This window comes from Zalophus californianus, chromosome 11, assembly GCF_009762305.2.
Source record: "Zalophus californianus isolate mZalCal1 chromosome 11, mZalCal1.pri.v2, whole genome shotgun sequence".
Classification (NCBI taxonomy): Eukaryota; Metazoa; Chordata; class Mammalia; order Carnivora; family Otariidae; genus Zalophus; species Zalophus californianus.
Window position 1 is genome coordinate 58,004,135 of NC_045605.1, and position 119,782 is coordinate 58,123,916.

At 40.9% G+C, this 119,782-nt stretch overlaps 2 protein-coding genes across 7 annotated transcripts; one reads left to right on the forward strand and one right to left on the reverse strand.

Annotated features, from left to right (window-relative positions):
• The first annotated feature begins 5,170 nt into the window (after nucleotides 1–5,170).
• On the forward strand, nucleotides 5,171–75,147 carry RAB6A (RAB6A, member RAS oncogene family). Of its 2 annotated transcripts, none has more exons than XM_027579127.2 (8): nucleotides 5,171–5,819; nucleotides 36,834–36,892; nucleotides 46,546–46,599; nucleotides 48,015–48,120; nucleotides 50,098–50,209; nucleotides 57,547–57,640; nucleotides 71,614–71,680; nucleotides 72,881–75,147. In XM_027579127.2, the coding sequence occupies exons 1-8, from the start codon at nucleotides 5,750–5,752 to the stop codon at nucleotides 72,943–72,945; spliced, it is 627 nt and encodes a 208-aa protein (XP_027434928.1). In that variant the 5' UTR covers nucleotides 5,171–5,749; the 3' UTR covers nucleotides 72,946–75,147. The 2 variants fall into 2 exon arrangements, with proteins under 2 accessions (XP_027434928.1, XP_027434927.1); XM_027579126.2 differs by lacking the exon at nucleotides 48,015–48,120 and adding an exon at nucleotides 48,187–48,292 and having other exon boundaries at nucleotides 5,177–5,819.
• A 21,685-nt stretch (nucleotides 75,148–96,832) lies between these two features.
• On the reverse strand, nucleotides 96,833–110,298 carry PLEKHB1 (pleckstrin homology domain containing B1). 5 transcript variants are annotated; one of them, XM_027580631.1, is made up of 8 exons: nucleotides 110,154–110,298; nucleotides 108,858–108,933; nucleotides 107,567–107,719; nucleotides 106,875–106,977; nucleotides 105,719–105,758; nucleotides 103,025–103,129; nucleotides 98,744–98,843; nucleotides 96,833–98,181 (listed from the first exon to the last, which is right to left on the reverse strand). In XM_027580631.1, exons 1-8 carry the CDS (start codon nucleotides 110,262–110,264, stop codon nucleotides 98,045–98,047), a joined length of 825 nt encoding a protein of 274 aa, XP_027436432.1. In that variant the 5' UTR covers nucleotides 110,265–110,298; the 3' UTR covers nucleotides 96,833–98,044. The 5 variants fall into 5 exon arrangements, with proteins under 5 accessions (XP_027436432.1, XP_027436437.1, XP_027436433.1 ...); XM_027580636.1 differs by having other exon boundaries at nucleotides 110,164–110,272; XM_027580632.1 differs by lacking the exon at nucleotides 110,154–110,298 and adding an exon at nucleotides 109,197–109,269.
• Nucleotides 110,299–119,782: the final 9,484 nt, after the last annotated feature.

A 119,782-nucleotide genomic window follows, 5' to 3' on the forward strand; every position in this document is an offset into this window, starting at 1 on the left:
GAGAGTGATTCTCTCTTAGTGGCAAGTGGAATGATTCATTCTTCTGTACATCTTGGAGGAGACTTTATTACTCGTCGGGGAGACAGTACCAGGGAGAGGAGAGCTCCAGCAATGTTTCAGGTATTACACATTCTGCACTGGCATAGAAAGAAGTAACCTCTTCCCCCGCTGCAATTTCAAAGCCTGGAAGTAGCACCCCACATCTAAGGCTCTGAGAAATCGCATTATTCATAATGAGGACCATGATTCATATGAACGGAACAAAATGGAATCATCAAAAATAGATTCTGTAGATTAATTGGTAGCAAAAATATCTTCTGACTTGGCTTATGAATTGGCTATAATCACAGGAAGGACAATTCCATTGAGGTTTTACCATCTTCTCCTCCACCTTGATTGAATAACCTTTATACTTCTCCCATGGCACATCTTTGTAGGTCAGGGTATTTGGAAAACTGACGTGATGCTTCCCTCCTCCTCTTTCTTTTTTCGTCTTTTAAAAATGAGACTTGCTTAAACATACCTTGTTTTAATTGTGTTCATTTAATTGGTCACCTTGAATTATTGAGCATTTGTCATTTTTATGCTTTCTATATTGATCCACTACTATTTTTAGCAGTGATGATTATAATAACCTGCAGAATGGGTTAGAAGGGCTTCATGTTTGATGGAACTTGAATTCCTGCCAGAGCTATTATTTGCTTCAAATATAAGCAATATGATTCCAATCCTTTTACCTGGGCAGTTTTCTCCTTCTATTGATTTCCTGCCTCTCTAAGAGTAATAAATCCTTTTTGGGGAGTAGTAAACAGAAAAAGGCAGTTCCAGTTTGATAACTATTACTATATTATGTATACACACACACAGTATTGAGTAACTAACGTTCAGGGAATTGTGTGAGATGTTTAAAGAGATCTAAAGATGAGAATGTCAGATGCTTTCAGCGGCAAGTAACAATGACAGAGACATATGAAGACATTATTAAGTACAAAGGTATTTATTATTTTGCTAAAAACAAATCCAGAGGAAGGCCATTTCCAGGATTGGTACAGTGGCTCAATGGTGTATTTTAGCTTTGCCATCATCAACGGGTTGGCTTTTTCTTAAGGATTATATGTCAGTATTCATAAGATGCCTTAGCTCTAGATACCATGTCCTTATATAACCACATCTGATGGTGGAAGAATGGCAGTTTTCCCTCATCTACCTCTTTTCATCAGGGAAGAAACTTTATCTCAGAAGTCTCTGGCACATTTCCTTCTGACTCAAATCAAGTTGGGTGTCTTTAGCTTAGGTGAAGGGAAGCTAGAAAATTATCTGTCATTTCCAATATATATTGTGGAGATGTGTGTGTGGGGGTGTGTTGTGTGTGTGTTGTTAGATAGGCAACCAACAGTGTCTGACACGGAATAAGATGAAATCTCAGTCCTCCCTAAAGAAGCTTGTGTCTCTCTGGGTAGAACAACAAGCTATAACCATATTACAATTTCTGTGGGGTAGCTTCCTGGAAATCTCATGGGCTTCAAATTAACAATCCCTTTTAAATTGGTTAACGAAAACTGTTCTAGATACTTTTGATTTGGAGTTGCCAAAGCTGTCCTCTCTCAATTTTTAGTCACAAGTCTGTTCTGAGCATCTTTTTCATAAGTGGTGTTAAGAAATGTATCAATTTACATAATGTGATTTTAAGTGATGTTCTCTTTCTCCAAAATGCTCTTACCCTTCCATCTTCACATGCCCACATCTCATTCATCCTTTGATGAAAGCTAAAAAATAATGCCTCCCATTTATTTCATTTGTTCAGCAAGTATCTGTTGCATGCTTACTATGTCAAGGACTCTGCAATTGTTGGAGATACAAAACATGAGCTCTGACCTCATGGAGCTTACAGTCAGGTGGGGAACACTGACAATTAACAATAACAATTAAGTGATGAGGAAGAATAAGGTACAAGCAGAGGACAGGCAGGGGTATTGACACTATCGGTGGGGATAGAAGCAGACAGACAGAGAAGTCTCCTTGAAGACTTTTTAAAGATGATACCTAGGAATGAGTAGGAATTGGAGAGAGAAAGGGAGGGGAAAGTGTTCAAGGTAAAGAGAATAGTGTATAGGAAACCACGGAAGTGAAAGTGCTTTTGAAAAAGGCCTCTTTAACTCCTCCTTCCCCTAAGTAATTTCTCCATTTGTTGAACCCTAGAGCATTTAATATACACTTTTTAGACCATTAGATCTCTGAAGGCAAAACATGACTTATACAGAATACTGGGTAAATGTGAGTGAGGCTATATCTGTGTCAATGAAAAATGCTAGCTTAAAACATTAAAATATCTGAGGTAAGAGGTGGATTATACCACACTTCTCTTCAAAATGATAGGAAAAGCATCACCTGTCTAAGTGACTACAGAGACCAAAGCAACAGGGAGGAATTGATTCATAAAGTTCTGGAGGAAGTACAAAGTAATTATAGCTCCAATCCTCAGATGTTACTTTAAAAGCTATTTCAGGAAATATAATGAAAACCTGGTATACATCAGGTTTTTACTTATGTTTACAAGAGGTTTTCTTTTTAAATATTCTCTTGGTATGGGCTGCTCTTTGTATGTGGCAGGGTTTTGAGTTACTGGTGGGGAGGGCCTAATCAGACCTGACAAGCTACTTTTAAAATCAAAAATTAAGGGACAGCTGGGTGACTCAGTTGGTTAAGTGACTGCCTTTGGCTTGGATCATGATCCCAGGGTCCTGGGATTGAGTCCCACATGGGGCTCCTTGCTCAGCGGGGAGCCTGCTTCTCCCTCTGCTGCTCCCCCTCCTTGTGCTCTTTCTTGCTCTGTCAAATAAATAAATAAAATACTAAAAAAAAACCCACACATACACACAAATGTCCATGTCATGACTCAGGTTTTTACCATTTTATTTCATTTCTTGTTTATTTTTTTCTTTTTGTTCATTTTAAATACATGTTCCAAAATCCTTTTGCTACTTGGTTGAGAGGAAACAGAAGTGAGTAAATTTTGATAGAGAAGGAGGTTTGGGGATATAACTATTGTCTTGATAGGCTAGAATGGATAGTATTTTAAGCTTTCATGAGAAAGCTCCCTTTAATTTATTCCTCTCCTTAATTCTAGTTCCGCAATTCATCCCTGGGTTTGAGAAGGCACTTGCTTGATCCTGCCATTTCTATAGCTAAGTAAATAATAACTCCCAGATAATAAGCACATGTATATCAATGTGTTGTGTGAATGGTAAGACACTATACACAAATGTAAGGATTTATTTTATCATTAACTTGGGAGTTTTTTTGTTTTTGTTTTTTTTGTTTTTGAGAGAGAGAGCGGGAGCTTGGGCTCATGAGCAGGGGGGAAGGGCAGAAGGAGAGGGAGAAAGAATCCCAAGCAGGCCTCATGCCCAGTGCAGAGCCTGAAGCTGACTGATCCCACAACCCTAAGATCATGAACAGAGCTGAAATCAGGAGTCAGATGTTTAACCAATTGAGCCACCCAAGCACCCCAGAAGTATTTTTGACAGTTTTTTTTAAGTAATCTCTACTCCTAACATGGGGCTTTAACTCACAACCCTGAGATCAAGAGTCACATGCTCTACCAACTGAGCCAGCCAGGTTGTCACCCCCCACTTTTTATTGATACTAGTTTTTTGAAGGGTCCTCCTCAAGGACAGACTTACTTTTTTGGATGCTGTCCCATAGTATGGTGAGGTGTGGATGCCGAATTCTCTAATTTGGTGATTCTTAATCTTTTATTTATCTTTTATTAATATAGTTTATTTTTAAAAAGTTTTAGATTTTAAATTTTCTGTAAATTTTACTTTAAATTTTAAATTTACAGAAAAATTGAGTCCGCACATAACCTCTTCTTCCCCAGTTACCTTTATTACTAATGTTAGTATGATACATTTGTTACAATTAATGAACCAATATTGATACACTATAATTACTAATGTCCATATTGATTCAGGTTTTGTTTTTTTTTCCTAAAGTCTTTTTTCTCTTCTAGGATCCCATTCAGCTTAAAACCGACACTGAGTTTTCATGTTTATATCTACATTACACTTAGTTGCCATGTCTCCTTCGGTTCCTCTTGGCTGTGACATAACCTTCATTTTTTGGGTCATAAACTAGGTTAAAAATCTGATGAAAGTATGGATCCTCTTCACAGAAAAATGCACATGCTTCAGATGTCTAATTTAAGGGAGGTTCACCGATAAGAGATTCAGAAGCCCCACTCTAGGAGGAAAAGGTGATCTTTAAAATATCCTCTCCCCCCACATTTGGGCTCAAGGTCAGGCGTCTACCTCTACTTTGTTGTGTGACCTTTTTGCATAGCTACTTGGGCCTCAGTTTCACCATCTGTGAAATGAAGGGTTTGGTTTACATGATGTCTAAATCCTTTTCTTGCACAGTGGAAGATGGGCGTCACCTACAATTGTCTACATCAGAGTAACAAAGGCTGATAACCTAGAAAGATCAGATCAGGGAAGTGGATGGGCTTATCCAATAAAGAGGTTGCCGAGGTTCAATGGGGGAAAAGACAAAACCTAGGTTCCACTTTATGGCTTTGTGGATTTTCTAAGTCATTTCCTTCCTCTGAGCTTCGATTTCCTCTCTGCAAAAATGTAGGGTAGTTATGAAACTCCTGGGAGCAACAGTGGACAATGTACCTAGTAAGATATCGTGTGAGGAATTATGATAAGAAAAAAGATGGAGTAGGTGGGTTAGTGCACGGGTGAAGAGCGGATATAAGGAGACCGAGAAAAAGGGCTGAGGGCTTTGGAGAAGAGGAACAGCGTACACACCTTAGGGCTATCGGACCACACCCTCACAGTGCTGGGGTCAATTCAACCTACGTGCCAGCCCCGCCTCCTTCCCCACTCCTTTCCCTTCTCCTCCCCTCTCCTCCGGCTGCGACGTGCCACACTTGGCATGGCAGTCACAGTGCGACACTTTCCGCCGCGCAAGTGCCGCGCGCGCTCTCGCACTGCCACCTCACTGCCATCCCCGCCCGCCCTTGGCTTCCTCCGATTGGTTCTCACGTAAGTGACGCAAGTGCTCCTTATTCCACCCACAGCCCTTCCCAGGGTTCCGCCCCGCCTCCTCCTTGTTTCTCCCGACTCGCGTGGCAACCTAACCTGCCCTGGTCTCTGTTGCGCCGGAGGAGCCGGGAGAGCAAGCTAAACCAGGAAGGCGCCGGCTTGTGGCGCGCACGCGCACGCGCGCACGCACGCACGCACGCCGGCGGCCGGCGAGGGGCACGCTCGCGCCCGGGCTCGCCGCGCGCCGCGCCAGAGGCTCGCGCACTCAGCAGGTTGGGCTGCGGCGGCGGCAGCTGTGGGAGCTGAGGCGCTGCGCGTGAGAGGTCCCAGACGCGTCTGCGGCTCCAGTTCCGCCACCCTCCGCTTCTCTCACCCCAGTCTCGGTGCCGGGTGCTGAGAGGGGAACGGCGCTAGCCTCGGGAACCTCGAGCACACCCCTGGCTGCTTCCGACACCGCCATCCTCCCTTTCCCAGCCGCGGGCCTCGCTTGGTGCTAGGCGACTCTGCGGGGAGGCGGCGGCGACCGCTGCCTGTCTGTAGGGAGGAGTCCTGCCCTGCAGCCTTGCTCCGCCGCCGGGCCCTAGAGGGTCCGAGAAAGCTCGGCACCGGTCCTTCCTCTCGCCTTTTTCGTCAACCGGTTGGAGCAGCGTCGGTCCGAGAGGTTTCTGGGCTGAGGCGGCGGCAGCTCCTCCGGCTCCATCATGTCCGCGGGCGGAGACTTCGGGAATCCGCTGAGGAAATTCAAGCTGGTGTTCCTGGGGGAGCAGAGCGGTGAGTGCGCGGCTCCCCCACTCCTGGCAGCTGGCCTCGGCTTCCCCGCACCGCCCCCAGTGCGGGCCTTCTGTCCGCGAAGGCTGTCTACCCGCCTCGCGTTCGCGCTCCGTGCTAGTCCACAGCCCTGCCTGGTGTTTGCCGACCCCTCTTAGCCACCAGCTCCTTTTCGTCTTGATCCGTCGTTCAGATTTTGATCCTTCCGTCCCCGGTTCCGACGTCTCCTTTTCCCACAGCCCGGGCCTCTCCCGTAGATCTGCCTCCCCCCCCCCCCCCCCCCCGCCAGTCCTCACTCCACCCAGCCCCAGCCTGCTGTCCATCCCTTTCTTCCTCTGGTCCCGTCGTCTCACCAACCGTAGCCCCCTTTCTGGAGCCCCACCCTTATTCTTGGCTTTTATCCCAGTTCGTCAGCTCTAAGAAGGCCCACCTCGGGAAGCCCCACTCCGGGGAACCGACCGTCTTCAACCTTGGACAAGGAGGGTGGGGGGATTAGGGCGTTGTTTTCCCTAGAGACTTGGCCTTGGGAAGTGCGGATCTTGTGGGAGGTGGGAAGTCGGGGGGTCGTAGAAATTCTTGGATTGTTTTCACGTGGGTGGGGAATTAGTTTGGGTTATGGAGGGTATATGTCTATTGGAGGCGACTTGAGGATGGAGCGGTTGGGGAGTAAGGGGTGGCGGCGGCAGTGGCGATTTTTGCTTCTTGGGTTAGGCTGTGGCTTATCGGAAAACCTCATTTTCTTATGACTTTGATCCCTGACAATTCTTGTGGCACTGTTGATGCTTTCCCGATCTCTGCCAGATGCTATGTCATGATCGTTTTACTTGGAATTTTTCACATCTCACCTCTCCTTTTTCTCTTTTCAACATGAAGCAGTGTCTAATTTTCTTTATGGTGGTGCAAACAGGAATTATTGAAGAAATGTTAATTATTCCTTTTCTTAGTGTTTTACAATTGTATATTTAGGATTCCTGTGAGAGAAGGCCTGATAATAACGAACATCTTTGTTTTGTAGGATTTCCTTTGGGGCTAGAGAGTAATGGAGTAGAGTAGAATAGATTGATCGTCTAGTTATCTTAAATTAGATTTCAGTATGTAATACCGTTTTGGCTAAATGACCCTTTTTGCTTAATATTCCATAGTATGTGATGATTGGAATGATTTTACCTGGTCAGGCTTCTGATGTTGCTTACTTTGTATTATATACAAGATCCTAGTTTTGTGATGGTTTTCTCTAAAATCATTTCTTGTGATGATTCCAGTTTTATGCTGAATTATGAAAGTTGGCGCTGGACAATGTAGAGATTATCGTCCTCCTTTGTTTTTCTCACACTTCTCATGACCCTCTTTAAAATTCAGACGTTGAGAGGTTAGTTCTTCCCAAGTCATCAGACACTGAGTTAACTGCTAGGTACCTTAGGTTAGGCTGTAGAGAAGACAATTTCTTTTGATTGGAAAGCAGGTAACTTATAAATTCAGAGCTTTTACTACTGCCTTGAACTGTTTATACTAATATATATGGCATTAAAATAGGTTAACATTAGTTGCAAAATTGCTTCCAGTTGGAGCTGAGAAATCATTTTTCTCTTTTCAATATATAATATTTACATCCTCCCTCCCTACCAAGGAAAAATATAGTCTCTTCTTTGCTTATGAATTTTCCTGAAGCAAGTATAAGCTTGTTTCTTGAGATAACTTGGTAAGACCTATGAGGGTGATCCCAGTCTAGGTATTTTATGGCAATTTCAGGACAATGCCACGCATAAAATATAGTGTATTGGTCATTATTGATAAATAGGATCTAAAGTGCTTATTGTACACTCTAGGGATGTTCTTGCTGGCCTTATGTTATGATGCAGAGCTATTTAGTTTGCATGACAAATCCATTAATCTCTGTCCTAGGAAGATTTTATTTTATTATTATTATTTTTTAAAGATTTTATTTGTTTATTTGATAGAGAGAGACACAGCGAGAGAGGGGACAACAAGCAGGGGTAGTGGAAGAGGGAGAAGCAGGCTTCCCGCGGAGCAGGGAGCCCAATGCGAGGCTCCATCCCAGGACCCTGGGACCATGACCTGAGCCAAAGGCAGACGCTTAACGACAGCCACCCAGGTGCCCCTGTCCTAGGAAGATTTTAGTATGAGTAGTGATCATAACTTTAGTATCTGCAGGTTTCCTTTGAATTCTTTGAGTATTTATGTTTTAATTCACATTGCAGAGTTTGGTGGCTTCTCATTTCTTTAAGTCTTGACAACACCCCCCGTCTCCCCCCTCCTGCCCCCCCTTAAAGTTATGTTAGATTTTTTTTTTTAATGGACTTTATTTTTTAGAATGAGTTTTAGGTTTAGTGAAAATTGAGAAGATGGTGCAGAGGGTTCCCACACAGCCCCACCCAGTTTCCCCAGCATTCCTCAGTATTCTTAACATCTTACATTAGTATGTTACATTTGTTATAATGAGTGAGCCAATATTGATATGTTGTTATTAACTAAAGTCCATAGTTTATTCAAATTTCCTTAGTTTTTATCTTTTTTGTTGTTTTAGCATTCAATTCAGGATACCACATTACATTTAGTTGTGCCTCTTTAGGCTCCTCTTAGAGGTTTTTTTAAGGATTGTGTTTACATGCTTTTTAACTCTGGAACTGTAAGGTCAATTATCTTTTAAGGCTACTATATTGCCAAGTAATGCCATCTGCTAGCTTTGACAATGAAAGATTGATCTTTGTTTTCATGGGCAGTGTCTGTAGTTTTCTTATGCATTAGTAAAGATCTGTAGAACCCATGTCATCTTGATGTAACTCTTCATGAATTATTTATTTTTAGGTTTTAGAATTCCACAATTCAGCTTTCAAAAACTAATCTGTGGCAAAGCATTTACCACATTTATAATTCTTACATGTGTGTGTGTTTGTGTGTTTGTCTTACAGCAGAATGCAAGTCCCATGAAGATTAAAACTTTATTTTTTTGTTTATTGTATCCCCAGTGCCTAGCATACCAGGCTCATAGTAGGTACTCAGAAATATTTTTGTAAATGAGTGGTGGTTGAATCTACTAGGAACCAAAGCTGGTAGTCTTTATCAGTCTTTGCTGTGGTGGAATCTATGTTTTTACCCTTATGCTATTAATAGTTTAACAATAACATTTTATATTTACATTATTTGATTGTATGCAGGGATACTCTAGATACTAGAGGGGGCAGGGAACCCAATAATTTATAGCTCTTTCCATTTTGCTTAAAAAAATAGAACCAGGATTTTGTACTTTTTTTTTTTGAGTTGAGCAAAATTAGTTTTGTTTAAAGATATTGTTAAATTATTTTTTATTACTATAGCACCTAAAAATATGTCAAATGACATTAAAGACGTGTTCAAGGAACTGATTGGGAGTTTAGTAGACTTCTCTTTAGCTTATCAAAAATTAAGGTTCTGTCTTTGTAACAAAGATGAGTTGTTTCAGTATATGAAGCTTTAGACTGCGTTAATGACATCAGTCTTGGTAATCTTTTTACAAATTCTTAGGGTTTCTTTATATTTCAGTAGTATACCTGGTTTAATAAAGGGGTGTTGAAGTATACAGTTGTTTTTTTTTTTAAGATTTTATTTATTTATTAGAGAAAGAGAGAGACAGCGAGAGGGAACACAAGCAGGGAGAGTGGGGGAGGGAGAAGCAGGTTTCCCGCAGAGCAGGGAGTCCTATGTGATGCGGGGCTCCATCCCAGGACTCTGGGCTCATGACCTGAGCCGAAGGCAGACGCTTAATGACTGAGCCACCCAGATGCCCCTGAAGTATATAGTTTAAATCTGAAGTTTCCTTGAGAAGTCTCTTTTGTTGCTACCTCTGGCTACTGTCTTGAAATGCAGAGGCACTTTTAGGAATGCCATTCATGGTTTATAGTAGAAGATATTACTACAAACAAATGTTATAAAATAGGTTTACAAATTAGGAAATGTAATCTCAGAAGCACATACCTGGCCTAGTACTGTTTTTCACTCTATGGTACCCTTTTTACATCAGTTCTTTTGAATTAAAACATGGTAGGTAGGGAAAATGTGTCTTACCATCAGAAACCAGGAGTACTGAACATTTTAGATTGGCTAGATGAGCGATTTTAACTTTTTCTTCCCAAGATACCGTTACCTGTTATGCTTTTACAAATTGTTGAGGCCCCTAAAGAGCTCTATTTGTATGGTTTATATCAATATTTACTGTATTGAAAGTGAACATTTAAAATTTTTTAATTCATTTAAAAATAATAGTATTAAATCCATTACATGAAAGAACGATTTTCCAAACAAAAATTTAGTGAGAGTGGCATTGCTTTACATATTTACAATCTTTTTTTTTTAAGTTTTGTTTTGTTTTAAGATTTTATTTATTTATTTGACAGAGAGAGAGGGTACAAGCAGGGGGAATGGCAGGGAGAGGGAGAAGCAGGCTCCCACTGAGCAGAGTCCCCAGACCCCGGGACCATGACCTGAGCTGGAGGCAGATGCTTAACTGACTGAGCACCAGGCGCCCCTGCAGATCTCTTTAATGTCTTTGACTTACTAGAAGACACCCGGATTCTCATAGATCCTTCTACATTCAGTCAGTTGTAATATCACATATCGTATAGACTCTAGAAACACCACTGTATACTCATGAGAGAATGAGAGTGAAAAAAAGCCAAATTACTTTTTTTTTTAAGATTTTGTTTATTTATTTGACAGAGAGAGGGTGAGAGCAGGAACACAAGCAGGGTGAGTGGGAGAGGGAGAAGCAGGCCTTGCGCCGAGCAGGGAGCCCGACGTGGGGCTCCATCCCAGAACCCTGGGATCATGACCCGAGCTGAAGGCAGACATTTAATGACTGAGCCACCCAGGCACCCGGCCAAATAACATCTTAGTATTATAAAAATGGTTTGACCCCCCACTGAAGGGTCCTGGGAATCCTGGCAGTCCGTGGACCACACTTTAAGAACTGTTGTTAGGTGATATTAAGCCATTTGTACCATGGAGCTTCATGTTGCAAGTTAGGACAATCAAGAATGTTTTCCATACCTGGTTCTGGAGTCTTAAAACTAAACAGTAGAGCTAGTGATTAAGAGCACATAGTCTGGGTTTTATATTTTAGCACTAGCCGTTGACTTTGGACAGATTTGAGTTCTCTATGCTTCAATTTCCTTATTTATAAAATAAAGGTAATAGGAACTATCATATAGAGTTATTGTGAAGATTAAATTAGTTAATAAATGTGAAGCATTTAGAAGAGTGCCTGGCACATGGGAAGTTCTTGGTAACTAGTTTAACAAATTTTTTAAATTTTTATTTTATTTTTTAAAAATATTTTTTTTATTTATTTGACAGAGACAGCGAGAGAAGGAACACAAGCGGGGGGAGTGGGAGAGGGAGAAGCAGGCTTCCTGTGAAGCAGGGAGCCCGATGTGGGGCTCAATCCCAGGACCCTGGGATCATGACCTGAGCCGAAGGCAGATGCTTAACGACTGAGCCACTCAGGCGCCCCTAACAAATTTTTTTTAAATAAAATATTTATTCTTTTTTTTCCCCTTAGATTTTATTTGTCAGACAGAGAGAGAGAGCGCACAAGCAGGGGGAGCAGCAGGCTCCCCACTGAGCAAGGAGCCTGACTGCAGACTCCATCCTGGACCCTGGGATCATGACCTGAGCTGAAGGCAGATGCCTAATTGACTTAGCCACCCAGGCGTCCCTAGTTTAACAAATGTTTTTGTAAAACTGCTATGCTGTCAAGTGATTTGGTAGAGCATTAGTTTAAGAAATTTACATCTTATAGGGAAAGAAATATATAATACCTAAAACAATATATGTGATAAATATAGTTACTTAGAAAAATAGAGTTAAAAGGTATAAAGAAGTGATGAGAGCATGGAGTTCCAGGGAAGACACATTATAAATCATTATAAATGACTAACCAATTTTTAGCTGAAATTCTTGAATGAGAGCATTCCAGAGTTGGAGTCAATCTAATCCATTTCTCTTAGGGCTTTAAAACTGGACCACTTTTTCCCCCTCTAATTTTATTTATTAGAAGATTTATTTATTTACTTGAGAGAGAGAAGAGCGAGCACACAAGCACACACGGAGGGGCAGAGGGAGAGTGAGAGAAGCCGACTCCTGGCTGAGTGGGGAGCCTGTCGCAGGACTTGATCCCATGATCCTGAGATCATGACCTCAGCTAAAATCAAGAGTTGGATGCTCAAAACAACTGAGCCACCCAGGCACCCCTAACTTTATTATTTTCTTAAGATTTTATTTATTTGTTTGAGAGAGAGGGTGTGCTCACGTGCCCAGGAGTTGGGGTGTGGAGGCAGAGAGAGAGGGACAAGCAGATTCCCCACTGAGCAGGGAACCCATGGGCCTCCATCTCAGGACCCTGAGATCATGACCTGAGCCGAAGGCAGACAGTTAACCAACTGAGCCACCCAGATGCCCTCTAACTTTATTTTTAATAGGTAATACAAACATAAAAAGATACATTTAGAAAACTTAACTACCACCCCTGTTCCTGTGACTCCATTCCCCACTCCACCCCCTCCTCCTTTAGTAATTATATATATTGTTTTCTTGTGTATATTCTGGGATTTCTTTATGCAAACACAAGCAAATATGAATATAATTTCTTATTCTCTCTTACATAAGATGTATCAGACTTACACTCCACACCTTTTTTTGCTTAATATATCATAGGGATCTTTTCATATTATTAGTACATATGAAAACAGCTTTCCCATTCAATTTTTTTGTTTTTTAAATGAAATTAACCCATGCAGAATAGTTTGGACTTCATCTCAAAAACGTGGAGACAGTGTGGGGCTTGATCCCATGACCCAGAGATCATGACCTGAGCTGAAATCAAGAGTTGGATGCTTAATAACTGAGCCACCCAGGCTCCTCCCTCTTTTCCTTTTTCATGGTATAATCCTCTAATCTTCTGGTGAGGTGGGAGAGGGACCTGTTCCACTGTGTGGAACAGTGGAGGAAATGTGAGAGGGTGTCAGTCTACCTTTTAAACAGACTTTTGTTTTTATCACCACCTTTATCCTTATTTCTAGATACACTTGGTGCCAGCAGTTCCTGAGCCATTAAGGGGGTTCTCTGGCACAAATCAGATTTTTTCTCAGCTTTCTCTATTGTCAGTTTAAAATTGTTTTTTATAGAACCTATTAGGTCAATTACCACTTTTCCATTTAGTTTCTACCTTCTAACTTGGATGATTAAGATTTTCTGAGAACCAGTACTTTTAGATGTTTAGAATTGCTTAGGGTTTTCTGTTTCTGTTATTTTTTTCTTTTTAAAGTTTTTGTTATTTTTTAAAGATTTTATTTATTTATTTATTTAAAGATTCATTTATTTGACAGAGAGAGAGACAGCCAGAGAGCGAACACAAGCAGGGGGAGCAGGAGAGGGAGAAGCAGGCTTCCCGCAGAGCAGGGAGCCTGACGCGGGGCTCAATTCCAGGACCCTGGGATCATGACCTGAGCCAAAGGTAGACGCTTAGCTAGTGAGCCACCCAGGCGCCCCTAAAGATTTTATTTCTTTATTTGACAGACAGCAAGTGAGAGAGTACAAGCAGGGGGAGCCACAGAGGGAGAGGGAGAAGCAGGCTCCCTGCTGAGCAGGAAGCTGGATGCAAGGCTCAATCCCAGGACCCTGGGGTCATGACCTGAGCCAAAGGCAGACGCTCAACTGACTGAGCCACCCAGGTGCCCCCCCCTTTTCTTTAAAAAATACATTTTATAAAATTAAAACCAGCTCATTTGTAACCATGTTCATAGTAGCATTCACATTAGTCAAAAGATGGAAGCAACCCAAGTGTCCGTTTTTGGATGAATGGATAAACAAAATGTTTTATATACATACAATGAAATATTATTCAGCCTTAAAAAGGAAGGAAATTCTGATACAGGCTACAACATGGGTGAATCTTGATGACATTATGCTGAGTGAAATAAGCCAGTCACTAAAGGATAAATATTGCATGATTCATTCTAAAATTTTTTTTCTTTAAATTAACTTACAATAAGCAGTACTGTTAACCCATCCTGCCCTTGTGAGATTGCATAAAACCATGTCCAGACACCCTAATAGACTTGTCTTTGAGATGAAGTCCAAACTCTTCTGCATGGGTTAATTTTATAGTCCTGCTTCTACCATCCTATGTCTAATCTTATTCCTAGCATTCATTTTTACCCTTTACTGTTACGCTTTGTTATGCTATGTTACAAAAAAGTGTTTTTAATCATCGTTAAGGTGTTACATGCTATGGGGAATGCACGCCTTCCATTCTCAGAATTATAGAAACTTAAAGATCACTTTCCATTTAACAGATGCTCATTGTGTGCCAGGCATGGAGCTAGGTCCTGGGGGACATAGTTGTTAATAAATCAGATATTATCTCTATTCTCTTCTTGCTTACAGTCTAGCAGTAAATTAGGTTTAAATCTTTTACATTGCTCTGTTCCTTCTAATCTCTGTTCTTGAACCTCTCCTCCAGTCCATCCTTTACATTATCAGAATAAACTTTAAATGTAAATCAGAGTAACTTCCTTAAAAACATTGTGTATGTACTTATTTCCACTGAGTTGTACACTTATAAATGGCCAATTTTATGACATGTATAGTTTATCACAGTAAAAATTTTAATTTTCAGAAAACTCAAACCTACTTTTGTAGGTTTATTTGGTTACTTTTAGAATAAAGTCAACCTTGAAAATAAAACAGCCAGTTATTTCACCAGCAAAATGTGTTTATTCAGAATGGCAGATCGGGATAGGCAAGCCATCATAAACCATAGGCAAGTCTGGAGAACAAATGAGAGAAATTCTCATTTATAGAGGAAGGGAAATTGGGAGGGGCTTTTATAAACAAAAAGTCCATTGGAGTAAACTGGGAGTTTGAAAGCGTAGTGACTTGTTGTTGGCTGAGTTGTGACAGTCTTTTATTGGCTGCGCTGTTGTTAGGCAAGGAAGAAGTTTTCCTTCATCCTTCTGGCTTCTCCCTATTGGGAATGCAGGGTAAGTCTCTCTGCAGGGTGGGTCTGCGAAGGGCTATAGTGAATGGTATGGCATGAGAGCACCCCCTTCTGTCCTCCTGACTCCATTTTTTTTTAAACTATTTTAGGGGCGCCTGGGTGGCTCAGTCGTTGGGTGTCTGTCTGCCTTCGGCTCTGGTCATGGTCCCGGGGTCCTGGGGTCGAGCCCCGCGTCGGGCTCTCTGCTCTGCGGGAAGCCTGCTTCTCCCTCTCCCACTCCCCCTGCTTGTGTTCCCTCTCTCGCTGTGTCTCTCTCTGTCAAATAAAATCTTTAAAAAATAAATAAATAAATAAATACTAAGAACAAATAATGCATTTAAAAAAAACTATTTTATTTTTTTTAAAGATTTTATTTATTTATTTGAGAGAGAGAGCGCACATGAGAGGGGGGAGGGTTAGAGGGAGAAGCAGACTCCCCGCTGAGCAGGGAGCCCGACGCGGGCCTCGATCCAGGGACTCCAGGATCATGACTTGAGCCGAAGGCAGTCGCTTAACCAACTGAGCCACCCAGGCGCCCTCCTGACTCCATTTTAAATGAGGTTTCTGTATTTTTTTCCCCTTTACATTAAGAGCTTTCTCTGAAAACCAAGAGCCCAAACCTGAAGGTAACCAGCTAAATAGGTCAAAAGACCAGGGGTCATTAGCTGAAATTTGTTGTAACCAATGGGCTTGTTTCCTGATCTTGTGTAATTGAATTTCTACCTCTCCAGAGGCATTTATCCATGTGCAACAGGTGGTATTTGCTATTGCACAAATGCCTCCTTGTTCAGCAAGTAGGTAATCAGGGACTATGTCATTATCCAAAACTACTTTAGCCAGTGATTCAGGGGATCATTGTTGGGCTGCTATTGCTTTGGCTGTGACTCTCCTAAAGTTGGGGAGAGATTTCTGATGATGCATTCCTTGGCTCTTACTCCATCCTGAGGAGAAAGCTCTACTTAGGTAGGCAAACCTGGAGTCATATAGTCCTCCTTTTTAAGGCAGCTGTGGAGGGCGCCTGGGTGGCTCAGATGGTTAAGCGTCTGCCTTCGGCTCAGGTCATGATCCCAGGGTCCTGGGATCGAGTCCCGCATCGGGCTCCCTGCTCCTTGGGAGTCTGCTTCTCCCTCTGCTTCTCTCTCTCTCTCTCTCTCTCTCTCTCTTTCTCTTTCCCCCTCTTTCTCTCTCTCCCTCTGTCTCTCTCATGAATAAATAAATAAAATCTTTAAAAAAAAAAGGCAGCTGTGGAGGTTTAATGGGGTGACTCAATGTCAGGTTTATGATTTATTATGGATGTTGACAGGGACAGTTAAAAGTCCCAATAAGCACTGACCTCCAGTTGGCCAGCTTTCTAAACATGTGTGTGCCCATGGGAAATGCCATCTACTGTAGACAAAAATGAAACCAGTTGAAGCGCAGAGGACTCCAGCTACAGTATGGTTGTTGATACATGCATTAGCTGGAGTATCCTGATTGACCTTTTCTTTCTTTCTTTCTTTTTTTTAAGATTTTATTTATTTATTTGACAGAGAGATAGAGAGCACAAGTAGGCAGAGCGGGAGGGAAAGGGAGAAGCAGACTCCCCGCTGAGCAGGGAGCCTAATGTGGGCCTCGATCCCAGATCCCAACCCAAGCTGAAGGCAGACACCCAACCGACTGAGCCACCCAGGTGCCCCATTGGTTGGGATCAGAAGAATTGGGATGACATTCTGTGAGCTACCATCCCATACTAAAGGGGTCTTTTCTAAAAGTCTTGCAAAAAGGAGTTAGCCCATTTGTATTACTCTTGAGTGCAGGGGGGAGATTGGGGAAATTGCCTACAGATAAGACCAAGGAATCTCTGACATCATGAACAGATTGGAGTTTCTGGTGATGGATCCAGTGGTCAGAAAGGTTTCCCCCTTTTGCAGTAGATTGAGGAATATGGGTGAGACCATTGTCTTTCCAAAAAGCGAGAAATAAGGTAAGCAGCAGCAGGAAAAAAGTGTATAGGCCTGGTTCGGTCATCTTGGAAAAGCTGTCTCCTTCATCTGTTATATGCTTCAACTCCTGGAAGTCTTTCAGGACACCAGTTGGTGTGCAGGTCCAGTCAGGCTTTGGTGCGTTCTTTAAATGTGATACATTTAAAGGGTTGGTTAACAGTATCTGATAAGGGCCTTGAAGAAACTCTTTATGGAGATGTCTTTTCCAATAGATGAAATCTCCAGGCTGCAGATTCTGACATCTGATGCTTTCATCATCCAGGACTGCACTGTGGAAAGATTGTCCTACCAAAGTATGATTGTTCTCTATGGATTTGATTATGTTTTTGCAAAACTGAAGTATATTCCCTTTTATCAGCTGTGGATCAAAGGAAGTAGGGGCTAGGTGCATAGGGTATGCTGCTACAAGGAGAACAGATTCTCATTGAACTTACAGAAATACATATATTGTCATGAAAATCAAGAATATTTAAAAGAGTTTCAGAATTCTGAAGGGATCAAGTGGGGGAAAATAGGTAAATGTTTCGGTCCTTGTTGCAAAGATACACTTTACTATGAGATTGCTCTAAGTTATTAGATTACTTAAACAAGAGGAGGGGATAAAAGGGGTCCTTTAAATCTGGAAACAAAACATTAAAGCAGTCAGTGTTCCATTAGAGTTTTAGAAATTCTCAGTGCAGTGTTATGATCTTAAAGTTTTCAAGAACTATATTCTAGAGTATTTACCAAATTCCTTTTTCATGGATCTCTTTGAGGATGAACATTTTTTTGTAAACCATCAGAGTAAAACAATAATTGTAAATGATGAAAGACATTAAAATGGCCACAAAGATCTGGTAAGAGTTCAAATACACATACCAAAAAAAAAAAAATTGATGGAATTAACAAGTAAATTTGGCTATTTTTTGTGATGTACATTTTATTTATTTTTAAAGATTTATTTATTTGTCAGAGAGAGTGCAAACAGGGGAAGCAGCAGGCAGAGGGAGAAGCAGGCTCTCCGCTGAGCAGGGAGCCCAATGTGGGACTCAATCCTTGGACCCTGGGATCATGACCTGAGCTGAAGGCAGGCACTTAATGACTGAGCCACCCAGGCGTCCCTATTTTATTTTTTAAAAAGATTTTATTTATTTGTCAGAGAGAGAGAGTGAGAGCACAAGCAGGGGTAGCTGCCAACAGAGGGACAAGCAGGCTCCCTGCTGAGCAAGAAGCCCGATGTGGAACTCGATCCCAGGACCCCAGGATCATGACCTGAGCCGAAGGAGACGCAGGCAGAGGCTTAACCGGCTGAGCCACTCAGGTGTCCCTGTGATGTACGTTTTAAAATGATGACTGATAACATTATACTAGAACATACCAGAATTTTAAGAATTTCATATTATTTTTGAAACATGTTAATATATGCCTATATAAATACAGCCTAAAGAAGGCTCAGTATTTTTTTGCTTTTTTAATTTTTTTTATTTTATTTAAATTCAATTAACATGTAGTGTATTATTGGTTTCAAAGGTAGAGTTCAGTCATTCATCAGTTGTATATAACACCCGGTGCTCATCACATCACATTCCCTCCTTAATGTCCATCACCCAATTACCCCATCGCCCCACCCGCCTCCCCTCCAGCAACCTTCAGTTTGTTTCCTATGATTGAGTCTCTTATGGTTTGTCTCCCTCTCTGATTTTACCTTGTTTTATTTTTTCCCTCCCTTCCCCTATGATCTTCTGTTTTGTTTCTTAAATCCCACATGAGTAAAATCATGATGATTGTCTTTCTCTGATTGACTTACTTTGCTTAGCATAATACCCTCTAGTTCTATCCATGTTGTTGCAAATGGCAAGATTTCATTTTCTGGATGGTTGAATAATATTCCATTGTATATGTATACACCACATCTTTATCTATTCATCTGTTGATGGACATCTGGGCTCTTTCCATAGTTTGGCTATTGTGGACATTGCTGCTATAAACAGTGGGGTGCAGGTGCCCCTTCAGATCACTACATTTGTATCTTTGGGCTAAATACCTAGTGAAATTGCTGGGTCATAGGGTAGCTCTATTTTTAACTTTTTGAGGACCCTCCATACTGTTTTCCAGAGTGGCTGTACCAGCTTGGATTCCCACCAGCTGTGCAAGAGGGTTCCCCTTTCTCCACATCCTCACCAACATCTGTCATTTCCTGACTTGTTAGTTTTAGCCATTCTGACCAGTGTGAAGTGGTATCTCATTGAGGTTTTGATTTGTATTTCCCTGATGCCACGTGATTTTGAGCATTTTTTCATGTGTCTGTTGTCCATTTGGATGTCTTCTTTGCAGAAATGTCTGTTCATGTCTTCTGCCCATTTCTTGACTGGATTATTTGTTCTTTGGGTGTTGGGTTAAGTTCTTTATAGACTTTTGGATACTATTCCTTTATCTGATAAGACATTTCCAAATATCTTCTCCCATTCTGTCAGTTGTCTTTTTTGGTTTTGTTGACTGTTTCCTTTGCTGTGCAAAAGTTTTTATCTTGATGAAGTACCAGTAGTTCATTTTTGCCTTTGTTTCCCTTGCCTTTGGAGACATGTCTAGCAAGAAGTGGCTGTGGCCAAGGTCACAGAGGTTGCTGCCTGTGTTCTCCTCTAGGATTTTTTTTTTTCCCTGATTTTTTTTATTATGTTAATCACCATACATTACATCATTAGTTTTTGATGTAGTGTTCCATGATTGATTGTTTGCCTATAACACCCAGTGCTCCTTGCAGAACGTGCCCTCTTTAATACCCATCACCAGGCTAACCCATCCCCCCACCCCCCTCCCCTCTAGAACCCTCAGTTTGTTTTTCAGAGTCCATGGTCTCTCATGGTTCGTCTCCCCCTCCGATTTTCCCCCTTCATTCTTCCCCTCCTGCTATCTTCTTCTTCTTCTTCTTTTTTTAATATATAATGTATTATTTGTTTCAGAGGTACAGGTCTGTGATTTAGCAGTCTTACACAATTCACAGCACTCACCATAGCACATACCCTCTCCAGTGTCTATCACCCAGCCACCCCATCCCTCCCAGTGTCACATTGAGGTCTTTCATCCATTCTGAGTCTATTTTTGTGTGTGGTGTAAGGAAATGGTCCAGTTTCATTCACCTGCATGTGGCTGTCCAATTTTCCCAACACCATTTGTTGAAGAGACTTTTTTTTTTAAGAGTATTTATTTATTTATTTGCCAGAGAGAGAGAGAGAGCAAGTGAATGTAAGCAAGAGAGCACAGCAAAGGGAGCAGCAGGCAGAGGGAGAGGTAGAAGCAGACTCCCCACTGAGCAGGGAGCCCGACAAGGGACTCGATCCCAGGACCTGGGATCATGACCCCGAGCCAAAGGCAGACGCTTAACGAACTGAGCCACCCATACTTCCTGAAGAGACTTTTTTCCCATTGGATATTCTTTCCTGCCTTGTTGAAGATTAGTTGACCATAGAGATGAGGGTCCATTTCTGGGTTCTCTATTCTGTATTGATCTATGTGTCTGTTTTTGTGTCAGTACCATATTGTCTTGATGATTATAGCTTTGTAATAGAACTTGGAATTGTAATGCCACCAATTTTGGTTATCTTTTTCAACATTCCTTTGGCTATTAGGGGTCTTTCCTGGTTCCATACAAATCTCAGGATTATTTGTTACAGCTGTGTGAGGAAAGTTGATGGTATTTTGTTAGGGATTGCTTTGAATGTGTAGATTGTTCTAGGTAGCATAGACATTTTAACAGTATTTTTTCTTCCAATCCATGAAGGCTCAGTATTCTTTCTTTCTTTCTTTCTTTCTTTATTTATTTATTTAAAGATTTTACTCATTTATTTGAGAGAGAGAGAATGAGAGAGAGCACGAGAGGGAAGAGGGTCAGAGGGAGAAGCAGACTCCCCGCTGAGCAGGGAGGGAGCCCGATGCGGGACTCGATGCGGGACTCGATCCCGGGACTCCAGGATCACGACCCGAGCCGAAGGCAGTCGCCCAACCAACTGAGCCACCCAGGCACCCCTCTTTTTTTTTTTTAAACTTAAATATTCTTTTTTTTTTTTAAGATTTTATTTATTTCAGAGAGAGAATGAGAGATAGAAAGCACGAGAGGGAAGAGGGTCAGAGGGAGAAGCAGACTCCCTGCTGAAGGCTCAGTATTCTTATTTGACAATGTTTCTTAAGTAATTTAACATATTAAATAAGCCTAATTAGTGTAACATCTCTCTGTATAAGGAGAGAGAACAAATCTTTTGAGATATTCCAAGGACCCTCTGGAAATAGTTAGTTCAAGGTCAAAAAAACTTCACTTAGAATTTAAATTTTGGGAAGTTTGTCAAGAATATTGAAAGATTTGGACACTTTGCTAAAGAGGATCAGAGAAAATTATGAAACTATCTACTTGGCTAAAGTGAAAAAATATTTAAAGGACAAATATAGAAGGTTATATAGCTGCAAAAGCTTTAGTTCTTTTTGAATAGAGAAGTCTTGGTTTTTCTAAGTAATTGAAGATGTGATAAAGACAAAACACAGAATCTCTGTTTCCTAACAGCAAAGAAACTGTTTACAGTTTAAGAACAGACTGATAGGGCGCCTGGGTGGCTCAGTTGGTTAAGCGACTGCCTTTGGCTCAGGTCATGATCCTGGAGTCCCAGGATCGAGTCCCGCATCGGGCTCCCTGCTCAGCAGGGAGTCTGCTTCTCTCTCTGACCCTCTTGGATCTCGTGCGCGCTCTCTCTCTCTCTCTCTCAAATAAATAAATAAAATCTTTAAAAAAAAAAAAAAGAACAGACTGATAGTCTAAGAAAATTTTGGTCTTTTTTTTTTAACAAAAAAAGCCATTCCAATTTTGTACCAATGTACTTTTGATACTACTTTTTTTTTTTTTAAATGGAGCCTAACATGGGGCTTGAACTTGACCCTGAAATCAAGACTTGGGCTGAGATCAAGAGTTGGATGATTGACTGAGCTACCCACGTACCCTAATTTTAAAATTTATTTTTTTATTTTTTTAAGATTTTATTTATTTGAGAGAGAGAGAATGAGAGATAGAGAGCATGAGAGGGAAGAGGGTCAGAGGGAGAAGCAGACTCCCTGCTGAGCAGGGAGCCTGATGTGGACTTGATCCCGGGACTCCAGGATCATGACCTGAGCCAAAGGCAGTCGCTTAACCAACTGAGCCACCGAGGCACCCTAAAATTTATTTTTAAACAAATGCATTTTGATCTTAGCTTGATTACACATATGATTCCTTTCCCAAGATTTCTTTCCCATAAACCTTCTATAACTTCCTGTGTCCATTTTAGTTTGTCCCTTATTCTTTGCCTTTCCAAAATAACCAGCTTTACTTTAGGACAAAATCACTTTTGTTTCCCTCAACACAATGCAATTCCATTCCTCATACCTTCTTTTACTGAAAACAGGCATCCTATTTCCCTTCATACTTTTCATATACAGTTGTTTTCTTTCATCTTTATTGTTTTTTAGTAGCTTTACATATATTAATTGGAATTCTTAATTCTTAGAATTCTTAATTCTCAGTGAAAATTAAAACGTAAGCAGTCTGGCAAGTTTATAAATACATTTTGAAATTTCTAGAAATATGCCCTCAGCATGGCATAAAACATGTTTACTAGTAGACCTAAATAGCTTTAGTTTCTCTATAATAAGAAGCCAAAATGGATAATCTATGTTTAGTAATTAATGTTGCAGTATTTTATCATATTTAGAAAATGACCCCAGTAATGTAATGAAATTATATCATTTAATTTAACTTGGCAAAACTATAAAGTTTCGAGTTACCAGGAAACGTTTAGGAAAGCTGCTTTTTTTTCAAAGCATACATACCATATAACAATTGTTTTACATAAAAACTCTTACCCATTTTCATTCATCTGAGTAATTTCATAACCAATTAGGTTTAGGTTACAGAAACTTCATGTGACATTAGTCAAAGTCAGCCATCAAATTTCACAACAAAGATAACATGAACATATTTGACTAATAAACCCAGGTGGAATAAAAGTTGCATGTTTGTATTATATTCAATGTCGATAACTCTGAGACATGTCTGTCTGTCTTAAACCAACAAACTTGTCAAAAAAACAAAAACAACAAAAAACTCCCAATAAACTAAAACTAGATTTTACTTATCAAAGATTATCCCAGATTATATGAACTTGAAAAACTTTTGGGTTAGTTTACTTAATTTTTATAAGCACTTGTTTTTCTTTAAGCCAATTAACATAGAGGTCTTTACAAATTAATTTTGGCAATACCATCCAGAGGTAGAAAAGTCTCATTTGTATATATAGATATACATAAACATACAGATACAGAGATCTTAACAGCTTTTGTTTTAAAAAAGGTCTTAGCCTTGGGGCGCCTGGGTGGCTTGGTCGTTAAGCATCTGCCTTTGGCTCGGGTCTTGATCCCGGTGAGCATCGGGCTCCCTGCTAGGCGGGAAGCCTGCTTCTCCCTCTCCCACTCCCCCTGCTTGTGTTCCCTCTCTCGCTGTGTTTCTCTCTGTCAACTAAATAAATAAAATCTTTAAAAAATAAAAAAATAAATAAAAAAGGTCTTAGCCTTGAGGTGTCTACGTGGCACATTTGGTTGAGAGTCCGACTCTTGGTTTCCGCTGGGATCATGATCTCCAGGTCCTGGGATCGTGCCCTGCATAGAGCTCTGCACTCAGCACTCAGCCCTGAATCTGCTTGTCCTTCTCCCTCCCCATGCTCGGTTGTCTCTCTCTCTCTCTCTCTCTCTCTTTTTTTTTTTTTTTTTTAAGATTTTATTTATTTACCTGACAGAGAGAGATAGCGAGAGAGGGAACACAAGCAGGGGGAGTGGGAGAGGGAGAAGCAGGCTTCCCGCCAAGCAGGGAGCCCGATGTGGGGCTCAATCCCAGGACCCTGGGATCATGATCTGAGCCGAAGGCAGACGCTTAACAACTGAGCCACCCAGGCGCCCCCCACCTCTCAAATAAATAAAATCTTTAAAAAAAAATCTTACCCTTCTTTCAGGTACAAAACTAAAAAGAATAGTTGGATCTAAATTGTGTTTCTGGCAGATGGACTAATCTAAGTTAATCTGCTCAGGTGGTCAAAGTTTTTTTTTTAAATGAAACATTTTTATTTGCAGGCTCTAAGGATCCTTTCAGAGCTGTTTTTGAAGTCATTTTATCTTTTAGATGCTTCTGAATATCAAAGAATGCATTCCATTGTCTCTGAGAGATTTGGGATCTGCTTTTTTAAGAGTGCTCCTTAACATGGATTTATCTAAGAGCTTCCCCCAAATGGCTATTACGTTTCCAAATCATCCAAAAATTTACCCATTTTTTCAGAAAGGCACAAGATGCTGGTCCAAGGACCAGGTGGAATCTATCTTGTCTTTGGATATCTTAACTAGCAACACTATTTCCCAACAGCTGTTTAAAACACTGGAATCACGTGTTTTCTCCCTTTTGAACAGGATGAGTGTCTTACCATGAAGCTTCAGCAAGCAGAAATGGAACAGAAATAGAAAAGAGTACTCACTACGGTAATCCCTTCATAAAAACAAAAAGGAAAAAGCTTAAAGGCTTTTAAGCCAGAGAGCTTAAATGCAAGGAGAGCAGAGCTCGGATCCAGGAGAGACTCTTAGACTTTATGGTCATTGAGAAAGCAGTGAACTCACTGGGTTCTCTGGTTACCAGCACTTGTTTGCTCACGAACCTTGGAGTTGTTGGGGGCTTCTCTGGATCCTGCTTTTGTACCAAGTAATGTTGACTTTGAAAATACAACAGCCAGTTATTTTATCAGCAAAACGGGTTTATTTGGAAATAGTAGAGGAATTACGATTCAGGACAAGCTAGTCATGGTAAACCATAGGTAAGTCTGGAGAGCAAAGGGGAGGGGAGCATTCTTTTATAGAGGTAAGGAAGGAGTTTGGCAGGGTTGCTATAAACAAAAAGTCTGTTGGAGTAAATTGTGAGTTGAAAATATAGTGGCTTTTCATTGGCTGAGTTGACTATCTCTTATTGGCTGGGCTATTGCTATTGCCAGGCAGGCAAAAAAATCTTCCATCGTCCTGCTGGGGGTAGTAAAGTAGGCTACTGCTTGTTGGGAATGCAATGTAAGTCTCTTCCTGTTGGGTCTGCAGAGGCCTCCAATGAATGGTATGGTTTAAGAGCTCCCTCTTCTGGCCTCCTGACTCCATTTTAAGTAAGGTTTCCTTTACTTGGTTTCAAAAAATCTAAAATCTTTCTAAAATGATTTACATGGCCCACATTGCATAATATGGCTCCTCTCCATCTGTCCATTCTTACCTTGAACATATCTTCCACCAGCTCTCTCTGTTTCAGTCTTACTGGCCTTTTTTTAGTTGTAACTCTTCACTGATCTCTGTCTTGTTACAGACTCCCTCTTCCCCTTTGCCTGGTTAACTCCACTATATTCTTTAGGTTTTCATTTCAAGTCACTCTTCAAAGAAGTCTTTACTGACTTCCTCAGAATAGGTTTCCATTCCTTATATTCAGGACTGTTAAAATTTCTGTTTTACATTTGTTCTATAAGTTCTACAAGGGTAGTAGTCATGAATTTCTTGTTCCTTACTATATTCTAAGCACATTGCAATATTTGACATGTAGCAGAAGCTCACTAAATATATTTGAATAGGTAAATTATGATTTTTTTCTCTACTTAGCTTCAAAAAAACCTTAAGGTTGCTTACAGTAATACACATAAAAGAAGATGACTAAAGATTTATTTATTTGAGAGAGGTAGGGGGGAGGGGCAGAAAGGGAGAGAGGGTATTAATACGCTCTGTGCTGAGCACGGAGCCCATTGTGGGGCTCAGTCTCATGACCCTGAGATCACGACCTGAGCTGAAACCAAGAGTCGGATGCTTAACCAACTGCACCACCCAGGTGCCCCAAAAGAAGATAATTAAAAGAAAAAATGAAACAAAACAAAAAACCTAACTTATGGGGTGCCTGGGTGGCTCAGTCGTTAAGCATCTGCCTTCAGCTCAGGTCATGATCCCAGGGTCCTGGGATCGAGCCCCGCATCGGGCTCCCTGCTCAGCGGGAAGCCTGCTTCTCCCTCTCCCACTCCCCCTGCTTGTGTTCCCTCTCTCGCTGTGTCTCTCTCTGTGAAATAAATAAAATCTTTAAAAAAATTTTTTTAATGATTTTAGGTGTAATTTTTTTGTCATTATGGATGATGAACATTTTTGCTTTAGCAAAACTGTAATAAATATATAGCTTTTTAACAACTTGATGGCACGAAAATTTCTGTATCAATTTGAATAGATATATAATACTGTGAACCTTATGAAGACATCATAATTTATATAACCATGGTCCTGTTGAAATGTAAGCTGTATCTAAATTTTACTCTTACAGCGAACAGCTTTACACCTAAATCTTTGTGTACTTGTCTGATTATTTCCTTTAAGATACCTGTTTAGATCAGACTGCATGCTGAATCCATCTGCACGTTACTGTTTTTTTTAAGATTTTTATTTATTGTTTGACAGAGAGAGAGACAGCGAGAGGGAACACAAGCAGGGGGAGTGGGAGAGGGAGAAGCAGGCTTCCCACGGAGCAGGGCGCTAGATGTGGGGCTCCATCCCAGGACCCTGGGACCATGACCTGAGCAGAAGGCAGACCTTTAACGACTGAGCCACCCAGACGCCCTGCAAGTTACTGTTTTTGATGAATACTACCAAGTGGGGCTGTAGGAAAGGCTGTCACTGTGCTGGTTTAGACTCCTACTCATGGAATATTTTTTGTTAGCTTTACTAATACTGGAATTTGAAATAAAATGCCCAAAATCCTTCTTCCATTTTAAGTGAGAAAAAGTAATTAAATGAACTAAGCTACACAATACTATTTAGGATTCATAGCCTTTCTTTTTTTTTTTTTTTAAAGATTTTATTTATTTATTTGAGAGGGAGAGAATGAGAGACAGAGAGCACAAGAGGGAAGAGGGTCAGAGGGAGAAGCAGACTCCCTGCTGAGCAGGGAGCCCGATGTGGGACTCGATCCCGGGACTCCAGGATCATGACCTGAGCCGAAGGCAGTCGCTTAACCAACTGAGCCACCCAGGCGCCCTCATAGCCTTTCTTAACATTATAGTCAGGGCTCACTCCTTTGGAGAAGGACCCATTCAACCTAAGGAAAAGGGCTGTAGTTAAGGCTGTATGTACCAAGTGTTAGGAGAGCATAGAGCATGGAGCTGCAAACACTTCGGGTATTTGGATAAAGGCTTTGCAGAAAATAGGACATTTGAATTAGAATATGACAACAACCTTTGATTCTTAGTAATGGTTTGATTGTAAAGTGGTGATTTTCACATTGGGGCCATGCTGTGTTTAATAGATTCTGAAAAAAAATTATTTATTTTTATCTTTTTAAGATTTTACTTATTTGACAGAGAGCAAGCACAAGCAGGGGGAGCAGCAGACAGAGGGAGAGGGAGAAGCAGGCTCCCCGCTGAGCAGGGAGCCCAGTGCGGGACTCGATCCCAGGACCCTGGGATCATGACCTAAGCCAAAGGCAGACGCTTAACCTACTGAGCCACCTAGGCGCCCAGATTCTGAATATATTTTAAAATATTTTTTATCATGGATATTTTCAAACATATATTGTAATAGTACAGATAGTATAGTGAACTCCATTCAGTGCTGACTTCCTAAAAATATGCACCCAAACAACCTACTGTTAAGGTAAATCTGAGTTTATTGCTTAGCGTGGTAAGTGAGATGATACTTAGTAGCTATATTAGTTTCCTAGGGCTACTATAAGAAATTACCACAAATTGGGTGGCTTAACAGAAATTTATTATATCACAATTCTAGAGGCTAGAAGTCCCAAGTCAGCTTGATCTTAGGGTCACGAATTCAACGCCCACATTGAGCATGGAGCCTACCTGAGAAAAAAAAATGTGGAAGTCCCAAGTCAAGTTGTTAGGAGGGTCATTCTCCATCTGAAGGCTCTGCGGAAGAAACCGTCATCGCATGCTTCTGTCCTAGCTCATGGTTTTCCTTGGCTTGTGGCAGTATGATTCCAGTCTCTGCCTCTGTTTTCACATGGCTTTCTTCTCTCTGTGTGTTTCCTGTGTGTCCCCATGTCCAGATTTCCCTTTTCTTTTTTTTTTTTAAAGATTTATTTGAGAGAGCTAGAGTGTGCACGTGTGCATGTGCACAGTAGGGAGGGGAAGAGGGAGAGAGAATTCTAAGCAAGCTCTCCTCTCTGAGTGTGGAGCCTATCTGGGGGCTCAATCTCACGACCCTGAGATCATGACCACCAAAATCAATAGTTGGACGCTTAACTGACTGAGCCCCCCAGGTGCCCCAAGATTTACCTTTTCTTATAAGGACAACAGATTAGATTAGGACCCACCCTAATCCAGTATGACCACATTTTAACTTGATTATATCTGCAAAGACCCTATTTCCAATTAAGGTCACATTTCCAAGGTTCTGGGTGGTCATGAATTTGGGGGATATACTATTCAACCCAATACAGTAGCCTTTTGGAGAGGGAAGAGGGCAAAGTTGGGATGTCTGGATTTTGGGGTCTGATTTAAGGTGGTAGTTTTGTTTTTATTCTTTTTTATTTTTTTTAAAGATTTATTTATTTATTTTGAGAGACTGAGAATGAGAGAGAGAGCACATGAGAGGGGGGAGGGTCAGAGGGAGAAGCAGACTCCCCGCCAAGCAGGGAGCCTGATGTGGGACTCAATCCCGGGACTCCAGGATCATGACCTGAGCCGAAGGCAGTCGCCCAACAGACTGAGCCACCCAGGCGCCCGTGGTAGTAGTTTTGTTTTTAAAGATTTATTTTAGAGAGAGAGAGTGAGGGAGTGGGAGGAGGGACACAGGGAGAGAGTCTTCCAAGTAGACTGTCTGCTGAGGATGGAGCCTGACGTGGCAATGTCAGGATATGAGATCATGAAATCATGACCTGAGCCAAAACCAAGAGTCAGATGCTTACCTGACTGAGCCACCCAGGCGCCCCTAAGGTGGCAGTTTTAATATGGGGGCTTGATCAGGATTGGGTAAGTATTGTGTTAGTTTTAAGATTTGTGGGCTTAACAAAGTGAGGGTTTTGTGACAAGATTCAAAGCATCTGTGAGAACAAACAATCATTTGATGGTATCTGTTGACAAGATGAACAGTTTCATGTTCATTTGAATGGACTTTTGGGAATTTCCTGAAGGAATAATAGTTATGGGCAACTTTTATTTTCCTAGAAAAGAATTTGTTGTAGTAGTAAAGTCAGGTTGATAACAGTAGAATGGTAAAGTCATGTTTATGCAGACAGTAAGCCTTGTGAGTGTAATTGGTTTCAGTTTTCAATCTCCAAATACTATCCTAGATCTTCTTATTAACAATTTGCCAATTCTTACTTTATTTCTCTCATCTACTTCCTCCCTGGTACCCTGGTTTAGTTAGCTACCCACCTCCCTGCCTACATCCTTTCTTTCCTTCTTTGCTCCCTTTTTCTGCCATGCATAATAGACATTTATTAACCATTTATTAGCACACAAGAATAGAATAGTTCATAGGTCTGTGTAAGCTTGATAAAGTCTCTGCTTTCTGACCTTTATCGTGATCGTACCCAACTTGAATGAAAGATTTACTCAAATGGATGTGAGTATACTTCAGAGTCAGGATACTGTTACCCTTACTGTTGGTATCAGGTAAACAGAATCTTGTGACCCACTGTTTAGGGAAAGACTGTTTAGGGATCAAGCCATAGGTATGGGTTGATACCTTGTTAAGGGTAGGTTGAGGCTTGTTAGATTTTTTTTTTTTTAATTTAGGCATAATATATATGTAGTGAAGTGTAGAGATCTTTGAAACTTTTTTTTTTTTAAGACTTTATTTATTTGACAGAGAGACAGCAAGAGAGGGAACACAAGCACGGGGAGTGGGAGAGGGAGAAGCAGGCTTCCCACGGAGCAGGGAGCCCGATGTGGGGCTCCATCCCAGGACCCTGGGATCATGACCTGAGCCGAAGGCAGACCCTTAATGACTGAGCCACCCAGGCGCCCCCAAAACTTTTTTTTTTAAGATTTTATTTTCTTTAAGTAATTTCTACACCCAGCATGGGGCTTGAACTTACAACCCTGAGATCAAGAGTCATATATGCTCTACAGACTGAGCCAGTCAGGTGCCCCTCAAGCTTTTTATTTAGAGATTGTATATAAGTGCCTTACCCTTGTTGATAAACTTTTTATTTTGGATTGATTTTAAGCTTACAGAAAAATTGCAAAACAGTGTGGAGTTCCCATTTACCCCTTAACTAGTTTACCCCTTTTTAGCATCTTATATTACTATGGTACCCTTACCCAAACTAAGAAACTGGTATTGGTATATTACTATTTACAGCCAAACTCTAGACATTATTTGGATTTTACTAGTTTTTTTCATTAATCTCCTTTCTCCAGAATGCAGCCTAGGTGCCACATTGTATTTTGTTTTCCCATTTCCTGGGTTTCCTGTGGTCTCTAATAGTTCTACTTTGCTTGATTTTAACAATCTGGAGGCCAGGTTTCCTTAAGAATATCCCCCCAGTTTGGGTTTGTCTGTTTTTCTGGTGTTTAGACTGCAACTGTGACAATATATCAGGGGGTACATAAAATTCACATACATGTATACACTTTATTTAAAATAAAGTACATATAATGAAACGTTTTACCTTTTTTTTTAGGTTTATTTATTTTAGAGAGAGAGTGCATGCAGTGGGAAGAAGCAGAGGGAGAGGGAGAGAGAAAATCTCAAAGACTCCCCACTGAGCAGGGAGCCTGATGTGGGGCTTGATCTCAAGACCATGAGATCATGACCTGAGCCAAAAACAAGAGTCAGAAGCTTAACTGACTGAGCCACCCAGGTGCCCCTACTTTTTTTTTTTTTTTTTAGATTCTTAAAGTGTAACATCCAGTAAAGGGCAGAAAAGGGACAGATCTTAAGTATATGACTTGTTGAAAAGTTAACATACTTTATACATCCTTGTGACTACCACTCGGGATCAAGATATAGGTCATTTCTATCACTCAGAATTTCCCCTGGCTCCCTTTTCCAGTTAGAAACTTCAGAAATTACGACTATTTTGACTTCTATCTCCATCAATTAATTTTGCCAGTTTTGAATTTCATATAAGTGGAATCATACAGTATGTATTCTTTTGTATCTGGCCCCTTTTACTCTGTAATGTCTGTGAAATTTGTCCATGTTGTTGTACATAGGAATAAGATGTTATTTTTGCCTTGTAATACTTCATTATGGGACTGTGCCACAATTTATCCATTCTCCTATTGATAAAATTTGGATTGCTTCTGATCCTTGGCCGTTACAAATAAAACTGTTAGGAACATTTTTGTACATGGTGTTTTTGGTTCAAGTACCATGGACTTTTCTTTTTGAGTTTTAGCATATATCTTCTTGAATAAATGTTTTGTCATTTGCTTTATGCCTTTAGGACTGTTTCCAGAGATTTTAAATGTTTTTTGTTTTGTTTTGTTTAAGTTCTTACCAGTTTCAATGGAGAGTGGTTGTAAGTAGCTCCTTACAATGTCATGCTGGAACTATTTCTGTTACATATCTCCGAATCTGGGCTTGCCTTTTCACTCTTTGTCTCTAGATGAACAGAAGTTTCTAATTTTGATGAAGTTCATCTTTTAAATATTTTTCTTTCATATTACTTTCTGAGTCCTGTTTCAGAAATCTCTGCCTCCCCCAGCACATAAAGATAGTATCCTGTACTTTTGAAGCTTTAGTGTTTAAGCTTTTACAATTAGGGCTGTGATCCGTCTCAAATTAATTTTTTGTGTGCGGTGTGAAGTGTTGTAGGGGTCAAGGTTCTTTTTTATTCTCCATTCAGATATTCAGTTGTCTCTTATCTTCCCTGCTGAATTCCATTGACACCTTTGTCATAAGTAAAGTGGCCATACACATGTGGCTGTTTCTGGACTCTGTTCTACTGGCCTGTTTGTATGTAGATTAATACTACATTGTCTTATTTATAACTATAGCTTTTTTTTTCTGAAGATTTTATTTATTTATTAGAGAGAGAGCAGGAACAGGAGGAGGGAACCTGACACCTGGCTCAGTCCCAGGACCGGGGGACTATCACCCAAATTGATGGCAGATGCTCAACCAACTGAGCTACCCAGGCCCCCCTAGAACTGTAGCTTTATAGTAAATCTTGAAATCTGGTAGTGTCAGTTTTATTCTTCAAGATTGTCTTGGCTATTCTAAGTTACTTGCTTTTTTTTATTAATTTAAAAAAATTTTTCCAAATATTTATTTATTTATTTGAGAGAGAGACAGACAGACAGACAGACAGACAGGCGGACAGAGCACAAGCAGGGGGAGAGGGAGAAGCAGGCTCCTGCTGAGCAGGGAGTCTGAAGCGGGGCTCAATCCCAGGACCCTGGGATCAGGGATCATGACCTGAGCCAAAGAGAGATGCTTAACCCACTGAGCCACCCAGGTGCCCTGAAGTTACTTGCTTTTATAAATAAGTTTTTTTTTTTTAAGATTTTATTTATTTATTTCACAGAGAGAGAGAACAAGCTGGAGGAGCAACAGAGGGAGAGGGAGAAGCAGGCTCCCTGTCCGAGCAGGGAGCCCAATGTGGGGCTCTATCCCAGGACCCTGGGATCATGACCTGAGCCAAAGGCAGACGCTTAACCGACTGAGCCACCCACGCACCCCATAAATAAGTTTTTGAATCTGTTTGTCAAATACCAAACTAGCCAAAACCCTGCCTTTTTTTTTTTTTTTTAACTGGGATTGCATTGAATTTAGCAATACTGAAACAATGAGTCTTCCAATCCTTGGATATTGTATATTTTTCCATTTATTTAGGTCTTCCTTAATTTCTCCCAGCAGTGTTTTGCAATTTTCAGTGTAGAATTCTTGCACATTTTTGTTAGATACCTAGGTATCTTGTTTGTTGTTGTTGTTTTTTAAGATTTTATTTGAGAGAGCACTAGGGGTGTTGGGGGGGAAGGGGCAGAGGGAGAGGGACAAACAGACGAGCAAGGAGCCTGATGTGGGTCTCGATCCCAGGACCCCGGGATCCTGACCTAAGCCGAAGGCAGATGCTTAACCAACTGAGCCACCTAGGCGCCCCTGGTATCTTGTTTTTGATACTCTCATAAACATACTTTTTAAATTTCAGTTTTTAGTTGTTAGTGTGTAGAAATACAGTTGAGTTTTGTATAGTGACTGTATTCTGGGCATTGCTAAATTGACATTTAAAATTTTTGTAGATTCTTTTGCATCTTTGGTCATGAGTGGTATTGGCCTATAATTTTCCTTTTCTATAATCTTGTCATTTTATTTTTTTAAAGATTTTTTTTGAGAGAGAGAGTTGGGAGGGGGAGGGATACAGGGAGAGAGAGGATCTCAAGCAGATGGCCTACTGAGGGTGGAGCCCAACGTGGGGCTTGATCCCACGGCCCTGAGATCATGACCTGAGCTAAAATCAAGGGTTGGCTGCTCAACCAACCAGCCACCCAGGCACCGCTGATCTTGTCATTTAAAAAAAACCAGTTATACAAGCAAGATTGATTTAATATTTGAAAGTAATTCTAATTCACCCCATTAACATAAAGGAGTAAAATTTCAGTAGATGCAGAAAAAGCATTTCTCAGAATTCAAAACCTGTTTGTAATCAGCTACAAACTTTTAATTAAGAACAGAAGTGAACATCCTAAAATCTGATAAAGGATATTTACCCATACCCCTCCCACTCACCCCCCAAAAAACCCCTACAAATAACATCACACTTGATAAAATACTGACCTCATATCCTTTGAGTTTGGAAAGCAGACTGTGATGTCCATAGGAATATTTTTAAAGATTTCATTCATTCGGGGTGCCCGGGTGGCTCACAGTCATTAAGCGTCTGCCTTCGGCTCAGGTCATGATCCCAGGGTCCTGGGATCGAGGCCCGCATCGGGCTCCCTGCTCAGCAGTGAGTCTGCTTCTCCCTCTCCCGCTCCCCCTGCTTGTGTTCCCTCTCTCTCTCTTGTTGTGTCTGTCTTAGAGAGAGTGTGGGCGTATACACACGTTCGTGTTAGGTGGGGGGTGGGGGCGGGCGGCAAAGGGAGAGGGAGAGATCTCAAGCTCACTCCTGTGCCAAGTGTGGAGCCTGAGATTAAGACCTGAGCTGAGATCAAGAGTCTGACGCTTAACCAACCAAGCTACCCAGAAGCCCCTAGTTCTAGTAGATTTTTAAAATTAGTGTCTTAGGATTTTTCTGCATGACTAGTCATGTCATCAGTGAAAGAGAACAGTGCCATTTTGTGTGCCTTTTATTTCTTTTGCTTATTATTGCACTGGCTAAGACCACCAGTACCCATGCTGAATAGAAGTGGTGAATTCGACAGTCTTGCTTTTTTACTGCATTCTTTGGAGGAAACCATTTGGAGTTTAGCGTTACATATGATGTTAACTATAGATTTCTTTGTAAATGCTGTTTATCTGATTGATGCCGTTTCCTTTCCTGGTTTGTTAGTTTGCTTAGAGTTTTCATAATGATCAGGTGAGTTTTGTCGTATACTTCATCTAAGTGTATTGAGATGAGCTTAAGGATTTTCTTTATTCTGTTAATATTTTAGATTACATTAATTGATTTTGTATGATTTACTAACCTTTTATTCCTGGGATAATCCCTACTTATGAGGTATCTTTATATATACATATGGATTTGGAAGCACCTGGGTTGTGCAGTTGGTTAGCCTCGACTCTTGAGTGTGGCTCAGGTAGTGATCTCAGGGTGGGGAGATCGAGCTCTGCCGTGGGCTCTGCACTGGGCACAGTGTCTCCTTAAGACTCTCTCTCCCTCTGCCCCATCCCCCCAACTCATGCACGCGCTCTCTCTCTAAAATAAATGAATACTCATTATATGAGTATTCATTATATATGGATTTGTTTTGCTCATACTTTGTTAAGGAATTTGAGTCTGTGTTGATGAGAGAGATTGATCCATAATTTTCACTTTTTTGAAATGTCCTTGTTAGGGTTATGCTCATCCCATGTTATGAGTTGGAAAGTGTTCTCTTTTTTTAAAAAAAAGTTTATATAAGATTGGTCTTACTCCCTTAAATGTTTAATTGGAGTTTTCTTTGTTGGGAGATTTTTATGTCCTTCTGCTTTAAACTTTTCTGTTTCTTTGTATTTAAAGTATGTCTCTACAGAAAGCAAGTATTTGTGTTTTCTTATCCATTCTGACAATCTTTGTCTTTTAATTGGAGTTTTTAAATCTTTTCATTTACTCTATAAATTGATAGGACTGGATTGGCTTTGTCTCCTTTGATTTTTGTTATTTTACTGTTCCATTTTGATTCTTCTGTTGACTTTTTGGCCATTCCTTTTTGCATATATTTTTAGTGGTTTTGCCAGGGCTTATAGTATGCATCATTAACCTCTCACAGACTGTACTGTACTATTCACATAAACTGTAGACACCTTACAACAGTATAACTATATCTCCCCATCTTTTGTGTTTTAGTTCTCATATATTACATTCTCTATGTTATAAACTGTAATATAATTTTTACTTTTATTTATTTATTTGAGAGAGAGAGAGCGAGCATGAGTGGGGGTAGGGGCAGAGGGAGAGGGAGAAGCAGACTCCTGCTGAGCAGGGAGCCTGACTCAGGGCTTGATCCCAGAACCCTGAGGTCATGACCTGAATTGAAACCAGGAGTTGGACACCTAACCAGTTGGGCCACCCAGGTGCCCCTGGAGCTTATAATCCTTTAGGAAAAACAACATGTAGCAAATCATTATACATTTGCATACCATTTTACAGGAAGTTTGAGGTAAACAAGAGCAATATATTTACTAGGACTCCATAGTGAATCGTATTTAAAATACTTAGGGGCACCTGGCTGGCTCAGTCAGTAGAGCATGCACTCCTGATCTTTGGGTTGTGAGTTTAAGCCCCACATTGGGTGTAGAGATTACTTAAAAATAAAATGCTTAATAATTTTTAATCCTTTGAATAAAAACTATTTTATTTTTAAAAAATATTTTTATTTATTTATTTGACAGAGAGAGAGAGAGACAGAGAGAGAGGGAACACAAGCAGGGGGAGTGGGAGAGGGAGAAGCAGGCTCCCCACTGAGCAGGGAGCCCGATGTGGGGCTCGATCCCAGGACCCTGGGATCATGACCTGAGCCAAAGGCAGCTGCTTAACCGACTGAGCCACCCAGGCGCCTCTGAATAAAAACTATTTTAACAAGCTATTTTATATTTCTTTGTTATGTATTTTATATAGTTCCTTGCTTTTATCCACCATTTCCCCCTCTGTAAAATGCATATTGCCTTTTATCTCTTCAGATTTTTACATTTACTTTTACAGAGTCCAATCAGTGTTGAAAACAGTAGTATGTATATTTTTCCTGACTTTCCTATGAATGGTTCTAGAGTTTTACCTTTAAGTACATGTTTTTATATATAAAAAATATTACAGAAAAACATAAACCAACATTAATTGTATATAAGTGGTATGATATACATAATTTTCACTTTGTTCCTGTAATTTTCTGTACCACCAGTAAAATACAATATGCATTTTACTTTTTTATGTGAAAAAGATGGTGAGCATTTTTTTTTAAATGAAAACTTTATGTACTGTTTAATAAAGAAATTCATAGTTCAACTGTTGCTATATAAAGAGGCTTCTTCTCAAGTCTAATCCTAGTTCTTTTTGTTAGGGCCCAAGTAATATCTGCTTGGTCTTTTGTGAATTAGAGATGTCAACATAATTTATTATTTTCCTCCATCTTTTCATTTTCCTCAACTCTTTATTAAATAAAACTTTATTTACCTGTGCTCTTAATTTGAGAGATTGTTATCTGTTATTAGAGAAAGGTGTTTCAACAAGCTATGGGCTATATGTTTCTAAATTATTAGTAGAACCATTGCAGATATTTCCCATTGACTTTAATTGCAATTCTCTGTAGAAGAATCACAGTATATTGTTTTAACTAAGTGAATCTTTTTTCCTTTTCATTTCAGTTGGAAAGACATCCTTGATCACCAGATTCATGTATGACAGTTTTGACAACACCTATCAGGTATTTTATTTTTGCTGACTTAACTCGTTGTCTCTCTTTTAGGTTAGAAGTAATATTTAAGGTCTTTCCAAAAATCTATTTATTTATATAAAAGCACTTTCTGTAATCTGTAAATGCTATATAAATACAAAGTATAACTAATTTTGGTCATAGTCCTCAATCTTTTCACTTGATTTCTTTATCTCTTCTTCCAAAGTCCATTGAAAGATTATGACTAATTACCACTTGGGATAGAAGTAGTAGTGATTATAGATATTCTCTTATGTGGTTCAAGCCTAGGATTCTGTGACTTTTTGATCTATACTTAAAGTCAAGAATAAATGAATGGTGTAATTCGAAATCATTAACAGAAGGAGATTTGGGATTTTCACAAATATGTGGAAAATAAACAGCACATTCCCAAATAACCAACGAGTCAAGGAAAAAAATTCACAAAGGAAATTTAGGAAATACTTTGAGATAAAAGGAAAAAAAAAACCAACAACCACAATATACCAAAATTTATAGGATACAGCTAAAGCAGTGCTATAAGGAAAAGAAGAAACATATTAAATCAATAATTTAACCTTCTGTCTTAAGAAACTGAAAAGTAAACTAACCCTAAAACAAGCAAAAGACACATGACAAAGAACTTTTATCCAACACACACGGGACTCTTAAATCACAGAGTAGTAAAGAATTACTAATTCTTTACATTTTGACAAGTTTCAGTAGATGTGTACATCTGTGAAGTTACCACCATCAAGATTAGGAACATTTTCATTCCAAAAGGAATTTGTTTTAATTAAGCCTTTTATTAAAAACCATAAAGATCATAGAACAGAAATGACTGACATATATAAATCTGACATTTTAGGAAAGTCACTTCTTAAAAAAAACTAATTAGTATGTACTGTATATATTTTATTATCATTCTTTTGAATATCTCAGAAATGGTTTAGCCACCTCATTAGATGTGAAAAGAGCAAATTTAGAAATGAAAAATAGCTCAATCAGTAAGAGTGCTTCAGTTTTCTTCTGGACTCCTTTAGGTCAGATATCCCCAATTTTCTAGGTCCCTGCAACTCTACGGCCTATAGGCTTCACCTAGAGGACCTTCTCTTGAAGGTCTTGATGGTGTCTTGATTCTGAGCAATGCTGTCTCTTCTCATCAGAAGAGCTACAGATGCCAGTTTCAGAGACTAACAAAAGTATTGATGTCATTGAGCCACATATGGAAAATTCCTGAAAAGTGTAAGCTCAGATCTTTGGGTAGTAGAACCATTACCATAGGCTAAAAAATCTGAACTAAGGTCAGAGTCTTAGGCTAAAAGACTTAGCTGGAGCCTATTTAGAGTTCTCTGGGTGTTCCTAAAGGATTTTGTTATATCCATGTTCCCAGTGAAATTAAGGAAATCTTTCAGGCATACCTGAAAGTGCCATTGCTGTTTCTTCATGCTGCTGTTCAGTCAGACATATATAAGAATAGTGATGTTGACATAAAGGTAGTGATATTGATAGAATTTGACAGGGAAAGATTGTGATTGTTTGTGGGAAAGTTGTTGCTAATAAAGCTAATGTATCGGGCACCTGGGTGGCTTAGTTGGTTAAGCGACTGCCTTTGGCTCAGGTCATGATCCCGGGGTCCTGGGATGGAGTCCCGCATCAGGCTCTCCCTGCTCTGTGGGGAGCCTGCTTCTTCCTCTCCTTCTGCCTGCTACTCCCCCCGCCTGTGCTCACTCTGTCAAATAAATAAATAAAATCTTAAAAAAAAAATAAAGCTAAAATATCATTGTAGGTTTTGCTAATTAATAATGTGAGTTACAAGGTTTTATAACAATTAGATATAGTCCTAGATGTTCTTTTAGTTTAGCTCTAACAAGAAAATTTAGATGATATAGTACCCTACATCCTTATTTAGGGAAATCAGCTTGACAGTATGTTAAGTATTATCTTTGAATATGAAGAATTGACCTTTGTGTGACTAGCTGCCAACTTAGTTTCCAGGTGAAGAGTTCTTCAGTGAATCATTTGAAGATTCCCTACTCCGACCCCCACCACACACAACAGAAAGACTTTTGAAATGAATAATTAAGGAGCTAGTCTCCTTGCTAGAAATTATTCTTGGGCTTATATGAGCCATATGTAATGTATATATCATTATTCACTTAGTTTAAGTGAAGTTTTATTTCACAAAAATGATAAATTTTATGTTAGTAATTCATGTTCTATGTATGATTCCTTTGCACTGAATTAATTTCATTTATAAAGGAGGAAACTGGTTGGCCAGAAGAGTCTTTAATTGACCAAAATTTAGACAGTATTTCAGAGTGAAACAAAAAAACTGTTCTTTCTAACTAGAGAGCCTAGAATTGAGTATCTTAAAGTTGCTCTTGTTTTTCACCACTTACCTTCTTTTTCCAGTTATAAACTCACAGATTTTCTTAACAGTTTAAAGTATGTCAGCTTGAACCATATTATGTTGTTATTTTTATAATTCAAAATGATAGAATATTGTCAGTTTTACATGGTTCAGCTTAATATAAATAAGCGCTTAAGAAAAATTCCCACAGTTAGAGTAGATTCATTCTTTTTCCTGTTTTTTGTTTGTAGACTAACCTTTGAGATTACTTTTTTTTTTTTTTTAAAGATTTTATTTATTTATTTGAGAGAGAGAGAACGAGAGAGAGCATGAGAGGGAAGAGGGTCAGAGGGAGAAGCAGACTCCCCGCCGAGCAGGGAGCCCGATGCGGGACTCGATCCCGGGACTCCAGGATCATGACCTGAGCCGAAGGCAGTCGCTCAACCAACTGAGCCACCCAGGCGCCCCAACCTTTGAGATTACTTTGAATTTAGAAGATTTATTCTGAAGGCTGTTACAAGTCGACAATAAACAAATTCAGCTTCATGGTCGACAGTGAAGCCATCTATGACATCTGTCATAGAAACCTCAATATTGAGTGCCCAGCCTACACTAACCTAAATAGGTTGATAGGTCACATTGTGTCCTTCATCACTGCTTCCCTCAGATTTGATGGAGTCCTGAATGTTGATCTAACAGAATTCCAGTCCAATGTGGTGCCCTATCCCTGCATCTACTTCTGTCTGGCCACATATGCTCCTGTCATCTCTGCTGAGAAAGCCTACCATGAACAGCTCTCTGTAGCAGAGATCACCACTGCATGCTTTGAATCAGCCAATCAGATGGTGAAATGTGACCCTTGCCATGGTAAATACATGGCTTGCTACCTGTTATACAGTGGCGACATAGTTCCCAAAGTTGTCAGTGCTGCCATTGCCACCATCAAGACCAAGCGTACCATCCAGTTTATGGACTGGTACCCCACTGGCTTCAGAGTGGGCATTAATTACCAGCCTCCCACCGTGGTACCTGGTGGAGACCTGGCTAAAGTACAGCGAGCTGTGTGCATGGTAAGCAACATCACAGACATTTCTGAGGCTTGGGCTTGCCTGGACCACAAGTTTGACCTGATGTATGCAAAGCATGCCTTTGTTCACTGGTATGTAGGTAAGGGCATGGAGGAAGGACAGTTTTCTGAGGCCTGTGAGGACATGGCTACCCTTCAGAAGGATTATGAGGAGGTTGGTGTGGATTTAGTTGAAGGAGAGCTTGAAGAAGGAGAGGAGTACTAAAGTTAAAATTTGTCACAAAGGTGCTGCTTTTACAGGGAAGCTTATTCTGTGTAAACATTGAAAAGTTGAGCTCTGATCAGTTAATTTGTATGTAGCAGTGTATACTCTTCATGTACAATTACTGACCTGTGCTTTAAAACACAACACTTTGTTACAGACTCAAGATGTCCTTTTCTCTGATGGATTTGAATAAAGTATTCCCAGGGATGCCTGGGTGGCTCAGTTGGTTAAATGTCTACCTTTGGCTCAGGTCATGATCCCAGGGTCCTGGGATCAAGCCCCACATCAGGCTCCTTGCTCAGCGGGGAGCCTGCTTCTCCCTCTCCCCCTGCTTATGCTCTTGCTTGCTTGCTGTCTCTCTGTCAAATAAATAAATTAAAAAAAAAAATCTTTGAATAAAATATTCCCTGTCTTAAATGGAAAAAAAAAACCCAAACAAACATAAATTCATTGTGGCATAGTTTAAAACATTGAAACATTAATTTTTTTATTTTTTTATTCCTTTTTAAGATTTTATTTATTTGAGACAGAGAAAGAGCACCAGTAGGGGGGAGGGACAAAGGGGAGGGAGTTGCAGACTCCCCACTGAGCAGGGAGCCCAATTCAGGACTTGATCCCAGGACCCTGGGATCATGACCTGAGCTAAAGGCAGACGCTTAACCATCTAAGCCACCCAGGTGCCCCCGTTGAAACATTTAAAACAATGTAAATGAATTTTTCCAGGAAGATGGAAGATGGTGGTGATCGAATACATCCTTAAGTTCTTCAAGTTAAAGCTTTAAATTGTTCTACACATAATTCTAGTTTGTTACCAATAGGAATAAAATTACCCCCTGTATGCAGTTTTTCTCATCCAATGTTTTTTTGGTTTTTAATTTTTTTTAAATTTTAAGGACTCTTTTTTCTTTTTTCTCCTACCAGAAGTATTGTCGTTTTATGGGGGGGGGGGGGAGAAGAGTTTTTTTCAAACTATGCCAAGAACACTTAATATGAAATCTACCTTCTAATCAGAATAAGTGTACAATACAGTATTATGTATATGCACAGTGATCTCTAGAACTTGTTGACCTTACATAAGTAAAATTTTATGCTTGTTATAATGACTCATTTCTAAAGTTGACAGACTCCACATAGTTTTTCTCCTAAGTAATGTGGCACAAAGCTAAGAGAAAAGTATATATACAAGTTTCACATACATAAATATATATAAACATATTTATTAATGGATGGTTACCTTCCTAAATGGAACCTGTATCAGTATCCTCCTTTTGGGATCCTTTGCCTTTCTTCTTTCTTTTTATCTCTGTTAGTCAATGTTAGACTCTTCTTTAACTTGTCCACTCTTTTCTTCCTTTATTCTAGTCTTTGCCTTACTCTTTCTCTGTTTCCTGCTGGAGAAAGCAGCAGCCAGGCAACAGAACTCTATATGTTTGTACCACAGAAGGAAGCTGATTATCATTGCTTGGTACAGAGAAAAACTTGTTTTCCTTACTTAATTACTTTTATGTAGGAAAACTCATGTCCCTTATGGAAAATCATGATGTTGATGGGTCTCTTGGCTTTATGCGGCATCAGTACAGGTGACAAACCAGTACGTGGGAAATCAGACAGAATAGTTAGTTTACGTCTGCAATATTTTATAAAATTGCTGTTGGGGCAGATAAACACTGTTCTGAGTGGAGAGCATCCAAATATAAATATCTAAACTATAGTTATCATTATTATCTTGATGCTGATATATTTGGGTAAGCCATTATTTAATCTTGAACTGTGTGCTCCCAAATTTTTTTATTTCTTTTTTTTTTTTTTTACAAAGTAGACTTTCCCAACGTAATGAATTAATTAACACTTAAAATAATGTGAAGCTATAAATTAAGATATGTGGGAGAATTTTGTCTCACCTTTGGTTTCTTCTACAATTATTGCCTTCTACATTAAAGAGGATCAGCAAGAGGCAGGACTAATGTCTCATCCGTCTTTTATGAAGATTTGAATTAGTTCTACATCAGTAGCATTCAGGATGCTGGAATGTTTAGTTTTGCATCCATTCTTTCTATTTTTCCTGCTGTTGGCTTAATTCTTGTGGCTGATTAACTTTTTTGCCATAGTTCTGCTTGGAATAAAATTAACTGAAAAGAGCAGAAACAGGCTATGTTTTTCAGGTTAATTTTAATCTTTATGAGTTTGGTGTATAAATGATGTACCAAAAGTAGGATAGTACAGTGGAAGGGAGGGGATTATTATACATTTTATCATAAAGTCTTACTTTGCACTAATTTGAAAACATTTATGTGTTTTGGCTGTGAGGTCTTGACAAGGTATATTTTGGTTTGTAGCTATTAAAAATTATTTTGGGCTGTTTATAACAAACACAAAATAACATTAGTAAGTGACATGAGAATTTTTTTTCCCATATAAAAGAAGTCTGTAAGTAGAGTAGTTCAGGGCTTGTATGGCAGCTCCATAGTCATCTGGGACTTTTAACCAAATCTAATATATGACTTCCATATGGAGGTTGCTTCATGGTTATTGAATGGTTCCTGGAGTTCTGGCCATGGTATCCCACATCCAGGCAAGAAAAAGGAAAGGAAAAAAACCAAGAGTGCACCTCTCAACTGAGTCAGCCCCATTTATTTAAAGCTCAAAGAAGGCTGGAAAATGTAGTCTTTTTAATGAGAAAAGTATGGATTCAAATAAATGATTGTTTTAATAAGGGGAAGGTGGATATTTGTGTAGAAAGTTAGCTGCTTCTACCACATTGATTAAACGAGGTTCTCTGGGTGAGATTTGTTAAATGTAGCCCATACCATTCCTGTACATTCCTCAGGTTTGTCAGTTAGATGCTTGTGCACAGTAATTCACATTTATGAACCCATTATCCCAGCCTATAGCAGAATGGGATATGCATTTTCAGACTGAATGTCGTAAGAGGGAATTCGTACTTAGGGTATGTATATTTAAGCCCTAAATTTAGAAATGTAATTGAAATACATAGTCACATAGTTTAGGATAAAAGGGGAAAGCTACCTTGCTTGCCTTTTTTTTTTTTTTTTTTTTAAGATTTTACTTATTTATTTAACAGAGCACAAGTAGGGGGAGCAGTAGAGGGGGAGAGGGAGGAGCAGTCTCCCCGCTGAGCAGGGAACCCAATGCAGGTCTTGATCCCAGGACCCTGGGATCATGACATGAGCCAAAGGCAGACGCTTAACCATCTGAGCCACCCAGGCACCCCTTGCTTGCTTTCTTAATAAAAGTCTGTGTATAATTGAAATCTGCAAAACGCTCCTCAAAAAAATTAAGACCTAAATAAATGGAGAGACATCATAGGCGAAGGGATTAGAAGACAATATTGTTAAGATGTTGATACTAACTACTGAAAGCAATCTACTGATCTAATGCAGTCCGTATCAGATTTCTACTGCCATTTGTGTATAAATGAAAGAGCCGATTCTAAATTGCAAAAGCCAAAACCGTCTTGAAAAAGAAAAATAGGGCACCTGGGTGGCTCAGTCGGTTTTGCATCTGCCTTCGGTTCAGGTCATGAACCCAGGGTCCTGGGATCGAGCCCCACATTGGGCTTCCTACTCAGCAGGGAGCCTGCTTCTCCCCCCACCCCAACCTGCTCACGCTCTCTCTGACAAATAAATAAAATCTTTAAAAAAAAAAAAAAGAGGACTCACACTTCCTGATTTCAAAATTTATTACAAAGCTACAGTAATCAGAACAATGATAGACCTATAGACCACTGGAATAGAATAGGGAATTCATAAGTAAATCCACATATCTATTGACAATTGATTTTCTTTTTTAAAATTTTTTTTAAAGATTTATTTATTTATTTTAGAGAGTGTGAGCATGCCCTTGTGCACAAAGCAGGGGAGGGGCACAGGGAGAGAGAAACTCATGCAGACTCCCCACTGAGCATGAAGCCCAATGCAGGGCTAGATCCCAGGACCCTGAGATCGTGACCCAAGCCTAAATCAAGAGTTGGACACTCAACAGATTGAGCCACCCAGGCACGGTCAATTGATTTTCAGCAAAAACACCAGGCTCAACCTACATAATGGGAGGAAATATTTGAAAATTACATATCCGAGAAGGGTTTAATATCTAGGATCTATAAAAGAACTCTTGCATATCAATAATAAAAAGACAAACTCCATTTAAAAATGGGCAAAGCACTTGAATAGACATTTCTTCAGAGAGGTTGTACAAATGGCCAGTAAACACATGAAAAGATGCTTAATATTATTAGTCATTAGAGAACTGCAAATCAAGATCACAAAAAGATTCCACTTCCTGCCTACTAGGATGAGTATTATATATAAAAAGAGAAAATACCAAATTCTGGCAAGAATGTGGAAAAATTGGAACCTTCATGTATTGCTATTGGAAATTTAAAGTGGGGCAGATGCTGTGGAAGCCAGTGTGGCATTTCCTCACAAAATTTAAATAGAATTATCATATGGCCTAGCAGTTCTACTAGTATATACTGAAGAATTCAGTATAGGAACTCACAGCAGCCAAAAGGTGCAAACAACCCAAATATCCATTAATAGATGAATGAAAAAAGAAATTGTGGGCTATCCATACATTGTGGTAAGTTATTGCTTAATGGGTACAGTTTCTGTTTGAGGTTATAAAAAATGCTTTAAAAATGTTGACAGTTATACATCTTTGTGGATATAATCAGTGCCATTGAATTGTACATTTAATGTGGTTACATTTTATTTTTTTAAAGATTTTATTTATTTGAGAGAGAGAGTGAACACATGAGTTGGGGGGAGGGGTAGAGAAAGAGAGAGAGAAGCCGACTTCCCATGAAGCAGGGAGCCCAATGCAGGGCTCGATCCCAGGACCCTGGGATCATGACCTGAGCCAAAGGCAACTGCCTAACCAACTGAGCCACCCAGGTGCCCAAAAATGTCGCATTTTATGATATTTGTTTTACCACAATTTAAAAATAAAATCTATCTTAAAAAAATACATGAGTGTCAGTGTAGGTTCATCAGCTGTAACAAATGTACCAATTTGGCAGGGGATGTTAACAATAGGGCGTGTTAATGCCTATGTGGGGCTAAGGGAGTATATGGGAAATCTCTGCACCTTTCAGTTTTGCTATGAACCTAAGACTACTCCCAAAAAATACTATTTTAAAAAATGGTTAAGATGGTTAATTTTATTATGTGTTTTTATTATGTATTTTATCACAACTTAAACATATATAATATATATATTATAACCATTATATATTGGAAAGAGTTGGACTTTTACTCCCATCTCCACAGCAGAAGCTTTGTTCCCCTAGACAAGTTTTTTAACTTCTTTGAACCCCAGTATTGTTTTTTGGGGGTTTTTTGTTTTTAAAGATATTTATTTATTTATCAGAGAGAGAGAGAGAGAGCGCGCGCGCGCGTACAAACGGGGTGGGGCAGAGGGAGAAGCAGGCTCCCCACTGAGCAAGGAGCCCTGTGTGGGACTTGATCCCAGGATCCTGGGATCATGACCTGAGCCGAAGGCAGACGCTTAACCAACTGAGCCAACCAGGCATCCCTGAACCCCAGTATTGTTAAAATGATAAAAATAAGAATGGCAGTAGCTACCTTGCAGAGATGAGGATTAGAGATGATCCTGTAAAAGGCCTAAAAGAATTCTTTAGCACATGTGCTCAGTAGGTGAAACTATTATCACTGAAAATTTTGTTCATTCATACTTGGCTGTGATGTGTTTATGTGTATAATTCATTATTTCTCCTACAATCATAATTACCATTTGAACCCTGAACTGCCATTAAACTATTATTATGTTTTCAATTTATTTATTTATTTGAGAGAGTGCATGCGTGGGGGGAGGGGCAGAGGGCGAGGCCGACTCCCTCTGAGCAGGGAGCCCCATCCGGGGCTCGAGATAGGCACCCAGCTGAAGGCAGACGCCTAATCGACTGAGCCACCCAAGCACCACCTAAACTATTATTATTTTTATTTTATTTTTTAACTTCGTTGTTTTGTTCTGTTTTACAGGCAACAATTGGTATTGACTTTTTATCAAAAACAATGTACTTGGAGGATCGAACAGTGAGTAATGTTTTTAGTGTGCAATTTTCTGCAACACTCCAGGATAGAAAACTTTTATCAAAGCTATAATCGATGATTGTCACCATGGGAAGCTCTTAGCAAAGTAGAGAAAGTTAGTTTACAGGCTTTGAGAAAAACTATTATTAACGGAGTGATAGTACTTAGCATTCTGGCTTAATCCCTAAGTAAAACCCAAAGAGGAGAGAAAGCCAAGTTTTTTGGAAAATACTGAATGCCGTAGGCTTGCTAAACAAAATTTGTCACCCTGATTTGGGAAAATGATAACAAAGAGCATTGAGATAATGAAAAGTGTGTTTTCATGAAGAAATTAGAGCTGCTAAAGACCTTTTGAGTGCTCCTCTTGAGGCATTCAAAAATATTTCATTTGAATATCACATAATTTGTGAATTTCAAAATTTTATTTGTCAGAATATGATGTATACCAAAGTGACCAGTGAATAGGTAGAGGTAATGTGTATTTATTTGTTGGATTTAGACGCCTGTCTTTTGGAATGCTCCCTTTAAGCATAGTGTAAATTCTGTATTCTAGCCCACTGTCCCTGGAAAAGATTCCTATCAACTAAACAGTGACTGTTTTATTAAATGTAATATTTCAGGACCTATACCCAAAAAAAATTATTGTATCTCTAATGCTTTTTCATATAAGTATGTGAGTTTTTCTTTTGGATGTTCTCTTTTATGTTTTAATATACAGCATGTCATTTCTTAAATTTTCAAAGCTTAGAAATTGCTTTATAATGGTAAGATAACTGCTTATTTTCAGGCTTTTCTTCCTCAAATATAGATATGAAAAAGTAAGAAAATAACATTTTTATGTAGAGTTGCAAAAAGATATTTCTCCTTTTTTATTAGGTTATACACAATGTTCTAGGAAGAAACGTGTAGGAGAAACATAAGCACAGTAGTCAGAGACCCAATTTCATAGTGTTCTGAATCCAATAAAAGACGAATTCTAGCTTCAGAGAGGCTTTCAGAGAAGCATTCATTCCTTTACTCTGATAGCCGGGGCTGCTCATTGGCGTTTACCTTCAATTTTCCCTTTTATGCTCACTATTTGAACATCAACACAGTCTACTTTTTGCTATCCGGAAGGCATAAGATTCAAAGAGATGTTATAGGGAGTGAAAAAAAGCTGTATTTCTGATTCTATGAAGTCTTTCACATTGCCATATTTAAGTCACATACCTTCAAAGCAAGCAAATTTTTAATATACTCCCTTTTGAAAAAGGAAAGGAATTTTGTATTATTTTCAATCCTCACATCCCTGCAACCTTTTGCATGAGTCTACTTTTTACCTTCTTCCCACCTTCCCCCTTTTAAAAACATTATTTCTTTTTTCTTTTTAGTATGAGTTTGGTTTTTTTTTTTTTTATTTATTTTTTCCCATCCCACAGATCAGGCTGCAGCTGTGGGATACTGCGGGTCAGGAACGTTTCCGTAGCCTCATTCCCAGTTACATCCGTGATTCTGCTGCAGCCGTAGTAGTTTACGATATCACAAGTAGGTATTTTGCAATGGGTTGACCTTTCTTATTTTTCTTGCTTGTTTGACTGATTTTGTTGTTAGGTACGATTGCAATTATGGGACACAGCAGGTCAAGAGCGGTTCAGGAGCTTGATTCCTAGCTACATTCGTGACTCCACTGTGGCAGTTGTTGTTTATGATATCACAAGTGAGTGGGGGGAATTATGCATTTCTAATCTTTCAACCTTTAGCTTAGCTGCATGCATGTTCTTGTCTTGTGCTTGTTTTCTATACTAGCATGTAAAAATGAGTTTTGTCATAGTAAACCTTATACCAGTTAGGTCAGAAATATTTGCTTTGGTGTTTGTACCAACATGCTTTATTTCCACTGTGCCAGATTTTTTTTGCCCTGGAAATTTTCCTTCAGATCTAATTATGGATCCTCTCGAAGGCTTTCTTAGTATCCTGTTATCCCTAAGTCACACCGTAATTATGGTTGGAAGAATGTCTCCTTTTTCATTTAACTTGATCTCAGATTTCTCTAAAATAAAATAATCTGCATTTAAGCCTCTTGCCAAAAATTTTCAAATCCGCCAAGGCTTTCTGTTGAGGCTATTAAAAGCTTCCGCTAGCCAACTTTTCTCTGCTTTCCACTTCCAGCCATCCTTTCTCTATAGAGGAAGGCAGAGAAAACATATAATGTGCAGTTTTCTATTAATCATTTTCATTTGAATCACATCTGGATTCTGTGACTGACTGACTTGTTGCTAACAAATTACTTTCATTTCTTTCCAAGAAGAAATTTTAAATAGGAGATTGAAACAAGTAATGATCTTCCTTTTTCTTTTCCCCAAAGACTAAATAAGGTCTTTGGCATTTTAAGTGCCTGTAAATTTTCCACAGAATATGGTGACTGACAGGGAAATGCTCTCTGATTAAAATTGTCTTTGTAAATTGGTTTATTATATATATTAGGCAATATTAAGCCATCATTCCATATAGTGGTCCATAATTTGTAGGAAAACCAGAATAATGTTACATCTTAAACTTACTTTAAAAAGAATCTTACATAAACTATTGGTTTGAGCTAGTGATATTCTTACTATACATTTTTGCATATGTGCTCAACCAGAAGTCATATCTACTTAATAATTGCTATGGCAGAATTATAAGTTTGCATTCAGAGACCTTTTTTGGGGGGATGGGTTAGGTGCTGTATGCAATCTTTCTTTTCTTAAAGCTTTACTTTGGGTTGCTACTTGTTTAAAAAATGTGTATGTTCATTATTGTGCATTGACAAGTTTTGCAGCTTTAAAATGTTTGTGCTTACTTTAACCAAATCAAGTGAAACCTCGTGTATTTTTCTTTAAAAATTGTGCACATGTGGTTAAAACATTAGTATACTGTTTTCTGGAGCTGCTGTAAAAAATATTGAAGTATTCTAGTTAGAATGCAGTGCTAGGAAAGATGGATTTTGTTACAAATGATTCTGGTGCATTAAACTAATGAACTTCAAGTTAAAGTGATCACAAACTGAACAAGCAATGCAAACAAAGTGGTGTTGAAAGCTATTTAAAGGCTTTATACATTTTCTGGATGTGTTGGGATTTACTGGCTGACCTACTTTTGGAGATGCTTTCTTTGTTATGCTGGGTATGTGTAAGTAATCAAAAAAAACATTGTGGCAATGTGACACCATATTATCTGTCATACATTTTAAAAAGGTCCCCCCCCCATTACATATGGTACGTTGCACTCATTTGGTCATGTCCAAAAATTTTAAACTACTATAAAAGGAACCTTGAGGACTTTATTCTTTTGATTTGTTTATATCACTGACAGTTGTTCTCAGATAAAATGGAGTCATGTTGCAGGCACATTAAAAGTGGGTCCTAATGTGCCACCCCCTCCCCAACTTCCAGGATTTGTTTTGTTGTTGTTGTTGTTGTTTGGTTTATCACTCGGGGAAGCTTTGCAGTAACACTAATCTCTCTGTCCACCCTCCTATACCAGATGTTAACTCATTCCAGCAAACTACAAAATGGATTGATGATGTCAGAACAGAAAGAGGAAGTGATGTTATCATCATGCTAGTAGGAAATAAAACAGATCTTGCTGACAAAAGGTATAGAGTGATTTCGTATATGTATCACATATTTGATATCTTTGTTAAGCAGCCTGTTATTTTTATTAGTGAAGAATTGTTTTGAAAGGAAACATGTTTAATTCTTAAGTTTATACTTCCCTTTTCTTTAGTGTGGGAACCTGAAACATAAATGTAAACATTAAACTCAGTCCTTAAAGGAAAATGAGTTTTTTTGTTTCGTGTAAGCCCATGTGTAAATAGCTTTTGTGCAAAATTGTTTACACATGGGGGAAAAGAAGATTGTTTAGACATGAAGCTGGTAACTATTTTGCATTTTTTAGGCCTCATAAACATGAGCAGTATTCTGTTAAAGAACAGAATGTTTTAAGAACAAATCCTATCCTTAAAAATTATTCATAATGATTAAATGCCCACTCTTTTGGTAGTCTTCTTATAAATATTCATTATAATTCAGTGGTGTAGTTTTTCTTTTCTTTTTTTAAATTGTATGGTTGAACCAGACTGTGTAGTTGAACTGAATAGCTTGATTGTGATACCTTAGTCAAATGAGCAAAGCCATATTCAAGTCACAGGATGCAAAATTATTAACATTCACTGTAGAACCCATGGCTTGAATATCTGCCTTCAGCATCCTAAGTAATCTACTGGATATTCTTTCTGCTTTAAATAGTCTTGACCATTTTACTTAATAGTAGAAGCTTTTACTATTTGCTGTTTGTTTATTCATGAGATAGATATTGAAATTCAGGTATTGAACTTGTACTATTAATGAAAATGTTCTAAAGAAATCCAATATGTTCAAAGGCTTGTGGAAATGTTAAGCCCATTTCTTCCCATGGTACCTCATTTGGAATTGGCAGTAGAATGACAAAAAAGTCTGTCTTGATTTAAAAGTAAACTCAGAGTATGATCATCTTTCCTTTATGAAAATACTTGTTTGGACATCAGTTGGCATCATGAGTTTTCACTATTTTATTTATCTCCACTCAGAATTTGTAGATCATGGAACGCCTGGGTGGCTCAGTTGGTTAAGCGTCTGCCTTCGGCTCAGGTCATGATCCCAGGGTCCTAGGATCGAGTCCTGCATTGAGTCCCGCATCGGGCTCCTTGCTCAGCAAGGAGCCTGCTTCTCCCTCTGCTTGCCACTCCCACTGCTTGTGTTTTCTCTCTCTCTCTCTCTAATAAATAAATAAAATCTTTAAAAAAAAAAAGAATTTATAGATCATGTAGGTATATATTCTTCTAGTAGAGAGTCCCTAGTACTTTTATTTTTAAATAGGAAAATTGTATATCTGAATTGCTTTCTGTTATAATAGCCAGAGTTATCTAAAAGGATGCATATAGCATCTGTTCTTTTATTGTGTCATATTTCAGTTGAGTACATAAATGCTAGAAATTTATCTCAATTATACATAAAGTGATTTTTTTTCTTCAAGGTAATATTTGTCCATTGGTTCGGAATTACTGTGTTTCTCAGCAAGTTTTGCCAAACTATCACCCTTTAATTTTAAAATGAGTAAAAGATTTAAATGTTTGTTAAAAAAGCATTAGAAGAAAAATTTTTTGGTAGTAGGTGGATGGCCTTTTATAAGCATGACATGAAATCCTAAAGCCATAAAGAGAAAGATTGGTTTAAGTCTGAATATATAAATATAAAGATCATATTCACCTATTAAATCAGCCATTATTCAGAAGATTGATAATGCACAGTATTGTCAAGAATCTAAATAAATAAGAACTACAATGGAATATTATGCAGCCATCAAAAAACACAAAATCTTGCCATTTGCAACGACATGGATGGAACTAGAGGGTATTATGCTAAGTGAAATAAGTCAATCAGAGAAAAACAAGTATCATATGATCTCACTGATACGAGGAATTTGAGAAACAAGACAGAGGATCATAGGGGAAGGGAGTGAAAAATGAAAACAAGACGAAACTAGAGAGGGAGATAAACAATAAGAGACTTTTAATCTCAGGAGACAAACTGAGGGTTGCTGGAGTGGTGGGGGGTGGGAAGGGAGGGAAAAATGAAACAAGACGAAACCAGAGAGGGAGACAAACAATAAGAGACTTTTAATCTCAGGAAACAAACTGAAGGTTGCTGGAGTGGTGGGGGGTGGGAGGGATGGGGTGACTGGGTGATAGACATTGGGGAGGGTATGTGCTATGGTGGGCACTGTGAATTGTGTAAGACTGATGAATCACAGACCTGTACCTCTGAAACAAATAATACATCATATGTAAAAAAAAAAAAAAAGATAGTAGGAAGAGAAAAATGAAGGGGGGGGAATTCAGAGGGGGAGAGGAACCATGAGAGATGAGAGACTATGGACTCTAAGAAACAAACAGGGTTTTAGAGGGGAGGGGGGTGCGGGGATGGGTTAGCCTGGTGATGGGTATTAAAGAGGGCATGTATTGAATGGAGCACTGGGTGTTATACGCAAACAATGAATCATGGAACACTACATCAAAAACTAATGTAATGTATGGTGACTAACATAACATAATAAAAGAAGGTTAAAAAACTCATACACTGAAAATGTAACAAATACAATTTTTTAGAAAGATTTTATTTATGTATTTAGAGAGCACAAGCGGAAGGGGATGGAGAGGCTTAACTGAGCCACCCAGGCACCCTGTAACTAGTGTAATTTGGGGATGAAACAGTTCAACAGTATCAGAATTTAAAATATTCATTGACTCAGGGCACCTGGATGGCTCAGTCGGTTGGGTGTCTGCCTTCGGCTCAGGTCGTGATCCCAGGGTCCTGGGATGGAGCCCCATGTTGGGCTCCCTGCTCAGCGAGGAGCCTGCTTCTGTCTCTCCCTTTGTCCTCCCCACTGGTCATGCTCTCTTTCTCATGTTCTCCCTCCCTTTCTCTCTCTCTGTCTCTCAAATGAATGAATGAATGAATGAAATATTCATTGACTCAAACCTACCTCCAGTAATTTATTCCACAGATATACCTGCAGAAATGTGAAAAAATGAACGTATAAGAACGTTTATTGCAACATTATTTGTAATACTAAAAAAAAAAATCTAAATGTCCATCAGGAGCAGTAGCATTTTATAAATGAAATACTTGTAGCTACTAAAAAAAAATGAGAGGACTTTATTGATGTCTAACACATGAAGCTTAAAAAAATTCACTTGATCGGTATGTGTAGCATGATATCCTTTCTGTTAAAAAAATTAAAGGTGGTAGAGATATATATATTCTTTTGCTTAGAACAAATCTGCATTAAGCATACATGGAACTTAACTGTCACTATACATCTTTGGGAAGTGAGTGGGATTATGGAGGACTTAAATGTTAATGATTGGTCTTCTAAAAAATTACTTTTGTAATCAGGAGAAAAAGTTTTAATATTTTTTTAAAAAGATTTCATTTATTTATTTCACAGAGAAACAGCGAGAGAGGGAACACAAGCAGAGGAGTGGGAGAGGGAGAGGCAGGCTTCTTGTGGAGCAGGGAGCCTGATGCTGGGCTCGATCCCAGGACCCTGGGATCATGACCTAAGCCGAAGGCAGACGCTTAATGACTGAGCCACCCAGGCACTCCTGGGAGAAAAAGTTTTAATAAAAATGATTCAAAGTTAAATGTTTTTATCACATTGAGAATTATATTTTTTTGGTAAAAACTTGGAGGAAATACCAGAGTATATCTGTTCCAGTGTTTCAGTATAAGCACCTCAATATGCAGTACTTTCTATTCTCTGTAGCCAGTGATTCCCAGATGTTCCAAACCTGAGAATCAATTGGTCAGTAGTTCATTAGACCCTCTTTTAAGATTCTGGCTGTGAAGGGGGCGCCTGGGTGGCTCAGTCGTTAAACGTCTGCCTTTGGCTCAGGTCACGATCCCAGTGTCCTGGGATCGAGCCCCACATCGGGCTCCCTGCTCCGTGGGAGGCCTGCTTCTCCCTCTCCCATTCTCCCTGCTTGTGTTCCCTCTCTCGCTGTGTCTCTCTCTGTCAAATAAATAAAATCTTTAAAAAAAAAAAAAGGTTCTGGTTGTGAAGGATCATGGTCAAATTTAAAAATTTTAGGATTTTATATCCTACCTCTAGATGCTGTAATTCAATTAGTTTAGTGTGGAACCCTTGAATTTATGTTTAATTAAGTCTTCCTAGGTGATTCTGACAAAAATCAAACCATAGTTGGGACAATTGCTGTAGCTAATCTTCAGCCATTTTATTAGGGTGATGACTAGTTCTAAAACTAGAAAGAATTTCTGTCTGGAATCATTTATATGTAGGATAATCATTCATAATCATTCAGAAGTATTTATTGAGTATCACTTATGTTTCAGAGGATGCTACTCTAGGGTAGAATAGTGAACAAAAAAAGACAAGTCTTCAAGGAACTTTTATTTCAGAGGATGAACCAGGCAGTAAATAAGTAAAAAAATAATAATTTAAGAAATACATAGTATGTTTGATAATGATACATGCTAAGAGTAAAAAATAAAGCAGGAAAAAGAAATTTGAAATGTCAAGTGTGAGTTTGAAATATTAGATGGGATAGAAATGGAAGACTTCAGGGCGCCTGGGTGGCTCAGTCGTTAAGCGTCTGCCTTCGGCTCAGGTCATGGTCCCAGGGTCCTGGGATCGAGCCCCACATCCGGCTCCCTGCTCCGTGGGAAGCCTGCTTCTTCCTCTCCCACTCCCCCTGCTTGTGTTCCCTCTCTCACTGTGTCTCTGTCAAATAAATAAATAAAATCTTCAAGAAGAAAAAAAAGGAATGGAAGACTTCATTGAGAAGATGACTGATGTCTTTTGAGTATACATGCTAAGGAAGGAAGGGAGTCACCCATGCAAATTTCTGGCCCAGAAAATGCAAAATCCCTGAGTTGGGAATATACTTAGTTTATTTGAAGAACAGCATGGAGCCCTATATAGCTGATAAAGAGAATGATGAAAAGTGTAGGAGGTGATGAGGTTTAAAAAAAAAAAGATCATAAAGGCCAGGTCAAGTGGGACAAAGTGAAGACTGAATGAGATTGAAGGGTTCGAGCAGAAGAGTAACTTTTCATAGATCAATGCTTGCTCTGTTGGAAATACGTAAGAGTAGAAGCGAGGAGGGTAATCCAGACTGTAATCCAAGCAAGAAATGATGACTTGGACCAGGGTAGTGGCAGCTTGTGTGGTGATCAGTGGTCTGGTTCAGATAGATAAATATTTTTAATTTTTTTAAAAGATTTTATTTATTTATTTGACAGAGAGAGAGAGATAGCAAGATCAGGAACACAAGCAGAGGGAGTGGAAGAGGGAGAAGCAGGCTTCCCACGGAGCAGGGAGTCCAATGTGGGACTCGATCCCAGGACCCTGAGATCACGACCTGAGCTGAGGGCAGACGCTTAACGACTGAGCCACCCAGGCGCCCTCAAGTTCAGATATATTTTGAAGATGAAATTGTCAAGATAAACTCATGCAGTGGATAGAATACATAGTGATGGACAGAATATGGAGTTGTGGGAGAAGGAGGATTCAAAATGACACCTAGATTCTTAGCCTGAGTAATTGTCGTTAACTGAGATAGGGAGAGACTACATAAAGGAATGGTTTGGGATGGAATATCATGACTTCGGTTTTGGTCATTTTAAATTTAGAATTGCTAGGGGTGCCTGGGTGGCTCAGTTTGTTAAGCGTCCACTCTTGATTTTGGTTTAGGTCATGATCTCGGGGTTGTGAGATGGAGCCCTGCTTCGGGCTCCGAGCTGGGCGTGTAGCCTGCTTAAGATTCTCTCCCTCATCCCCTTCCTCCCTCTCAAATAAATGAACAAATAAATTTAGACTTGATATTAGATATCCTAATATCTAATTAGATGTCAGGTAGGCAATTGGATATTGGAGTCTGGAGTTTGGAGTACCCGTCCAGGCTAGATATATACGTTTGGGAATAATCAGCATGTAGATGGTATTTAAAACCACAAGACTGCATGGGATCACCAAGGGAATAATTGTAAGTAGAGGTCCAAGGAGTAAATTTTAGGGCATCTGACAATTTTTTTTTTAAAGATTTTATTTATTTATTTTGACAGAGATACTGCAAGAGAGGGAACACAAGCAAGGGAGTGGGAGAGGGAGAAGCAGGCTTCCTGCTGAGCAGGGAGCCTGATGCGGGGCTGGATCCCAGGACCCGGGGATCATGACCTGAGCCGAAGGCAGATGCTTAATAACTGAGCCACCCAGGCGCCCCCTGACAGAATTATTTTAAAGAAATTCACACTGTTGCTATATTTAGGGCTAAAGGTCTGCAAATTGTCAACTTATTCTCAAATACGTGTTTTTTAAAATGTAGATACACATGTAAATACATAGAGAATGATAAAACAAATATGTAGCAAAAAATTAACAGTTGGATTGTTATATAAGAGAATGACTGTGCTGTTTGCTTAGAATACTCATTTTCTTCTTTGGTGACTTTTCTAGAGAGTGGAGAATTTCTAGAATACTATCTTATAGACAAGAGAGTGGAATCTAGTACAAAGGTGTAAGTTTGGGGAATAAGGACAGTTTCCTCCATAGTAGCAGGACTAGACGTAGAATATAAGGGCACACACCTGTAGATCAGTGGATTGACGCCGTGAGAGCTTGTGGAAATTCTCTTGTATTGCTTTGGTTTTCTGTGTTGTAGGAAGTGGGATTTGTCAGCTGATATTTTAGATCCATTTAGTTAGAATATTTGCATATTTATTAAACACCTATGTTTCAGCTAGGCACTAGGAATACCAAGATAAGTGACATTATCTTGCACTTGAGTGTATTACAGTTTGAGACACACTGCTAATTATAATGCATCACCAAATGCCCTATAAAATGTATCAAGAGACTTCAACATACATGTCTTTTGACTTGGTCCACTTACAGAAATCCACAAAATCCATCCTAAAGAAATGACCCACAGTGCACAAAATATTATGCAAAAAATATTTATAGCAGCATTTTCCACTGTAGTATAAAATTTGAAAAAAACATTTTTAACAGTTTGGTCATAAATTATTTTACGTGAAGTTTTTAATCATAAGGCTAAATTCTTATGATCTTATATGAAGAGAAAATAATAGGCTATTAAGTTTTTAAAAACAAAAAAAATTACAGGATGAGCCCAGCCAAGTAAAAGCAAATCATTAAATCATTAAAAACAGTCTTTTTAAAAAATTGTTTAGTTAGGTATAACATATACACAGAAGCGCACAAGTTTTAAATGTACTGCAGCTTGATGAACCGTCAAACTAGTCACACCTGTATAACACCCCTGTCAAGATTTCTTTTCAGAATCTTGTTTGTAGTCTTTATAATATCAGTCTTGCAAAAAGAAGAATTTATCTTAAAAAAATTTTTTTGCAGGCAAGTATCAATTGAGGAAGGAGAAAGGAAAGCCAAAGAGCTGAATGTTATGTTTATTGAAACAAGTGCAAAAGCAGGATACAATGTAAAACAGGTAAGTGATCTTGGAGTATGGATGGAGGTTATCAAATTTACGAAATAATTGTGTGAGTATTCTCTGCTGTAAGATTTTCTTCTAGTTGGTAACAGCAGGCCTCATGATCTAGCAACATATTACACAGTGAAAAAATACAAATGTCGCATAGTTTTTGGAAAAGGAGAAGAGGCTTGATGAACTTCAGATTGTGCACAGGACAACTATTTCATTATGATTGCAAGGTTGTTAACTTAGCCTACCCTCACTGCATCCTTACTGCATTGTTTTAAGGTAAATTTTTAAAATTTTTTATATTTTTTTAAGAGTTTAATGACAAAGCAGTTATTTGCTCTCAGAAATGGTGTTTTGCTTGTAGTTGTGAAAGTATATTCTGGTTACTTTATCTTCAATAACCTGCTGTTGTTTTAACAGTGTTTATAACAAGAATGTTTAGGGGGAAGAGGAAAATATGGGGACATCTCACATTATCAGACTTTCTAAAAGATGGAGTAGTGGTCCCAGATTTATAGGATTTTCAACCCAATATTTTTTTCACTTCTAGATGATCAATAGAAAGTTAAAATAAAATTGTTTAAACTGAGTAAGTTGAGCTTTATGAAAAATTCTTCATATTGTTTTCACTTTCTTTCCCATATCTCCTTGCCTTGAAATATATGTAAGTAATTTTGAACTGTCACTAATTCCCTCCCTGTAGTATACTGTTTCATGGCTCTAAATCTTTGTTCCTGCTGCTGTTCTCTTTGCTTAGAATGCTGTTTCTTCTTGCCTGACTGATACCTATTCATCCTTTCAAGTTTCAGTTTAGATGTCAGTTCTTCAAAGAAATTTTTTTGACATTCTCTGCCATACCATACCTGCAGGCTATTTTTTTTTTTTAACAATAAATGATACTTTTCTGTGTTTTCTCAAACCCCTGACCCTTGTGAAACCACTGTCCTGGAACTTGCCACATTATGTTGGAAATATTTCCCCCATCAAAATTGTATATTCCCAGAACCTACCAATGTCTGTGGAATTTAGAAAATGATAAGTAAATGAACTCATGGGAGCACAGACAATTAAAAAACTTGAGTAATAGAAGTTAGCACAATTATTATTATTTATCACTGTTCTATGACAAAGCAGTGGATAGCTTATCTAGCTTTCACCAATAATGACATTTTGATAAGGATTGAATGAGCTAGTTGCTTATATGTCAAAGTATAGCCTTCTCTGAGACATCTTTCGGTCTTAATGTCTAAAGGGATTGCTATGGCCCCCTACGCCTGACTCTGAGTAGTCTCATAGGTTCGGAAGTCTCAAATCATCAGCATACAGTGGTCACTAGTGATAGCTAGTGTCTTCATGATATTTAATTGCTTCTAAGTTAAGATAACTCTCAGGATGTTGAGAAAATGAGATTGGTCATTCATTTGCTATTTTATAAACACATATAATTTTTTTAGCAGCTTTATTGAAGCATAATTTCCATACACAAAATTCACTTGTTTTAAATGTACAACTCAGGAGTTTTTTAAGTAAATTTAAGGCATTGTGCAGCCATTACCACAATCTGATTTTAGAACTTTTCAGCACTAGGCACATAATTTTTTCTAAAAGCCTGACCCATACAGACAGACATAGCTCGTCAGTGATAATGAAGAGAGAATTCTTTTACTAAATAGTCTTACCCTGAATTCAAAACCTATTTGCTATTTTATTATTTTTCTTTATTTAGATGATATGTCTGAACATGTGATTTTGCTAAAGTTCCTGATTCTGTTGGGACTTGATTTTATTATCTTTTAAATATAAATATGATCAAAATTACTGTTTTCAAATTTTGGAAGAGAGCTGCCTTTTAATTTTTTTGTAGCTTCTTTCTTAACTCACAAAAACCATTACTTTATATTTTGTAGGGAGTACCATGGTGTATTAGAATTTTATTTCAATATTTATAGACCTTTGCTTTGTCATCGTACATAATTTATTTTTTTTAAAGATTTTATTTATTTGAGAGAGAGAGAGAAAGAGAGAGAGAGAGCATGAGAGGGGGGAGGGTCAGAGGGAGAAGCAGACTCCCTGCTGAGCAGGGATCCCGATGCGGAACTCGATCCCGGGACTCCAGGATCATGACCTGAGCCGAAGGCAGTCGCTTAACCAACTGAGCCACCCAGGCGCCCCTGTCATCTTACATAATTTAGTTAAGACACAAATCCTGAGGGCGCTGGGTGGTTCAGTCGGTTAAGCATCTGCCTTCAGCTCAGGTCATGATGCCAGGGTCCTGGGATCGAGTCCCACATCGGGCTCCCTGCTGAGCAGGGAGTCTGTTTCTCCTTCTCCCTCTGCCCCTCCCCCCTGCTCATGCTCTCTCTCTCTCTCTCTCTCAAATAAATATATATATATAAAAAAGACAAAAATCCTGGAAACACTCTCCCACCTGTCAATTGAGAGAATGAAACCAGAAAAAATTTAAATCTTATGTTAATAAACACATTTAAATAATAGGTTAAAATCTGCCTCCTTTGTCAGTGATTAATCTGGAATGGAATACATTTCTATTGTGTGGGAAACTTACTGACTGATTTTAATATTAGCTAAGAAATACACCACATTACTTTTTATGGATTGTCTATTCCTTGAATGTGTTTTTGTAAAGGAGCTTAAAAACTAATCAAATAGGGCATTATTTTAAAAATTAATTATTTAAATGACTAGAAATGTTAAGAAAAGGTTTTTCTTTTAGTTGCACTACAAATCACTCCAGCGTTAAGAAAAAAAAAAACACGAAACCATTCCCTTTGATATCACTTGATATATTAGGTATATGGAAAAATTCAAATTTTCCTAAATGAAATCTAAATCAAATCTACCAAATATAACCACTGTCCAATTCCTGACTCTGGACACTGCAGTTTGTGTGGTTTGTGTTCAGTGCTTACTTTGCAAATCTAATGTTTATCATGCCATTGGAAACTTTGTCAGTAGGGGGAAATTGGTGACAATAGTTTTTCCTAAGACAGATATTTTTGAAACCCATACAGTTTACTTACTGTTTAGATTAGGAATGTATTTTTCCTTCATCCTTTCTTTGGTAGAGAATAGAGTACCTGATATCCAAACAAAGGTAAGAAAGGACAGAGGTTTTTAGAATGGCAGATTTTCCCCAGGAAAATCTCTTAGGATTAGAGAATTGCTTAATGATTTTAAACTTTAATGTGCATAATAGTCACCTAGAAGCTTACATAAAATAACAGGTCATAAAATACATGAAATAACTGGGGCACTACTTCTGGATACTGATTCATTAAGTCTAGGGTAGTACCCTAAAAATCTACATTTTTAACAAGAATCTCAGGGGATTTCTCATGCAAACTATACTATGTAAAAAGACCTATTAAGCCATGGAGATGATTGAGCAAGTATGTCAAATCTATTCAGTTTGATAATTGTTTGGACAAGTATTCTCTAATCCCTGCTAGATACAAAAGACAGACTTCCTACATTTAAGAGGCTCAGTATTATGTAGAAGCCAAATTCGTACATGAGGAATTAAATATTATGTATTCTGGTGCCAATATGTGTCTTCACAGGGGGCGCCTGGGTGGTTCAGTCGGTTGGGCGTCTTCCTTTGGCTCCTGTCATGATCCCGGCGTCTTGGGAGTGAGCCCCTGGGTCGGGCTCCCTGCTCAGCAGGAAGTCTTCTTCTCCCTCTCCCTCTCCCGCTCCCCCTGCTTGTGCTCTCTCTCTCTCTTTCTCTCTCTCTCTCTCTGTGAGATAAATAAAAGTCTTTTTTTGTTTTTAAGATACCTACTCTTGTTGATTCTGCTGTATTACGCCCTGTTGTCTATTGCCTTGCCTGCTACCATAGTTTATTAACTGATATCTGCCGCACTTTAGATTATCCTCCATCCTGCTATTAGTGATTGTTTTAAAATGCAGATTTAATCAGGTTACTTTGAATTTTATCCTGAATTTTAAACAAAGCCCTTAGTATGCTATGCCTTCCTACTCAAAATCTTGATCTTTGGCCACTGTATACCTGTACTACACTGCTTAAAGTCCCCCAGGTTTACTGTGTTCCCATATTTCCATTGTATGTTACTGTCCCTCTTCCAGAATAGTTTCTTCTCTGTTATTTGTAATTAAAAACTCCGTTCAGACATAATCAAATGTAGATTAAGTGCCTTTCCTAATTATTGATGTAGCACCCCTTCTTTCTTTTAATATAGAAGTTTTTTTGTTACTTCTGTCTCCTACCATACTGAACTCAGTAAATGTTTATTGAATGGAAGAATAATATGCTGTATCTTTTGGGGCGCCTGGATGGCTCAGTCATTAAGCCTCTGCCTTTGGCTCAGGTCATGAGCCCCACATCGGGCTCCCTGCTCTGCAGGAAGCCTGTTTCTCCCTCTCCCACTCCCACTCCCCCCTGCTTGTGTTCCCTCTCTTGCTATGTCTGTCAAATAAATAAATAAAATCTTTAATAAAAAAAAAGAATAATATGCTGTATCTTTTGAGCAGAAACTTAGAGCTACCATGTTATGCCGTAAGAAAAAAATCTATTTAATGAGGTTGACTGTCTTAAGAATTTTCCAAGACATACTGAACAAGCTTAGAGAATCTAGGTTACATGAGGAATTATACTTCAGTATTTTCACTGCAATTTAGACATAGATATTCCTACCTCTTGAGTTTCTTTGAATTCAGCTAACATTGAACTTTTTTTCCCCATTATTTTATTGAGGTAAATATTTATGTACAGTGAAATGTACACATCTTAAGTTTACATTTAGATGAATTTTGATAAATGTTTATGTAGATGTAATGACTACATCAGTGAAGATATAGAAATATGTTATTTAATTTCCAAACAGTTGGGACATTTCTAGATCTCGTACTATTACAGCTTCCGATTTAATTCTGTTGTGGTCAGAGACTATACTATGTAACATTTTAGTCATTCATAATTTATTGAGATTTGTGTTATGGCCTAGCATATGGCCTGTCTTGGTGAATGTTCCCATTGGAAGACAATGTTTTTGTATAGTTGTCAGGTATAATGTTTTATAAATATCAGCTATATCAAGATAGTTGATAGCATTGTTCATATCTTAAATAGTCTTAACTAATTTTTTGTCTGTAGTTCTATCAGTTACTGAGAAGGGAGGTATTAAAATCTACAACATTTGTATTTGCCTGTTTTGCCATTTGGTTCTGTCAGCTTTACTTCATGTGTTTGGAAATTCTGTTATTGAGTGCATACATATTTAGGATTGTTACTGTCTTCCTAATGTATTGTAGGTTTTTTGTTTGTTTTTGGTTTTTTTTGTGTGTGTGTGTTAAGAAAAGTTCCTTTTTATCTCTGATAATACTCCTTGTTTCCAAGTCTTTATCTGATCTTAGTATAGCCCCACCAGTTCTCTTACTACTTATTGTTTGCTTGGTATATCTTCTTCCTTGTAAAGTAGGTCACTGTTAGATGGCATCTAGTTGGATCTCACTGTTTTTTAAAATCCAGTCTGAAAATCTCTGCTTTTTAATTGGAGTGTTTGGTTTATTTAGATTTAATGTAATTATTAATGTAGTTGGGTTCATGTCTGTCATTTGCTCTTTGTTATATGCTTGTCTGTCATTTTTAGTTAAGCAAATATTTTTATATTTTTTGAACTCTTTTTAGCTAAACCTCATAACTTTTTTAGTGGTTGCTCGAGGGATTAAACTAGAGTTAATATACCATTTCATCCTTTGTACCTGTGCACTTTTGCTTTGTGTTATTGTTGTCACATACTTGATATTTACATACATTATGAACCCCGTAATAGATGTTTTAATTTTTGCTTTTTTTTTTTTTTTTAAAGATTTTATTTAGGGCGCCTGGGTGGCTCAGATGGTTAGGCGTCTGCCTTCGGCTCAGGTCATGATCCCCGGGTCCTGGGATCAAGTCCCGCATCGGGCTCCCTGCTCAGTGCAGAGCCTGCTTCTCCCTTTCCCTCTGCCGTTTCCTCTGCTTGTGCTCTCTGGCTCTATCTCTCTGTCAAATAAATAAATAAAATCTTAAAAAAAAAAGATTTATTTATTTGACAGAGAGAGACACAGCGAGAGAGGGAACACAGGGAGAGTGGGAGAGGGAGAAGCAGGCCTCCTCCTGAGCAGGGAGCCTGATGCGGGGCTTGATCCCAGGACCCCGGGATCACGACCCAAGCCAAAGGCAGATGCCCAACGACTGAGCCACCCAGGCATCCCTAATTTTTGCTTTAAACAGTAATTAAGAAAAAGGACAGCTTTTTCTGTTTACCCATATATTTACCATTTCCATTGCTCTTCATTTCTTCTTACAGATATGAGTTTCATCTGGTTTTATTTCCCTTTAGCCTAAATAACTTTCTTTATTTTTTCTTATTGACATCTCCTAGTGATGAATTTGCCTGGCTTTCACGTAGCCCAAAAGACCATTTGAAGAAAAATTTTTGAAGAACGTTTTTGTTAGTTATTGAATTTGGGGTTCACAGATTATTTTTCTTCCAGTACTGTAAAGATGCAATTTCATTGTCTTCTGGCTTCCATTGTTTCTAATAAGTAGTGAGCTCTAATTTGTATGTTCTCTATATGTAATGTGTTATCTTAAAGTATTTCCCCCCCTCATTTTCTTCTTAACTCTTCTTCTGGAATTCCAATGGCACATCTGTTAAATGGCTTGATAATTTCTCATGGTCACTGAAGCGCCCCTTGTTATCTTTTTTCTACTCTTTTTAAGATTGGATAATATTATTGATGTGTCTTCAGGTTCACCAGTCCTTTTCTCCCATATCCAAACTGCTATTAAGTGCATCCAGTGAAATATCATTTCAGATATTGTACTCTGTCCTAAATTTTTCCATTTAAGTTTCCGTTTCTCTGTTGGAGTACCCCATCTGATCATTGTGGCATTGTTACCTTCAAGTCCTTGAACATATCTATAATAGTTGCCTTGAAGTTGTTGTCTGCTGGTCCAACGTCTGAGTCATCTCTGAGTCTGTTTCTATTGGCTATTTTTCTCTTGCCTCTAGGTTAAATTTTCCTGTTTCTTATGTGTCTAGCCATTTTGGTTGTATGCTCATCGTTGTATATAATACATAGAGACTCTGATTTCTGTTCTGTTTCTCTGCAAAATGCTGAGTTTTATTATGGCAGGTTGTTATATTGCTGGCTGATCACCTTGAACTTGTGGAGTCTTGATGTTATGTTTTGTTTGGGTGGATCTGTAGGAAGCCTGAGGTATCTATCAAACTTTTCTGTCTCGGTGGGATTCAGACTCTAAAGTGTATCCCTGGAGCAGGCAGTAACTGAAATCTCTGCTCATTTCTTCCAGCCTTCTAGCTGTTGTTTTCAGACGGGCTTCTTGCAGTCTCTCCTACATATGTACCATTCAAGAGACAGTTGAGATTTGCAGGAAATTCATGTGTAGAATTTAGGGTTCCTCCTCTTGGCTTCCTCCTTAGTTATTTCCTTCCTCCACTAGCAGTCCACTGACACTGCAAAACTTTAAAACTCTAGTTTTCTGCATGAGTTCTGGCTACATCATATTGCACAGGCTAGGAATGGCTCTTGGGAACACCTATATAAACATGGATCTCACCCAGTGAGTGTGGGTTCCCTTCTTCCCAGTGTTGAATTCTCCCTAATTTGTATCTGCTTTGTGTTGCTCTTGATAGCCTTCAAATAATTGTTTTTTACAGTTTGTCCAGAGTTAATAATTGCCATCTGCAAGAGTGTTAGTCCTATACAAGTTAGTCTGCTATTACCCAAACTGGAGGTGATATTAAACTTATGGGGGTCATGGGCGCCTGGATGGCTCAGTTGGTTGATTCTGACTCTTGATTTTGGCTTAGGTCATGATCTCAGAGTCGTGGGATTGAGCCTTGCATCTGGCTCCTTGCACAGTGAGGAGTCTGCTGGAGATTCTCCCTCTCCCCTCTGTTTGCATGAGCTTCCCCCCCCAATAAATAAATAAATAAATCTTAAAAAACAAACTTATGGGGGGTAAAACTTAAAAAATATCTGATAGGGGCGCCTGGGTGGCTCAGTTGGTTAAGCGACTGCCTTCGGCTCAGGTCATGATCCCGGAGTCCCGGGATCGAGTCCCACATCGGGCTCCCTGCTCAGTAAGGGAGCCTGCTTCTCCCTCTGACCCTCCCACCTCTCATGTACTCTCTCTCTCATTCTCTCTCTCTCAAATAAATAAATAAATCTAAAAAAAAAAATCTGATAAATGTAACAACTGAGACTATTTAGCATGTACATACTTAGGTTTTTCTAACATGGAAGGCCAGTTTATTCCTGAGTTCTGTATGTTATTTATCTAGCATTAAAATAAGTGGATTTTTGACTTAAATTATATATTTAATAAGTACCACATATTAACAGAAATTACTATGAAGAAATAATCTCAGACCCCTTCTGAGATTTTTATTGTATGTCAGTCACAATTCAGAAATGGTGTTGGTATTCAGAAATTTACCAGGTAAATTTCATAGTCCAGTCATTGTCTTGGAAAACATTGGGAATCACAGTCTTACATGCCTGTTAAGTAAGCATTGCATATGTTTGTTCAGCCGTATATGTTTGCAAAGCACAATTACTTTTGATGATTGTGCATTGTACTCATTTTATTTAACAAAATCATCATGTGCTTTCACTGGAAATTACATGGTAGTCTTTTTGTATAGATGTGTTTATATCAGTATTAAAGGTACCTACTAGTTGTATTTTCCATATAGATGTTTTCTAGCTTTCTGCTAATTTGCTAATTGGATTCCTTCTCCCTACTCCCTTATATATTGGATTATAATATACATTATACATAAACAATTCTAGGAGAGATTTCATTAATGATGCATCATTAATGTCTGACTATGGTTCAAGTGATTGGGCCTTAATGCCTAAAAATTTTGGCTTAAAATAAAACAAATTTATTCCTGACCAGTACTGCTATTTTTTCTTATTTAAAAATGTTCTCTGCTTAACCCCTCTGCTCTTTAATCTTGTGTAAGCACTTAACTCTAAAACCCAGTGTATGTCTTAAAAAATAGTTATAGTTTTTTTTTTTCTTAAATAAAAATATCAGGGCTAGAACTACAGTAAGTAATAATAGTTAGCATGATCATTTATATTATATAGGATATTTAAGTAATATCTTTCATTCCATTCAATATTTCATAGCAAAGTAGCCTCTGTGGGCACCTTGGTGGATCAGTCAGTTAAGCCTCCAACCCTTGATTGCAGCCCCGGTCGTGATCTCTGTCCTGATAACAGTCCCCATATTGGGCTCTGCACTTGGCAGGGAATCTGCTTGAGGATTCTCTTCTCCTTTCTCTGCCCTTCCCCCTGTTCTCTCTCTCTCTAAAATAAATAAATAAATCTTAAAAAACACACACACATACACACACAAAAAAACAAATAGCCCGTGGTAAATATTTTAACCCTTATTTTTCTGTTTTTTAAAATGCAGTAATATTGCTTTCTTTTGTGAAAAGTGGTATGGTGCTTAAATTGCTGAAGGAAATGGTAATGAGAAGGTAATTAGTTAAGACTTCACCTGACTTTTCATCTGAGAATTAATACACTCTTTTTGTGAAGTGTTAAGTGTGTGGATGTCACCTTTCTTATTATATTCTCTAATTTTACATTACTGGCAAATGGGAAAAGAAGAGAAACACTTCTTGATCTTTAACTTCTAAAATACCAGTGCTTGTCAGAAGAAAAAGATTTGTTTGAAAGAATATTAGTGATAGCTGATATACATCAGTACTAACAGATCAGTGAAAGCTTACATACATACAGTGGGGTTGTGCACACATGCACGTGTGTGTGTAAATTATGTTATACCTGCTGAGAAGCATGTGTACTTTAAGCATTGGTAGGGATAATGACTTTTCTACACCATTATATCCCATGTCTGCCATAGTTCTTGGCTCATAACAGGTCTTCATCTTATACTTTTATCATGTACCTTAATTCACAAGTATCAATTACCTACAGTCTGTAAGACCGTTGTGGTTTCTCTGGAGAATTTAAAGTTATATAAAATATGATTCTTAATTTCTAAAAAGCTTATGATATAGTTGAGAAGAGTCACATTCTCATGAAAATTATGTAGTAAAGGGTAGGTAATACATGATAAATGCTTAGCCAATACTATAGAGACAGTAAGATCCACAGAAATTGGGATGTAAAATCAGTGCTGTCACAAGGAGGTATATATTGAAGAAATGAATAAGATTACATATAGATAGGATGATCAAGAGAAGCCCCATCTTAGTCATCTGTGATTCCTAATAAAGCAGAAGCCTCTGTTAGTGTATCATTGGTATTTAAGAAATGGATTTTCCTCTGATGATTATTTAAAACAACGTAATCCCCTAGGGTCTTTTCCTTCCTGTCTTACATATATTTCTGTAAGGATAGAACTTTGCTTTTTGTAAAACTTTTACTTGGCTCATTTTAGGGTGTCCTGGGTTGAATTTCAGTTAGTGGCATTGATTCCTTTACTCTAATTGAAATGTTTTGAGGGAACACCAAGTTTTTCAAATACACTGGTTAAAGCTATAGATAAAATGTTTAAGTCCTAAGAAAATGGATTAAGTTTTTATGTCTGTGATTTGTGTGTGTTTAATAGTATTTTACAAAGCAAATTCCTCTTACCCAGGATTGTTAGCTGTTTCTTCACACAGGCCTTTCCACAGTGCTTTTCCATCTAGAAAAAACTTCCATTTATGCTAAGTAGTATAATATTCCTTACACTGCTTAGAAAAAAAATATGAACTTTGAAATCTCAGTTCTGCTATTTATTTGGTATATGGTACATATTCTTTTTAGCCTTAGATTTCTATAAAATGAGAGTATTAATATCTTCCTCACAAGTTACGGTGAGGATTAAAATGAGAAAACGTGAAGATTCTGACAAAGTAAGCACTCAGTATTAGCTTTTTGATTACTTTAAGTTAGTGTTACAGCATAGGTCTTTAACCATGCTGCACATTAGAATCATCCAGAGATCTTTTAATGAAATACTAAGGGCCCCACCCCACCCCAAGTTAGTTAAATCTATCTTTGCACATGGGACCCAAGCATCTGGTTTTGTTTGCTTTTAGTTTCCTGGGTAATTCTGATGCATGGTAGGTATTGAGAACCACTGGTATAGAGGGAAGGACTTTACACATAACCATTCAAGGAAACTTCCCTAAAATATTTCTTTCTGATTACTTTCAAAGGTAAAAATAAGTTGAACTTCACAACTATAGCCCCCTTTTTATTAGAAAGACTCTAAAGATTAGGGAAATTAATATCCTTGAGGTCACAAAGCAAAGCTATAATAATGGGGTAGTTAGTACTACAGTTTCTTGATTTGAATTTTGTATTCTTTCTAGAAACACATTAAATACTGTGTTACATTATGAGAATAGGTAGACAGGTAAAACTATAACAATACCATCTCTGAAAGACCTCTTTAATTATGTACTTTTTTTAAAGCGTCAAAACTTGTAAACCATTTTATTCCATTTTCACAGACAGTAAACAAACCTTCCCAATGCCTCCATTTTTAAGCTAGCCTGTAATAAACTTTGATATCCTTAAGAGCTGAAGATGGTGCATTTTTAAACAGTTTAATAAATATTTAATGTCAGAAGCAAACTATGAGATCTTGGGAAGATTTCTAGATATTCTTAAGAACATTTCACTTCTGCCCTAATATTTTCAGAAGGTTTTTCCCAATCCCCACACCATTCCCAACAGTTTTAAATAGCTTCTTAAAGCAGAATGTTACACTTATTGGCGTCTTCTTATAGTCCTATAATTCACTCCATTTCATAATATTTGGAAAAGTTTTCTTTTCCCCTAGCCCACAGGACCATGAATTACTATGACTAGTCTTTAGTAGAAATAGACCTACTGTTTATTACAGACTTTCTGTATAACAGATCAGTTCTAAGCAGTTTACCTCATGATCTCCCTTAATTTTCACAATAATCTAGTCAGTTAAGTATACTATTATTTTAAGCCCATTTTACAGATGAGAAAACTGAGAAACAGAAAGATGATCTGTCACCTAAGTGGCCTGCCCAGAATATAAACTTCACACTTCACCTTTTAGTTTTTAACTTTTTGCCATTCTGCCCTATCTTTAAAGCACTTTCAGTATGTGATTGGTAGATCTTTGTAGCCATAGTAAAACAATTAGAATCACCGATAAAAGTCCTAATGCAAACTGTTGTTTTTAATGCCTTCCTTTGCCCATAGGACAAAGTTTGTCTCCTTTCCAGGTCTTTCTTAGTCTGGCCTTTAATATATAGAGCTTCTTTCTAATCCTTTTACATATTCTGTACTCTAGCCAGTCTGGACTACCTAAACTGACTATACCTTGTGCTTTTCTCTGAACATGATTTGGGCATTTGATTGTCTAGTAGTGACAAATGTGGCACTCTGTCCCAGATGGGATACACATGGGCACTGTGCATCCCAGAAATTCATTCTATAATAGTGATATTCAATCTTGGCTTCAGTAATTTTAACACTTAGCCGGCTATCTAGCCATAATGTATAGTCAGCACATTTCTGATTTCAGTAGTTTCAAGGACAAGGGAAAAGAATATTGAAGCTAATGACTTCGATACATCTCTAAAATGCTACTAAACCTTATAGAACCAAAACAATTACACTTTTTCTCAAATCTTCCCTAATCCTACCCCACCAGGCTACTGCCTACAGATAAAAATTTGCTCCTTTTCTATATTCCTTTCCCTAAACAGATTATGTAGAGTTCTAGTTTTCAGTAGATCTTCTATTGTTTCTGTTCCTTCTCATTTCAACTCAGCAACATTTGTGAAGCACTTAACGTTCCGAGCACTTTTGCATAGTATGTTTTTCAGCCAAGTGAAATTTTTAAACTGCCTTTAAATCCCAGCTGAAATGTCACCACCTAAAGAATTTTTCCCAGTGTCCTGAGAAGGGCCTTCTTATATCTGTGTTCTCATATCATTTTGTATTTCCTTGGTTTATGGCACTTATCACACTATAACATAACGAATTGTTTGCATCTATCTCCCTTACCAGACTGCGAGCTCCCTCGAATTAAAAAGCTACATCTTGTTCATTTCTCTGTCCCTAGAGAACCTGAGACAGTTACTCAAACAAGCAGGTATTTAGTACAAGGGAGTTATATCACACATGCATTTAACTTTTAGGAATTTTATACTGCATGCCAAAAAGAGAAATGATTGAAATAATCAGCCAATTTCACCTGCCATTCTACCCAGTGAGTATATGCCTAGTGTTGGACACATAATAGGGGCTGTGAGTCTGTTGTTCCTTTGGTCAGTTTCTGTTCCCACATGCCTCTCAAAGTGACCATCTCGTCCTTGAGTGTGATTCTCCTTTTAAAGAAACTTTTCATAAGTCATATCTCAGACACAAGCCAACTACTTCCACTGGTACTTTTTCTATTGATGGAGGAAAAGCCATCTGCATTGGATTTGAGAAGTGGTGTGTTGGTCTCTAACATGGTGATTTCCTAAGGAATTACCCAGGGTAATTTTGACTAGACTGACTTTTACTATATATCACTGACTTCAGAAACTAACCGTTTATGAACGATAGGAATGCTACGTTATACAGTTTTCCTAAATGAGCAATCTTCTGTCCTTACTCTGAATTGTTATAGTATGTTTTTATGACTCAAATCACATTTTTGCTGCTTATTTCTTAGCTGTTTGTTCATGTCTGATCTCACCAGTGAGAAAGTAAGGATCATATCTTTATACCTCTTTGTATATGGCATACAGCATATAGTACTTATAAAATAGACATTTTAATATGTTTTCATTATGCTAAGGTCTAAGTGAGAAATAATCCAGAAGCCGTATCTTTTAACTTAACATCCAGTGTCATCCACTTTCACTTGATACCATTTGCTAAATTTTCCTTTCCAATTACCATATTTCTTTTTTCCACAGCTCTTTCGACGTGTTGCAGCAGCTTTGCCTGGAATGGAAAGCACACAGGACAGAAGCAGAGAAGACAGTATCCTTTTTGTTTCATCTGAAAATTTGTTAACTAGTCTTTCGAGCTCCACTTGGTTGGCTAAGGAATATTATGCTATTGCCTTTTAAAGCCAGGAATTAATGGCTTAGGAGTGTAGAAGCTCCCAAGATTTTCTATGGCAAAGAGATCTGGTAGTTCATGTGTACCCTTTGCGGCCTGCTGCTCACAACAGTTAATCAATGAGAAGGTTTGTGTTTACTTGCTTGATTTTTTTTTTTAAGATTTAATTTTATTTATTTATTTATTTGGCAGAGAGAGCAGGAGAGCACAAGCAGTGGGAGCAGCAGAGGAGAGGGAGAAACAGGCCCCCTGTTGAGCAGGGAGCCCAATGGCTGGGCTCGATCCCAGGACCCTGGGATCATGACCTGAGCTGAAGGCAGTCGCTTAAACGACTGAGCCACCCAGGCGCCCCTACTTGCTTGATTTTTAATGAACAGGAAACTTACAAGACAAGTCTTCTGCCTTTTAATTTTGAGTCCTGTTGGCTCTAGGCTTTTCCCGTACAATATATATCATATTTTCCTCCCTTGCTTTTTCTAACATTCAAGGTTTCTGCTTGGCACAGGCAGGAAATAGTCTGGAGTTTTATTGTGGCATCTGCTTTCAGAAACAGGACATAATGAAGCACATCTAATAATAGTTATTTTAAAGGATTTTTAATTTTAATTGTTTTATATTTACCTTTAGTGTTTTTCTGTATACATTTTTATTATGCCATAGAATTCATAGCACTTTGTGTTCAGCTTTTCCCACTGCTAAATGTTTTATGTTTTCTAAGCCTTTATTACTTTTAATAGGATAATATGTTCTACAGAGTTGAAGTCCCATCATCTATTAAATTCTCTTCCTTTGCTAGAACTCTTTTGTAGGCTATTTTCAGATTTTTATTATAGATAATTCCATAAGGAGCATCATCTTTCATCTTGTTTTTTGCTCCTGTAATTTACTTAGAACCGATTCCCATGAATAGGGCTTAACCTTATCCTGACCCTTGTTGCATATAGTAGATACAGGCAAGTTTATTTCATTTGAGCACCTCGTACAGTGAACTAGCTATATAGGAAATAATGGTTATATCCACTCTGAAACCAATAGGAATTGAAAGGGCTTGCAAGAGATGTCAGTGTTCAGAATTGGAATTGTACTTTCCCATTTATAGCTCCTTAACTTTTGTTTCAGTGATTGACATAAAACTGGAAAAGCCTCAGGAGCAACCAGTCAGTGAAGGAGGCTGCTCCTGCTAATCCCCCATGGCATCTTTAACTTTTCTCCAGAAGCTCACTGCTTTGGCCCCCTTACTCTTTCATTGACTGCAGTGTGAATATTGGCTTGAACCTTTTCCCTTCAGTAATAACGTATTGCAATTCATCATTGCTGCCTGTCTCGTGGAGATTATCTATTAGCTTCACAAGCACAAAAAAGTCAGTGTCTTCATTATTTATATTTTACAAAAAGCCAAATGATTCCAACATATTCCACTTTAAAAATTAGATACATTTTCCCAACTTTTTTTTTTTCCTTTTCAATGTTATGATAATGTACTTTAAAATGATGGAAATTTTAACAGTATATGGTTTGGTTAAGGAGCAATTGTTCATAGCAGCACTTGCCTACCTACTCAATCTCTCTGCTTTTCTCACCTCTCCCTTACTGCATTCCCTATTCTTTCTCTCCCTAAAAACAAATGAGGTATGACAAAGCAGCAGTCAGACCAAGCCCATTGGATCCTTCAAATTTAGCGATACCACTTGCTCGAACCTTGGGCCAGAATGTCCAAAATTATTATTGAGCAGTGATATAAATTACTTAGACTTTATTTGAGGTCAAACCTCAACTCTCATGGTAGGCAGTGCTTGAGTAAGACAAGGGTTCTGTTGCATCTTCAAAATGAGTCCTAATGAACACACTGAGTACTTAACAAGTTAAGTGAACATAAAGTGTGTTTCAGACCAAAACAGATGACCCTTTCACATGTTAGTCTCTGGGAGAGAAGGGTAACAGTGCTTCAGAACGTGTTTTTAATACTGAATTCTTCCAGTGAATTATTTCTCCCAGGATTTAAAATTGTCAAGATAAAGTTATTCTCTTTGTTTAAAAAAAAAAAAAAAAACTTTTGTAAGCAATAGATTTCTCTTGGGTTTTCTTTTTTCAAAAAATGCTATGTAGGCAAGGCACTATAGAAATCAAATTCCTTTAGGAAGAACCAGTGGAAGAATTTAAACTTGGCACCTTGATCAAAACTACAATAACCAGTAGAAACAATGATATCTAAAGTTTACCAACAAAAGAATCCTCAACAGAATAGCAAATACTTTGCTCAGGACATTTGAGGTCAAATTGAAAATAGAAACAGGTTTCTTATAAGCCCCTAGAGGCAGATCTGGAAAAGCATAAATAGAAGAGGGAAAGGAGAGAATGGAAATAAAACTCAATATTATGCAGATTTATGCCTTATTTTTTAGCATTTTTTTTAAATGTTGGTTTTGCTTTTTATTAGGTCTGTATAGTTTGGTTAATTAACCAGTGATTTAGTTTTATATTTAAGCTAAAATTAATCTTTTTTCTTTGGTGATATTTATTTCTTTGCCTTTTTTTTAAACTACTTTCAATTTTTAGATTTTTGTCTAGTCTGTTCAGAGCTTCATCACCATGGCAATATATATTTCCCTTAAAACACGGTAAACAAATATACTAGGAGTGCACCATTTTAATCTTTACTAGTTATTGTGAGATTGCTGTGTAAGTTAATAAACACATTTGTAAATACATTGTTTGCAGGAAGAAAATTTCTGAGTTACAGCTCAGGAAAAGTCTGCTGAATTTACGTTGTAAGCATTACTTAACACAGTATAAAAATGAAAAGACAACAAAAAATAATTCATACTTCTTCATCCCCTCATTGCAACAAAACCCTTAACTGGGAGAACCTTATTCCCCTCTCCTTCCTCTTCCTTCTCCAATTCCCACTTATTGTCACCTTGTAATATTCAGAGAGCACTTGGATTATGGGTCTGAATAGAGAAATGCTTTCAGATAATCATTTAGCCCACATACCACTAACTTGTACTCAAAGATGGGATGGAGTTGTAAAGTGCTTTTATATAATACAATATTATTGTTAAAGACGAGGGTTGACTCTTTTGTTTTATTTTGACATGGCATGTCCTGAAATAAATATCAATTCAATATGGCAGATGGGTCATATTCTTTATTTGGAAGAAGTTGTGATTTCTGACATGGGGGTGATTGTCTTCCTACACTGTAGTGTTTGACTCTTTTTATGTATCTTTAAAACAGTAACCAGTTATGCTGCTTTTTAATATTGGTCCTTTTATTTGGCTTGGGGTTCTTCAACTGAAGCAGTGAAGTGTGTTCATAGTCCAGATTTTTTTTTAATAAACAATTTTGCTGCCAAAAATATATAAATAAAACACAAACGAAAACAATTACTGACTTGGTTTTCTATTCCTGCCAAGGTAGTAAATTAGCATGAGTTTCCTACTTCCTCCTTAGAACTGTAAAGGGAACTTGAAATCCAGAAAAATAACAAAACAACAATAAGAAACCCCTGGGGTTTCAACTGTTCAGAATGAGGGAGAGTGGCTACAACTTGAAAGACAGGGCCACTGGTGGAGGCAATAATATAATATATTAAGAAACTTGGTTTAAGTTCTGCTTTTGCCTCCTCCTAACCCACTTTGTCCTAGAGACAGGGACAGCAAACTACTGCCCTCCCACGAAATCCATCCTGCTTCGTGTTTTTAAATTAAGTTTTATTGGAACTCACTACAAAGGTGGAGTTGAGTAGTTGTGACAGACCTTATTGCCCCAAAAGCCAAAAATATTTACTGTCTGGCCCTTTACAGAAAAAGGGCCAACTCTTGCCTTGGCACAAATGATAGCTGTTTCCCTTACAGAAAGGGAGGCCACAGGTCAGACTACTGGTACAGTGTCCACAGGGGTAAAATATCAGGGCCGTATAAAATCCCTGATAAATTAAGAGTTGATAAAATGGGGGGGGAGAGGACCTGCCTGCCTTAGGCCTTTCACTCTCTTAACCTTTCCCTTTAAAAAATTCAGTTAGTGGTCTGTAATCCAGGTCGCTGCCTCCTCCAAGAGCTGCTGCTTTCTAAACTAGTTTAAAGGTAAGTCTTTCTAAAAAAAACTGTGGTTTGGTGGGATGTGACTGAATGGGAGCAATTACATGTGGTTTTGTGGTTCCTGCAACACTGTCCCACAGTTTGTCCCCTCCGTTCCTAAAACACTTGACATTCTGGTCTTTGACCCTTGCCCATTATACCTTCTCAGACTTGTAACACATACCCCCAGGAGAATTTGGACCCACAAGCCAGAATAGTTGGCTGAAACTGTCTCAAAAGAAAAAGTGAATATCATCTGAAGCAGAAATATTTGAAAAGGCCAAAAATTTTAGAGAAGATATTAGCAATATGGAACAAGAATCATAAAATAAATGTAACTATTAAGTGTGGAAAAATATAATAGTTGAAATAACACATGCGATCAATGGTAGACTACATTCCACTGATGAGAACATTAAAATGAGCTCTTTCCCTAGAAAGCAAAGAAATAGAAAAGATTAAGAAGATAATAGTATACTTAACATCTGGTAGCAATTCCAGAAAGATAAAACAAGAAGAACCTCAAGTACTGAAAATGAAGATAGTATTTATGATAACCATCCGCATATCTTGTGAATGCAGCTTCTAAAATGGTTCCTGATCCCTGCCTCCTGGGTTTCATGCCTTTGTACAGTCCTTTTCTCCTAAGTGTAGGGTGAACCTGATAACTTGCTTCTAAGGAATAGAATACAGCAAAAACAAGATGTCACTTTGAAGATTGTGTTATGAAAAACACTTGTTTTGTCAATCTCTCTGACTTATTTGCCTCAGTGCAGCAGTCTGCTATGTTGTGAGCTCCCTGTGGAGAGGCCCACGTAGTAAAGAGCTGACAGCAGGCTCCGGCAAGTGAGGAACTAATGTCCTCAGTAAAACAGACTGCAAGGAACGGAATGAAAAACAAGCCACAGACAGAAAATACTTGCAAATTTCATGCTTGATAAAGGGCCAGTATTCAGAATATATGAAGAACTCTTACTTGACAGGAAAACAATTCAATGAAAAGGTAGGAAATTTGGCCAGACATTTCACTAAAGAAGATACACAAATGGCAAAGACATGAAGAACGTTTGACATCATTAATTAGAGAAATGCAAATTAAAACCACAGCAAAATACCGCTACGCACATATTTAGACATTTTAAAAGACTGACCTTATCAAGTGTAGGTGAAGATAAGCGACTGGACCTCTCATACACAGCTAATATGAGATTGTGAAAAAATAGTTTGGCAGTTTTTTAGAAAGTTAAACATACACTTATATAACATAGCTATCCATGCGTAAGTATTTACCCACAAGAAATGAAAGCATGTGGGGCACCTGGGTGGCTCAGTCGTTAAGCGTCTGTCTTTGGCTCAGGTGATGATCCCAGGGTCCTGGGATCGAGCCCCGCATCGGGCTCCCTGCTCAGCGGGAAGCCTGCTTCTCCCTCTCCCACTCCCCCTGTTGTGTTCTCTCTCTCACTGTGTCTCTCTCTGTCAAATAAAATCTTAAAAAAAAAAAAATGAAAGCATGTGTCTATGTGAAGACTTGCACACAAATACTCATAGCTTGTATTAGCCAAGAACTGGGAACAACCCAAATGTCCACCAAAAGGTGAATATATAAACATGATAGATGGCATATGCAGTGAAGCAGAATAAACTTGATACATGAATCTCAATATAACCTAAGTGAAAAAAGTTGGACCAAAAAGTACATATTTTATGTTTTCATTTATGTAAAATTCTAGGAAGTGTAAACTATTCAAAACTCTCAATTTCAGCCCTTAGTAATCTCTATTCTGCTTTCTGTCTCTGAATTTGCCTATTCTAGGTACCACGTGTAAATGAAATTATACAGTATTTGTCCTTTATATTGGGCTTCTTTCACTTAACATGTTTTCAGTGTTCATCCATGTTGTAGCATGTACCAGAATTTCATTCTTTTTTATGGTGGAATAAAAGTCCAAATTATGTATATACTACATTTTGTTTATACATTCATCTGTTGGTAGCACTTGGTTTGTTTCCACCTTCTGGCTGTTTTAAATAATGCTGACAAGAATGTTGGTATACAAGTACCTGTTTGAGTCCCTATTTTCAGTTTTTTTTGGTACAAACCTAGAGGTAGAATTGCTGGATCATATAATTCTATGTTTATGTATCTTTTTGAGGAAATGCCAAACTGCTTTCCACAGCAGCTGCACCATTTTACATTCCTACCAGCAATGACTGTATCAGGGTTCCAATTTTTCCACATCCTCAACACCTTTTATGTTCTGATTTTTTTGATAATAGTCATCCTTACGGGTGTATAGTGATCTATTCCATTGTGATTTTGATTTGCATTTCCCTAATGACTAGTAATGTTAAGCATGCTTCCTGGCCATTTGTAGAATTTCTTTGGAGAAATGTCTAAGTCCTTTGCCCATTTTTAAATTGGGTTGCTTATTGTGTTGTTGAGTTATAGGAGTTCTTTAGGTATTAATTCTGTAATAGATCTATGGATTTACAAATACTCCATCTCATTCTGTGGGTTTTCTTTTCACTAGAGTCCTGTGATGCACAAAAGTTTTAAATTTTGATCATTCAGTTATTTTTTTTTTCTGCCTGTGCTTTTGGTGTTCTATGTAAGAAATCATTGCCAAATCAATGTCATAAAGATTTTCTCCTATGTTTTATTTTATGAGTTTTATACTTTTAGCTCTTGGGTTTAAGTCTTTGATCCATTTTGAGTTAAGTTTGTATACTGTGTAAGATAAGGGCCCAACTTTATTCTTTTGCATGTGGATATCTTTTCCCCAGCAACATTTGTCAAAAAGACTGTCCTTTCCGCGTTGAATGAATGGTCTTGGCACTCTTGTTGAAAATCAATTGTCCATATGTTTAAGTTTATTTCTGGGTTGTCTATTCTGTTCCATTTGTCTATATGTCTGTCCTTATGCTGGTACTATACTGTTTTGATTACTGTCGCTTTGTAGTAAGTTTAGAAGTCTGGAAATGTGAGTACTGTACTGCAACTTGTTCTGATTGCTTTGGGTAGTATTGTTATCTTGCTATTAAATCCTGCAGTCCGTGAACACAGGATGTCCTTCTGTCTTAGTCCATTGGGCTGTGATAAAATACCAGACTCGGTAACTAATAAACAACAGAAAATTTATTACCCATATAGCTCTGGAGGCTGCAAAGTCCAAAAGCAAGGCACTAGCATGGTCACCTTCTGGTGAGGGCCCTTTTCCTGATTCATTGCTAGCTCCTTGCTGTGTTCTCCTGTGGTGGAAGGAGCGAGGGATCTCTCTGGAGCCTGGAGCCCCTTTTATAAAGGCACTAATACCATTCATGGGGGCTTCACCCTCATGATGTTAGCACCTCCCAAGCCCCACCTACTAAACCATCACCTTTGGGAGGATTTCAGTATATGAATTTTGGAGGGACACAAACATTCAGACCATAACATTCTGCCTCCGACCCCAAAATTCATGTCCTCATATGCAAAATACATTGATTCCATCCCAAGGCCCCCAGAGTCTTAACCTGTTCCAGTGTCAACTTCAGAGTCTCCAAAGTCTAAGTCCAAAGTCTCCTCTAAATCAGATATAAGTGAGGGGCGACTGGGTGGCTCAGTCCTTAAGCATCTGCCTTCGGGGCTCAGGTCATGATCCCACAGTCCTGGGACCGAGTCCTGCATTGGGCTCCCTGCTTGGCGGGAAGCTTGCTTCTCCCTCTCCCACTCCCCCTGCTTGTGTTCCCTCTCTTGCTGTGTCTCTCTCTGTCAAATAAATAAAAAAAATCTAAAAAAAAAAAATCAGATATGGGTGAGACTCAAGGCAGATTCATCCTAAGGCAATGGGTCTCCAGCTGTGAACCTGGGGAAGTCACTGTGCTTCCAAAATACAATGATGGGACAGGCATAGGATGAACACTCCCAATCCAAAAGGGAGAAATTAAAAAAAAAAAAAGGAGTAATAGGTTCCTAGCAAGTCCAAGACATTAAGGCACACTGAGGCAGGGTTCTGCATTCTGGAATAATGGGTGGCTCTGCCCCAGTTCTCATAGGTTGGAGTCTGGTACCTGTGGCTCTCTGGAGGTGGAATCTCACCCCAGTGTATCTACTGGTTTGGTGTTTTGAACGTAGTCTTGCCCCCATGGCTCCACTGGGCATTGCCCTAGTGGGAGTTGTCTGCTATGGCCTGACTCCAAAGCAGACCTCAATCTGGATTGCATTCCACAGGCTCCTGGACAATCCATTCTTTGGAAATTAGGTGAAGATAGTCACACCTGGCACTGTGGATGCTACCAAGATTTATCATTTGTGCCCTCTGAAGGGGATGCCACTGGAGCCTGCCCTACTCCTAAGGCAGCTGAAGTGCTATGCGCTGGAATTTGGGGAGCAGAGCCTGCTACGTGAAGGGGTGCCTGGCGTTGGAGATCTCCTTTGAAATCCTGCCCTGCAGGCCCATGCTATCTGCAACTGCAATGGGAGGGCCAGCCCTGAAGATTTCTGAAATGCCTTAGAAGTCATACTTTTATTGCTTTGGAGGATATGTCCTGGCTTCTGTTTAGATGGCCAATAAATTCTTAGCTTCTGTGAGATGGTAGTCTCACACCAATCTTATCAAATCTAGCCACACCCTTCATGTACTCTCCAGAAATTAGCTTTCTTATTCTTTCAATACTGATAGGCTGAGAATTTTCTAAATTTTAAATTTCTGCTTTCCTTTTGATTAAGAATTCCACTTTTAGGAATTGTTGAATCATTACTTAGTGCTCATCACGATAAGTGTACTCTGAAACTAATATAACACTATATGTCAATTATATTTCAAATAAAAAACAGAAGTAGATATAAGTGTAGAACAAACTTGTTTGGGGGATAGGCAAAATAGTTGAATGGGATTAAGAAATACAAACTTTAAGTTATATAATTCACAGGGATGAAAAGTACAGGGTAGGAAATATAGTCAATAATATTGTAATAACTTAGTATGATGACAGATGGTAACCACATTTGTGAGCATTTTGTAATGCATATGATTGTTGAATCACTATGTTATACACCTGAAACTTATAATAGTGTATGTCAATTATGCAATTAAAAAATAATTCCACCTTTAAATCATTTCTCTTACATTTTACTGTAAGCATTCAAGAGAAGTCAAGCTACTCCTTCAGCATTTTGCTTAGAAATTCCTTCAGCCAAATATCAATTTATCACACACAAGTTCTACCTTCCACAAAAAACTAGGACATGAACACAATTCAGCCAAGCTCTTGGGCACCTTATATTAAGGATTGCCTTTTCTCTGTCAGAGGCCGCATCAGAATGGCCTTTTCCATCCGTATTTCTACCACTACTCCGGTCACAACTGCTTAAGTATCCTCTAAGATTGAAGCTTTCTCTATAGCTCTTACCTTCTCCTGAGCCATCAAGAGAATTATCCTTAACAGTCCATTCACGGCAATCAATGTAGGCTTTTTCTAGCATGCACCTCCAAACTCTTCCAACCTCAGCCCATTACCAAGTTCCAAAGCCACTTCCGCATTTTTAGGTATTGGTTTTAGGAGCAATCCCACTTCTTGGTACCAATTTTTCTTAGTCCTTTCGGGCTGCTCTAAGAAAATACCACAGACTGGGTAGCTTATAAGCAGCAGATATTTATTGCTCACAGTTCTGGAGCCCAGAAGTCCGATGAAATTAGGGTGCCAGCATAGTCATGTGAGGCCTCTTTTGGGTCACAGACTTCTTGTGGTATACTCACATGGCAGAAAGGGCAAAGGATCTCTGTGGAGCCTCTTTTATAAAGTCACTAATCCCATTCATGAGGGCTCCACCCTCATGATTTAAGGACCTCCCTAAGCTCCACCTAGGAATACCATCACCTTCGGGGGATTAAGATTTCAGTGTATGAGTTTTGAGGTAGACAAACATTCAGACCATAACACATTGCATTTATTTACATCTTTAACTTCTTTCAGCAGTGTCTTAGTTTTCAGCATACAAGTCTTTCATGTCCTTGGTTGTTAGGTTTATTCCTAATTATTTTATTCCTTTTGGTGCTATTGTAAGTGGCATCTTTTTAATTTCCTTTTTGGATTGTTCAGTGCTAGTGTATAAAATGCAACTGATTTTTATGTTGATTTTATATCCTGCAACTTTGCTAAATTTGTCTTATTAGGTCTAACAATTTTTTTGTGGAATATTTAGGGTTTTTAACATACAGTTGATCCTTGAACAATGCAGGGGTTAAGGGCACTGACTCCTGTGCAGTCAAAAATCTGCATATAAGAAACAAGTGTTGGTGAGGATGTGGAGAAAAAGGAACCCTCATGCACTGCTGGTAGGAATGCAAACTGGTGCAACTACTGTGGAAGACAGTATGGAGTTTCCTCAAAAAGTTAAAAATAGAACTACCTTGTGATCCAGTTATTGCACTACTGCCTATCTACCCAAAGAATACGAAAACACTAATTCAAAGGGATACAAGTACCCCTGTGTTTATTGCAGCATTATTTACGATAGCTAAACTATGGAAGCAGCCTAAGTGTCCATCAACAGATGAATGGATAAAGAAGTGATACATATGATACACACACACACACACACACACACACACACATACATACAATGGAATATTAGCCATAAAAAGAATGAAATCTTGCCATTTGCAACAACATGGGTGGAACTAAAGAATAAAATGCTAAGTGAAATTAGAGAAAGACAAATACCATATGATTTCACTCATATGTGGGATTTAAGAAACAAAACAAACAAAAAAAGAAACAAAAAACCAGACTCTCATCTATGGAGAACAAGCCGATGGTTATCAGAGGGGAGGTGGGTGGGGTAATGGGTGAAACAGGCGATGGGGATTAAGGAGTGCCCTTGTGGTGAACAGCACTGGGTAGTGTACAGAATTATTGAATCACTATATTGTACACCTGAAAACAATATAACACTGTATGTTAACTATATTGGAATTAAAGAAAATCTGCATATAACTATTGAGTCCCCAAAAACTTAACTACAAATACTGTTGACCAGAAGGCATACCAATAACATAGCCAATTAACACATATTTTGTATGTTGTTGGTATTATATGTTGTATTCTTACAATAAGGCAAGCTAGAGAAAAGAAAATGTTAAAATCATAAGGAAGAGAACATATATTTACAGTACTGTACTGTATTTATTTGAAGAAAATCTGCATGTAAGTGGACCCATGCAAACCTGTGTTGTTCAGGGTCAACTGTATGAAATCATGTCATCTGTAAACAGAGATGATTTATTCTATTCCAATTTGGATGCCTTTATTTCTTTTTCTAGCCTAATTCCTCTGGCTACAACTCCCAGTACTATGTTGAATACAAGTGACAAAAGTGGGCATTCTGTCTTCTTTCTGATCTTAAGGGAAACCTCACTTTGTTTTCTATAGTTAAGAGTCGGTTTCTGGTTTGTCTCTTTTTTTCTTTGTTTTGTTTCTTGAATTTCACATATGAGTGAAGTCCTATGGTATTTGTCTTTCTCTGACTGACTTTTTAAAAAAGATTTTATTTATTGTTTGTTTGAGAGTGAGTGGGTGGAGGGCAGAGGGAGAGGGAGAGATTACCAAGCAAACTCTGCACCCTGCAGGGAGCCTGATGCAGCGCCCGATCCCATGACCCCGAGATCCCAACCTGAGGCGAAACCAAGAGTCAGATGCTCAACCAACTGAGACAACCAGGCCCCCCTCTGACTGACTTATTTTACTTAGCATTATACTCTCTAGATCCATCCATGTCGTTGCAAATGGCAACATTTCAATCTTTTTTTTATGACGGAGTAATAGTCCATTGTGTATATATACCACATCTTTATCCATTCAACAATCAATGGACACTTAGGCTGCTTCCATAGTTTGGCTATTGTAAATAATGCTGCAATAAACATAGGGGTACCTGTATCCCTTTGAATTCTTGTTATATATTCTTTGGGTAAATAGCCAGTGGTGTGATTATTGGATCATAGAGTAGTTCTATTTCTAATTTTTTGAGGAAGCTCCTTACTGTCTTCCACAGTAGCTGCACCAGTTTGTATTCCCACCAGCAGTGTACGAGGTTTCCTTTTTCTCCACATTCTCACCAACACTTGTTTTTGTGTTTTTTATTTTAGCCATTCTGACAGGTATGAGGTGATATCTCATTGTGGTTTTGATTTGCATTTCCCGGATGATTAGTGATGTTGAGCAGTTTTTCATGTTTCTTTGGGCCATCAGTGTGGCTTCTTTGGGGAAATACCTGTTCCTTTTTTTTGCTCATTTTTAACTGGATTATTTGGGGTTTTTGGTGTTGAGTTTTGTAAGTTCTTTATATATTTTGGATACTAGCCCTTTATTGCATATGTCTCTCCCATTCAGTAGGTTGTCTTTTGGTTTTGATTGTTTCCTTTGCTGTACAGAAGGTTTTTATTTTGATGTAGTCTCAATAGTTTATTTTTGCTTTTGTTTCCCTTGCCTCAGAAAACATATCTAGAAAAATATTGCTGTGGTCAATGTCAGAGAAAATACTGCCTACAGTCTCTTTTAGAATTTCTATGGTTTCAGGTCTCATATTTAGGTCCTTAATCCATTTTGAGTTTAATAATTCTTTAAGTGTTTGGTAGAATTCATCACTGAAGCCATCTAGTTATGGGCTTTTCTTTATTGGGAGGTTTTTGATCACTGATTTGATCTACTTACTAGTCATAGATCTATTCAAATTTTCTATTTCTTTATGAATCATTTTGATAGGCTGTATGGAGTTTGCCGATTTTCTCTTGGTCATCCAATTTGTTGGTGTACAATTGTTCACAGTATTCTTTTATAACTGTTTTTATTTCTGTATAATCGGTAGTGATTTCCCCAGTTTCATCTCTGAGTCTAGTAATTTGAATCTTTCCTCTTTCTTTTTTTTAGGATTTTATTTATTTATTTGACGGAGAGAGACACAATGAGAGAGGGAACACAAGCAGGGGGAGTGGGAGAAGGAGAAGCAGGCTTCCCACTGAGCAGGGAGCCTGATGCGGGGATCCGCCCCAGGAACCCGGGATCATGACCTGAGCCGAAGGCAGACGCTTAATGACTGAACCGCCCAGGTGCCCTCTGAGTCTTTCCTCTTTTTTCATGAGTCTTTTTTTTTTTTAATTAGCTAAAGTTTTGTCAAAAATTTTTTTAAGATTTTATTTATTTATTTGACAGAGACACAGCGAGAGAGGGAACACAAGCAGGGGAAGTGGGAGAGGGAGAAGCAGGCTTCCTGCAGAGCAGGAAGCCCGATGTGGGGCTTGATCCCAGGACTCTGGGCCCATGACCTGAGCCAAAAGCAGATGCTTAATGACTGAGCCACCCAGGCACCCCTAAAGGTTTGTCAATTTTGTTGATCTCAAAGAACCAACTTTTGGTTTCATTGAATGTCTCCATTTTCTTTTCTTTTTTTTTTTATGGTCTTTTTAAAATTCTTTTTATTTTTTAAATTAACATACAATGTATTATTTGTTTCAGAGGTACAGGTCTGTGATTCATCAGTCTTACACAATTCACAGCACTCACCATAGCACATACCCTCCCCAATGTCCATCACCCAGCCACCCCATCCCTCCCACCCCCCACCACTCCAGCAACCCTCAATTTGTTTCCTGAGATTACGAGTCTCTTATTCTTTGTCTCCCTCTCTGGTTTCGTCTTGTTTTCATTTTTCCCTCCCTTCCCCTATGATCCTCTGTCTTGTTTCTCAAATTCCTCATATCAGTGACATCATATGATACTTGTCTTTGACTGACTTATTTCACTTAGCATAATACCCTCTAGTTCCATCCATGTCGTTGCAAACGGCAAGATTTCATTTTTTTGATGGCTGCATAATAATCCATTGTGTGTGTGTATATATATATATATATACATATATATATATATATACCACATCTTCTTTATCCATTCATCTGTTGATAGACATCTAGGCTCTTTCCGTAGTTTGGCTATCGTGGACATTGCTGCTATAATCATTGGGGTGCATGTGCCCCTTCGGATCACTACATTTGTATCTTTGGGGTAAATACCCAGCAGTGCAATTGTGGGTCTTAGGGTAGCTCTGTTTTCAACTTTTTGAGGAACCTCCATACTGTTTCCAGAGTGGCTGCACCAGCTTGCATTCCCACCAACAATGTAGGAGGGTTCCCCTCTCTCCGCATCCTTGCCAACATCTGTCGTTTCCTGACTTGTTAATTTTAGCCATTCTGACTGGTGTGAGGTTGTATCTCATTGAGGTTTTGATTTGGATTTCCCTGATGCCAAGCGATGTTGAGCACTTTTTCATGCGTCTGTTGGCCATTTGGATGTCTTCCTTGCAGAAATGTCTGTTCATGTCTTCTACTCATTTCTTGATTGGATTATTTGTTCTCTGGGTGTTGAGTTTGATAAGTTCTTTATAGATTTTGGATACTAGTCCTTTATCTGATATTTCATTTGCAAATATCTTTTTCCATTCTGTCGGTTGTCTCTTGGTTTTATTGACTGTTTCCTTTATTGTGCAAAACCTTTTTACCTTGATGAAGTCCCAATAGTTCATTTTTGCCCTTGCTTCCCTTCCCTTTAGCGCTGTTTCTAGGAAAAAGTTGCTGCGGCTGAGGTCAGAGAGGTTGCTGCCTGTGTTCTCAAGGATTTCGATGGATTCCTGTCTCACATTGAGGTCTTTCATCCATTTTGAGTCTATTTTTGTGTGTGGTGTAAGGAAATGGTCCAGTTTCATTCTTCTGCCTGTGGCTGTCCAATTTTCCCAACACCATTTGTTGAAAAGACTTTTTTCCATTGGACATTCTTTCCTGCTTTGTCGAAGATTAGTTGACCATAGAGTTGAGAGTCCATTTCTGGGCTCTCTGTTCTGTTCCATTGATCTATGTGTCTGTTTTTTTGCCAGTACCGTGCTGTCTTGATGATTACAGCTTTGTAATAGAGCTTGAAATCCGGAATTGTGATGCCACCAGCTTTGCTTTTCTTTTTCAACATTCCTCTGGCTATTCGGGGTCTTTTCTGGTTCCATACAAATTTTAGGATTATTTGTTCCATTTCTTTGAAAAAAGTGGATGGTATTTTTTTTTTAAAGATTTTATTTATTTATTTGACAGAGAGACAGTGAGAGAAGGAACACAAGCAGGGGGAGCGGGAGAGGGAGAAGCAGGCTTCCCGCGGAGCAGGGAGCCCGACATGGGACTCGATCCCAGGACCCTGGGATCATGACCTGAGCCAAAGGCAGCTGCTTAACAACTGAGCCACCCAGGCGCCCAAGTGGATGGTATTTTGATAGGGATTGCATTAAATGTATAGATTGCTCTAGGTAGCATAGACATTTTCACAGTATTTGTTCTTCCAATCCATGAGCATGGAATGTTTTTCCATTTCTTTGTGTCTTCCTCAATTTCTTTCATGAGTGCTTAATAGTTTTCTGAGTACAGATTCTTTGCCTCTTTGGTTAGATTTATTCCTAGGTATCTTATGGTTTTGGGTGCAATTGTAAATGGGATCGACTCCTTAATTTTTCTTTCTTCTGTCTTGTTGCTAGTGTATAGAAATGCCACTGATTTCTGTGCATTTATTTTATATCCTGCCACTTTACTTGAATTCCTGTATGAGTTCTAGCAGTTTGGGGGTGGAGTGTTTTGGGTTTTCCACGTAAAGTATCATATCATCTGCAGAAAGTGAAAGTTTCACTTCTTCTTTACTGATTTGGATGCCTTTTCTTTTTTTTTTCTTTTATTATGTTATGTTCGTCACCATACATTACATCAGTTTTGATGTAGTGTTCCATGATTCCTTCTTTGCATATAACACCTAGTGCTCAATTCAATACATGCCCTCCATTCAATACCCATCACCGGGCTAGCCCATCCCCCCACCCTCCTCTCCTCTAAAACCCTCAGTTTATTTCTCAGAGTCCATAGTCTCTCATGTTTAGTCTCCCCCTCCGATTTCCCCCCTTCATTTTTCATTTCCTACTTTTTTTTTAACATATAATGTATTATTTGTTTCAGAGGTACAGGTCTGTGATTCATCAGTCTTGCACAATTCACAGCACTCACCATAGCACATACCCTCCCCAGTGTCCATCACCCAGCCACCCCATCCCTCCCACCCCCACCACTCCAGTAACCCTCAGTTTGTTTCCTGAGATTAAGAATTCCTCATATCAGTGAGATCATATGATACATGTCTTTCTCTGATTGACTTATTTCACTTAGCATAATACCCTCTAGTTCCATCCACATCGTTGCAAATTCAGATGCCTTTTATTTCTTTTTTTGTCTGATTGCTGAGGCTAGGACATCTAGTACTATGTTGAATAACAGTGGTGATAGTGGACATCCCTGCCATGTTCCTGACCTTAGGAGAAAAGCTCTGTTTTTCCCCATGAGAATGATATTCACTGTGGGTTTTTCATAGATGTCTTTTATGATATTGAGGCATGTTCCCTCTATCCCTACAGTGTGAAGAGTTTTAGTCAAGAAAGGATGCTGTACTTTGTCCAGTGCTTTTTCTGAATCTATTGAGAGTATCATATGGTTCTTGTTCTTTCTTTTATTAATGTCTTGTATCACATTGATTGATTTGCCAATGTTGAACTTACCTTGCAACCCAGGAATAAATCTCACTTGGTCGTGGTGAATAATCCTTGTAATGTACTGTTGACTCCTATTGGTTAGTATTTTGGTGAGAATTTTTGCATCCATGTTCATCAGGGATATTGGTCTGTAGTTCTCCATTTTGATGGGGTCTTTGTCTGGTTTTGGGATCAAGGTAATGCTGGCCTCATAAAATGAGTTTGGAAGTTTTCCTTCCATTTTTGTTCTTTGGAACAGTTTCAGAAGAATAGGAATTAATTCTTCTTTAAATGTTTGGTAGACTTCCCCTGGAAGCCATCTGGCCCTGGGCTCTTGTTTGTTGGGAGATTTTTGATTACTGCTTCAATGTCCTCAGTGGTTATGGGTCTATTCAGGTTTTCTATTTCTTCCTGGTTCAGTTTTGGTAGTTTATATGTCTCTAGGAATGCATCCATTTCTTCCAGATTGTCTAATTTGCTGGCATATAGTTGCTCATAATATGTTCTTGTAATTGTTTGTATTTCTTTGGTGTTGGTTGTGATCTCTCCTCTTTCAGTCATGATTTTATTTCTTTTCTCTTTGATAAGCCTGGCCAGGGGTTTATTAATCTTAGCTCCTAGTTTCATTGATCTGTTCTACTGTTCTTTTGGTTTCTACTTCATTGATTTCTGCTCTGATCTTTATTATTTCTCTTCTTCTGCTGGGTTTAGGGTTTATTTGCTGTTCTTTCTCCAGCTCCTTTAGGTGTAGGGTTAGGTTGTATATTTGAGATTTCTTGTTTCTTGGGGAAGGCTTGTATTGCTATATACTTTCCTCTTAGGACCGTCTTTGCTGCATCCCAAAGATTTTGAACAGTTGTTTTCATTTTCATTTGTTTCCATGAATTTTTAAAACTCTTTAATTTCCTGGTTGACCCATTCATTCTTTAGTAGGATGCTCTTTAGTCTCCATGTATTTGAGTTCTTTCCAACTTTCCTCTTGTGATTGAGTTCTAGTTTCAAAGCACTGTGGTCTGAAAATATGCAGGGAATGATCCCAATCTTTTGGTACCGGTTGAGACCTGATTTGTGACCCAGGATGTGATCTATTCTGGAGAATGTTCCATGTACACTAGAGAAGAATGTTCTGTTGCTTTGGGATGGAATGTTCTGAATATATCTGTGAAGTCCATCTGGTCCAATGTGTCATTTAAAGATTTATTTCCTTGTTGATCTTTTGATTAGATGATCTGTCCATTTCAGTCAGGGGGTATTAAAGAACCCTACCATTATTGTATTATTGTCAATGTGTTTCTTTGATTTTGTTAATTGGCTGCTCCCATGTTAGGGTCATAGATATTTACAATTGTTAGAACTTCTTGTTGGATAGACTCTTTAAGTATGATGTGGTGTCCTTCCTCATCTCTTATTATAGTCTTTGGTTTATTTTTATTTTTATTTTATTCATTTATTTGACAGATAGAGGCATAGCGAGAGAGGGAACAGAAGCAGGGGGAGTAGGAGAGGGAGAAGCAGGCTTCCCGCCGAGCAAGAAGCCCGATGTGGGACTCAATCCCAGGATCCAGGACCATGACCTGCGCCAAAGGCAGACGCTTAACGACTGAGCAATCCAGGCACCCCTATAGTCTTTGGTTTAAAATCTAGTTTGTCTGATATTAGCATATAGATGGGTCTTGTTTTTTTATCCAGTCTGATACCCTGTGTCTTTTGATTGGGGTTTTAGCCCATTTACATTCAGGGTAACTATTGAAAGATAGGAATTTAGTGCCATTGTATTGCCTGTAAGGTGACTGTTACTGTGTATTGTCTCTGTTCTTTTCTGGTCTATGTCACTTTTAGGCTCTTTCTTTGTTTAGAGGACCCCTTTCAGTATTTCTTGTAGGGCTGGTTTGGTGTTCACAAATTCTTTTAGTTTTTGTTTGTTCTGGAAACTTTTTATCTCTCTATTTTCAATGATAACCTAGCTGGATATAGTATTCTTGGCTGCATATTTTTCTCATTTAGTGCCCTGAATATATCGTGCCAGTCCTTTCTGGCCTGCCAGGTCTCTGTGGATAGGTCTGTTGCCAATCTAATGTTTCTACCATTGTAGGTTACAGACTTTTTGTCCCGAGCTGCTTTCAGGATTTTCTTTTTGTCTCTGAGACTTGTAAGTTTTACTATTAGATGTCGGTGTGTTGACCTATTTTTATTGATTTTGACAGGGGTTCTCTGTGCCTCCTGGATTTTGATGCCTGTTTCCTTCCCTGAATTAGGGAAGTTCTCCAGTGTAATTTGCCTCAATATACTTTCTGCCCCTCTCTCTTTTTCTTCTTCTGGGATCCCAATTATTCTAATATTGTTTCATCTTATGGTATCATTTATCTCTGAATTCCCTTGTGATCCAGTAGTTGTTTATCTCTCTTTTTCTCAGCTTCTTTATTCTCCATCATTTGGTCTTTCTATATCACTAATTCTCTCTTCTGCCTCATTTATCCTAGCAGTTAGAGTCTCCATTTATTATTGCACTTCATTAATAGCCTTTTTTTTATTTCAACTTCATTAGATTTTAGTTTTTATTTCTCCAGAAAGAGATTCTCTACTATCTCCTATGCTTTTTTCAAGCCCAGCTAGTATCTTTATAATCGTCATTCTGTACTCTAGTTCTGACATCTAACTAACGTCCATATTGATTAGGTCCCTGGCAGTCGGTACTGCCTCTTGTTCTTTTTGTTGAGGTGAGTTTTCCTGTCTTGACATTTTGTCCAGAGAAGAATAGATGAATAAGAGAACAAAATGCTAAAAGGGTAATGACGACCCCAGAAAAATATACACTAAACAAATCAGAAGGGGGGAAATCAGGGGGAAAAGAAAGAAAGAAAAATATATATAATCAGGCTGGTGAATATAACAGAGCCACACACTAGATTTTGGGTGTGTTTTGGTCTGTTAGAAGAAACTGCCCCCAAAATTAGAAAAACATATATATACAAAAATAAGGATAAATATGATGAAGGGATGGAATATGACTGTAATGATGAAAATTAAAAAGATTTTTAAAAAGGAATTGATAAGAAGTTGGTTGAAAAAAAAAGAAAGATTAAAAAAAAAGAGAGAGAGAGAATGTGATCAGGTGGGAGACTAGAACAAAGCCATACACTTGACTTAGGGTACATTTTGGTCTGTTAGAAGACACTGTATCCCAAGATTTTAAAGAAAGAAAAACTTATATATATACAAAAAATAAGGTTAAATACAATGAAGGGATAGAATATGACTGTAAAAATGAAAATTAAAAAAGATTTTCAAAGAGTAATTGATAAGCTGTTAGTTGAAAAAAAGAAAAGAAAAATTAAAAAAATAGGAAAAGAAAAAAAATTTTTTTAAATTAACTTTAAAAGATGAAAGCATAATGGGAAAAAAACCATGAATTCTATGTGCTGTATTCCCCTTGCGCTGGGGTTTTGCCATTCTCATTGATTGGCTGGATGTTCTTGTTGATCTTCTGGGGGAGGGGCCTGTTGCAGTGATTCCCAAATGTCTTTGCCGGGGGTGGAATTGCACTGCCCTCGTCAGGGGCCAGGCTAGGTAATCCGCTTGGGTTTGCTCTTGGGAGCTTTTGTTCCCTGCAAGCTTTCCATACAGTTTTGGAGGACAAGAATGAAAATGGCGGCCTCCCGGTCCCTGGCCCCAAAGGAGCTCGGGGCCCCACTCCTCAGTGAGCCCCCAGAGAAAAGCAGTCAATCACTCCTATCTCCCCGGTCTCCGGCCGCACTCCGTGCTCACCCGGCCTGTGACCGAGCGTTTCTATCTCTGGCACACGACTCCATGTGGAGTCTCCAAACCCGGCAGATTCCTGTGGTGCACTCCCGTGCCGCTCCTCCCAGGGGAGGAAGGGGAGTCTCCCCAGATCTGCTGCTTGTTGGGTCCCTGCTGGAAGTGCAGTGGCCTGACTGTGCCGCGGATCACAGTTTATGGCAACCCCGAGCTGAGAGCCCACTCCTCGGCTCCGTCTCTGCAGCCAGCTTCCCCACTCCAATACCTGGGAGCTCTGCTGCACTCAGGCACCCCTGGTCTTTCTGGGACTCCAGGGTCCTGAGACCACACTGTCCCAGCGAGGGTTCCACCCCCCACTTTGCCACTGGAGTGACATCCCTCAGTGGAGCATACTTCTAAAAGTTCTGATTTTGTGCTCCGCTGCTCTATCACTTGCCAGAAGCAGCTGACGGAGGCCCCATCCCCCGCCGTCTAGCCTCCTGAATATCGCCTTGGATTCACTTCTCCGCAAGTCCTACCTTCCAGAAAGTGGTCGCTTTTCTGTTCATAGAATTGCTGCTATTCTTTTCTTCAATCTCCTGTTGAGTTTGTAGGTGTTCAGAATGGTTTGATAACCATCTAGCTGAATTCCTGGGACCAGACAAAATTTAGGTCTCCTACTCCTCTGCCATCTTGTTCCTTCTCCATTTTATTTTCTATACTCTTATTTCATTTATCTCACACAGTCTGTATTATTTCCTTCCACCAGCATTTCTTTTTTTTTTTTCAGTTATATCTGTCTTCTTTAATTCTTTTAATATATTTTTAGTGGACTTTTTTTTTAAAGTAATCTTTATACCCAATGTGGGGTTCAAACTCATGACCTCAAGATAGGAGTTGCATGCTCTACCTACTGAGCCAGCCAGGTACCCGATTCCTTCTACCAGCTTTGGGTTTAGTTTGCTCTTTTTAAAATTCCTTTAGGTGTACAGTTAGGTTACTGATATGAGATCTTTCTTCTTTTTTAATGTATGCATTTACAGCTATAAATCTCTCATGTGACACTACTATCATCTTCCTGATATAGTCACCCTTTGTCTTTATGAAATGCCTCTTTAGTTCTAATAATTTTTGTCTTGAAGTCTGTTTTGTCTGATATTAAAATAGCTATACTAGCCTTCTGATGCTTACTCTTTACATGGCATATCTTTTCTGTCCTACTTTCAGCCTATCTCTGTATTTTAAAGTACATTTTTTAAAAAAGATTTTGAGAGAAAGAGAGAGTGCACGAGTGGGGGGAGGGGCAGAGGGAGAAGGAGAAGCAGACTCCCCACTGAACCCGAAACAGGACTTGATCCCAGGACCTTTGGGATCATAATAAAGGCAGACGCTTAACCGACTGAGCCACCAGGTGCCCCTTAAAGTATATCTTTTGTACACAGCATATAGTTGGGTCTTGCTTGCTAACTCATTCTGACAATCTCTTTGTGTTTTTTTTTTTTTTTGTCCACTTACATTTTTAAAAATTTTTTTTAAAGATTTTATTTTTTGACAGAGAGAGAGACAGTGAGAGAGAGAGAACACAAGCAGGGGAAGTGGGAGAGGGAGAGCAGGCTTCCTGCGGAGCAGGGAGCTCGATGTGGGACTTGATCCCAGGACCCTGGGATCATGACCTGAGCCGAAGCAGACAGACACTTAATGACTGAGCCACACAGGCACTGCTGTCCACTTACATTTAGTGTAATTATTAATATGTTTGGATTTAGGTCTGCCATTTTGGTATTTGTTATCTATTTGCTGCATCTGTTTTTAAATTCCTGTACTGGCATTTTTACTTACCCTCTTTGCATTATATTTTCAGTGGTTGCTGTAGGATTGCAATGTGCGTCTTTTTTTTTTATAAAGTTTTTCATTTTAATTCCAATATGGTTAGCATACGGTGTTATATTAGTTTCAGGTATACACATAGTGATTCAACAATTCAATACATTACTCAGTGCTCATCATGATAAGTGTACTCCTTAGTCCCCATCATTTATTTCACCCACCACCCCACCTGCCTCCCCTCTGATAACTATCAGTTTGTTCTCTATAGTTAAGAGTCTGGTGTTTGGTTTGTCTCTTTCTTTGTTTGGTTTCTTAAATTCCACATATGAGTGAAATCCTATGGTATTTTTCTTTCTCTGACTTATTTCACTTAGCATTATACTCTCTAGATCCATCCATGTCGTTGCAAATGGCAATATTTCATTCTTTTTATGGATGAGTAATATTCCATTGTGTATATATGCCACATCTTCAATATCCATTTGTCTATCAGTGGACCCTTGGGCTGCTTACATAGTTTGGCTATTTCATATAAGTATGAAATAATGCCGCGACAAACATGGGGGTACATGTATGCCTTTGAAATAGTGTTTTGTAGGGCGCCTGGGTGGCTCAGTCGGTTAAGCGTCTGCCTTCGGCTCAGGTCATGATCCCGGGGTCCTTGGATCGAGTCCCGCATCGGGCTCCCTGCTCTGTGGGGAGCCTGCTTCTTCCTCTCCTCCCCACTTGTGCTCTCTCACTATCTCTGTCTCTCTCTCTCAAATAAATAAAATCGAAAAAAAAAATTAAAAAAAAAAAAAAGAAATAGTGTTTTGTATTCTTTGGGTAATTAGCCAGTGGTGTGATTACTGGATCATAGGGTAGCTCTATTTTTAACTTTTTGAGGAACCTCCATACTGTTTTCCATAGTGGCTGTGCTAGATTGCATTCCCACCAGCAGTGCATGAAGGTTCCTTTTACTTCACATCCTCACTAACACTTGTTTTTTCCAGTGTGCATCCTTGACTTATTAGCATACACTTAATATTGTACTACTTCACATAAAATTCAGAAAACTTGCCACAGTATAACTCTATTTTCCCATGTCCCCTTCATTCCCCTTGTTCTATTTTTTTGATTCACTCCCAGTTTTGCATATACTTATGGGTAATTAGTTCTCATTGAATATCCATTTTGTGAATAGAATATACCATAAATCCACCTATTCTAGAATTTGAGGGTTTTTTCCCCACTGCTTTTATACTTTTGTACCTATTACTTTTTGGTAAACATATGTACACATTTCTGTTTGGTGTACCCGAGGAGTATAATTCATGGATTATGAAGTATGCATATCCTTGTCTTTACTGATTAGTTTCCAAAGCAGTTGTGCCAATTTACACTCATGTGAGATTTCAATTTGCTCCACATCAGTACTTAATGTTGTCTATCTTTTTCACCTTTAGCTATTTAGGTGGGCATGTAGTAGTACCACATTTTAATTCAAAACTTCTTAAAAACACTGTGTTGACCAAACAAAAGAATATGTGAGCCAGATGTGATCCATAAGCTACCTCTAGGTCAGACTGTGTTTTCTGAGAATGTTTGTCTTAATTTTTGTGTGAATAATTTAATAATTGTCTACTGGATAGCTGGAAGATTAAAAAATCATGCTATGATCCTATTAGTGGAGAGATTTTGAAGCAAACTGCATCTGAAGCATCCATTTGTATTTGTCTTGCCCTGTTCAGTGGGGTGAGTGGAAAGAACCAGGGTCTCATTAGGATTATGATAAATGGTAGCCCTGAAGTTGTAGGGGCACAAAGAGCCCTTAACCCAGCTGTGGGAGGTTCTCTATAATATGGCCTCATCTACCATCCCTCCTCACCATGCAATCTGCTGTGACATCAGACTGAACTTCACAGTGTACTCAAGACCAAAGTCTTCTAAGGCCATTGCTCATGCCATTTCTTCCATGTGTTCTGTGTGGAAAGCTCTCCTTCCCTTCCCTGCTTGGCAAACTCCTACTCATCCTTCAAGGCTCATCCTAAATTTCTACTTCCTGTCCCAGAGCTTTCCCATTTCCTTGGCAGAGTTGGATACCTCTCCTCGGAGCTCCCACCATACCATGTTCCTCACTTACCTTACCTCATTGAATCATTGGTGTTTATGTCTCCAAGTTGGTGTCTCTGGGGATATGGCTAGGGCAGACACCCTATGTTTTTGCCACTTCGTTCTCATCTATTCATCCTACTTCTGGCAACAATGCCCCAAACTTGAAAACAAAGTCTAAGGGACACTGTTTGAATCCCTGCATCAAACAGTCTCTGGACTTCTCAGTTATATAACCCAGTGCTTTCCCTTCTTTGGCTTAAATCCGTTTGAGCAGGGGGTTTCTGCTACTTGCAGCCTCAAAAGGCCTGGTGCAAGATGGTTGTGTTTCCTTCCCTAGACACCTGCTTTCTATGAGACTTAACTCATTGATTCACCTCTAGGAGGATGGGAATCTACTGGAAAAGACCTCTACACCACCAGACTCTCAGCAGACAGGGCATAACCTGGATCACCCATCAGATCAGATGACAGAGACCCTGATACAGCCTCTCCCTTTGAGCCCTCAGGGATGGACACCTTCAACCCATCACCTTATGGGTGGGAAAAGCAAGACCCAGAAAGGTTAAGTGAGTTGCCTCCAAATTGCTCAGTTAACATGCTGTCACCAGTTCTACTTGCCCTCAGAATCCACACACTCTTCCCACTACACCAAAGAAGACACTAGTAGGTGCTGAGTCACTGAGATGTCCCAGGGAAATAAGGCCCATGGGGCAGGGGTGGGGGTGGGGTGGACAAAAAAGCCAGAGCCAGGGCTAGAGCCAATTACATCTTTATTAGTCTCTGCAGCAGGGCCACCGGAGCCCCTGCCTACAAGGGAACTTTAGCAGGCTACTCTGGCTACTGGGTAGGAATGTTAGCATTTCTATTAGGACAGGATGGGAAAAGAAATTGGAAGGGAGCCAAACGGAGAGACTGCTGGGCCACCCGACAGGGAGGCACATGTGGGGCTTCCCAGTGGATCAGGCCCGAGAGGTGAACACTGCCATCTCCCCCAGAGTGAAGGAAGAGACAAAGCCCAAGATGGTGACAGCCATAGTTATGGACAGAGGTCCAAGTTCCTGGGAACCAGGAATGCATTTCCTGATGGAGGCACCATCCTAGGGCTGGAGGTCTCAAACAGAACTCATCTGTCCCCCAGCAAGGGGACCCCAGGTTCAGCTCAGTTGCTGCCCCAGGCACCCTAACATGGGGAGCAGATGTTTTCTGAGCACTGAACGAACAGGGGACCCAGGAAGGTGGTAGTGGAAAGGATGGGGCTAACTTCAGAGAGTGTTTTGGATTTGAGCATGTGTCAGTATTAACAAAACAGGCAATATATTCATTATAGGCACATTCATGAAACTTCCTTCCAAAAAGCTCACATCTCGCCTTTACCCGGCAAGCTCTTTAGCCTGGAGCTAAAGAGCTGATCAGATGATCATGATCTGATCCCAGTCCTCACCCCAGCCTAAATGAACTCTTAATTCCTTGGACATGCCATGATATTCACTGCTCTGCACTCTTGCCAACAACCCTACTCCTAGCCTACCTTCTGCTCTTTACCCTCATGTGTCAAAGGACGGATAACTCTGCTTTGTCAAGTGTTTGTTTACTTCCGTTTTTCCCACCAACCCTGGAGCAGCTGGAGGAAAGAACCTGACTCCTGTGTCTCCAGCACAGGGGAACTTTAAGTCACATTGAGCTGTGTTTTCTGTGTCCTGGTATATTTGGGGGGAAACGTGTCCATATATAACAAAATTCTGGGGTGTCTGGTAGTAGATATGAGGATTTTGACTATGTTTGTGCCTGGGATGATAGCTTCTTCCAGTATAGAGGGTGGGGGAGTGGGATGGATGATCCAAGTCCAGAAGCGGCTAATGGAGAAGGAGCCAAAGTATGGCAGGGCTTAGATAGTGGAGGGCTGGGTCAAGTAAGAGCAGGGGTCTGTTGGTCTATGCACAGGGTCCACGCTCCGAGTCCCAGGGCTCAGAACCAGCAGGGCGACCACATGAGCGAGCCCAGTGCTGCACCTGTGGCAGCCCCGGCAAGCATGCCCATAGCCAGTGGAGCGCCAGCACTGTAGCAGGGATCCTCCCGCACTACCACGTGTGTCACGCCGGGGCCTGTGGAGAGAGCCGTGAGGGCTGGGGACTTGAGAACAGAGAGATCTTCGTCCCTCTCCTCCCCTAGACTCATGCCCAACCCAGGACAAGGGGCTGAGCCCACTCTCCTACATCTCAGTTGGAGAAACTGAGGCCTTGATGCGGGAAGGACTTGCGCTCTCTCCCCAGGGCTTACAAGCTTTAATCTGCTATGGACGTTCTGGGGCTGTGCATCTAGGGTGCAACAGCGCGGAAACTCCAGGATCTCTAAGAACCTCCAGGCCACACCAGAGGATGGGCGTTCCCAACCGCCAGCCCTTGGGGCGGGAGGAGGTGGCCGTTCCCGCATCTAGCCACCAGGAGTCGCCACCAGCTCAGAAACGGGTCTTGCAGGACAGCCAGTGAAAAGGGGCCGCCCTTGAGAGGAGAGGTCAGCTCTATAGAGCGTGGAGGGCCGCTGGTCTAAGAGTCTCCGGATGGGGAGGGCTCAGTGGAGGGTCCCGCCTGGGAAAATCCGTGGTCACTACAAGAGTGGGGCCTGGCGCCGTACAGGGGCAGGGGGCGGACCAGGCGGGAGACTTACCTGCATAGGGCGGTCCGTAGTAGCTGCGGATATATGTGGCTTCGTGCGCGTTGGGGGGTACCACCTCATAGTAGTCCTGGTACGGGCTGTAGACACGCACCTGGGGAGCTCCACTGGGTTAGCTGACCGGGAACTCTCTGGCCCAGGTTTGGTCTCCTACCCAACACACCCGGCTTAGGTCCTTCTGGGCCCACCAAACCACTTCCCCAAGTTTTGAAATGGTTCCCTAGGAACCAGCAAGCTCCTGGAAAAAGGCCCTGCCTCCCCACATGGTCCATGGTCCTTGTCCTCTAAAACCTTAGCCCCTACATCCAGAGCTCCCAGTGATCCCATTTTCCTGCCCTGGCCTCCTAGCTAGGACTCCCCTGACCAAAAATTCTCCATGGCTCCCAACTTCCCTACACAGTCTATTATTTGCTGGCCACTCCAACGGTCCCATTTGGAGAAATCCAATGGATTTCTCTATTCTCCTAGTCATGGGGTGGGGCACCTGGCCAAGCCCCAGGCCCAGAAGTAAAAGCAGGTTGGGGAGGAAGGAAAGGAAAGGAAGGGTAGGGAGGGAAAGTAAAGTATTATCGAGCATCCATCATGTACCAGGTCCTGAGGGAAGTGACCATAATGTGTTACTTCCTCTAGTCATTACTGCAGACATTATCGTCACATTACCACAGAGCTGGGGACGGGGGCTCCGAGAAGAATGGTCATTGCTGTCTCTGGGAGGGAGGCATGCAGTCTCTCCATTAGAATTTTATCAACCCCTCAAAGCCTAACTCAAAAGTCACCCACTCCAGGAAGCCCTTCTGGTTTCAGAAAGAATCCTTTCTTCCTGAGTTCTCTATGGACTCTGCTTGGGCCTTCTGTTCCTATCTTTCTTCCTGGCCTTTCCTGCCTGCACCCCAAATGTGAGCTACTTATAAGCAAGGACTCTGATTAATTTCTGTTACATGCAAGGCCTAATGAATAGCAAGAACCAATAAATATATGCTGAATTAAATGGAAGCTCCTAATCCAAGCCCCTCATTTTATCCACGGGGGAGCAGGCCTGGAGAGGGGGCAGGATCCCCTTCTCTCCTGGCCCCTTCTTCTTAGCCCCCCCCCACTTTATATCTCTAACTGGGTGTCACACGTGAATGGTCCAACTCCCATTAGAAGTCCAGGTGTCTTAAACTCCAATCTCAAAGTGATGTCATCACCCTTCCATCTCCCAAACTCGCTCTTCTATAAATGCTTTTCTCTAAATGCCACCACCATGCACTCAAACCAGGACATCAGGTTGGCACCTCTTGACTTCACACACTTGTCTTCTACATCACATCAGCTACCAGGCAGGTCTCATGATTTTAACTTCTAAATATGCTCTTCTGTCCATCTTTTTGGCTAGTGCCAAGAGAATAAGCCATTGGTTTTGGCAACTTGGAAGTTGTGGGTGACCTTGAAAAAACATTTTTCAGGGGAGTGGTTGAGGTAAGAATCCAGACCATGGAGAGCTGAAGAATGATTGAGAGGTGAAGGATGGAATCAACATGTCATGACATCTCTTTCAAGAAGTTTGGCTGTAGGGGGCACCTGGGTGGCTCAGTCGGTTAAGCATCTGACTTCGGCTCAGGTCATGATCTTGGGGTCCTGGGATTGAGCCCCACATCAGGTTCCCCGCTCAGCAGGGAGTCTGCTCGTCTCTCTCCCTCTGCCCACCCCCACTCGTGCTCTCTCTCTCTCTCAAATGAATAAAATAAAAAAAAAAGTTTGGCTATAAAGGGGAGTTCTCCAAGGACACCTGTGATTTCAAATCTCCATGCCATTTCTCTTTGATGGGGTTGCCTTTCTCCCCATTTTTCATCAAACTACCTAATTTATCTTTCAGACTGAACCCAAGTATCACCCTCCCTGAACCTCAGGTTCTGATGGGGTCCCATCTGGGGCCCTTAGACTCCCCTTATCACAGCACCAATCACTCTATAGTGTCATTGTTCATATCCCTGTGAGTGTGTATCTCTCCCATCAGACTTGAAGACCCCCACCCCATGAAGTGGGGTCTAATCAGGCCTCAATGGAACATGATAGGTGCCTAATGGATTGAATTTATCTCAAGTGAGTCAAATACCAGTGAGTCACCCAGCTCTAAGTCCAACCTCAAGTTAGGGACAATGACCAGTCCCAGGGTAATGCAGGAGGCTCAGACAAGCAATGCTCAGTCTCAAGTGACTTCCCTCACTGTGCTCTCCCCTAAAGGTGATCCAATCAGGCTTTCTGGTGGAGGGTGGCCAGGAACTGAGCTCCATGCCTAGAAGGGCCTAGAGAGAGCCAAGCACTCAGATCCCCACTTTTATTTGTAGAGAACTTGAGGTCTAGAGCCTGCACCTGCCCAGCAGCTGCACAGTGAGCCAGTGGCCCTGTCAGGCCTGAGAGAGAGTGGAAAATACAACCTCATACCCCTTGTGGCACCTGTTTCTACCCTCTGGTCTGGGAGGCCCAGAGGTAAACTCATGTGGGTCACCTGGCAACAGGGCAGGGGATCCTCCAGCGACCTCATGGATAGAACCTAAGGGCTTGATTTCGGGTCCTCTTCCTCTCTGTAAGCCCAGCCTCTTTTGCAAGCACAGGGTCACCCAATCAGGAGGTCACATACAAATAGATCCCTTCCCTCAGAAAAGCTGTTGTTACTTGGCTTACAGCTTTTTAAATCCTATTTTTAGGCATCTCCACTTTAAACAAACTTATATCCTCATTTGGGCAAGGGGGAGGTCTCAGAATGCTGGGAGAGAAGTCCTAGTCCTGCCACTGATGAATCAAGTGACCTGGTCAAGTTATATCACCTCTCAGAACCTCAGTTTTCACATCTGCAAATGGGAACAGTCCTTCCTACAATGCGCATTCTAAGGCACAATGAGAATCCAGCTGAGCCACGTCTATGCAACTGGACCTAGGTGGGCCTGGCACTTCTGGGTTCAGTGGTTCTGCACATCAGAATTACCTGAATAAGTTTTTGTGGGTTTTTTTTTTTTTTTTTTTGGTATTTTTCAAAATTTCATTCCCCTATTTGACAGAGAGAGACACAGCAAGAGAGGGAACACAAGCAGGGGGAGCGGGAGAGGGAGAAGCAGGCTCTCTGCTGAGCAGGGAGCCGATGCGGGACTCGATCCCAGGACCCTGGGATCATGACCTGAGCCGAAGGCAGACGCTCAACGACTGAGCCACCCAGGTGCCCCTGAATAAGTTTTTTTTTTTTAACCACAGATTTCCAAGGCCACACTCCAGACCTACAGAATTACAGCATCCAGAGGTAGGATCTGAATGTTTGGATTTTGTTTTTTTTAAGTCCTGAAGTGATTCAAAGGCAGAACCACATTGAACACCACGGTGCCAGAGAAGGAGTTCCGAGTTGGCTGTAAGAGGACAGGCATTCTGAGACAAGCCTGCCCTGCACCTACTCCATACCCTGCTGATTACTGGGGACAGAGAGAGGATTCATCCCCCCACTTCTGCTTCCCAGAGATTCTGAGGTGGGGAAGGGAGACAGTTATAGACTAAATTATGACACATGGTAGTGATGCCATTAACAGAGTTTTCACTCCTCCTTCCTCCCTTTAGTCATTCACTCAACCGCCCATTTGGTGAACAAACACTGCCTGAGACCCACTTGTGCCCTAGCTCGATGCACCAGGAATAAGGGATCAAAACAGACTGTCCTTATCACTGAGCACTCATTGAGCACCTGCTGTATACCCAGCACTGTGCTAGGCACCTTAGGGGCAGAGCTGATCAGACCTGGTCGTTACCTTGAAGGAAGTCCCAGGTCTCCTGGGAGAATAGAGACCGAAATAAAGGGACTTGAGACCAGGCTAATAAGACAATACTAAGCATTAGTGCAGCAGGCTGGGAGTGGAGGTCTGGGAAGTCCTCCCTGAGGAGGGGGCAGCCTTTGAAGTGGCTCTTAGGGGCTAAGCATCAGTTTGTCAGGTGAATAAGGAAACTAAGAGTTTTCGCAACAGAGAGAATGGCACGTGCAAAGCCTGGGAAGAGGGAAGAGGGAAGAGGTCTGGTGCAGCTGGAAACAGAGCAAACAGCAGAGCACCGGGAGCGCAGGGGAGGAGGGGGATGTGGCAGATGAGACTGGCCCAGGCCAGATCCTGAGGGCCTTGGAAATGGGGCTGTGGGTGGTGTCCTGTGGGTGACAGGGAGCCATGGAATGTTTGTGAGCAGGGAAGGGATGTGACTGGGCCCAGTTTTGGAGGCACAGCCTCGAGGCCAGAACGGAGGCAGGGAGGGCTGAGCCCCACTTACCCAGATCCGCCTTTCAACCTTACAGGGGCTCCACGAGCGGGTCACACACCTGACCTTGGGGCAAACTTGGCGGCTCCTGGGAGGGACGGTGGCTCCAGCTGGGGCCTGCTCAAGCCACAGAAACCCAAGAAGGGGGAGGGAGGGAGGGAGGTGTCAGAGGCCCTCTATATCTAGAGAAACTCAGAGCTTTTGACAGGCCCTCCCAGAGCCCTCTGCCAGCTGGGCATGGGAAAGAGTTGTCCGCCTCCTCAGCCCGTGGTAATGGAGGGAGGCTCAGAGGGGGCAGTGACTTTGCCGAAGTCACACGGAGAAGGATCAGTAGTGTCTCTCCAGAATTAGCCCACCTTCACCTCTTTTAGGCTGCTGAGGCTCCCAGTCTCCAGGGAGGACAGAACAATTCTGATCTGCCCTCCCACCCACCTGCCCCCTTCACTGGCCTCCCAGCCTTGCCCCTGGCTGTGTCCCTGGCCCCGTGTTCCCTGGAACGGCCTCCATCCAGAAGGGGGTATAAATCTGCAGGACACGGAGGGACAAAGTGCAGGTCACTCCTACACAGGCACGGGACGGAGAGAAGCCACACACAGGCATGAACACTCAGAGCCAGGCAGACCCTGGTACAGAGACAGAAGCACAAACACATTCCACTCGAGCAAGCCTGGGGCCAAAGGGGTGGTGTGAAGGGAGGGTAGTGGGAGGTGCAGAGAGCATCAGAGCAGGGAGCTGTGGTAAGCAGAGTAGCGGGAAGGTGCGCAGGCAGAGAAGGGACACGGTAGCTTCATAGAGTCACAGAGCACAGAACGGTCAGCCCTCACCTCCTTCCGCCTCTTTTGGGTGGGACTGATTTGCCCTGCGGGGGGACGATCTGGAGCTCAGAGCCAAGTTAGCCAACCCTGCTGACTGCTGCCCCAGCCTCCTCACTCCCAGATTCTAATCCAACCTCCACCCAGAAGCCTGAGTTGGCTCCCCAAAGTCTGTCCACAATCCTTCCTGCTTAATGCCCTTTATTGCTCCCCAGAGGTCATCTCTCCCATTTCTTTCCCTCCATGTATTATCATCAAGCCAGGCCAGACTCTGGGCCCTTACACACGCACACGCACACGCACACGCACACGCACATCTCACTTCTCCACCTTCTGCTCATGCAGTTCTTTCTGCAGATAACGCCCTTCCCTCCCAATCTCACTGGCCTCAGTTCCAGTACAGGTTCTTCCACTGACTTAAGACTATGAGGCTTTGGATAAGTCACTTCCTCTCTGAACATCAGCTTCCCTATCTGTAAAATGGGACTAAAAGTACCAACCCTACCAAGGCTATGGGAAGATTAAATGATATAAGCAATGGAAGGTACTGAGCACGATGCCCAGCCCTCAGCAGGTGCATGCCCAAGAAGGGTTCTAAATGCAAATCTGGTCTTTTCTGCTGCTTCCCAGCAGACTTTCTCTCTAGATGAGATTGGGCTCCACCATGCCACAGACAGAAGGAGCAAGCACAGAATGTGGAGTAAGGCACAGGGGCCAAGCTGGGCCACCCTCGAGCTGCGGGCTTTGGGCGGCTCCTGTGCGGAAACCCACACTTTCATCAATCACTAAGTTCCATTGACTCTACCTTGTAAATATGTCTTATCCTTTTCAGCTCAGTCCAGACCTCCAGCCAGTCACCAGGGCTCTGTCCCAGCCTTCTAACTGGTCTCCTGGCATCTACTCCTAACTCTCTGTTGTCTATTCCCGACCTACCAGCCAGACTATCTTTTTAAAAAAATACAAATCTGGTCTGATTTGTTCATCTCCTCCCGCTGCTGAAAAGCTTTCAATGACCTCCTGGTATTCTTAGCAGAAACCAACGTCAGTAACACAGCCCATAATGCCTGGCCCTGCCAACCCTCCTCTCCTGTTCTCCCTCCCTAAGCTCCAGCTGCCCCAGCCTTCATTCTGTTCTCGAGCTTGCTAAAGTCATAACCTTTCTCAGGGCCTTTGCTCATGCAGTTCCTCTGCCTGGAAAGCTGTTCCCTTCACCCCATCCCACCCCTTTCACCCAGTCGATTTCTGTTTATCCTTCAGGTCTCATCTTTAGCCTTGTCTGAACTCCCACCAGGATCAGGCCACCAAGGTGGTCACACATTGAATGCATACAGCACATCTCTGTCAGAGCAGTTACCACGACCCCCACAGAATCATTCACTGTGATTAGTTGCTTCACACCCGGCTGCCCACTAGGCTGAGTCCAGGAGGGCAGGGCCTACATCTCCTGACTTAGTTCCCCTTTGGTCCCTGCCCTTTGGCACGGTGCCTGGCACATAGTAGGAACTCGGTAAATATTTGTTGTGTGGATGAATGCAGCTCAATCTTATCATCGGCAGAGAAGGAACAATCATCCCTCCTCAAAGGACTGCTGCGAGGAGCCGCGAGGACTACCCGCGTCAAGCCGGGCATACGATAGGTGCTCCATAAAAGGCAGTTCCTTGCCCCCAGCTCACATGCCACCTCCTTCTTTCTCTTTCCTCCAAGCACCAGTTGTCTGTCTTCTGTCCTTTTCCACTCAGGACTCAGCGCATTGGAGTCCACACAAACCTATTCGCTCACATCTAGGGGAAGTAAGAACTCCTGCAGGCGGAGACCGAGTCTGAGTCACCATGATTCCATGGCGGGAAGCGGGGGGGGGGGGGGGGGAGGAGAGAAGGAGAGAATGGGGGCTCACCGGGGTGGAGTTCGCCTCCAGCAGTGCCGTCTTCCACGCTCTGCAAAGTGAACCCACCAACCATGAGGAGGGAGGGGGGAGATTAGACCCCTACATGTAGGCCCCTACTTTCTTCCTCAACCCAGTCTCTTGTAAAGGGTGGAGATCCCCATGACTCCCTTGCGTAGACAAAGGTGGCCCCCCCTCCCACCCCAGTCACACGGACAGAGCCCTCACTTGAGCTGGAGCCTCTTAATTCACTCTTAGCCCCACAGTCTTCCCCTCTTCCAGTTTCCCTGTCTAGACGATAGACAGCTGGGCTTGGGTGGTCTCCTCGGGGCCTTAGATTCTGTCACGCCTGGGCTGGTTCTCTCGCTGCAGCTCACCTCCACACCCCAAACCTACCAACACAGTCCCCCAACACTCTGACCCCAGAGCCCGTGAAGGCCCAGTGGACACTGGACAATCGGGCCTTTGTTGGTTGCCATGGCACCTGGCTGGGGTGGACAAGGCGGCTCTGTGCTTTGTCTGCCCAGAGCTCAGCTTCCCCCACTCCCACACACCCCGTCTCTTTCACTCTCTACAGTGCAAAGGCTGACTGACTCTCGGCCAGAGGGTAGGAAGGGAAAGAATGTGAGGAAGCAGGCACACCCAGTCTCACAGTGTGGATCTGCATCTGACATTGGGTGTCCCCGCAACATAGTGGGCTGACATTGGGTGTCCCCAACATAGTGGGCTGCCTCTGTTTGGCGGGTCAGGGCCTGTGCCTCAGATTGAAGGCCACCCGCCAAGGCATCTTCTCAGAACATAGTGGGAAGGAGGGTCCTTTATGGATGTCACAGAGCTGTCTCTTCCTTTGTATCACCCCCAAGTGAGGGCTTATCTCCGAGCCGGCTAAATACAAGACTCTGTATGATCAGGGACCACACACCTGAGGCAGGTATGCACACTCCTCCCTCAACAGTCCCAAGTTCCATCACATTCTGTGTGAGGACTTTCCTGGGTACCCTACCAATCACCATCAGCCATTCAAATCCACTCCGCCCAGCCTCCACCCTGATGACTAATCTTTGTCTACCCCCCCTTCCTACCCTTTGGGAATCAGAAGGCCCAGCAAAGAGGAGGCATCTGGTTACATTCCCCAAGATTCCACCCTATCCTCTCCTGGAGGACTCACATGGCATCATCCTTGGTCTCTGCACACAAGTGCAGGCGGGAGCCCTCCCGTAGGTTCACGGTCAGCAGGCCATCTCGGCTCCGGCCCTCTGGGGGCTGCACATCTAAAGGCAAACACACATATATGGGCTTTTCACGAAGCACAGGCCCAGGTCTCCCAATAAACCAGAAACAAGAATAGGAACCGACCTCTGGGTCCTGTTTCTTGGCCATTGCCAACCTCCTCTGATCCCACACAATTTCTTTGGGGATTCTGCTTTACTCTTTAGAGCCTTCCAACCTTTCCACATTGCCCATTGCCCTAGTTAGAGACATCTATCAATTACCGTGTTATAATTGTGGCCTGAGTCTTGGCTGAGGAGATTTGCTGTGTGACTCTGGGCCAGTTACTGAACTTCTCTAATCCTCCTTATTTCTTTTCATCTTTAACCAGTTCCTGGCAGCTGGAGGGCAGGAACTATGTTGGACTCACCTCTGTGATCCCAGCATAGGACCCGCACCCAGCACAGGGTAGGAACTCAATAAGGAACTCATTTTTTAATTCACACCCACATGAGCTGGAGTTGATAGAGGCCCAGAAGCAATGTCTGTGGAAGCCCTCTGAAGCTGCAAAGAGCCTAATGCAGGTGTTACCAGACACAGTGGGAGGGCCATGGCCATAGTCGCAATGCCAGAGGGAAAATGGCTTCTCACCGTGGCACTCTTGGCCAATCTTTATGTCGCGGATGTTGAACTGGATGAGCACGCGGTCCTCCTCGTCCTGCGCCGTCTCGTCATGGTAGTAGCCCAGGGTCCCATCCAGCCACAGGGCGAACCAGTTCCGCTTCCAGCGGCGGAGGATGGAGCCTGTGCAATATTCCACCTTTGCTATGGAGGCTGACAGCAGAGCCTGCTGGGGGGGGGGGGGCTGCGGGGAGCCCTAGACAGGCTCCCAGAATCCCCTTATCCCCAACCCCCAGTGTTGTGACCACCCCTTTCTTATCTATCTACCTCCTGAAATGATGGCAGGGCTCTTTCTGTCTTGCTCATCCAGTGCCTCCCATTGGGCCTAACACATAACAGAGACCCCATAACTGTGTTGAATGGTAAATGAATAATCAGATTCCTTCCTTGGGGGCTTCCAAGGCCAAGCCCCAGGTTTCTTCAAGGACAAAGACCTCTCCCTACACTGAACCTCCATCTTATCTCTTATCTCTGACTTGTGTGACAGTCTTTTGTGTAGCTACCAGACTGGGGGGCCCACAGCTCCCTATACTGGACCTGGCACCCAGCAGGACCTGGGCTCGGTGGTTGCTGAACCGAATGAACTGAGTGTGGTCATGGGTCGTTGGGGAGCTCCTAACCCAGGACAGCTCTCATTCAGATCACGATTCTGGCCAGAGGTGGGTCCGGAAGCCTGAGCTCTACCTTCAGACATTTTACAATTGAAAATCTTAACACAAAGGGCAAAGACATAAGGCAGCTTCTTAGGGCTTTACAGATTCCAAAGCACAGAGGTGTTTTCATTTTATTCTAAGCCTTGTTCTGTGGCCAGCCCTGGGCTAGGGTGCTGTGGATATGCAGAGCATCAAACCCGGCCCCTGCTCTTGAGCAGCTCACAGTCTGGGGTCAGTATGGGGTGTGGTAAGACCCATAGGTAAAGGCGGTTCTGTTGTAGGGGGTCAGTGCTATCATGGAGGTATGTATGAAGCGTTGGGAACAGTGTGGGGGGCTCCAACCCAGCTTGGTGCTACAGCAGAGGCTGGAGCGGAGGTTAGGGGAAAAGTCAGAGAAGGCTCGTCACAGAAGGGGACATTTACCAGGCAGTCAGGAACAGGGAGGGCATTCCAAGCAGGAGCAGGAGTTTGGACAAAGGAGGAGAGGGGGAATGAGGGTCTTGTTTCTTGGGAGAGTGGTTCACTGGGGCACATCCGACAAGCCACTTCCCTCCCCCCGTCCCTGGACAAGGTACAGACAGACAAGGATTTGGCCCAGGGTCACTCACTCTGTCTCCACAGCCAGCCGCCCCTCACCAGGGCCATTTCTTCAAAAGGACTTTCCAGGATGGGGTCAGGCGGAACCTGTGAGAAGAGCCACAGGACACACAGGCCTCATCAGCAGCTCCCGGAGAGAAGCCCCAGCCCTGTCCTCGCTGGTCCTCCCTGGGGGAGCCACCGAGGAAACGTTTACAGGAGTGTTCACAAACAAACAAGGGCAAGCCTGCTTGTCTCCTTCTCCTTCTCTGCTCCAGCAGGATAATGGGAGCACTGTTCTTGTGGGGTTAGCAGGGCAGCCACCCATTGTGCGGAGGGTGGGAGTGGGGGTCGGGAGCCTGGATTCCAACCTCAGCTCTATAACCTTGACCTTGTCCCTTCTGCCCGGCTTCCATTTCTAGATCTGTGAAAGTGTGTCTATCAGGCAGGTAGAGGCTGGGGTGAGGAATGCTTACAGTGTTGGAAACCCTGGAATTTCGAAATGCTGACAGCACAGAATATTAAAACCATGGCAATGAATGAGGGACTTTCATGATAAGAAAAGCCTCCCTCCCATTTGCACGTCTCCTGAAGCATTTACAAAGTATGTAAAATGATAGCTCAAAAGCAGCTCTGATTGCCTGAGCATTATGTGCCAGGCACGCTTCTCAGTGTTGGCATCTCTTATCTTGGTGAAGCCTCACAAAAATCCTTGTTATTACCAGAAAACGAGAAGTTCAATCACTCATGCAGATCCCCCTGATTAGTAAGCAGGGGAGGCAGCCCTCACACCCAGCAGTCCCAGTTTCTAACCATTACACCAGTAGGAGCTTTAAAAACTCTCGATCCCCAGGTCATATGCCATACCAATGAGACCAGAAGGTCTGGGGCTGGGAGGCGAGCACTGGTAGTCTCTAAAGATCCCAGGTGATTCTAACGTGCAGCAAAGTTCGGAAATCGCTGCACATACTATGCTACTTCACCTTGTCCCCACTGTAACTCCATTTGATGGGTAGAATCTTTCCTCCTATTTTTCAGATGGACAAACTGAGGGACAGCAAATGACTTGTCCATGTATGTGAAGGAGCTTGGACTGGAATCCAGGTTCCCTCTGTTCCTGAGGGCGACTTACTTGCGAGCAGGTGCCTCTGCCCCGCCCCCACCTGCTCACACCTGTTGCTGCGAAGCAATGGCTGGCACACCTGAGTGGAAGGCCCGACTTTGTCCCTTCTTCTCCTGCGGCTCCCTCCCTTCTCCAAGCCCTAACACTGGCCAGACTAGAGGGTCAGTTGCAAACTCCCTCTCCAGCCTCCCCTGGATGCACCCACCTGTCCACACCTCTTGCGGAGGCTGCTGCCAAAACGGCCGCTACTTGCTGCGGCGGCTACTCCCCAAGCTGCTGCGCCTGCGCTTTGTGTGCCCCAGAACGCCTGGGGCATTTCAACCCCCAGGCTGCGCCCTGGGCCAGTCTACCCCTGGGCCCCGCCCTTTGGCCCCGCCCCACCTCCAGGGAGGGGATGGGCGGGGAGAGATGCGCGCCCACAAGGCTGCTGGGACTTGTAGTCTGCAGCCCTAGAGCTGAGCTCTACAAGGCCTCTCCTGGGTGGTAAACCTGAGCGGACCGGGAGCACAGGTGAGAAGCTACACCTGTAATTTTATTTTGCTAAACATTTGTGCACTCATTTATTATGAAATACATTTCCTAGGAATCATTAACTCACTCTCTAAAAAAAGTAAGGTTACAAGGAGGAGCCAGGCTCCTAGTTTTGTCATGTTTTCTCAATACTCAGTTTGTGCCTAGCACTGTACTGGGTGCTAGTGGAGGGCACAAAGGAGCATCCGACAAGGCCTTTCCTCCTTCCTTCCCCAGCTTCCAGTCTGGTGGGGGAGACTAAATGTAAACACAATTAGAGCGCAGCGTATGATTTAACAACGGGAGAGAAGAGTCTCACTTTGCCCAAGAGGTTCAGGAAGGCCGCCCAAGGAAGCTAAAAAGGGTTCTTGTGGGTTGAGTAGGAGTTTCCCAGGGAAGAGCTAAGAGAATCATATGAGCACTGATTAGGAAGTTCAGAGTGTGCCCAGTATTTCAGTGTGTTTGGAAAATAGAGTGCGGGGTGGGTGGGGGGAGGGCATGGGGAGTGGCAGGGGATGAAGCTGCAGGGTTTGCAAGGACATAACATGAAACCTCGGATGACAGGCTCAAGACTTGCTTGGTTCTTATGACATAGTGGCTGGAGCTTGGGGAGTAGGGGTTTCAAGAGTTAGGTGGTCTGATTTATGGGTTGAAAAGATCTCTTTAGGGCATAGTTCAAAATGATTGGAAGAGGCCTGACTGGAAAAAGAAGACCGTTTCTGTATCTACCACCAGGTCTGCCTCTCCAGGATCACTTCCTTGAAGAGCTCAAACCCATAACCACCCCCACCCCCACCCCACCCCCGCTAAGAGCAGACCCAGGATGTCATTCAGAGAACAGGGGCTGTCGGGGGCCTGAAGGGCTCTTGGACACAAACCCTATTTAAGAGGGGCACCCACCCTGCCTTGGGCCCTTCTTCCTGTCCCAGAGACCTGTTCCTTACCGGGGCTGCAGGACTCATGGTTTTTGGCCCGCCAGGGTAGCATTTCCCAGATGGCTCCTGCAGGGAGCATTTCCCTGAGCGCCTTAAGAGATAAGGGGATCAGGAAGATGCTACCAAGTGGGAGCCGGAAGGGGGAGGCAAAGAGGAGGCAAACAGATCCCAGAGAAAATCGTCCTCTCTCCCGGCACTCCCCAACCTTCCCGACTTATATCGGCCGCGGACCCTGTCATTCAGTTCAGTGGATAACAAATCATCCGTGACTCAGAGGTGGTCTTGGCCTGGTATCTTTTTAAGATTCCCGAAGCGGAGGGGCAGGTCTAGTCCTCCTCCCTCGGTCGGAGCGCGTCTAAATCTGCCTTCTCCCGCCTGGCTGGACAGTGCCATCACCCTAGTCCTGGCAGCACAGCCTGGCTCTTTAAGCTTCCCTCTAGCTTCGGAGTTTCGGTAATCCTGACCCTGAGTCACCCTGGCGCTTCGCCTCTTCGTGCAGTGCGTGCCTTGCTGGGGTATTCGCCATGGCCAATCCTATTAGCCGCTGAGCTCACAGTCTCTCTGCAGCCCCAGGCACCAGCTCTCCCAAACCACGCTGTTTCTGACCCTGTGCCTTTCTGTCCCTGGAATGTCCCACCCTTGCCTTCTGGCTGAAATTGGCGCCTCACAGTGCAAGGGAGGAAGGGAGGGAGGAAGAGAGGGAGGAAGGGAGGGAAGACAGAAAGACGGTAAGGAGGGGAAGGAAGAGAAGGAAGGAGAGGAAGAAAGGAAGGAAAGAAGGGAGGCAAGGGAGGTAAAGAGGGGAAGGAGAAGGAGGAAGTGTGGAAGGATGGAAGAAGGAAGGAAGGAAGGAAGGAAGGAAGGAAGGAAGGAAGGAAGGAAGGAAGGAAGGGAGCTGGCCTCAGGAAATCTGGACCTGGATCCTGCCCCTCTCCCCAGCTCTCCCTGCTCCCCTCTGAAGGACTGTTTGGTGTCCATAGAGGAATGGGGGAGCAGTGCAGACAGGTTCTAGATGACATTCTCTGGATTTAGTAACTAGATGAAAAACGGAAGATTCTCCAGCAGCAGTGTGGAATTCAGAGGGAGGACCCCCACCAACCTCCCAAAGAGGGGGTGCTCTGTCAAGGAAAAAGGGAATGGTACATGGTAAACTAAAACCACAGATCCCGTTACAGAATCTAAATGCCACCCCATCTGGCTTGTGTCTCTAAAATATGGGTCCATGACCCTCTTTGAAAAGCTGATAAGAGGTATAGACTCTGCCCAGGGAAAAAATGCACACACATATCACATTTTGCATATAATTCCTGGGAGTTCGTAGACCTTGAAGCCACGACAATTACTGCTGAGTTTGTCTTCTAATTTCCAGAGCTGTGGAGACCATTGGAAAGAGTGTAGGTTGACAGGTGAGAGACTCTGAAAGCATAGCAGGAATCCCAGCTCCCAAAGTCTTGGCTTTGAGAGGTGGTTTGTTTAATCAACTAAAATATATTGAGACCAACAAGCGAACAAGTAACTTTTAGGTTTCTCCTGTAACTAGTGCATAGAACCATTGGCAGAGGAAAAAAAAAAGCATTTTGCTATTTCAAATGTCTCTAGTGGATGAACAGCTCATATAATATATTGTTTAGAGAATAGTGGACTGGCTCATCAAATTAAAATTTGCTACTTACATTTTCTAGAGTATAACATAATGAGAATAACATGCTATCTCTAGTTTAAAGTTCTGAAATTTATATTAAGGTGCAATTTGAGCAAAAGTAAAAACCAGTTTTGTAAAAGGTTTTTTAATAATCATTTAGTGACATACATACCATAAAATTCAGTATTTGTTTTTAATTTTTTTTAAGATTTTATTTATTTATTTGACACAGAGATACACAGAGAGAGAGGGAACACAGGCAGGGCGAGTGGGAGAGGGAGAAGCAGGCTTCCCGCTGAGCAGGAAGACTGATGTGGGGCTCCATATCAGGACCCTGGGATCATGACCTGAGCCGAAGGCAGATGCTTAATGCCTGAGCCACTCAGGCACCCCATTTTATTTTATTTTTAAATATTTGTTTATTTGTTTGAAAGAGAATGAGCCAGAGGGGCAGAGGGAGAGGGAGAGAGAAACTCAAGCTGACTCAGGGCTGAGTGGGAGCCAATGCAAAACCTGATCCCACGACCCTGAGATCATGACCTGAGCCGAAACCAAGAGTCGAATGCTTAACGGACTGCACCACCCAGGCACTCCTCAGTCTTTTAAAGTGTACAATTCAGCGTTCTAATATATTCAGAGTTGTGCAACCATTACCACTATCTAATTTCAGGACATTTTCATCACCCCAAAGAGAAACTCTACACCATTTAGCAGTCACTCTCAAACCCTTTTCCCCCCAACTTCTCGCAACAACCACTATCTACCTGGTCTCTATGGATTTGCCTATTCTGGACATTTCATATAAACGGAGTCATGCAATATGTGGCCTTTTGTAATGGGCTTCTTTCACTTAACATGATGTTTTCAAGGTTCACCCATGTTACAGCATGAATCAGTACTTCATTCCCTTTCATTGACAACTAATATTCCATTGTATGGATATACCATATTTTATTTATCCATCAGTTGATGGACATTTGGGTAGTTTCCACTTTTTAGCTATTATAAATAATGCTGCTAAGAACATTGTGAGAATTTTTGTGTGGATATATGTTTTTATTTCTCTTGGGTGTGATATTGCTGGGTCATATGGTAACTCTATGATTAACATTTTGTGGAACTGTCAAACTATTTTCCAAAGTGGCTCCACCATTTTATAATCCCATCAGCAGCCTGTGAGAGTTCCAATTTTTCTGCATCCTCACCAATGTTGTTACTGTCCATCTTTTTGATTATAGCTGTCCTAAGTAGGTGAAAAGTGTTATCTTGTGGTTTTGACGTGCATTTCCTTAATGGCCAATGATGTTGAGGATCTTTTCATGTGCTTATTAGCCATTTGTACATCTTCTTTAAAGACACGTTGATTCTAACTTTTTGTCCACTTTTAATTGGATTATTTGTTTTTTATTGTTGGGTTGTAAAAAGTTGTTTAAACTTAAAAAATTGTAGATAATTCAAAAATAATTTTGAAGAAAAACTAAGTGAGATGGTCTAAGGTCCTTCGTGTTTCAGGAGTTTGAGTAGAAGGGTTATGCAGAGGCTCAATGAGCCCAGAAGGTGGGATGGGAGTGTCCAGAGAAAAACCCAGCCCTTGAGTGAGGATAAGGAGCACAACAACTTCTTGGTGGAAAGCCACCTGGGGAGGAGGGGGGGAGGTTCATCCAGTCTTCGTGGAACAGAGGGGTTAGTTTTATGTGTCGACCTGGCTAGGCTATAGTACCCAGTTATTCAATCAAACACTAATCTAGGTGTTGCTGTGAGGTGTTTTGTGGATGTGGTTAACCTCTATAATCAGTTGACTTTAAGTAAAGGAGATTATCCTCAATGATCATCCAATTAATTGAAGGGCCTTAAGAGAAACACCTAGGTTTTCCTGAGGAAGAAGACTGCATTTATAGTCAGTCTATGGATTATAGTTTCAGCCCCTGCCTGAGAGTTTTCAGCCTGCATGCCTGCCTTACACATTTCAGACTTGCCAGCACTCAAAGTCATAGAAGCCAATTCCTTGAGATAACTCTTTATATATGTATGCATAGGTAGCCTACTGGTTGTGTTTCTCTGCAGAACTCTCTCTGATACAGGGAGGAAGTACATGTCTTCTTGTCCTGAACTTCCCATTTGAATCTATTGGAAACACCAGATTTGTCTGACAGGAGGGGCACTGAGACCCTCCCATCTCAGAAGACACAGCACCCCACGCCCAGAGCAACTGCTCCCTGAAAACTGCTCCATCTGGATCATCATCTAGAAGCTCAAGTTCAATTACTGCTTCCACTGTTCTTTGTCTCATGCTTGCAATCTCTTGTCTTGAGATAAAAAGTTTCTTTCAGCCTCCTGTGCTCTTGTCCAATGATCATGACCTTTTAGCTCAAGGGAAGTAATTGGGTTTTGAGAAGGATAAATGATGCTTTCCAGCTTTTCTTCAAGGTCTTTGACTTGCACTCTGAAGGTCTTCAGCTCATCATTTGCATGCTCATCTTGTCGTTTGCTTCAGGACTTTCCTCCTCTTGCTCCAAATAATGTTCTTCCTGGACTGATAATTTCTCAAGAGACTCCATTTCTTTCTCTTGACAGGTTCAGTCACTTCATTTCCTCTCCCCTGAAGATTTTGATCTGCACTTTTTCAGCGGAGGTTTGCTCAGCCTGAAGAATTTTTTTTTTAAGATTTATTTATTTATTTTAGAGAGAGAGCAGGGAAGAGGCAGGGGGAGAGGGAGAGAATCTCAAGCAGATCTCCCGCTGAGCCTGACGCTCAAACCCCATGACCCTGAGATCATGACCCAAGCCAAGATCAAGAGTTGGATGCTCAACCGACTGAGCCACCCAGGCGCCCCTCATCCTGAAGACTTTTAAGATGATCTGTCATGTTGGCTTTTCTGTTCCCTTCTTTAGCAATGTTGATGTAGAATTGATGTCTCTCTCCATCTTGGATGTTTAAATGCACACTCGACTTTTCAACATCAGTCAGTATCCTCCTGGCTCCTCCTGTCTGGTCATAAATACTGTCTCCACCTCCTGATTCCAACCTATTACCCAAGGTGAGCTATCAGGTCTTTCATCTTTAGCTAACGTTCCTCCAGAGACTTGATCTGACTCATCACACATGCTGTGGAGTTCTGTATGAAGGTCCTGAGTCTTTCTTTTGTTGCCTGTACAGTTTTAAATTTGCTTTTGTGTTTTCCACTTTTTATAGATTTGGTTTCTCTGTACAGATATGGCTTTTTATGGATTTTGGATCTTTCTCATGATATAAGAGATTGGCTTATCTTGATCTGAATATTGAGATTTTTTCTTGTCCTAGCTGGTTTGCTATCAGGCAGAAGATGGACCAAATCATGGGATTAGATGTACCAGGGCATCAGGCACTTCTGGCCTTTTCTCTTCTTTCATCTCAGGGTGAAACTGACAGGAACTTTCATTTTACTAAACTATGCTGAATTGTTAATGGTGTGTTCCTTGACTCTAAGTCCCCCCCCTTCTCCTTCTCCTTCTTCTTCTCTTCCTCCTCCTCCTCCTCCTTCTTCTTCTCCTTCTTCTCCTTCTCTCCTCCTCCTCCTTCTGGAATTGACAAAGGAAGTATGAAAAATAAGAACAGGGGAGGAGACTTGCTCTCCAGAAAACAGGATTGCCTAGAAAGCCAATGTAATCAGAGCAATATGTGGCAGAAACTGCTAGTTTACCCACAATATACATTTTTCTTTTTCTTTTTTAAGATTTTATTTATTTGACAGAGAGAGACACAGTAAGAGGGGGAATACAAGCAGGGGGAGTGGGAGAGGGAGAAGCAGGCTTCCCGCCGAGCAGGGAGCCCAATGCAGGACTCGATCCCAGGACCCTGGGACCATGACTCGAGCCGAAGCCAGACCCTTAATGACTGAGCCACCCAGGTGCCCCACACCCCACATTCTTCTTCTCTTCCTTAGTAGAACCCTAGATTTACATTGGGACACATAGCCATTTGGAATTAAGAGCACCTCTCTCAGCATATCTTCCAGCTTATTGTGGCCATGTGAGTAAATTCTGGCAAAGGAGATATAAGCAGAAGTGTCCTGTGCAACTTCAGGAAATGTCCTTTGAGGGAGAGACATGTCTTTCTTTGTCCCTTTCACCTTCTGTTGGTTGAGAGGCAGCCATATGGCTGAAGCTTAAGCAGCCATCTTGGATCATGAGAGAAAAGCCATGTGTTGAGGATGGTAGAACAAGAGAAAAAGAGGCTGGGTCCTTGAAACTGTGGAGGGTCAAGTCAGCTCTAGATTACTTATCTCTGGACTACATTTATGTGAGAGAGAAATAAATTTTTATTTAGTTTAAGCCACTACCACTTTAATTTTTCTGTCAGAGGTAAACCTAATTCTAATTAATGTTGTATTTGGTATCTAGAAATAGGGCACTGCAAGTGACAAAACTGAGGTGCTTAATTAATGAGTGCGTTGGGTTGCAGATGGCAAGGACTCAGGCACTGCAGACTGGAAAGCTTGTGACTCTTGTTATACAGTAGCAAAACATTTGATCAAAAAATTGTGTGGTGGTTGCGTATTACCGTGTGGCAAACCATCCCCGAACTTGATGGGTTAAAACAATGAGCATGTTACTACCTCTCATGATTCTGTGGGTTGACTGTGATAGTTCCAACTGGGTGGTTCTTCTGCTGGTCTCACAAGGGTCTTTGATGAGTCAGATGGTGGCTGGTGATGGACTATCCAAGGACTTCATCGCATGTTTGAGTGGGATGACTGGAAGGGCTGTGACCTCTTTCTCCATGTGATTGAGCTTGGGCTTCTTTACGTGGTAGCTGGATCCCAATTAGGCAAACATGAAAGCTGCCAGACCTTCTTAAGGTTTTAAAGTTAGTCAAGGACCAGCCCAGATTTAAAGGGAGGGTACTACATGGTTGTGAATACCAGAAGAGGTGGTTCACTGGGGGTAAGTTTCAGGCACTAGCTACCTCACCTTGAAAGGCAAATCATAGACTGCTTGAGGTAGCAATGCATCATAGCAATGTAGAAAGACAGGACAATTTAGTATGTTGATGTTTTCTGGCTCTGTCTTGCTACTTTTAGCAAAATCCTACTAGAGAGAAAGAAATACAGAAACTCAAACTGGAGATAGCTACTCTGTAGAGCTTTACTAAGGGAGGAACGCTTTGCTATTACCTATAATCTGAGTTGACCAAGACTCCTTTAATTTTGAGTTTTGTAGAGTTTTTGCAGGAGCCAATTTCTTCTGCACTGAAGCACTTAAGAGGGTTGACTGCGAAGTGACAGTCGTAGGAGGAGTTAAGACAAGTGCCCTCTTCAGAAAAGCAGTGGGCCTGTTAGCAAGGAAGGATGGTGCTTTCCCACTCAAGTGTGTTGTTTCAGATGGTCTGAAGAGAGCCATCATCCAGTTGGGAGAATGGCCAATAAGGAAAAGATCAGAGTTTTCAGGCTTGAAAACCATGTCCAGATAAGGTCTTTGGCTGTGGTTACTCACATTGGAACTGACTAGAACCAAATAGACCGAAGGTCTCCTAATTTTTAAGGAATTGTGCTATCAAGGAAACCTCAAACCCACCCTGAGAAGCCTCTGATTGCTCAACCCTCACAACACTCCTTGGGCCCTTGAACCTGCACCAGCAGGAAGTGGACTTGGATGACTGAATTTTTCAAAAAGGGTAAGCTCTCTCATGTTCTTTGTGGATGTGGCTATCCAGCCCTGGGCCTGTATCTGCTTCTCAGAAATGTGGCTGATCTAGGAATTAAGTGAGGACTACTGATTTACTTATTAGTTTAACCAAGTTTTACCAAATGCTTCTTTGTATCAGGTATTACGTTAGTGCTGGGGATGCCGTTGTAAAGGAAAGGAGAGGCAGCTGAGAGTCCAGAAGGCCTGGTAGGACCCACATTCACTCAGACTCTTCATCTATGGCCATGTCTCCTCAGTGGGGCCTTTCTGAAGGACTCCAGAAGTTCCCACATCTGTCCCTTTTACTGATCTCAGTGATGTGTATCCCAGCTGCACCAGCTTCCTTCTTGTTGGATTTTTCCAACCAGTCTTGTTGGATTTTTCCAGGTCATGTCTGTATCTGGGCCTGCCATTGACATTTCCAATACACTGGTTGGATAGGGTGCAGAGGTTAGGACTCATGGTCCTGGTGTTTTCTAGGCAAAGGGTGACACCGCACCCTGGTGTCTTGAAAAAGACATCCCCTCTTTTTACCCCTTGATCTGGTCCCTGGGAAGGAAGCAGAAAAACTCGCATTCCAGCCAAGGAACCTCCCAGAAGCAGTGAAGTCACATCATTACAACATTCTTTTTTTTTTTTTTAAAGATTTTATTTATTTATTTGAGAGAGAGAATGAGATAGAGAGAGAGCATGAGAGGGGAAAGGGTCAGAGGGAGAAGCAGACTTCCTGCTGAGCAGGGAGCCCGATGTGGGACTCGATCCCGGGACTCCAGGATCATGACCTGAGCCGAAGGCAGTCGCTTAACCAACTGAGCCACCCAGGCGCCCTCATTACAACATTCTTAGTTGATGGAAGTGGGTACTGAGCTCTGCCTGCAAAAGAAAAGACACCAAGGCCCCAATTCCCTTGCATGAGGACATGGGTCGCTATCCTGCCACAACTCATGGCTGGAGTTAGAGCTCTGTACTCCATCTCTCCATGTAGAGAAGATTTACGTGTTTTGACAGGGTGCCTGGGTGGCTCAGTTGGTTAAGCATCTGACTCTTGATGTCGGCTCAGGTCATGACCTCAGGGTCATGAGA

Coding starts and splice junctions, on each gene's coding strand:
- RAB6A (XM_027579127.2), top strand. CDS start 5,750: ATGTCCGCGGGCGGAGACTTCGGGAATCCGCTGAGGAAATTCAAGCTG. Junction 5,820..36,833: donor GTTCCTGGGGGAGCAGAGCG/GTGAGTGCGCGG, acceptor TTTTCATTTCAG/TTGGAAAGACATCCTTGATC. Junction 46,600..48,014: donor TGTACTTGGAGGATCGAACA/GTGAGTAATGTT, acceptor CCCATCCCACAG/ATCAGGCTGCAGCTGTGGGA.
- PLEKHB1 (XM_027580631.1), bottom strand. CDS start 110,264: ATGCCCCAGGCGTTCTGGGGCACACAAAGCGCAGGCGCAGCAGCTTGG. Junction 108,934..110,153: donor TCCGCAAGAGGTGTGGACAG/GTGGGTGCATCC, acceptor CTCTTCTCACAG/GTTCCGCCTGACCCCATCCT. Junction 98,182..98,743: donor CTACGGACCGCCCTATGCAG/GTAAGTCTCCCG, acceptor CTCTCTCCACAG/GCCCCGGCGTGACACACGTG.